This window comes from Cavia porcellus, unplaced genomic scaffold, assembly GCF_034190915.1.
Source record: "Cavia porcellus strain 051 isolate PalLab524CR breed Dunkin Hartley unplaced genomic scaffold, mCavPor4.1 scaffold_24, whole genome shotgun sequence".
In the NCBI taxonomy this organism is placed as follows: domain Eukaryota; kingdom Metazoa; phylum Chordata; class Mammalia; order Rodentia; family Caviidae; genus Cavia; species Cavia porcellus.
Genome location: NW_026947507.1, coordinates 48,681,987 through 48,794,488, shown reverse-complemented (window position 1 = coordinate 48,794,488; position 112,502 = coordinate 48,681,987). Strand labels below are relative to the sequence as shown.

General features: G+C 36.9%; 2 protein-coding genes across 10 annotated transcripts; one reads left to right on the top strand and one right to left on the bottom strand.

The window, feature by feature from the left end:
* Positions 1–26,589: 26,589 nt before the first annotated feature.
* Positions 26,590–107,259, bottom strand: Kpna5 (karyopherin subunit alpha 5). Of its 8 annotated transcripts, XR_010042717.1 has the most exons (18): positions 106,561–107,236; positions 97,354–97,484; positions 95,899–96,000; positions 95,678–95,777; positions 87,721–87,815; positions 82,772–82,903; positions 80,671–80,759; positions 73,156–73,255; positions 51,449–51,612; positions 49,376–49,454; positions 47,673–47,798; positions 46,719–46,846; positions 44,103–44,281; positions 41,323–41,514; positions 33,364–33,590; positions 33,176–33,259; positions 31,113–31,231; positions 26,590–29,776 (listed from the first exon to the last, which is right to left on the bottom strand). XR_010042717.1 is itself a non-coding variant. In XM_005008136.4 (14 exons), exons 2-14 carry the CDS (start codon positions 97,477–97,479, stop codon positions 41,327–41,329), a joined length of 1,608 nt encoding a protein of 535 aa, XP_005008193.1. In that variant the 5' UTR covers positions 97,480–97,484; positions 107,141–107,259; the 3' UTR covers positions 37,814–41,326. The 8 variants fall into 8 exon arrangements, 4 of the variants coding, with proteins under 4 accessions (XP_005008193.1, XP_063091095.1, XP_063091097.1 ...); XR_010042716.1 differs by having other exon boundaries at positions 31,113–33,259; XR_010042715.1 differs by having other exon boundaries at positions 31,113–33,590.
* Positions 28,890–36,428, top strand: Fam162b (family with sequence similarity 162 member B). 2 transcript variants are annotated; one of them, XM_003479716.4, is made up of 4 exons: positions 28,890–29,018; positions 29,101–29,209; positions 33,107–33,215; positions 34,959–36,428. In XM_003479716.4, exons 1-4 carry the CDS (start codon positions 28,904–28,906, stop codon positions 35,055–35,057), a joined length of 432 nt encoding a protein of 143 aa, XP_003479764.1. In that variant the 5' UTR covers positions 28,890–28,903; the 3' UTR covers positions 35,058–36,428. The 2 variants fall into 2 exon arrangements, with proteins under 2 accessions (XP_003479764.1, XP_012998971.1); XM_013143517.3 differs by lacking the exon at positions 34,959–36,428 and adding an exon at positions 33,752–34,940.
* Positions 107,260–112,502: the final 5,243 nt, after the last annotated feature.

Here is a 112,502-nt window from a genome sequence, read left to right as displayed (position 1 = left end):
TCTTAAGGCACCCTGGGCTGATTCATGCTCATTCAGTGAAGGCCCTCTCTCTGGAACATTTCCATACTATGGTAATGTCTTGAACTGTGCTCATTCAGTAAGAGCCCCTTCCCTTAGTTCCTGGAGTATCTCTATCCTTTCAAGACCAGCCTCTCTGTCCATATATGACTCAATGTATGTAATGAGTCATGTAACATTTGATCATTTGCTTGTACTTCCACCTTATAATTCTATATAGACTAAACCACTTCCTAAATCAGGGCAGTGGCTTTAGAGGAATTATCCCTGCAACAGTCCACTGGCATGAAAATCCAAGTCTGCTGGTGTAAAGATTAATTGCTCTACTCAGTGCAAAAGTCTTCCTTTTGGTTTGGGTTGATTTGGCCTGGCTTGAGAAATTTCCTGCAACATCAAAACCATTGATTCATTTTTATGGAGAAAAGGTAAAACAAAATTTCTAACAAAATAATAGGGGCATAACAATATTTAACACACTGCATATTAAATAGTTATTCAGAGTACCAGATATGAGCATTAAAATTCCTTCAATCGATATTAGTACAACCCTTCCTTTTCAATGAACTGAGAGACACTAATAATATACCTTACTTGCAGTTTTTCCTTTTCCCTTTAATCCTTTCCCCTTTCCCCCACCCTAGTTTCTTTTTCCTTTTGAACAATTTCCTAAATCCAATACGAATTGCGTATTTATAAAAAGAAGGAAATTTGGATACACAGAAAAACACACAGGGAGAAAGTCATGAAAGAGAGATGATAAATGCCAAGAACTGGCAACTGGCTGGCCATGGTGGCACACACCTGTAATCCCAGCACTCAGGAATCTGAGGGAGGCAAATCACTGCAAGTCTGAGTCAGTTTAGGCTACACAGTTGAGTTCAAGGCCAGTCTGAACTACACAGCAAGACTCTGTCTCACAAAACAAATAAATAAAGAACTTTGCAACCACCAGAAGCTAGAAGAGGCAAGGAATGATATATCTATCCTAGCATCTTGGGAAATCAACACTTTGATTTCAGCTTTCAAGCCTTTAAAACTGAGAGAGAATAAACCTGTTGCTTTAAGACACCTGATTGATGGCATTTTGTTATGGTAGTCTTAGAAAACTCATATACTACCTGAACTTTTATGCCAATATTAGATGTTGCAATGAGACTTCTTCACTGATATTCCCATTACAATCAGAGATAAAATCCATTTTATAGCTTCACATAAATCTTGTTCTGGAGGTCATAATCAACAAATAAAAAGAAGCCAAATGGTGGGAAAGAAAAAATGAAAATGCCTTATCTGTCGGTGATATAACTATGTAACTAGGAAGCTCAGAACATGCACAAAGCAGTGAATAGAAATAGTAAGACATAGTGACAGTCTTGGTGAGAAGCACATGTCTGTAATGTCAGGAGCTCAGAAAAGATAACCTGAGCTTAAGACCAACTTGAGGAACATAGATTCTATTACAAAAGGAAGAAGCAAACGAAATGAAGAGAAAAAAAAATGGATGATACAAGATTCAATATAGAGGCCTGGGAATTCAGCTCAGTGGCTTAAGCACCTGCCTGACAAGCACAAAGTCATGAGTTCAATCCCTAGTGCCAGAAAAAAAATAAAGATTCAATATAAAAAATTCAGTAGCATTCTCATACCTAGGAGATAAGCCATTAGAAATTATCACTGAAAAATATTTATTCTCCAAGAAAACAAAAACTGTAAGACCAGAAATAATTGACTGAAAACATTACCTTCATAGAAAATAGTATGATGCTTATGATGCATATAAAAGAAAATCTGAATGTATGCATTAATTATGCATTAGAAGACTTGTTATCATAGAGATGTCAGTTCATCATGAGTAATGCATTAGTAATTTCAATGCATTTCTAATAAAAATTTCAACAGGACAGACATAAAAAACCAACAGATGTTAAACAGCTCCAAAGCAAAGTTTTGTGGCTTGATGGGGGCATATGAACACATACTCTTGACTGACCATTATGAATACCACCTTCACAAGTTGAAATAAACAATAGTAACACAATATTCCCTTTCATTTCACTGTGGCTGTTCTGTGAATGAGCTTTTGGCCTCACAGTGAGCTTGAGGAAGCAGACAGAGGCAGCATGTTCTGAGGCCACCAGTGGCAGGATCCCCAGAGCAGCATGTCCTCAGGACTTTGAGGCAGCTTCCCTGTGAGGTCAGCATCCAGCTCAGCTGAGAACCACTCCTGCAGCAATTCCATGAGACCATGCACTTTATAATTTCTAGTTTAGACAACTAGAGATGCTGCTTATAGCCATTCATCCTGATTGGTTGACTTCATTGGATTAGCAAAGCATGCTTCTTCCTGGATGTATCTGGGAGTGATGGAGGCATGCCTTGGTTCCTGGCCCCTTTCTCTCTGGCCCTGTCTCCTTGCTCTGCTCCCCAGTTGCCAGGAATGGAGCAGCTTTTCTCCACCATGCTTTACTACCATGATGCTCCTGTGTTGGAGCAGCCCTTGAATAAGGACTGAATTCCTCAACTCAATGAGTCAAATTAAACCTCTATTCCCTTACATTGTGGGCATCAAATATTATGTGTCAACCACAAGGAAGGTGACTAATACAATCATCATATATGAAAGACAGAATTAGCACCTACTTTATATTTCCTATGGTGAAGAGCTTTGAAGAGAGGAATGATTTAAGAGAAAATTTTGGAGAAAGTTGCAGTATTTTGGAACTTCCCTCATCTCCAGCCTGGGATTGGAAAGGTAAAGTGGAGATGAGGTAAGGGATAAAAGGAATTCTTTTGAAACTAAGAAAGAGGTTTAAAAGAACTACATGAAGAGCTCGGCAGATTCATTCTGGAGTATGAGCCATCTGTGGAACTGAAGGACAGACAGCTACACTGGAAGCTGTCTGACCAGCAGCCCAGCACAGAGGAAGCTGTATGAGGAGCAGCTGTAAGCCTGCTGAGCTGATGAAGGCAAGCTGAGCATGGAGGGACCCCCAAACAGTGCCTTCCTGGAGAAAGAGCCAGCCTCTACACTGACCGCAGCCAGCGCCACCTCCAGGACATGAAGGAATCTCTCTCCTGTGACCTTTCTTGTCCCTTTCATTCCAGCCTCTTTTTCCTTCCATACTGATAAGAAGCTGAGCCCTGATGAGGGGAAGTCCCACAATGAGGTAGGGAAGTGGAGGTGGGAAAAAAGAACAGAGGGTTTTAAATGTGCTCAGTGTGACAAATAGTATAACTTTCACTTGTAAGGCAAAGGATCACATCAAACTTAAGATATAAGTTTTACAGCTACAGAAGCTGGGACTGAGGACAAACTCTGGAGTTTATTAACAGTTTGAACATAAGCAAATTACTTAATCATTCAGTAGTTTTATTTTCTCTGGAAAATGGAAGAAGTAACAAAAAATTCAGAGGTGAGAGGATTAAATTAATATTTAATGTTTGGTACACAGAGAAGGCTGACATTAAAATCAGTATCATATGAATAATTGATGACAAAATATTTGAGCACAAAAAGTATGTGTTTATAAATGTATCTTTAATTGAACAACAATTGTGTTGAGCATGTAAAATACAAACATTTACATACATACATTTGTTTATTTCTAAATTTGTTAAGGAATTTTCATTGAATAAGTCTACACTTAAACAAAGGTACTTGATACTATACACTGATATTAAAAGAAGCCTACACTTACACAAAGTTACTTGATATTACACACTTATATACTATATGTCTTTGTCTGCTATTTATAAATACTAGTTCAAGCTAGGGATTTAGCTCAACAGTGCACTTTCCTGGTAAGTGCGAGGTTGTGAGTTTGATCCCCAGTACCCAAAAAAAAAAAAAGGCAATTACTTCATTTGTTATGGAGCTTTAGTGAGTATAATGATTAAATAAAAATGAAAATAATGTTAATTATGTTTCAAAAGAAATAAAGAGGAACATAAAGTAAGGAATTGGTAGAAAAGAGGTATACTACACACTCCCTTCCCCATGCAAGCTTCCATTTTGAAACAGACCCAAATCAGAGGCAGAAAAGTTTAATTCTAAATAAAGCTTAAAATGTTTAGTTTCACACTGAGTTGGGCACTTTTTTTAAACTGAGATTATTGACCACCAGAAGGGAGGGTGGTCCAGGGAGAGAAGGCTGAGGGCTGCTGGAGCCCAGGCTAGGGTGGAAAAAGGAATCAGGAGGGGAGACGCTGCTGCCCCCTCCCCACCTCAGCTGCTGATTTCTAGGCATATGTGAGCCCGGAGGCTTCCTGCTTGGATTTATTGCTGCCCCCACTGCATCACTCCAGAGGTTTAACATAGAACAAAACCCCCAAAATTAACCCAATTCAGTACAAAGATAATCTGCTTTCACACCTTTGACAGGAGGTTGAAAGTAAAGTTTCAGGTGATGCAGCTACCAATGATGACTTGGATCATGTTAGCCAAAGAAGTCAGAAGATATGACAGAGAAATGCAGAATGAAGACTTTGATTCAGATGAGGAGGAAAACAGTAACTAAATCAATGTCTGCTGGTCAAAGTGCTACAAAATGGTTATGTATACCTGAAAAACCTAATGTTAAAATTAGGTCAGCAAATGTTATTAGGTTCTTGCCAGAAGTGAGACCTATTGTATGGATTGCCAACACTGTGACTCACTGTGTTAAGATGTGTGTGTAAAGATGATGTGCTACAAGATGTTTTGAAATATTCTAATAACAAAATACAAATATTCTATGTGCATTAAAAAGTAATATTCAAAAATGCATTTATCATGATATCCCACTATCTTAGTTACTTTTTACTCATTGCTGAGACAAAATATGTGATGCTCCAGTTGGGAAAAGAAAGGTTTATTTCTTACAGTTTTTGGAGGTTTTAGTCCATACTCAGTTGGCTCCAAGGCAGGGTGGCATTGGCAGGGCAGCAGTTCATGGCAGCTGCAAACAGGAAGGCAGATACCTGCAAGAGGGCAAAACATACCTTCTTTTTGCCATTACATCACATCCTGGCTCCACCTCTATGTGGGTGTAGCACTGACACCATCAATCCAAGCACTATACAATGAACCAATCACAGATGCATAATGTAAACGCATGAGGCCTGAGGGCCACTGACATAAGACATGACATCCACTATTTGAAATAGAAGCCTTCACAGCAAGACAGAATCTAAAGATTTATAGAGAAATGATAGATGTGGTATTCAGATTTTTAGAACAATAATGACATTCAATAGATTTGGTCTCTTTAAAATTGTCTACATTTTGATGATAAAAAAGACTCACCAAGAAAGAAGAAAGAAAATCAATTGACCAGCATAGAAAGTATTTGCAAGAACAAAGTGGAGATTCCTGAAGAAAGTGTTACAAGTTCACAATAGAGAAATGTATAATGCCATCGCTGGATTTCAAAAAGACACAACATTGGCCTTCTATATGGTAAAGAAAAACAAAGTAGTATTGACACTATCAGTGGCATACCATGATGATAAGATTGATAGTGAAGATGGTAATGGTGGTATATGCCTGTAATCCCAGCACTCGGAGTCTGAGGCAGGAGGATCCTGTAAGTTCAGGGTCAGCCTAGGCTAGACAGTGAATTCAAGGCTACCCTGAACTGTGTAATGAGACACCTGTCAAAAAACCAACTAAACAAACAAAAAGATTGATAGTGAATCCTTAACACAAATGAAGTCAGAAACAGTCACATTTCATGATCAGTTATGCAGCAACTGTGATGTCACTCCATACACGAAGCATTGGCCAATGGTTGTGTTTTACTGGTTCCTAAACATGTCTTTAAATGGTTTCATAGATTTCAGAGAAAATGCCAAGCACAAAGTGTCACAAAGAAATTTTCTTAGAGGATTGTGATTGGAATTGATAAATGATCGATTACGATGCAGCAAGAACAATAAGTAGCTGCGTAACAATTTTGGAGCAGATGGGTGAAGAGACAGATAAAACATCGTAAGATCCTCCTAGAAATCAGGAGACCAGGAAGATGTCAATTATGTCCTGCTAAAGAAGACTGGAAAGCAAAACACATGTGCTATCAGTGTAAGCAATACTTGTGTATGGAACACGCTGTTGTAATATGTGAAGAATACCTTACATGTGATAATTGAAGTAAAGATTATTTCTATGGTAGAGTTTTATTTGTATTCTCATTGTGGTCCACATAGGAATTTATTTCTGTTGATATTTTTAGATTTAATGAGCAAATAAACAATTGATGTAGAAAATGTTGATGTTTATTTTAAACACAGTATATATTTGATTTTTTTGGTATTATGGATCAAACTCACAACCTCACACTCCTCAAACAGGTGCTTACACCACTAACCCAAATCCCCAGCCCCTATATTTGATATTTTATTGATATTTCATTGTCATGCTAAGTGCTCATTATATATAATACAACAGGAAGCTCCTGGCAAAAGAGGAAAACAAACAAGGTGACAAATACAGCCTGCCAAACAGGAAAGGAAAGGTAGGCACACGTGCTGTCAGTGTGAGACTTGTATAGGACACACTGTTGACACACATGAAGACTGCCTTAGGTGTCATGATTGAAGCCAGGGTTATTTCTTTTTTTTTATTTTATTTAAGGAAAAAAGTAGAAAAAGGGTACAGGTTATACAGAATTTCAAAAAAATAAACACTAGGAAATCATGAGTTAATAGATTACATATTGTCATCTTAGAAATAGCTGTTCAACTTACAAAATTAAAGCATATAAAGTGGACATTCAAACAGTGAGACTGCAAACAGTTCTGTTCAATGATCCAACAAAAACTCAGTAATATGGTTATCTATCTTATACACTTAAATATACATGCAGTTATATCCTTTAGAGCACTTTCTTTTCCTCTATTTTTTAAAATGGCAATTACACATTTTGGATTTTATTACTCCCACAGTTCTTATTACTTTTTTTTAAAAGAGAATAAAACCAAATGGGACATAACAAAACAGAGTCAGATACAAGGTGATCAACAGTGGTTACCATAATGCCTCTTACTATCTTAAAAAGAATTGCCTATATTATCACGTATAATAAAACTAAATAAAACAGTAAAGAACAAAACCAATAAAACCAAAACACTGGAGACATTATAGGACTTCAAAAGAAGATAATAGTCAAACCAGAATGGGCATCATAATGAATCTTATTGTCTTCACAGTTGTTGCCTATCCTCTCAAACTTGGTACTATCAAGCAAAACAGAATAGAGGAAAATCAGTAAAAACAAGATGGTGAGAGCAATACAGGGTTTCAAATCAAGTTAATAGGAAATCAAAGTGGGTTACTATAATATATTCTGCTATTTTTATTTATTTTTCCCTTAATTAAAAGGAGATTGAGATAAAAGAGGACATAACAACACAACAGCACAGGTCAGAACATAACTATTTAAGCAAAATAGTGTTTCACCACAAGATATCCCGACATAAAAGTAGTTACCATAGTGTCTCTTCCCTTCAAATCTTTGAGTATAACTTTGTATACTGTAGCATCAAACATATCAAGACAATGTAAAACCTTCAAGAGAATGACAGTATTACAGGGTATTTAGAACCAACTAACAGAAAATATATTATCTCCTTGTCTATAAAAGTTTTTGTTTATATTATTATCACATATAATAAAGTCCAATAAGATATAACATATTAAGACCTATGGAGACAGAAGAACAAAAGCTTGATGGGACTTCAAGACAAGATGATATTAAATCAGCACTAGCTATTATGATGTCTTGTTTTCTCCAAAATAGCTGTTTCTACCATCCAACCTTCTCTGCCTCATTTTTGTTGAGCTCTTTTTCTGTCATTAGTTGTCAGTTTGTCTTTTTCATTTTGCTTTCTGCTTCATTCATTGTGGCCTTTCTGCTACTGTTTCTGGAATCTTGGTATTTATCTCTTTTAGAATATCCTGCACTATTCTCTGTAGAGTTGAATTGGTGGTTGCGAACTCTTCTAGTTCCTCTTTATCCTGGAAGCACCTTGCTTCTCCAATAATTTCTAGGGACAGTCATAACGGATATATCAATCTTGGCTGGAGGTTATTGTCTTTCAAAGGTTGAATTATTTCGCCCCACACTCTTTGTGATTTGATGGTTTGTGCTGAGAAGTCCGCTGTAATTCTGATGGGTATTCCCTTGTAAGTGATGTGTTTCTTGTCTCTGATGGCTTTTAATATTCTGTTCTTATATTGGATTTTCTGGAATTTTGATTATTATATGCCTGGGTGTAGTTCTGTTTGGGTTGTAGGTGGCTGGGGTCCTGTATGCCTCATCGATCTGAGTATCTTTACCTTTTCCCATGTTAGGGAAGTTCTCCTTGATTATTTCTATGAATAGCCTTTGCAGTTCATTTGTCTGTATCCCTGCTTCTTCCTTTACATTCTTAATTCTTAAGTTATAGATCCTCTTATCATCTTCTAGCCTTTGTACTGTTACTGCTTGTTTCCTTTTATTTTTAAAAAGGTTTTCATTTCATGCTCCCACATTTCAAATCTGTCCTCCAGTTTAGATAATCCTTAGTTTCTTTCAAGCTATTATGCCAGCTTTCAATAGTTTTTAGTTTCCTGGTAATCTCTTTGAATCTGCTTCCGTATTCTATGTTTTCTCTATATTCTCCATCAAACAATTCTCCCCTTTTTTTCTGTTCTACCATTCTGCCATCTGTTTTTTCTTGGGTGGTGCTTAGCATTTCTCTAACTATTCTACTTATATCTTGCTTTACTTTGTTAAATACTTCACTTCTGAACTCGTCTATGAGGTCCCAGATATATCGCTTTATGTCTATTGGTGCCATGCCTGATATTGCATGTTTTCTGTCCTCATTCTCCTTTGTATTTACCTTTCCCAGATCAGTATTCTCAGGATTGGGGACTGAGGACCCTTTCTTGTTGCTCCCTCTTCCCATACTTTTTGTTCCTTCCATACAAGCATATATATGAGGCCCAGTTTCTTTTTTTGTTGGTTACAGTTTGTTTGGATTGTGCTGGCTGCGTGTTCCTGCCCACTGCATTGTACTAGGGAGACACGGACCTGGACAGCCTGTGCTGGGCCCACCCCTCCAGGTCAGTCAACCTGCTGTAGGCTTCACTGCATTAGGGTGCACTGCCAGGCACAGGGACCTGATTTGGGCAAGCCTACTGGGTCATAGTCCATCATATCACCCAGGTCAAGCACTCCTCACCAATCCCACTTGAGAGGGCAATATGTGACTGAAGTCACTGCAGCATCCTGTTTTGGCTAGTCTACCTGGTCCCAGAGTATCCTCTGTTGGAGCCTCCTACTCTATGGAAGGGTCCCCATTCCTCTTGTTCACCACAGGTCGATGCAGGGCTCCCTGCCAGCTCTGCTCTCAATTCAGCTCACCAATACCTGCTCTCAGAGCTTTCGCATCTCTACCCCAGCTGTGCCAATTCAGATGAAGCGGTGGTGGTAGGAAATTCAAGCCGCAGGTTCCAGAGGCACGGGTCCCAGCTTTGGCACTGAAACTTTAGCTGTTCCAGTCATAGCACTGGGATTGCATTTCCAGTTGGTTTCTCTCAGCTTAGTTCATTCCTGGGTCAGCAGGGTATATCTCCCCCTGCTAGGGACTCCCCACACTGCACCATTCCTGGAATCTAAGCTAGCTATCTCAGAGAGCCTCCATAGCTGCTGTTATCTATCTGCCATGTTCTCCCAGAAGTGAAGCCAGGTGGTAGAGGTATTTCTGTGGTAGAGTTTTGTTTATCTTTTCATTGTACTTCACACAGGAATTTATTTCTGCTGTTATTAGATCTCTTGAACAGATAAACAGTTGATGTTGAAAATCATGTTTATTCTATATCTATTGCATATTTAAAACTTTTATTTAAAAAATGAAAATGAGATTATTTTTAGCACTTAAAAATGACTGGTGAACTCTAAAATATTTAGAGCTTACAAAAGATTTCACCAGAGGCAAAGAACAAAGAGTCAGGATACAGATTTAAGGGGGCAAGCGAAGTGAGGAGCAAAGTCTCTTTGTTATTATGCTCCATCAAGTTTTACTTTTCAGTTGTAATGGATACAGTAAATAATTTCGCTCAGAAAATCCATTTATTAGTAAATATTCCATAGATACAATGAGATAAATCAAGAATACTCAAAACTAAGTGTGGTGATGCACACCTATAATCTCAGCACTTGGGAGGCTGAGGCAGGAGGATTGCTTCAAATTTAAGGCCAGTCTGAACTACACAATAAAACTGTATCTCAAAAAGAAAAAAAATGCTCATGGAAACATATTTTATAATAGCGAAAAGTTAGAAAACCAGACAATAGATAAATAATGAATTAAAAAAATAGAAGACTAGCCAGGGATGGTGGCATATGCCTATAATTTCAGTACTCGGGGGGCTGAGGCCAGAGGATCAATCACCTTGAGTTGGAGACCAGCCTGGGCTACCTAGTGAATTCAAAAATAGAAGACTAAAAAAGCGACTAAAAGTGTGTGAAATAGTGCAACAGACAAAAACATAGATACATTTCAAAGACAATATTGATCAAGGCAAATGTCTATGGTCAGGTTAAGTACTACTGGTCTACCACATGTAGGGAGCCACTGAAGGTGGAAATTGACATCTGTGGAAGCTTGCCAGCCAGGTCTGAGAAAAAAGACCATCCAGGATAAGTCACAAAAGAAGGAACTCCAACTCCCAAAAATCAGGCCCTTGGTTTGCCATACATGTAGATTACTAAGCAATGGGATGTCATGTGATTTTAAGTTGCTAAATAAATGCCTCTATAGTGGGGGGGGGGCAATCCTTTCCTCCTATCCAGAGAGTTAGGGCTCCACTTGACTCCAGCTTTCCTCTATTTATTTTTTTCATCATCTTATAGTTCATCACCCCAAGAACTTTAAGAGCTGCGTGGATTATGGTATACGGTGCATAAAACATAGATAGAATAACACATAAGGGTGAGAGAACATTTCTCATGTGTGTGCAGCAAGGGGGATAAGTGCACTAGTAATGGTCAATAGTGATCCCTGGAATATATTGATACTGACTTATCAGGTATAAAAATTGGGCCACATTGAAAAAAGCAGATTCTCTAGAGCCAGTTATAAACAAGCCTGTGAAAAACAGCAACAACAAAGAAGTGTGTTGATTTTATCAGTTGTTTAATTATAGAACAAACAATTCTAAAGAATCACAGGCCTCTATGGAACTGTTTGTTTATACTTGATTACAGTATTTACCTTTCTTTTGTGGATTTTGATTAGGAGTATCATAATGTTTGCAAACTTCATGAGACAGGCATAAAGAAGTGCTCTGTGCAATATTTTAAAATCAAGTCCCAAACAGGAAAAATATGGTGGAATAAGTGGAACTCCAATAAAGTTTAGGGTTGACTTTGCTCAATTAGACAAGGAAGCAGCACTGAGGGACAAAAGGGACCTTTCCCTATTAGAGAAGTGTTTAACTGAGTCACAAGCAGCAATCCCCACATTTTCAGCCCAGAGAACTTCTTGCTGAGTCACAGATTGGAACTTCTATCTTTTCTCTATCTCCTTTGCAAATAGCAGTAAAAAGACCCAGACAGGTAGGGGAGTACATGGAGGTTTTCAATATATCTACTCTTACTGAACTTCAAATTCCCAAAAATCCAGGAAACTTCTAGCAGGGCTTGCCTCAGCTCCCCGAATTATGGAGGTGTTCATCTGAATTTCTCCCCAGACCCACGCTCTGCCAGCAAGAACATTTCTGATCTCTGGTAAACAACAAAAGACAGTGGAGGTTGAGACCTTAGTCCCTCCTCCAGATTCATACTAACTCTTGAAAAGGGACGTCAAGTTATTCCTGCTGGAGTTTATGGCCTCTGCCCCAAAGAACAGTGGAACTCCTGCTACATTGCTGCAGTCTCACTTTAAAAGGTCTCCAGGTTTGGCCTGGTGTCATTGATACTGATTGTACAGAGGAAATCAAGGCTATGGCTCAGTCTACTCAAAACACTGTTCAAATCACCATGGATTCTCATATTGCTCAGTTGGTTATTATTTCGTTAACAAAGATTAGAAAATCTATTAACAAGGAAAGGGTATTCAAGGGTTTTGGGTCTTCTGATACTTATTGGGTTCAACAGATTAAACAGAATTCTCCCAAGAGGAAATTGATCATTGAAGGAAAAGCATTAAAGGACTTTTAGACACAGGAGCAAATGTTTCTGTTATTGCCCAATGCCACTGACCTCTGGATGTAACAACTACAGATCTACAGGGGACGGGCAGTGTTTCTCATCCATCCTGTCACAGTGTTTCTCATCCTGGTAGAAGCACTAAATTATTAACCTGGAGGGGATGTAGGTCATTCTGGACATTTCTTACCTTAAGTCTTCCCTCAGTCAATTTATGGGGTCATGATGCATTACAGGATATAGGACATTTCTGTTTAGCCCCAACTCTTTGGTGACTCTTTAGATGTTGTAACAAGGTTTTCTCCCCCACTCAAGGATTTAGTAAATATAATCAAGGAAGGGGAGTACTCCTCACTCAGGAGAAGCTTGTAGCAGCTCATTATTCACTGGTTAATAAACATAATGGTGGTATATCTAGAATAGCCCTTGAAATATTCCAACTTTCATAATAAAAAAAAGAAGTCAGAATAATAGATAAGATATATTATATTATAAGATTATAAAAATATTATAAGATTTCTAGGCTGCTAATCAAACCATGAAACCTATGGGAGCACTTCAACCAAGATTGCCCAGTCCTATAGCTATTCCTTTGTATTTTTCCCTCATGGCAATTGATTTAAAAGACTGCTCTTTTACTATTCCCCTTCATCTTCAACATAAAAAAGTGTTTTGCCTTTAGTGTACCCTCTGTTAATCATGAGATACCCTTTTTGTATTTGGATTACCTCCATTAGCAAAGATATATTTTGCCCCAAACTGTTCATATTCAAGTTAAGCATCTTGCAAACTTATCAGATTTTCAGACCTTACCTGGTAATATTAATTGGCTCTACCCAGTACTTAAGCTAACAACTCATGGTTTAGGTACTTTCTTTGACATTCTCAAGGAGGATCCAGACCCACATTCCAAGGATACTTACGGCAAAGACTAAAGCCACATTGGACAAAGTTAATCTGGCTCTCTCTAATGTCCAACTTTCTAGAGTTGACAAGTCTTTTCCAATGTTTTTAATTATTTTCCCAACTCAGTATATGCCCACTGGGATTCTTTGGCAGTCTCCGGGCTCTCTACAATGACTATATATGCCCCATACTCTGCACAAAACCATTACTCCATTTTGTGAGGCTGTGGCAGAACTTATCACATGTGGGTGAACATGTGCTATTCAGCTCTCTGATCATGAGGCACAAACTGTCATTATTCCCTTTTCTTCTGTTCAACAACAGTGGCTATGACAGTGTTGAACCTCTTGGCAATTTGTGTTAGCTAACTTCCCTGGTGTTAGTGATTGTTATCCTCCAGGCCACAGCCAGAGCACAACAGTGCCCCCTCCCATGGAGCCACGTCCTGTGGCCTGCCCACCAGCCAGCCATGCCCATAGCCTCAAGGCAGTGAAGCGGAAGCTGCAGCCAAGGTGGGAATAGCAAGTGGCAAGTGAGAACCCTGGGACCTGAATGCAAAATGCAGTATTTTCTCTGTACTCAAGACTCTTACCACAGAACTTCTTTATGATCCTCAGGTCTAAAAATTGTTAAATATGTTCTCAATTTAAATTATAAAAACAAAAGGGTGACCTTACATCATGCAGACTTCACTTGAAAGTATATACTATTATATTATCCTTTCTTTTTTTTTTTTTTTGTCTTTTTTGTTTTTATCGGTACCAGGGATGGAACTCACGACTGCCTACTTGCAAGGCAGGCGCTTATGCCACTGGGCTAAATCCCCAGCCCCTATATTACCCTTTTAAATTCTAATAAAGTTGGAACTATCATGACAGAAAGACAATGCAATCAAATAAAGGCTAAAAAGAGTCCATTGGGGAGATCTTCATACTGAATAGTAAAAGCACCCAATCCAGTGCTAATTTGGGGTTGAGGGTATGCTTATGTTTTTCCAGGAAATGCTGAATGGCCTCTCTGGGTGCCAGAGCATGTTGTCTGTTGTATCATGGACCCAAACCCAGAGAAAGAGTTGGTTCCATCTCTTGAGAAGCAAGTGCTCAATCCTATGACAGTGATGCCTCAGAGACCACACCAACCAATAGAAAAGAATGAAGCTAAAACCAGCCTTAATTGACCCAGGATGCCCAGGCAGTGGTAACCAAAATAAAATCAAAGGTCTAAATAGGTGATACTGTCACAGGTCATTGAGTTAGATAGGCATATTACCAGTCAGACAGGGCTAGGTTCTTGAAGGAGCCAGTGCAGAAGACTAGATGCTTTGCAAACTGTGGGGGAGATAGATGCTTCCCGCTGTGGGTCAAGAAGCAAGACAAAAGATAAAGCAAATACATCGAATCACAAGGATTGATATTCTAAGCAGTTCTTTATCACCCTTAGGAAGCCAGGAATCACTGTCCCAACCCCCTTTAGGAAGAATCACTGCTCTGTATGCATGCCCACTTGCTACATGACTCCTTCCCCATTTGTCCCCGATTTAACCTGAGCAAGTAATCATATTGGTTGACTATAGTTCTGTCCCACCTCATACCCACCTTGTGAGTTCTCATGTTTTCCCCACCTTAGACCTGCCTCACCTCATGATTTAACTCTATAAAAGTTCCTAGAAAACATAGTCTTTGTTTTTGTTGTTGTTGTTTCCACCCCCCCCCCCCCGCTATGGGGGATCAAATTCATGACTTTGAGCTTGCCAGGCAGGCACTTGTGCCACTGAGCTAAATCCCCATTTGGCAACTCACTAGGAACCCCTTCTCTTTCTCTCTCTCTCTCTCTCTCTCTCTCTCTCTCTCTCTCTCTCTTTCTCTCTCTCTTTCTCTCTCTCTCTCACACAGACAGAAACTTTCTTCCTCTTAATAAATATATTCTGCTCTTAATCTCCATTGCTCCTAAAATTCATTCTTCAATTTTCAAAAACATGATCTCATACTGGACATATAGTAGATTGGGATTTTCATTCACCTATACAGTATGAGTATATAGAGATAAGCAAACTGAAAGTTACATGAAAGAAGGAGACACAAAAGTTACCAGTATTCTTAAAATAAAATACAAAAATATGTGTTAATTATGGATAGTATAATTCTTTTCACAAGAGACCTGCAACAAAAATCTGACTAGTCTATGTATAGTTTTAAATTCTACAATTGTAAAAAGTTATTGTAATCCAATTTGGTTAAAAAATATATTTGAGTGCCCTGTGACTTTGTAAGGTATTTGCCAGTCTGCCTGTATATATGTTTGTTTGTTCAGCCTATTAAGCTGTTGTTGGGAGTCACTGAGCTAGTGATTGTTCACATGTGCAGAGCTGGAAGCACAAGTGCCCAAACAGGAGTGTCCAAGGGTATGAAGAAATGCCCTGAGGGCATGGCATATCGGAGGTGAACAGTATTCCAGTCCCCAGAACACAGGTGTAGAAGGGAGAGAAGCAAGGGGCATAAAATAGTCCCCCAGGAATGTAGAGAGCTCTCACACACCAACAAGCTATGTGCTTATTTGTTTGACCATTTGTCCAATGAATTAACAGCTGTTTTTATTTGAGTTCAACAATTTTTCTTTCCTTTTTATTTTGAATTGTTGATCATTTGATCAAAGTTTGTTTTGAATTACAGAATTAAAAGGCATGTTTCCACCTGGATTGCCAACTGAACAAAGTGATGCTAAAATTGATTGTGTAAATGTAGTGTATATTGTTGTTCATTATGACTTCAAAGTCTCTTGTTGTTCAAAAATGATGTGTTAAATATTGTGATTGGGTTTTCATAAGTCATCAAAAATTATCATTTTATCCTGTCCCATACCCATTGTAAATCCTCTGACCACTGAAAAAGGGTAAAAATCATTCCACTAAGGGGAAAATCACTGCATATAAGTATATGGTATGTATTTGATTTCATTATGTAATTTTAGAGTTTGCTCCTGTGGTCAGAGGTAGCAGGTTAATGGTCACCATAGTTTGTCAGTAGTTAAGGTATACTTGAAAATATTGCTATTACTAACTGTATTACTTTAGCCAGAGTGTCATATATGTTATAATCAGTTTTTCTTCCCTGTATGATAACACTGAGAATGTATGAGGTTATAATCATCACCACAGTCTAGTACCAAACGATTGAGTGCTGAAGCAGATAATAAATTTGCATCCATTACAAACTGAGAAGGCAAGTTCTCAGGATAGTTATAAAGAACTACCTATATCTAGCAGACATCTCTGAAAAACAAACATCTCCTAGGAAAGCCCAACACTAGTGATAAAGTTATCTATCATAAGAAATTGGAGAGCATCAACATGGAAAACAAAATAAAATAAAAAATAAAGAAAAAAATGACAAAACACATAAACAAAATACAACACCCAGGAAAAGACCAGAACTCAATGAGATAGGTGAAATTGAAAGTAAAACACTGTACCTTTCTGAAATGATAACAACAAAAGTGGAAAAGCTAGAGAAAATCATCTCCCAGATACAAACAGAAATGACACTTAAAATCAAAGATATTAGAAAAGACACAGGTAAAAGAATAGATGAGTTTAGGGAAATGATGGAAATAAAAATTTTCCAACATAAGAAAGAAATGGAATTCATGAAATAGATACAACAGAAATCCAAGAGATTAAAACCTCCATTGAAAGTACATGCAACAAGTTTGGATGAATGAGAAGATTAGAAATGCAGCTAGTGATCACGAAAAGAAAAACATCTTAAAAATAGCATAAGACCACAAAAAAAATCAATATAACAGCTACAAGATGAAGCAAAGAATAATAATATAAGATTAATAGGGGTCAATGAGAAAGCTGGAGACAGCACAACTGCCATAAAAACCACTTCATAGAAATAATGGCAGAGCTCTTTTAAAATGTATCACCTTCATAGGGGCTGAAGATATATCTCAGTATTAGCATATGTGTTTGTAAGCACACGAGCAAGAGAAAATCCAGCATCTCCTGAGACTGCACCATGCCAGGTCTTGGGGGACCCACCAAGAAAGCAATGATCCTGCCTTACTGGTAAGCAACACAAGCCTACCAATGCGTGGACTGAGAATCAAACGCCTCCCCATTAGCAACTCAGGACAGCCTGAGTTGATAGCAGCTAAGTTACATGAGGTGGCTAAATGCTTGTATTGTTTGGCTGATTATGCAGGTCTGGGGCCAGCGGTCTGAGCATCTCTTCAGAGGATGACAGATTCTCATCTTGGAAATAGTTGTTCAAGTTACAAAATTGAAGCATGTAAAGTTGACTTTCAAACAGTGAGAGTACAGTTTTGTTCAATGATCCAAAAAAACTCTGTAATATGGTTATCTATCTTATACACTTAAACATACATGCAATTATGACATTTAGAGCACTTTCTTTTCTTTTCTTTTGTACAATGACAATTACACATTTTGGGTTTTATTACTCCCACACTTCTTATTACTTTTTTTCAAGAGAGTAAAACCAAATGCTACATATCAGAACAGAGTCGGTCAAATCAAAAGGATGGACATAATAATGTAAAAACAAAATATAAGGTGATCAACAATGGTTACCATACTGCCTCTTGCTATTTTAAGAAAAATTGCCAGTTATAATAAAATTGAACAAAACGGTAAAGAATAAAACCAAAGCATTAGAGACATTACCGGACTTTAAAAGAAAATAATAGTCAACCAGAATGGGCGTCATAATGATTCTTATTGTCTTCACAGTTATGCCTATACTTTCGAACTTGGTACTATCAAGCAAAGCAGAATAGTGGAAAATCAGTCAAAACAAGATGGTGAGGATAATACAGGGTTTCAAATCAAGTTAATAGGAAATCAAAGTAGGTTAATATAATGTATCCTGCTATTTTTTATTTTTCCCTTAATTAAAAAGATAAAAAGTAAATAATTTTTTAAAAAGGGGATTGAGATAAAAGAGGGCATAACAACAGAACAGCGCAGGTCAAAACATAACCATTTAAGCAAAATAGTGTTTCACCACAAGATATTCTGACATAAAAATAGTTACCATAGTGTCTCTTTCCTTGAAATCTTTGAGTATAACTTCGTATGCTGCAGCACCAAACATATCAAGACACTATAAAACCATTCAAGAGAATGACATTATTACAGGGTATTTAGAACCAATTAACAGAATATGAACAATGGTTTCTGTATAATCTCCTTGTCTATAAAAGTTTTTACTTATATTATCATATACAATAAAATCCAATAAGATAAAACCTTTTAAGACTGATGGAGACAGAAAAATACAAGTTTGATGGGACTTTAAAACAAGATGATACTAAACCAGCACTAGCTATTATGATGTCTTTTTTTCTCCAAAATAGCTGTTCCTACCATCCAATCTTCTCTGCCTCATTTCTGTTGAGCTCTTTTTCTATCGTTTGTTGTCAATTTGTCCTCTTCATTTTGCTTTCTGCTTCATTCATTGTGGCCTCTCTGCCACTATTTCTGGAATCTTGGTATTTTCCTTTTTTAGAATATCCTGCAGTATTCTCTGTAGAATTGAATTGGTGATTGCAAATTCCCCTAGTTCCTCTTTATCCTGAAAGCACCTTGTTTTTCCATCAATTTCTAGGGACAGTTATGCAGGATATATCAATGTTGGCTGGAGGTTATTATCTTTCAAAGCTTGAATTATTTCCTCCTACGCTCTTCCTAATTTGATGGCTTGTGCCGAGAAGTCTGCTGTAATTCTGATGGGTGTTCCCTTGTAAGTGATCTGTTTCTTGTCTCTGACAGCTTGTAATATTCTGTTCTTATATTGGATTTCTAGAATTTTGATTATTATATGCCTGGGTGTAGCTCTGTTTGTATTGTAGGTGGCTGGGGTCCTGTGTACCTCATACATTTGAGTATCTTTACCAATTGCTAAATTAGGGAAATTCTCTTGGATTATTTCTGTGAATAGCTTTTGTAGTCCATTTGTTTGTGTCCCTACTTCTTCTTTTATGTTCTTAATTCTTAAGTTATAGATCCTCTTATCATCTTCTAGCCTTTGTATTGTTTAAGATCTAGAACTGTACACGTGAGTGGTAGAGGGAGGGATATGAGAGATCATGGTATAAGAGTTTGGCACCAGTGCATGCATTGTGGTGATAGCATTATTGATTACCCTAAAATCCTGTACTAGAGGATAAGACCCATCAGGTTTTAGTACTGGGAGAATACAAGTATTATAGGGTGAATGGGTAGGTTTAAGAAAATCATTGTCTAAAAGGCGATTAATTATAAGTTTAAGTCCCTGTAAATGTTTGGGAGCTATAGGATATTGGGTAACAAAAGGAAAAATTGAAAGATCCCTGAGACAAATTAAAATAGGCATGGCATGGGCAGCGCAGGTGGCATTAGAGGTATCTCAAGGTATGGGATAGACCAGAGAAGAAGTGAGTCTGGAACCTGCATGAAATAGGCCCTGTCTGTAAAGGCTGCATAGATTAGCCATCAGCACCCCATATAGAGACTGAGGACTTAATTAGAGGACTGAAAACTCAGGAAGGACCCTATACATGGGTTTTATGTCCTCAAGTATAGAGAATGTCTTAAGTGAGACCTCTAATGGGGACTTGGGGCTCTGAGAAGGACACCTTAATGGCCCAGAGCCCCATCAATCTTCAGCCGCAAGTCTGAGCAGATCTGTCAGTGATGAATCTGGCAGTGATGGCATTTTCTGTGAGAGCAAGAAGTTAAGAGGATGGCTTACCTGCTCTCTTGGCAGCTAGGCCAGTCCAGTGGCCCTGGGGCAAGGCCCCAAAGGAACACCAGGATTGGGGCATTTTCTTGTCCAAAATTCTTTTTTGCTGCATTTGAACCATGGACCAGGAAGGGCTCAGGCAACTCCACCTTGTGTCAGTTTATCTGTCTCAGAGCTCCAAATGTCACTGCTAAAAGATCAGATTGTTATTTTTTACCTCTGTTGTTAAAAACATGAAAAGCCATATTAAGAAGGTCTCCTTGTGGGGTTTAAGGGCCAAGTTTAGCCTTTTGTCCTGGGATCTGGTCCACAGTGGAAGGTTTCTGTAGAATCAATTAAGTATGCAGGAGTCAAATAATACAATCAACAGGGTATTTATGATCATAACTTCAGTAATGGCTTCCCATAAGGAGGATAAGGTCCAGGGAATTTTAGGAACTGACATGTCATTCATTTGTCATATATAAGTACCTCTTATGGTGTTAGAATGTCTAATGCCATCTGATTTTTGGAGGATGGCCTGTTTTATTAATTTTACATTTTTATTTAGGAGAGAGATCAGCTACATATCATTTAACACCAGTTGAGTATAGTTAATTATGACTCGGTGGAGGGCTGAGCCAGGGCCGGCAGATGGGCTGGGAAAGGCTCAAACCTGGCCTCTGTTCCAGTGCTGGTCTCATTGTTCTACATGTATCATATAATCTTTTTTTCTGAAAAAGATCTGGTGGATCCCAGCAAAAGGAATCCAAAAGGAATTTATAATTGTCTTTTAATTTCAGTTGCTGAACATCCAGATTAATAATAGTACAGTGCAGTATAGGTAGTAAGCTTAGCATAGAACATTAAATGGCTATTAACCATGAGTGTGTTAACATTTGAGCACTGAAGAAATTTGTGCAGCATCTCTAAGTATATATCTGGATCTAAACAAAAACGCTTGTCATCATATAATACATAAATTTTTGTTTAAAAATTATTATTTGACTGGTGACCTCGCATTGGTCTGATCTGAATCTCTTGGCTAGAACACAAGAAAAAGGCAGCAGAAACAATCTCAATTTTATATTTGAAGGCATGAATATAACATCAGATCAGCAACAATGCATTGTCTTAGTCATATGAACTTTAGTTGAGGTGTCTCCCATAAGGCTGTGGAGATTATTGGAGGCTCCAATTAATAAACAAGAGCTGGCTAAATATACCAGCTGGCCACTTTCCTGTCAATCAGTTGAAGTCCTGTCAAATGTCTCCTCACCCCAAAGGATTTTGTTTAACCAATTTTAGCATCATTTTGACCAGCTGGCAAACTAGGTGGAAGCATGTTTTTTAAATCTATAACCCAAATAAACCTTGATTAAATGGTTTGAAAATGCAAAAAAGGAAAAAAGATTGTTGAGCTCAAATAAAAAGGAACAGCTATTTACAGAGCAGGCAAATGGACAAACATGGACAGATGATCTGTACATTATAAATGGACTGAGCAAACAGATAACAGATATATAGACTGATGATCACCTTGTAAAATTAGAATGCACTCAAGTATATTTGGTCAATTTGAACTATACTTCTTGTAGATCAATTAATAGAGATCTCTTGAAATAATAATACCAGGAAAGAAACCTAATTTTGGTTAGCTCAGAAAGTTAAGAAGGAATGACCAGGTGCCCCCACCTCGCTGGGCAGCCATGGCCCCTTTCCCTCCCGTCATGTCCCATTGCCTTCTCCTCCATGCCACTGCATGGAGCTGCACTCAGGGTCTGGCCTTAGCTGAGCCTCGCTCGGGCGATGGGGCTGCTCGGAGCCCACAGGGGACATGCGGAGCTGGCGCACGGCGTGAGAGCCCAGAGCAGCCCACATGGGTCCGTCTGTGTGCACCACGCCGCCTGCCCAACTCACCTCTGTGCAGCCCAATGCCTTCTGCACGTACTTTCCTCCATCCCAGCTGTGCCTCCAGGAGAGGAGGGCTGGCCTGCAGTGAGGGAAGGGATTGAGAAATTGGAGCCTAAAAGAGGAAAAAAAAGTGCTCTAAAGTATACAACTGCAAGTGTGTTTAGGGGTGTTAAATAGATGCCCATATTAATGTTTTTGGTTGGATCACTGAACACAACTGTTTGCAGTCTCACTGTTTGACTGTCCACTTTGTATGCTTTGATACTGTGACTTGAGCAACTGTCTCTAGGATGATAATTGCAATCTATTAACTGCTGATTTCTTACTGTTTTTTTTTTGTAGTTCTGTATTAATTGTACCCTTACACTGCTTTGTTTTGTTTTGTTTTTTCTCTTTTTCCTTTTAAATAAAATTTTAAAAAAATTAAAAAAGAGAAATTGGAGCCTAATGTAAATAACAGTTATAAATTTAAATTCTTTGATATAATTTTGTGGGTCGACAGAGAAGCAACCTAATTTATGGCTAATCTGAGATAAGTCAGAAAGGGAGAAAGGTACATGTATATTAACAAGTCCCTTGGGGACAACCTGTTCTCAAAGTGGGAGCAGAGATTGAGGAGGAAAAGACTGTAGAGTACATCGCCATTGAGCAGCCAACTGTCCGGCAGGCATTTGTGGATGATTATTTGATGATTGGCTACAAAAGGGCTGCCTATCAACATGCGACAAGGAAACACAGGCTGCTGGAGCGTCACTGTGTGCCCTGCAGCAATCTAGCCACCAGTGGCAGCACAGTGAACCATCATGTGATCCACAGCAGGGTGGTTGCTGCTGAGCACATGAGGAGCCACAAGGGGGTGGCCATTGACCATGAAACCCATCCCAAGATGGCGGCATCCCGCCACATGGTGGAAGGCGGCAAGATGGTGGCTGTCCTGCATGCGAGCTGCAGCAACCATGTGGAAGGCTGGAGTGCCTGAGACCGAGTATGGTGAGCAGGTGGAGAAAATGTCAGCGCAGGAGAAGGAGACAAAGAATCCTCAGAAAGGACAGACAGCTCAGGCAGAGAGGAGTGAGAGGTCAGAGACTGGGGAGAAACACTAAGGAAATGGTGTTAGAGACACTGGGGGAATGTTCGGAGGCCCTAGGGGAAAAAGTAGAGACTCTGGGAGAGGGAGAGGAAGATGACTGCACAGCAGGAGATGAATGTGCGGCAGGAGCAGAAACTTTTGATTGAGAAGGCTGTGGGGTTTGATCTTGGGGATAGGGAGGAGGGGGTGGGTTAAAGACGGGGTGGGGGTACCTCGTCCAGGGAGTCTGGAGTGCAGGAGGGGAAGGTTTGTGGTGCAGTAGAGCTAGCTAAAAGTATTTGAGCAGATATATGTGATTTAATGAAAGAAGAACATATCCTTAGGGTAAGGAAGACCTGTACATACGGAATTTTTGCTAACTTGTTGCCAGTGTAACAAAAGTCATATAAATTTTTGAGAATACAGGGGTCAAACATCCCCTCTTTAAGTCACAGGGTGCCATTAAGTTCATGGAGTTTCTCTCCACATTCTTAGAATAAAAGCCACTTTTACTTTATATTTTCTGTCGCACTAGCCATGCCAAAAAACCTATCAGTTGGTTCCCTGACCAGGAACCGCAGCTCAAGTGACTTCTGGGGTCTTCCCAGTTTGAGTTCCCCTGCCGATTCACAGACTAGATCACATTCTGGATTAATTCCTCATTTCTCAACACACAGGAGCTGCTCAACTTGTCGCTGCTGGTTTGCAAACACTGGTCCAATTCATTTACCCCAAGTGAGCCAATTCCATCGGAGGATTACTTCATGGTTGTGGGCCGGGCCCCATGCCGGATCTTCCTTTTCTGTCCCTGGACTGGGGTAGCAGTTCTCATGTTCCTTCGGCAGCCCGAGACAGACCTATTACTGTAATCCACTGGGATTCCACTTGTGCCTTGTTAGTGATGGCTAAGAGGAACAAGTTGAAACCAATTAACCATCGATCCAAAAGATTAGGTGACAACCTCTTCTACATTGGCCATGGTCCCTGTTGTTGGCTCACTTTACTGTGATTGGATCATGGGAAACAATTTTTCCCCTCCCCAGAAAACCTATCAAATAATATACGATTAAAGAATACCATAACATAAATTTCCTAGGTTTTAATTTATATTTACATTTTTAAATAAAATTATATGAGAGAAAGTAATTAAAAACAATGGGCATATAGCAAGCAATTATCACAAAGAGTTATAAGCAACTGGCAAAGACAAAGCAAAATTTGAAGCATAGAAATTTGTTACCTAAACGAGGTATGAAGTAAAAGCAAACTCTCACCTCCATCCAGCCATCTCAGTGAAAGACCTCCAAATGATATAGGGGACTGAAGCTCCCAACCCACTATGTCCATGAGCTCATGTTCTCTAAAATCAAAGAATGAATTTTAAAGAACAACAGAGATGAAGAGTAGAATGCCATTTATTGAGAGAAAGAAAGCTTCTGTCAGAGAGAGAGACAGAGGGGATCTGAGCGGGTTGCCCAAGACTCTGTCTTTTCCATCATTTTGTACAGAGAAAGGTTTAGAGAAAGAATTCACTGGGGCTGGAAATGTGGCAGGATGAGCAGGAAAACCTCCGTGAGATAGTGATGGATTCACAGAGACCAAAACATTAAAAAGGAGGTGAGCACCACCCTGTCCTGTGTGCAAAACTCCAAGATAAGAAAAGAGGGAAGGAGGTAAAGAGGGATTGAGCAGGGCTAGTCCCTGCTCACTTGGCAAAGGGACCTGCACATCTTGTAAAGAGGTCCAACATTACCCTGAGGACAGTGTGGAAGAGATTATCCCTTATGTTTTTGAAAGGATCACAACCAGTAAAGGCTTTGACAGCATCAGCTCTGGCTATAAGTAACCAGGCCAAAGTAAGACTTCTGACATTGTGAAGCACTGAAAAGGTCACAGCAGCTCCTAACCACACATAAATATGTATTTAGGAAATAAGTGCAAAGATCTTCAACAAATGTCTACCATTCACTTGAGTTTTTTGAAGTGCTAAATGTCATAATCACTGCTAATGCTCCTTCCTTTCCTTGTGCCTCTTCTGCTGCTGGAGCCATCAGGCACTTGCCTGGAACTGGAGCCCCTGAGATGAGGCTGCCTGAGAGCTGGGGACCCCTGCACGCTGTCTTCAAGTGGACTTTGAGCTTAGGACATGCCACTGAGATCAGCCTGCGGCCAGAAAGCAAGTGAATTTGGGTGAGACAGGCAAGACCCTGTCTCAAGATAAAATTTTTAAAAACAAGTGGGGTTGAAGTTCAGTGTGAGGGATCTGGATTCAGTCCCCAGTATCACAAAACAAAATGAATTTATTCAAGTGTTTTTTTAACTTGTTCTAATTCTAGAGCCAAAGAAAACATGTCTCATGTAGCTGTAAGTCATTTATTTCATGTAGATCACTGCCAAAGAGTGATACTCCAACCCTATGACTACGGAGACAGAAGACAAACTTATCTTTCCTCAGCACTCCAGTCCACGGCTCACACTGGTCCCGAGGGACTCCAGTACTCAGCTGCCTTGCCAGTCTTGGGCTCTCTCCAGGAAAACCCACTTATCAGCTACTTCCATGTTTCTTGGTACTAGCAATGATTACTCGTTTCTCAGAGACAGTTCTGTCTAGCTTTATGGATCTCCCTTTGAGTCACACAAAGATAAATAAAATGTTAAATGAAGAACCATGTTCAAATACAGAGAGACATTTCTGGAAGTGATGGGCATGACCATAGGTGACCTATAGCAGCACTGTCTCTGCTTGGGGCCTGCATGCCAGAGTCAAAGGATCTGGATGCTCAGGAATCTGTCTCACACCACCAGGGAGAAGGCTGTTCCGTTTCCCTAAACTTGCATTCATCTATTTGTTACTTAACAAATACTTACTAAATAGTTGCTAGTGCCAATGTTCAGCTATATCCTGGGAACATAATAACAAACCTTTCCGGTCTGGAGGCTCTCAGATCCCTAAGAGAATTCATGAACTAAAATGCCCTGTGTCCTAGGATGAGCTCGGGACAAGCTCTGGACAACCTATCGCTCACAGTCACTGTGCTGTTCCCAGAGGGCCTCTGGCCTTCTCAAGGGCAGGAGCTCCCCTGCTTTCTTTTCCCACTTGCTCTGTCTTTGTTGTACTGTAACTAAAAAGTGCTGCTATATTGTTCTGTATGCACCTTCACCCTGGTAACCTGTTTGCTGTGTTAATCTTTATTCCTTTTGCGAGGGACAATTGTTCTTGGAATCAGTCGACCTCCAGTTACCTATATTCCTCTCAACCTTTGTCTCCCTTTTGTGAAAGATAGTGGTTCCTGGAATTAGTAGACCAAGGGCTATAAATTCTTGTAAAAAAGGAAATGGCTGACCACCGAAACTTCCCATAAATTCTCTGTCCTCAAGCAAGGGGGACAAAGGTCTTCCTCATTTTTGCCCCCCACCATCATTGGTTTTGTGGTTTTCTCCTATAAAAGCCTGACAAAATTTTAACCCAGTTACACAGCTTTGCAAACTCCAACTGCACTGTGTCACTGGTGCCAGCTTAAATAAAGTGCTCCTTTTTCTTTCAAAAGATGTTTTGCCCCGTTTTTTGGACAACATCTCAGGGTCTCATTTTTGGGGTACAACAGTCTTCATCTGCTGTCCTCACTCACTGCTTCCACTGAGTGAACAGTAGGAGTTCTAGATTCACAAGTGAGTCAAAGACATCCAACTGAAATGATTTGTTCATGATCATGTGACTGTTCACACAGAAATGTAGGATTTAAACTCTATGAAGGCAGAGCCGAATTCTTTCCATAACCGCAGCTTTAAGTGTGCAATTTTTTATTTTAAAGAGATTAAAACAGAACAGGACATAACAGAACAGATCAGAACAGAACAATGTAAGCTAAACAATATTTCACCAGAAGACAACCCATAATTAACAGAAACTACTGTGATGTCTCTTTCTTTGAAATAGTTGAGTATAACTTCATATACAATAGTATCAAACATAACAAAATAGTATAAAAACATCAAAGAGAATGAGAGTGCTACAGGGTTTTCAGAACCAAATAACAGAAAACAAACAATGGCTACTATATTATCTCATTTTCCATAGGAAATTTGTTTATACTTTCACACATAATACAATCCAATAAGGTACAACATGATAGAGCCAATGGAAACAGAAGAGCAAGAGCATGGTAAGACTTCAGAGTAAGATGATATTATATCAGTACTGGCTATTGTAATGACTTGTTTTCCTCAAATTAGGTGTTCATACCATCACAGATAATAAAATCAGAAAACCAGAACAAACATATTACAACTGTGATCATTATAAGGCTTTAAAATAATGTAATGGGGGATCATGATTACCCTAAACTCTTATGTACTCTTACTATTTGTTATACTAGGGAGACTATACGGTATTTACACATGTGAGTTTGATTTATTTTGCTTATGAGAATGGTCTCAAGTTGTGCCCATTTATTAGTAAATATCTCAATGTGATCATTCTTTATAGCTGAGTAGCACTCCACTGTATAAAAATACCACATCTTTTTTATCCATTCCTCAGTTGATGGACACTTAGGTTGTTTCCAAGACCTGGCCATTACAAATTGTGCTGCTATAAACATGGGTGCACATTTATCACTGTGGATGATATTTGCAGTTCTTCTGGGAATATGCCCAGAAGTGGAATAGCTAGGTTGAATGGGACTTCCAATCCCAGATTCTTGAGGAATCTCCAGACTGACCTCCACAGTGGTTGCACCAGTCTACACTCCCACCAACAGTGCAGAAGAGTTCCTTTTTCCCCACAACCTCTCCAGCATTTGTTGTTGGTAGTTTTCTTGATCCTGGCCATTCTTTCAGAAGTGAGATGGACTCTCAGTGTGGTTTTAATTTGCATTTCTCTAATGACTAACGATGATGAACATTTTTTCATGTATATATTTGTCATTTGTATTTCTTCAGCTGAGAACTGTGTATTCATCTCAGATGCCCACTTTTGGACTGGGTCCTTGAATTTCAAGGATCTGAATTTTTGATGAAGGGGCCAATTGTGTTCACTGGAAAAACGACAGTCTCTTTAATAAATGGTGCTGGAAAAACTGGCTCTCCATATGCCGAAAATTAAAACTAGACCCATACCTATCACCATATACTGAACTAAAATCTAAATGGATCAAAGATCTGAATATTAAAACAGATATTAAATATTAAAATCTATTGGAAGACAAAGTAGGTAAACATCTTGAAGACATAGGGGTAGGTAGAGAATTCATGAACAGGACTCAAACCACATGGGAAATACTTCCCAGAATCAATAACTGGGATCACATCTTATTAAAAAGTTTCTGCATGTCAAAAGAAATCTCCAGCATAGAGAAAAGAAAACCCACAAACTGGGATAAAAAAATCTTAGTGAGCTGTCTGTCCCTCAGACAAAGGACTTCTGTCTAAAACATATAAAGAATTTTTAAAAATCAGTTCCCAGAAAGTGCACAATTCTTCACGGCATAGTTTTTCCGCAGTCTTCACACACTGAAGGGGACGGGGTTGGTGTTAAGAGAAGTTCTTGCTTCCAGGAGCCTGAGGCTGCTTCTAAGAAAATACCTAGAAATCCAGAAACAACCATGAAGCGCACGGAGCCTTGTAAGGAGCCCGGCTGAGTCAGGGCTCACTGAGCTGTACACCTTCTCCTGGCTGCTGCAGCAGGACTTCTCCTCGCCAACCTCCAGTCTGAGTCTTTTTCTGTTCAGCTCTTAAAACTGGTGGGAGGGGACAGAAGAAAGGCACATTTGAAGGGAGTCTGGACAAACTGTGGGCTAAGAAGTGCAAAGGTAGAAGAAAGGAGTTGTAGGAGCTGAGGTTCTATGGCCCAGAAAACGTGTTTCAGACTCAGCCACCTGGAGGTGAAAGTCGGCCTGGAGCTCTCGCTTTTGCTTGGCAGCTACATGGGGTCGCCGCGCCGCGTGGCCTGGGCGTCTCTTCTAAGAGAAGACAGACTGCTGCTAGCCCTGGAGAGGGGAGGGGAGGGGAGGGAACAGGAGGGGAGGGGACCAGGGCAGGGAACCTAGGGGAGGGGCGCTACTGCGCCCGCCCGACCCAGTTGCCTGGTAAAGCGCACCATGCTCCCAGCCGGCGCGCGAGTGCTGAGCCTGGGCTTGCGGAGCGTGACCCGCAGCGCCCCACGGCCCCGAGGTGCCCCCGGTTACTGCAGCGGCACAGCGCCTGGAGACCACGGTGAGGGCGGAGGGGCGGCCTGAGGGTGGGGTCGGGGACTCAGTCCCAGTGCCCTCACCTGGGTCGGTTGCTGTCCCTGCAGGAGACGGGCACAGGGTCCCCGCGCAGCTCAAACCCTCGCAGTTCGACAAGCGAATCCTGCTGTGGACCCGGCGGTTCAAGTCCATGGAGGAGATCCCGGCGTGGGTCCCGTGAGTGGGACGGGGAGCGGGGGTGTGTGCGTGGCCTGCAGGTGTGGGGTCCGTGCCGCGCCCAGGTGTGGGAGGCCATAGTGATGTTTGGTTCTTCGCGATAAGTCCCTCAGCATGTGGCATTCGTCACCCGTTCCTCCCCGGGGTGGTTCACTGACCTTCTCGACTGGACAGTGGGCTGCTAAGCGTATATGGAGACTGAGGAAGTTGGGCGAGAAAAGATAGACTTCTTGGGCACCACCACCGTTGCCCAGTTGCAGTCCGCAGAGAGCCCTGGAGAGGGACGCGGGGGCGTCGCCTGCACTCTGGCTGTGTCAATCAACTCCAAAAGAAAAGGGCTTGCTGCCTGCCGGCGGTGTCTGGAAAGAATCCTCACTCAGGCAGCCTCTTCTTCTGTGGTGCAGCCACAGTGGGCCAGTGCAGTGTCGGGCCTGGGAACCAGAGCTGGGTCACTGACATAGTTGGCCTCCTCATAGTCATAAACCTACCCAGGCAGAAGTTTGACGAGTGACCAAAATCAAACCAGCAACTTCACCTCTAAGATAATCACCTCCAGAGTAATGTAGCCTGCAAGTAATAACATTAAAAATAAGTAAATGTAAACTTGTATTAACCTATTCTTTCAGTTTATGCCAATTCCAAAAGGCATCCCCAGCACTTTTACAAGAGAACGGATAAAAAGACAAGGAACTAAGAGTAAAATCAGTCTACTAGAGTTAAAACTGAAAATTAAAAACAGCATGTTAGCACATGCCTGTAATCCAAGCACTCTGGAGACTAAGGCAGGAGAAGTACAAGTTGCAGACAAGCCTGGTGATTTAGCAAGACCCTATTTCAAAATAAAAAAAGGCACAAAGATTTAGCTCAATGGGAAGACCTTAGGTTCAATCCCCATTATGAAAACAAAATAAAATGCACAAGAACAAATGAAAAACCTGGTCATGTAAAGGAAGGCTAAAACCAAAATACCAAATAAGGATTTCAGATGCTTTGTTCATCTGAAATCACAGTATATTAGTACAATGGAATTAATGAATGTCTATTGGAATAGATAATAGAAACTGGGCCTACATCTTGTTTATCACATATTACCTATGGTTTTGTTTCTATTAGTTTACAGTTTACCAAAAGAACTTCAAATAAATGGGGGAGAAAAAAGTGGTGAGAAATGTATACTAAGGAAATCGAAAGCCTTTTTTCTTCTTTTTGGATCAAGGGTTATTAAACATGAAATAGACATGAGTTTGAAATAACTTTCTGAAATCTTGCTGGGTTTATTCAACACAGAAACATATCATAAAACAAATTATTTTGATATCAGTAGAGGCCAAACTGCAAACTTAGCTGAAAGTATGAGTTAATCTCAGAAAGTCTTTGTTAACAAGCTCTGGTTATGAAATCTGAACTGGTAAGTGAGAATTTAATACTTTACAAGCCAAAATAATAGGTAAAAACATAAATATAACAAAAAATATAATACGATTCTCAAATTTTTTTGGATTTTGAGATCTAGTGATTATAGCACAGTAATCAAGAATGTAAAAAATGAACATTATTATAAATTAATGTTTGTAAAGAGAATATATGCCAAATACAGCATTAACGTAGCTGCAGGTAGAAAGAGGCAGACATTTATTGTTATTATTATTATTTTGGTACCGGGGATTGAACTCATGACCTCATGCTTGCCAGGCAGGTGCTCATGCTGCTGAACTAAATCCCCAGCCCGAGGCAGAATTATTTATTACAGAAATAATTTCCTCCTGCTCTCAGTAAGACAGTATTATAAACAGGAGCATTCAACAATGAGCAAGATACCTGATCAGTATTTTGCTAGAGAAGCATAACACAAGATGTACAAATATATAAGAAATTACAAGATCAGCTTATGATGATCACTTACACAGTTGGATGAGGAAGCATCCAGAAGATGTTCTCACACTGAAGGCCAAAGGGTTCAGTCCAAGATCTGGATCTCACTGCAGTGTCCTGGGCAAGTCCATATTAGAAGGCCAAATAGGTCTGCAATGGAAGGTGGAGGGATTCACACCGCAAGCCAGGAGTCTGCAGTGGAAACCAGGAGATAATGTCCAAGATGGAAACAAGTCTGGAGCTTCTCCAAACAGCAGAAGCAGATCCACCCTTCCTCATTTCCCCTTTATACCATCCAGGTGATGAGCTGCCCTTGGATGGGTCTTCCTCACCCGAGGATGTGAAATTGCTGAGCTGGTTTAGTCAAGCCTCTCTTAATGAAACTTCTCAAGTTGATACTATCAATCGTTATAAGTGCCTAAAAATCCATTGTAGTTTTGAGCTAGGAACAAAAGTATTTGAATGTTTTTCATTTGATTATTTTCTGCAATCTTTTTTAAAGCATTGTTATTCAGGAGAGATGTTCCTGTTAAACTATTAGACTTGCAATGTAAAGTTTTCACTTTTTGTGTTCTTAATGACATATAATTGAAAAATACCTTTAATTTTTATAACTACATTAACTCTTTAATAGTAACTGTACTGTGTCTCATTTTTTCAGTGTTACATTAATTTAGTATAACATATCAAAGCCAGATGGGTAAATATAAAAGATCAGATCTTTTAGGTTCCCTCTGGAATAAAAGGTACCAACAAATGTAATCTAATAATGTCTGTGTAGACCCTAACTGGAACTGCTCATAATCACCCTTTTAAAACATTACTATTCTGCCTAAAATCTAAGGAAAGTTGGTTCTTTATTAGTTTTGGTGGTCTTTGTACTAGTGAAAAAGTTGAGAAAAGGTTTTCATTTTTAAGAAAAATTATAACGTATTTTTCTAGAAATTGAAACAAATGTAACAATAAACCAACATTAAATAGAAAATAGTGTTACTGAATATATTCTCAAGAAAAATGCTTAATGCATATTTGTAAACTGCCACTTATATCATTGCAAATTGTTGAAGTTTATTTCAATATTAAAACTTCACAAGCGGGGCTGGGGATTTAGCTCAGCGGCATAAGCGCCTGCCTTGAAAGCAGGCAGTTGTGAGATCGGTCCCCGGTACCGATAAAAAGGAAAAAGACAAAATAAATAAATAAATAAATTCACAAGCATGATTACTTTTGAAATACTACTTTTTAAGTAACATTGCTAAAATCTTGGACAACTTCTAACATTATTAAAAATAAGACTTAAGTATTAGAATAACAAAAAATGAAAGTGTATTTTTGTCATTTTCTTCAAGAAATTGCTGTGATTTTTATCATTTCTTTTAAAGTTCCTGCAACAGCCATGAAGAAAACATTCTTTGTCTAACAGTCATTCCCATAAAATGTATAATAATCAATTTTGGAAACAGCAGTGGGGAGAGCAAGAAGAGACTACAAGGTCAGTGGGGAAAAAGTATTGACGATGAGTTTTTAAAAATATCCTGTTCAGTGGGCTGGTGATACAGCTTAGTGGCACAGTACCTTCCTGGCAAGGACAAGGTCCTGAGTTTGATTCCTGGTACAAAAAAATTTCCATTAAAAATTGAAAACAAAGGATCACCATAAATTCGATGGTAGCCTGAGCTACATAGTGACAACCTGTCTCAAAAAAAAGGAAATGTATTGAACATAGCAGAGGTTAAATTAATATGACTCACAGACATACATAGGCTTTAACTCTCACCTTAATCAGTAAATAATTTTTAAAAAGCTCACAATCTCTAGTATAGTTAGAAACTAAATATTCTATACTGTAGTTTCATAATGGCTAAATCTGTTAATTTGAAATGGGTAAGACTTGAAAGTTTGTTCTGGAAAGTTTGTTTGTTCTGGAAAATTTTTGCAATCTACACATAACAAATCATTTATGTGACTTAATTCCTGTCAGCAAACTGTATTACTTTGATGTAACAAAATCCTATCTTGGTTTAGGCCTGAAATGATAGATGCTGCAAGGAACAAAGCCCGGGTGAAAGTCTGCTATATAATGATTGGACTCACAATCAGTGCCTGCTTTGTGGTGATAGCATCAGCCAAAAAGGTAAGACCTTCCTTAGGACACAGGCAGCGCCTCTGCGGATCCATCTCCAGCAATGAAATAAGAAAAGAGGGATAGAGATAGACTTACAGAGTTTTAAGAACTGTTACGGATTTGTTTGAAGCTTAGCATAAGAACAAATTTGTTTTACCTGAAACAATCTTATTCAAGGAAATTTGAATTAATACATTAACTCTGTGGCCAAAAGAGAAAAAACACTTCCTTCCACTCACAAAAACCAGGCAGTTTTAACCCGGTTAAAATCTTCACAAGGAGAACTTTGTTGTATGAAAGTTATCATTTCGGGGCTGGGGATTTAGCTCAGCAGCTTAAGCGCCTGCCTTGCAAGCAGGCAGTCGTGAGTTCGATCTCTGGTACCTATAAAAAAATGAAAAAAGAAAAAAAAAAATAACATGAAAGTTATCATTTCTTAGATCATGAACTCACTCAGCCACTGCATAAAATTAAGAAATAGTTCTGCCCTGTATACAAACCTTTTCACTATCTCTAATGCACGGTTTCTGTTTGATACCTCTTAGGAGAAAGTAAAGGATGACAAGGTTCAGTTTTGTTCTCTGCTTCTGCAAACCTTCCCCCTACAGATCACTTTTTACCACCAAGAGAAGCCCCTCCTACCCCCGTTCTGGAAGATAGAGAACTCCGCCCTCAGTCTTCCGTTTTCAGTCTTTAACAATCTCCATGTCAGAACTACGGATATACTCCCTCTGCATTACGTCACCTGCAACTAACCCTAGAGCCAGACCTCTTCTTCAGTAGTGATCACTGCATTTCAGTAGCAGACACATCACAGTTAAGAGTCACTTAGGTCCCTAACTTTCACTCTCTAGCATAGTTAGCCAGTTACTATCCTGCCTAATCCCATGATTGTAGTGTTCTGCATTCCTCAGGTTCACCAGTGACTCTGAGCCCTCTAATCTTACACCAAGATAAGAACCCATGAACTTAGCAACGTAAATATGTTTGTTCCTGTTACTTGGAAAATAAGTCATCTTTTAAAATTATTTTCATTTAACAAAAACTTTTTAAAATGCTTACTGACCTGAACAGACATGTAAAATAAAGACCTTCAATCATCTCTTATCCTTGTCTGCCAAACCAAGAATTTTCAGTTCTAAAAACCTTTTAATGGTTGGTATATTGTCTCATTTACAACCCTAAAGATAGACAGTAGGTTTTGCCCTCCAGATAAATGCCTTCTTTGTTTGAATCCTGGCGAGAGTAGCTGTAAGTCATTTCATTCCTTCCTGATTCCTCCAGCTTTCTGACCCATAGCAAAGATCCAAATCCTACATTCACCTTTGTGTAGGGTTTAAACACCTACCCTATAACTGTAAAGGTCACTATTTTTCCTAAAGGCCCCAACTGAAACTATTTCCTCCCATCCTGACTCAAGTCTCCCATTCTCATCAGTTCCAAATTACCTCCATTTTTGATGCCTGGAGATTTCCATTTCTTTTTTTAGGCCTGAATATTTTGTTATACTGTACCTAACAAACATGCTACATGTACCAAGAGAGAAGGTGGTAGTTCTTACATCTATTATCCTATTAATTGGAAGTCTAAGAATTTTTTTCCATACCAAAGAACCATTTTTCTTGGATACTATTTGTAATATTTCAAGTTACTTTTCCCAGAATTTCTTATGTATGCTCAACTAAAATACAAGTTATTCTAGAGAGTCACAATTATTCTTTTTTCTTTTCTGTTTCCTTCTCTGTTCGGAAGGCTGCAGAACGGCATGAATCCTTAACAAGTTGGAACCTGGCAAAGAAAGCTAGGTGGCGTGAGGAAGCTGCATCAGCTGCACAAGCTAAAGCTAAATGATACTTTAAATGCCAAGGTGTTTACATGAATACCACCACATTATCAGCAACAGTAAAAGATAGGTAAAATAATATTTTTCAGGACATTGGCCATGGTTTTATTTTGGTAATAAGAATACAGTCTTTATTTTTTTTAGTGAACTTTTATTGAAGTATAACATCCACTCAAGAAGAGCACATAGGGGCCAGGGAGATAGCTCAGCGGCACAGTGCCTGCCTGGCACATGTGAGGCCCCCAAGTTTGATTCTGGTACAAAAAAGAAAGAAAAAAACCAAAACAAAACAAAAATGAAAAGAAAACAAGAGCACAGAAAGCAAAGCTGGCTAGATTTCTGCTAGGGAAGACACCTGTGTAGCCACTACTCAGGGCACAATGTAGATCACCAGGTAAACTTCAGAAGCCAGTATGCTCTCATTACTCCCCAAAGGTAACCATGGTTGAGTTTCAGTTCATAGATTAATTTTGCCTGTTTATGGACTTTATATACAATCACAATATGTACTTTTGTGGATGCTTAATATTATGTTGTGAGAGCTATCCAGAAAGTGTTTATACATGTTTATTGCTGAATAGTACTTCATTGTATAATATGCCACAATTTATCTGGCTATCTGGCTGAGTGTGTGGCTACTGCAGATAACATTAAAATGAGCACTTTGTGCATGTCATTAAAATGACCTTTGACTAAATCAATAAGGAGTCTGTAAAATCAAAACTAATGTTCAAACTAAGTTATACAGTATTTGGTAACTGTATAGTCCCCTTGGTTAGTCTTTTCAGTGTCTGTAACTAGGTAGGCAGGTTTAAAAACAGTTTAGGCAAACCAAGAAATACTAATTCCAGAATCTGTTACTAAAATGGTAAAAGTATTAAAACAGTAATTGTAAGAACAATTTTAAAAAAGACAAAACCATAGAAAAATGGTAATCTCAATGGTTTTCAAAGTTGAATAAACCCTAAAACATTTTAATTATCCTTTTAATTTAGTAACTCTTTTGATCATAAATGTCAATAGTTAGCCTGAAAAGCCCTTTTCTTAAGAGAAGATACAGGACATCGTAAGCGTATAACTAAAATATAACTACAGAAAATCCAGAGAGAATAAAAGACTGGCAATTATAAAATTAAAGGCAAAACTAGTAAAATAAGGTAGAGGATCAACAGAATTTAGGAATTTAGGAAATCATTGAGGTAAAAAGGCAGAAGAAAATAATATTAGGAATGTTAAAAGAAATCATAGTCCATATTCAACAGCTTTTTATTAGAGGATGATGGAGGAAATAATTGAGATGTGTTGTATACTAACTCTCCATGGTAAATGTGATGATTATGTACTACAATCTTGTACTAATAAAAAAAAGTAAAAGCCTGGTTTTTCCACTTTTATTTCTATTAGTACTCAGTATGTAGCCCAGGTTGAACACCAAGCAATCCTCAACCTCCTGCCGCGGCTTCTTGAGTTAGTGAGTTCAACACTAGCCTGGGATTACAGGCATGCACCACGCTTGGCTGAAAAAAAACTTTTAAAAGAATACTATGGATTGGCATGATATCATCTGGTTCTGGCCAAGATGAAGTAGTAAGATTTAGTATCCTGAATCATGTAAAACACCAGACAAAACATTAAGTAAATAGGAGGCCTCAGGTAGCGGGCACTGTCACTTGTGCAAGAGGAAACAAATTAGTTGAGCAGCTACATGAGCCCCATTTCACTCCCTAGGAAACTTCAAGACTGCAGAGTAAGAAGGCGAAACCATGGGAGATCCTAAAGCCTGAGGTTGGGAGAGTTATGAGGATGGTTCAGAACAAGCAGAGTTCACTGGAGAGTATAAACAAGTTAACAGGACCACACAGACTGCTGCAGAGGTCCCCTGGGAATCTTTGGATTATCTTTGACCTCCTATGACCACTACCCCAGGCCATCAAAAGAACCCCCTTCCCCCACCTCCAAGAGACAAAGGGAAGCAATTGTTTTAGAGCTCACACATGGCCAAGAGTATTGGTACTAATTTAACTGGTACCAGAGTACCCAGAAAGGAGTGGCCTAAACAGAAAAATAAAGGCTGTTCTGTAACTAACTGCCTTGCAAGTTTAAAAACAAACCTATAAAAAGTCCATTTTCTTCCCCAGTAACTAAACTCAAAAGCAAAGCATTGATTCCATACCCTAGCCACTGTGATCACTTCTGCAGCAAACATGGCAATGTAGGTATACCTTTGGTATGGTTCTTCCCATGGCTTGTGGTTGTGTACCCAGGAGTGGGCTCAGTATCATTAGCTATCAGTGAGGGGCAAATCAAAACCACAGTGAGAAAGCCATCTAACTGATGGACATTATCAAAAAGAAAAGAAATAGCAAATGCTGGTGAGGATATGGAAGAGTTTGTTGTTGGAACTGAAATTAAGCATAGATACTGTAGAGAACAGTATGGAAGTTCTTCAGAAAGCTGCCTCGTCTCTTTTGGATAGTGGGTTAATGACTTAAACACTCCAGTTAAAATGCAATTACTGTGATTACTGAAGCAACTGAGTTTAGATCCACCATCTTGTCATATGTTCCTTTTTCCCCTCTCTTTTGGTCTTTTAACTCCTTTTTTTATATCTACTGTCAGTACTTTTTAATCGTTCCATTTTATCTATTTTGTTAGCTTTATAAAGTAGTTGGAAAGTTAACCAATAATAGCATCTGTCTTTGCTCCCTGTGGGGAATATACAATTGTAAGTGAGGGGAAAATAAATCAGACTTACATACGCATATGAATTATAAAATAACTTTGTATTATTTTTAATATACTGTAACATTTCATAATACTACACACTGCTCCTGTTGATTTAGTTACAAATATCCTCCCCTCATTTCTCCTCAATCAGAAATTAAAGGCATATTAATTACCCTCTAGAATCCTATATTAGTTCCTAACATGTCACATTTCATAAAACAGTAATGTTATGAACTAAAATAATAAAAGTTAACAATTAAGTTTCACAGTTTCACAATTAAGCCACCAGCAGACTGCTGAACTTAGAACACCACCAAATATCCACTACATTTTCTTATATTTTATTTTTTTCATAATGCTCCTTTGTAAAAGAAAATATAAAAGCAAAGGTTATAAATGCTTCTTTTAGTTCTTTACCCGATACATTTATTTATTTATTTACTTTTTGTCTTTTTGAGACAGGGTCTCACTATGCAGTTCAGGCTGGCCTTGAGCTCACTTTGTAGCCCAGGCTGGTCCCGAATTTGCAACAATCCTTCTGCCTCAGCCTCCTGAGTGCTGAGATTACAGGCTTGAGCCACCACGCCCGGCTGTACCGATACATGTATTTTTAACTGTAAATGGGTTTTACAGTTACCAAAGGATATATTATTTCCACACTAGATTTTATTATTTTTTAATGTTCTGGTATTACTAAGTGAACAAATAAAGTTAAATGAGAATGAAACTTAAGAGTTTAAATAAAAAATGGCCAGAAAGTCAAATACTTACATAAATATAAAACAAACATGATTGCATGAATTAACTAATTCAAATTCAGACAAAACATACTGAATTTATTTTTATTTATTTTTTTGGTACCGGGAATTGACCTCAGGACTTTGTGCTTGCCAGGCAGGTACTGTGCCACTGAGCTAATCCGTGGGCCCTGAATTTAGAAATAGACCCTTTTCTACTTTCTTAGTATGTACATTGTTATTCGGATTCTCCTTTATGACACATTCTTATTTTATTTGGCATAGTTTCTCATAGATGTAAACATTATAAATCTTTAAAAAGTTTAAAACTGTCACAAGGGCCAGTGAGGATTGATGAAAATACATTATGGAACATTTTAAGAGGTACCTTGAAGAGTAGTCGTAATCTGAATTTTAAAAGCAAACGGTTAGGAGTTGTGGGTTTAGCCCAGTGGCACAAGTACCTGCCTGGCAAGCATGAGGTCATGAGTTTGATCTCCAGTACCAAAAAATAAAAAATAAAAAAAAGCAAAGTGTTTGAGTCTTAATCCAGTAAACTTGTCAATAAGCCTAAACTGATCCAGTCGCCTTTGCATTCAAATCTAATCAAATTAATTTTTCAGGTAACAGATCAAAGAGATTTAAATTTGTATTTAAATGCTTAAACATATGGTCATATTTTCTTTCTTGGTACTGGGATTCAGGACCTTGCACTTGTCAGGCAAGCGCTTATGCTGCTGAGCTATATCCCCAGCACTCACACCCTTCTTTTCATATTCTGTACTTCTGATATAGTAACATTGGTTTTACTGGAAGAAATTTTAAAATCATTCAAGAGATCATTTGCATGTGCCTGCAGATGTGCACATACACGTATTATTTTCCTCCCATGAACACTCATTTATTAATAATTTGGCTTAAAGATTGTAGTGACTACAGGGTCCATGAAAATAGGCACATCTGGTTAGCTTATCAATTATGCTGCATTAGCCATGTCAGTTGCTGTGAAAAAGTGGAATACTCTGTCTTGTGATTCTTAAAACTGTCTGCAGCACAACAGTGTTCATCTGATAAATTCACAATCAACTTGGTAATCTTTAATAGAATTACCCTGTTTTTTAATAACATAATATGAAAGAAACACTTTTTAAACTCAACTAGGTAACTTCCACTACAATAAAAAGGACATACATACATCCTTTAAATAACAATATAATATAGGATTGGCAGCTGCAGTTAGCATTACAGATACCATGTAAACCTGAGTCATATTAGTAGTTGGTTTTAAGTGTCCGGCCAAAAACTTTCATGAAACATCATTTACAAAGTATCAGACTATTTAAAGAATCCTAAACATTTTTCCTCTTGTAACATGCCTCTGATTTCCCGCAGAAACATTACATAAATGAAATATTCCTTTACAGAAAAGACTATGAATATCAAAACTGCTTTAACTCCCATCTTAACAGAGTTGCCAATTAGAAGTAAAATAAATATTCTAGGTATTTAATTGGAAATGAAAATAGCCTGCATATGTTAAAATATTTGAGTTCAACAGTACATCTGTTTAGAAAACTATCAAACACAGTACTGTGTGAGAAGCATAGATAAACACATATGTTTAAATAAATATATAATTTTTTAGTGAAACCTTTCTTGACCTTTCATAGTCTGAAACAGTTTTTGCTATTAATTCATAAAACACACATTATAGTGACCAACTAGTGACAAGTGACAACTTGTAATCATTAGATTACATTTTGTATTACATTATGTATTAACATAATAAGCAGCAGTATGACCCTCTGAGTATTACCAAAATAAAGAAATTCCTAACCAAGATTTCAACCATAGTAAAGACCCCTTTAATGATTTTCACTAATATAATCGCTTACTATTCAAACCTTAAATACATTCAGTAAAGTTTAATACATAACAGTGATTTCTTCAGAATACTTTTAACATTCAACTTCTTAAATTCATTAATATAGTGAATAAAATTGTAATTACTGCTCTAATAATAATTCCAGTATGCAGCACAATTATAGATTCATAATGACATCTCTGCTATAATGCTCTTTAAAATGAAGTGAAAAAATAATAAAACTATTTCAAAAATGGTATATTTGGTTGAAATACAAAATATAGTAGTATAACACTTATACTTTAAAACACAAATATGTATTTTTAATCATTTTAATGTGCCCAACATGAATAACCTCCCTCTTTAATTGCCACGTTCTAAAGACTATCAAGACAATGATTTTTCTAAGTTTCATAAATAAATCTTACAGTTTTTCTGTTGCAATTTTTTTACAAAGTATAATTGATAGCACAGTGATTTATAATTTAAGGTAAGAAATATTTCCACATTTTAACTTAGCTTTTACATGATTTCATGCTTCTGAAGCTTGTTTTTATCTTTGCTTCAAAATAGAGGTAGATTCAGTAGAGAATGGGTGTCAGTAAGTGCTACTATGCACTTTTCAAAAATACATGAAAAAGGTTTCGCAACTATTATGTAATAATACTTCATCAGTTCTCCTTTTCAAGTTTCAGTTAAATAACTACATAATTTATGTTTTCACAAATAGATAATGCCAACAAAAAGACAAATACAATCACACCAAAACAACAACAAAAAACCCTAAACAAAATGTTACATCTGAATGGAAAATTTTAATTCATTTTGCTTCTAAAAAGTGCATCAAAATTTTACTGTCTTATGCTAAAAGAAGTCAAATATTCCAACTATCACTGGTGACAAAGAGGAGATAATCTGAAACTCAGCAATTAATTTGTTCCCTACCAAACTAAAGCTGAAAGCCTTCCACTGGTCCTTCTTGCTGCTGAAATACATATTGTTGTTGGCTTTCATCCACCTGCGGTACAATGCTGGGGTCATCTTCTTCTACACCAAAATAATGTTCAATCAGATCAAAAGCCTTTTGATAAATTTCCTGATTTTCATGGCTTTGCAGAAATTCAATTTTATCCAGACCTATTAAAGAAAGCACATATATAAGGACAAATTATTATCAAAGCTTTACTATATATTTAAATCAAACTAATAAACCAATAGCATCTACTACTCCACTAGCAATGGACTGCAAATTAACTTTTATACACATGAAAGCTAAGACTTAGGTCTTCTTGTTTAAGAATGACCACAGGCCTGGTAGTAAGAGTTCACAGACCCAAACAACCCTGCTAGCTGTGTGATCTTGACCAAGTTTGTTCAATTTGTGGGTTTCTCAGTTGTATATGTGCTGCAAAAGTGATAACAGTTTCTAAGTGACAAAGTGAGTTTTAGAATAAAGAATTTCAAAAGTCCATTCTAGAGTATTTATGCTAAACAAAGTACAAAATGGAAACTAACAAATAATGAGCCAGAGAATATTAGTATGAAACAAATGTAAATTATCTGTAAATTCATGACATATTTTCACAGCAAAATACCCTGTACATATATGGCTATTTGGTTAGAAGTACAGTCTATAGGTGAAACTGAAAAATCTCATCCTGAAAAAATAAGAATCTATAACATTCTATTTTATTGCTTAGAAGAAAACATTCTACACCTAAGTATAAGTATATAGGTCAATGATGGAGAATCATTTAGAGATCAAGTATCAAACTAAAGCCCAAAACCCACTTATTTATTGCAAAGTGCCAACACTGAATTAAACTTGAATACTGAAGTTTTAGGGTTTTTTCAAGGTTTTAGTTTAGGAAAAAACAACTCATATATTAGTATCTTCTGTCTTAAAAGAAAAACACAATAACATATGTGCCATAGGTTCACCACCAATGGTCTAAGTATGTAATGTTGAAATAGTATTCATTTAGTTACAGAACCATTTCATGAAGATTACATAGAATAAAAAATAAACAAGAATAGGCCAAACACTAGTGTAACTTGGAGTCAAATAATGACTACAGTAAGGAAATATTAATTCTTAAAGCCAGTTATTAATATTGTGTTAATTAATGGTTCAATCAGTGATACTATATGACTAGAAATAAGGGCAATGTGATAGCCCAGGCTTCATTAAAGAATCATAAATAAAAGCATGAATCAGCATACAGTAAGAAGACAACATAGGAAAGTATTAATACAAATAAAGTAGAAAAAATCAATTTAGAGTCATACCTATTCAAAAATAAATTCCCTTATGAGAATTTAAATTAAATATTTTAAGGATCCAAACAGAAAAATCTGGCCAATAAAACTTTTTTCACTAAACCTCCATCGGGATAATAATTTCATAAACTGAAGAAATAAAATATTAAACTGCATCATTTATTAAATATAAAATAAGTTATTTTATTAAAATAAAAAAATTAGATTGGGAGAAAAGATGTATCAAAATGGAGTTAAAAATTCAAATTTTTATAGAAAATTCAAATAGATAACTACAAACTATGATATACACTAGTGGAAGGAAAATATATACCACATTATATGAAATAAGCCAAGAAATACACAAAATGCAACCTGGTGATGTTGCCTCACATCTGCTAAATTAGCAACCAATCAAATAAGCATAAGGCTGTGGAGCACATCTGCACAGAAGGAGCAAGTGACCTGTCAGTAACAGGTTTTGGGAAACAAAATGAGATGCATTTTGTCTTGTAGGACTCAGCAACTACACCCCTGAAAGTGCATCCCGAAATACTAGTTCTGTTAGAGAACACAGACCCAACAGGGGAAGAAGCAACACCAACAATGTTTAGGAGGCAGTTTATTACACTAGTGGACTCAACTGGGATCTTGTCCAATGAGTCAGAGCCCCGCCTAGCAGGGGTTTGGAGCTTTTATGGGGAAGGCAAGTGGGGAGGCACAAAGGCATATTTGGGGCAGTGACATCACAAGATGTTGAGGGAATTTAAAAATAAAAAATATTGCAAGGTCATCAGTTACACAAAGGCAGTAAACAGGGGTCATGGAGGAATGTTCTGTTACCAGCATTGCCTGGATATGTCCACTGGGTTTGGGTGGTTATTCTTGGCAGACTTTCATTTAAAATTTTACATTCCCTCTCAGTACAACAGAAAAGCAAATTTATATGTTGAAAGATGCTTATTTGGCATTGAAAAAGCAATAATAAAAAGCATTAGTTTGGAAACAAACTAATGGTCAACTACCAGTGTATGGTAAAACTGTACATGGTATGGCTGAAAGCACACTATATAGCTACTAAAATTATAAAAAAAAAATGGAGAAATGTAAAATTTCAACAAAATGTTAAAAAGTGTGAAAGAAAACTAACCATACACTATTAAACCAATATAAAGTATTTGTCCACAAGAATAATGTAAACAGAATGATAAATGATGAAGATAAGTTGTTAAGGTAGTAGAAAACATTTTAAAATAGTGCTTTTTTTTTGCCTTTCAGAGACAGGGTTTCACCATGCAGTTCAGGCTTATCTTAAACTCACTTTGTAGCCCAGGCTAACCTCAGACTCACAGCCTCTTGCCTCAGTCTCCGGAGTGCTTTTATGACAAACATTTTCATGGAACCCAGGGGGAAACTAGCTAAGGGATCAGTAAGAACTACTTGTAAATTCTTAACTGACTGCTTACCATACGCTTCTTCAATGAGAGCACAGTATGGATTAATGCTGACTCCATTCTGCTTAGATTCTTGCTCTCCGAGACGTAAAATATTTTCCAGTCCATTTAAAGCCACCTGGACTATTTTGGAGTCCATAACAGTCAAAAGGTCACAAAGTGGTTTAATACAGCCTAAGGCTACCAAATACCTTCAAATAATTTTTAAAAAGAGAGAGATGTAAGGAAAACAAAGTTTAAAAGTAACTTTAAGCACTATAACAATGACACAAAATATTCTTCATGATGAAATGTATGGGGAGTGGCTGAGCTGGAGATTGGTTGATCTAGCCCACACTCAGGGCGAGAGCAAGGCCAGCCCTGACCTCTAGAGAAGGCCACCCATGCAAACAAGCTGCTGGGACTAGAGCAGGGCCAGCCCAGCACGTACGTGTCCAGCCTTCGTGCTCCTCTCTGTTAACTACAGCACAGGTAGCTCTGAGAATGTTCCATTTTCCATGTTCTCAGCAAAACACTGAAATACTTTCAAACTCAGCAAAACACTTTCAGCCCTGTCATGTGCTTCCTCGTTCTTTACTGTGTATAAACAAAGACGCAGGCTGCACTGGGTTGTCACTGCCTCTCCATCACGGAGGTCAGGTCCCACCCTGTCCCAGCTTTCCTTTAATTAGGTGTCTAGTTTCTTCTGAATCTCTCGTTGCCCCTTCTCAGGACCCCACTGGCTGTGCAAGTTGCAGCAAAAATGTTTATGTAAACAACTAAGAAAAACATTTGTATAAAAATTTAACCGTTATAAACATTTAAATTTTTATTTAAGTGCGCATTAAGAGAATGGGAAATAGTGAGATAAATCTTTAACATACAAGAAGGGAACCAAAAGATGAAGGGAGGGAAATGAGATAGGGGGAGGTTGTGAGGTATATACATGTACCAAGTTCCTATGGGGACATGGTTATTATAGCCTATAAACAAGTATTCCCTTGGAATGGAGATGGAGAGGAAGGGGGAGGATCAGGGAACGATGATTTAAAAAAAATTAAAATGTGTCATATATATGTACCAAATCCCCACAATAAATGTATTTATTATGTACTACAAACATCTATCGATTTTAAAAAAACATGACTTTAAAACCTTGTATTCTCTTATTCTCTAATTTAAAATAATTAGCAATAAAAGGTATTGTAAACACCACAAAATATAAACACAGGCACAATGGTACTTGGATCTGTTTATGCATGGCATCCACACTCTAAACAGTGTATGTACTATGCACATGTGCATATGTGTGTGCTTTTTTGAAGGGCTTTGTACCTACAGAGTGGTCATTTGGAGGCCGAAGAAATGGAAAGGGAAAAGGACATCCGAACTGAGAAAATTTCTCAAAAAATTACAGTTAGTATCTTAAACATACGCTGTGTTTCATAAGCACAGAAGATCTCTAGGAACAAAATAGGCCATGTATAAACATTATATAATGTTTATACATAATGTTCACAAAATACTCCATTTCCTAATGCCTTTTTTTCCTGTTATTTGTTGTTTTCACACTTTCTGTAAGTTCATATAAAGCACAAAGATAAAAACCTATCTCACAGCCAAGAGAGTAAAGGAAATATAATCCATAAAAGCACTATGTACCCTGCTGGTGTCCCACAGCTGAAATGACTGGCTTGGGCATACAACAGCATCAGTGGTATCACTTCAGCATCACTGAAGTGATCTGAGGCCAAGAAATTCTTTTCCTATATACACAGTGAGTGGTTAGGGAGATAATCAGCTTCATTTGGACCACTGATTCACACTGATATATTTGAGGAATGCTCTGTGGAATAGATATAATCATGGCAATCACTTTTTTATAGTACTGGGAAATAAACTGAAAACTTAAGTAGGTAAAAATAACATTAGCATTAAAAATACAAGAGAACAAAGATTCTGTTTCATTACTACTTGTATTCATGACACAAATGAAGTGGAAAGGTTGATTAAAACAATGAGGAAAAATGGAAGATAAAAAGCAAGCAGTGGGTCTCAATGGCACATATCTAATCTCAGTACTTGGGAGGCTGCAGCAGGAGAATCAGAAGTTCAAGTTCCACCTGGGAAATTTAGTGAGATTCTGTGTCAAAGAACTAAAGACTAAATAAATGTCTATTTCTATGTATTTATTTAGACACAATCTCGCTATATAGTCGAGGCTGGCCTTTAACTCACTTATGTATCCTTGGTGATACTCCTGCCTCAGCCTCTGACTGCTGGGATTACAGGCATGTGCCAACACTCATGGCTCAATTTATTTTAAATAATTTATTAGTAGTTTCTGTATATTCAATTTTTTTCCGATTTTAGTGTTTAAAAGATATTTAATGACCATGATAGTACTGTGCTAATTAATATATTGTCCCCTCCTCAGATTTTTAATTTCTAGCCTGCCAATAGAGAATGTTAGCTAGAATTTAAATTTTAAAAAATCATTGTGAATGAATAACACTTGTCATTTAAGATTAAAAATGCTTATAAACTGATGTAGAAATGATGCTTCATCAATAAAAAGTATGCTTTATTTCAAATTGTTTTTCATTTACAGTATTTTCTGTAAAAAACAAAAACCACTTTGCATCACACCTTATTTGATCTGGAGTCCCTCCTGAGGTAGCGTTAGTTATAGCCCAAGCTGCTTCCTTTCTGGTGCGAAACTCCGCTTTCTGAAGAATCTCAATCAAAACAGGAAAAATACTTGCATCTATAATTGCCTGAGATTAGGAAAAACAATGGAGCATAACCAGTGTAAATAAAGTTTTAAAAATATTACCAAATAGAAGAAGACAGAAACAGAATAACTTCGTAACACCTAGGCTTCTAGAATTATCTTTGGAAATATTATCTGTTTAAATCTTCATGTACTTTCCTTTTTTTAAAAAGGAAAATGTCTTTTAAATAATAGTGATATTAACAGGTTATGATTTTAAGGATAATAAAGCACAAGAATATGACTGATTAAAATGGAAAGAAATTAATGAGGTTGATAAAACTCTACTGTAAATCAACAAAAGCTGCAAAAGAAAGATTACTGCCTAACTTAACTAATGGAGAATGATTCCTTTCTAAAGATTAATCACTTGTGTTGGACATTGTGTGAAGTGGGGAAAAATATATACACATAAATATATACACATACATACATTCATACATACACGTATACACATACTCCTCATTAGAATACTAAAAATAAATGCTACTATTTTAGAGGAGGAAAGGCTATATTCTTTAAAACAATTTTTAGACATTCATTTTTTAAAAATACTTACTAAAATACATCACTAATAAAATACTGATTCACAATATATTGGCTTTTTTTTTTTTTTTTTTTTTTTTTCTTTTTGAGACAGGGTCTCGCTCTGCAGTTCAGGATGGCCTTGAGCTCACTTTGTAGCCCAGGCTGGTCTCGAACTCACAATGATCCTCCTGCCTCAGCCTCCCGAGTGCTGGGATTACAGGCGTGAGCCACCATGCCCGGCAATACATTGGCATTTTAAGACCTTCTTATTCTAGTCCCAGATGGGAAAGGCTGTTTGTTACCTGGATTTGAGCTCTGTTTCCAGCAGTTATGTTAGAAATAGTCCAGCAGGCTTCTTTTCTAATTGACTCCTTTGGGTTACTCAACAAGCGCAGGAGACAGGGTAATGCAGAACAATTCAAAATCACCTAAAGAGAATTAGAAATGGAAACAAAAAGGTTTATAGTAAAAAACTAAATAAAACCTTACTACTAGGTTATTCACAAGTAAAAAAATCATTTTGAAAAATGAAAAGAGATTCTTTCTCTTTCTCTTGAAGTGAAATTTAGGGACTTGCTACTTTTTGCCTTGTGCTGTTTCCAAAGCTTGTGTAGTGCCAGAGTAGTGAGGTCCCCTGTTCTCAGTCCACTAAAATGCCACAGCTGTACCCTTCAAGTTTACAAGTTAAAGCAAATTTATTTACACTTAGCATAATGTGTGAAAACATTGTTTTAAAATGCTACCAAGTATAGGTATTTTGAAACTCAATGGCTTTTCTAAAAAGTTAGAAGTTGTGGAAATACCTTTGAAAATATTTTCAGAGTTGAACTGACATAATTATTTGAAAAGATATTGTGATTGAGGTTAAGATCCAACCTCTAGTTTACAAAATGAATTAATAAAAATCTGTAAATATTAGAAATTCATAATGTGTAGGAAAAGTCTGTTTCATTAACATTTTTATTGTTCCACTTTTCTTTTATAAAGAAATATATTCTTCTTTGTCCTGTTACATTTTTTATTCCCTTGCAAGACTAATTATGTTCTCATGTTCAAAATACTTCCCAGTGACTGACACTGTATGGAGCAGTACACTGAAAATTCAGTTGAAAAAATACAGTGTATGTTTAAGAGCATATTTTCATTTAAAAGCTATTTTAAACAAATAGCTATCTCTTATTAGATATCAACTACTAATAACTTTGGTGAGTATCAAAACAGGACTTGAAAAGTAAACCTGAAAAACATGTAAGAACAAGAAAACACTTAAAAATTGTGAATAAGGAAAACTTTGATGTGCTACAGAGTTTAAGGTTTTAAACTCTGCAAGAAAGACTATAGCCCAAGTTTGGGATCTATCTTAACATTACTCCTAATTTGATCTCTACCCAAAAGAGACATATCTTACACACAGTTAACTGTGAAACCTAGATCAACTTCCTTGCCATCTTTCCATTTTGGCCTTCAATACTAAATGCCTTACCAACAACTCTACTTCTAACTTACTTACAATCAAGCATCTTCTCACTAACAGTTTTTGTTCTACTTAAGTTTAATGCTCCTAAAAAAAATAGCTCACACATACCTGTGTATCTATGACCAGATAAATCTTTTTCACTCCATTGTACTTTTAGGATCCAGATTTAGTTCCACTCCTTTAGGAAACTACACAAATTTCTTAGTACATGACATCTTTTTAAAACTTTTACAGCATTTACTGACTGGTTAGTTCATAGCACACAGATACTATCTTTGATGATTTGCCTTGCTCTTATATTTTCTCCCTTAAAGACTAGAAATCCCTCAAGAGCAGAACCTGTATCTTATAGTTGTTTGTATTAATTCAGATTGAGGAGAGCACTTTCTCTTATAGGTATTTGAGGCTGACTACATGTTATGAATATGCTTATGTGCTAAAATTCTAAAATCTTTACATGTAATCAAGTGGTATGAAACATAATTGTCTGTTATATTAATAATTGGGCATATGAAAGTCTGGACTCACCTGTGTTTGAATATCATCACCAGTGACAATGTTACCAACTGCTCTTAACGCAGGTGATACAACTTTATCATCATTGTACCTAAAGTTAAAAAAAAAATTGTCTGTTTGAAGGCAAAGGTTGTTTTCACTGTTTTATTTTCTTACGTTTCTTTTGCTCTACTCAATACTCTCAATTGGTTTTATAATGTTTTGTTTTTGGTTTGATTTCACTATACTTAATTGACTGGACAATTATTGTGAACATAAAGAGATATACCATAGTACCTATTACTACCCTCCCAGTATCCTGCTGTGAAGTTCTGTATCAATTTTACTGCCTTGTCTCGATTGGCTTTGCTCTGTCTTGTTCTGTTGTATTTTTACTACTTTCAAAATAAAATTTTTAAAAAAAAAAGTAAAATTTACTGAAAATGTAAAATTTACAGAAAATTGCAAAAACAGAAACTCCTCACCCAGAGATCCCATTTACATCTCAGTAATTCTCCCAGTACTACTTTACAATAAAGGAGCTAATCCAAGGTCCCATGTTAACTCACTCGGCATGACTCTCCAGGATCTCTCAATCTAGAACGGTTCCTTGGTCTAGATACTGACATTTTTGAAGACCACAAGTCAAGTGTCTTTAGCCAATGTTTTCTCAAGATTAAAACTCAATTTATATACACATTTGCCTGGGTATCACAAATGGTATTGTGGTGCCTGGTATCCCCGTCCATGATGCTGGTGCGGAGCTCTGGTCACTAGTTAGGAATGGACCTTGCCACATTCTTCGGCTTTATTATACTACTACTGATTTCCTTTAAAAGCAGTATTTAGCAAGGAAATATTCTGAGATTATGTAAAACTCCCATTACTTAACCTACTTTTGCCACTAGATTTGATGCTTATTGTCTGAAATAATTGTCATTTCAACTATATGCCTTATCTACTTACCTATTGATTTTAGTATGGACTCAGAGGTTTTCTATTTTATTTGTAAAGTTATAATGCATTACTATAACTTACTTCAAAGCTCAAACTGTAGCAGTTTTGGACAGAAGGTACCCTTTCAAATGGACTTCTACATCCTTCTGACAAATCTCCATTCTGTAAGCACTCATTACTTTTGATGTTCATCTTATTTTTATCTCATTCTCAGCCCTGGGACTACTTGTTTCCCTAAGATCTCTGGTTCCTTTGAAAGGAGAGTGGTATTTAGAATCCAAGGCTTAACCCTTCACTGTACTCAGCTTATTCTAAAGGGTGCCACTGTTCCTAGTCACTCTCAAAACTGGGCTGTGACTTCTGTACTGACTCCACCTGTTCCCCATCTACTGCCCATGAGACTGTTTTAATGCAGGCCCTGAATTCTCTTCTTAAACTACCTAACTCTTCTGGGCCAACCTAATGTTTTGTTTTTGTTTTTGTTTGTGCTTTTACAAATATGGTTTCACTACACAGATCAGGCTGACCTTAAATTCATATTGTAGCTCAGACTGGTCTCAAACTCACAGCCCGTCCTCTTGCCTCAGGCTCCCAAGTGCGCCACCACACCTGGCCTCCAAATATGAAATGCTTTAAAGGTGGGAAGACCAGAAGTTATAATATCTTTCTAAAGCAAATTTTCTGGATTTGTTTGATAGAAAATCTTTTCCTTTAAAAGAAGGGAAGTAGCTACATGGCCTACCAAAAAGACACATCTTTGACATAAATGAAATTACTATAACAAATAATAAACTAGATTATTAGTTATAAGAAAGAGTGGAAAGTCTCAAACTTCATTAACAATGTCTTACATACACATCAACTTAGTAGATATTAGGTATTCTATAAATACCTAACGTTTCTCTTGTTTACAGTGAGATCACATAAAACTTAGAGAATTTGTCTACAAAATAATCAGTTTCTACCTCAAAATATGATACAAATTATTAAAGGTAAATTTTTTAGGATTACAGTTACTCTGCAAAATGTGAGATTAGTAACTTTTTAACTCTTTCTAAAGAAACAGCTCCAAGATATTTACAAGACAATCACTTTAACTTATAACCTTAATACACAACCATACAATTATTAAGCATAAGTTATAGTTACATCAATAGTTCCACCAATCTTCGACAGACTCCAGAATCAATCACAGCTTGGATTTTATCATTGGGTCCATCAGAGAGATAAGAAAGGGCCCAGCACACATCTGCTAATATATCTGAGTCACTGCTAAACAACAAGCGTGACAGGACAGTTAAGCAAGGTGAAACCTAGAAGAGAAGGAGTCAACATTTTTTCTTTAAAAATAGGTTTACTTAGGAAGATACAGAAATTCATTTTTAAAGTGAATTTTAATCCCACATAAAACCAGAAGTTAAAATAAGGTATTTGTGGGGCTGGGGATTTAGCTCAGTGGCATAAGCACCTGCCTTGCAAGCAAGTGGTCGTGAGTTCGATCCCCAGTACCAATAAAAAGTTTTTTAAAAAGTTAAAAAAAAAAGTAAGGTATTTGTTTTAAAACTATGTTCAGATTATGAACTTGGAACTAATTATGATTGCTATATTTAACTTATATTGAATAAAATATCTGGTAAACTTTTTAAAAATAGTAAAATTTGCATTTGAGTCTCCTATGTTTAAATTATATACTCCTTGTATACTAATGATGTCTTTGAATCAAGCACTGCATATCTCAACAGTTCATCTGGTAACCTAGACAAGTACCAAGAGATTCTACCAAGTAACCAGCAGGTGGGTAGCAAATACAGCATAGGTATGCTTTAGAAGTAACTGATTTACAATCAGGGCAAGAAATACAAAATTTCACCATGCTGCTTAGATATACAATTTAAAAATCATGAATTATTTCTGGAATTTTCCATTTTATATTTTTGGATCATGGGTAACTGAAATCTCAGAAAGCAAAACCACAGTTAACCTATCTATCTATACAAGCTAAATGTTAGATGTGTCACAAACGAACGCTTCCCAAAAAGTAATTCCATCTCTGTCAACCATCTCTCCCTCGAACAGAGAAATGTATAATTCATTTTCCAAAACAAAAGGAATTCTAAGTTTAAAAAAATCAGTACAGTTGATAAATGTCTTTTTACCAAGTTAAAAAATAAAGTACTTGATTTTTAAGAAAAAGACCTCCATTTCTAGCTTTGTAAAAATAACAGAAACAAACACAAATTTCATTTTACAGGAGATTAGCAGATATTTGTTATCCTACTCAAAATATATGAGGATGAAAATAACTAAAGAAACAGTTAGCTAATTTAGACAAAAATACAGAGAAAGTAAAGCCCCAAGTGTCTGAAGAGGGAGCCAGCAATAATAAGGACCCTCACTACCTATTTATTCTACTTTCAACACCCCAATATGCCTTACAAATCAGCAGGTATCACAGAAGGTAGGGAAGACAGTGCTAAAACAGAAGATTATAAACCTGAATAAGAAGATTAGACTCAAGATTAGACTCAAGGTACCTACAACATATTATACATGGCCAGCACTCTCAATGCTACCAAAGATTGAAGGCTTAAGAAGAAACTGAAAACAAAACCTGAATGAATCACAGAAAATGAACAGCATATTAGGCAGAGGTTGAAATGGAGTGACAGACTGGAATTGAAGAAGTAAAAGTCTACACACTGACTGCTGGACCTATTACCACTTTCAGTTCCCAGATCTCCAGAAACTAAGTGCACTACCTACTATACACCTTAATCCAATGTGTCCACCTTCCAGCAAAAGAATGGAAAAATCTGTCTCTAATAAATGCAATGGAACTGGAGAATGAAACTTGGAATTCCACAAACAAGGAAAAAAAAAGTTTTGCTGCTGCTTGTTATAGCTGAGAACTAAAATGTCCTCCAAAAGTCTTACATAGTCAGAAGCGGAACTTTTGGAAGGTGACTGGATCATAGGGACAATATACTGATCTACTGACAATTTCATAGTTAATGTGCTGTTGGGTGGATGGACAGTTGGGAAGAGATGTGTTCCTAGGGCTGTCTATGGAAGGCGTTATTTTCCTCTCCAGTTTCCAACTTACCTCTCCACTTCCAGGGTGCAATAGAGTGAGGTGCTTTCCTCTATCATGTCCTTCCACTATGATATTCCCACCCTGGAGATAGCCTATTATGGATCATGTGCCTCTTAAAACCGAATTAAACTTCTTTTCGTTAAATTGTAGATGTTAGGTACTATCTTAGTGATGACTAAAATACTCCCCAATTACCCTACAATAAAGCCCAGAGATGACAAGCTCTACCCCTACATCCAATCAGCTTCTATAGTGCCTCCTGAGTCTGCCCAAAGAACCAAAGGTCATCAATTAAAAAAAAAAAAAAAAAAGACAGCAAAAATCAAAAAAAAAAAAAAAAAGGAAAAAGAAACTTTTACAAGACTATGCCAGGCGTAGTGGCACATGCTCATAATCTCAGAACTGGGGAGGCAAGAAGGAAGAGGACTGCTGTGACTTTGAGGCCAGCCTGGGTTACAAAGTGAGTTCAAGGCCAACCTGAACTACATATCAAGACCCTGTCTCGGAAAAAAAAAAAATCCTATAAATTCTCAGATAAGATGATTTACTAGGTAAAAGAGCAGAATCTGTCCTTAGAGTTACTGTCCTTATATTACATGAGCCAATAATGCAGTTGCTTGTTGAAGATGAAGATCATCTATCAACAGATCCAAACAAGCTAATCGAGAGATTCTCTCCATCTCAGCAGGAAAAAATCTTCGAGGAGAAAGGCTCAGATACATTCAATCCAAAGATTCAAAAGATGGTGGTGTCCGGTGAGGCCAAACTGGTGGCTCTAGTGAACAAATTTATTGGTTATCTCGAACAGAACACATACTGCCTTCTACCCAGTCTGGTGGATTATGTCACAGATGTATGAAACTCTGTCCTGCGTGGACAGAGGGACATACAGATGAGGTCAAGGCAATGTGTACTAATCTCCTGCTGGCTTGCTTTATTTGTCCTGCAGCTGTCAATCCAATAGAGTAATTTTGGATGCTCCTTAATAGGAGGTAAGTGGCTTGATTAAAGGAGGTAAGTTGGCCACCTGTTTCTGCAGTTAGCAATACCTGGCTCTGAAGAGGGAAACCCCCACACAAAAAGTGCCTTGAAAAATGTGACAAAAGTTGTGTTGCTGCTATCCTCAATGTTCTGACTGAGGTCTGTGCAGTGGAGATGTCTCCAATCTCCTGTACTGTTCTTCTGGAAGGGTGCAGAGCAGTGGTTAATATAAACTAAGTCAGTGCCTTACTTTGGTGAATTTTATGAAGAGTGTGGTGTGTGGAGATCAACTGAGAGAAGACAGAATGGTTCTTGAAATTTACTGGCAAACCGAACCCAGGCTAAGCCAGGAAAAAGCAGCAGTTTAGAAATGATTCCCTATGATAATCCTCAGCTGTCTCCAAAAAGCATTGCTGCAAAGAAGAATCAATTACTTATTGCAACACAGACCAAAAGTTGCACTAATATGCTAATGGACCTGCATATAGACCATGAAGGATTATCTCAAGAAACAATCCAGAAGGTATAACTGGAAGAGGTATCAGTCATTTCCTTAGGGACAAGTCCCCAGCTTATTCCAGGAATGATGTCAGAAAATGAGATCCTAAACATGCAACTTGCAGATGGAGGACAAGATGTCCCTGTTGATGAAACTACTCCACGGTCCTTCACATTACTCCAACTCAGTGTCTTCTCTACAGTTGGAGGGAGTGTCTGTCTCAGAACTTGGAGGGGGAAACTCCTTGAAGTAATGCAGTTGAAACACTACAGCTCTTAGAAGATGAGCCATCTACCGCACAAGATAATCATGAAGCTAAACTGAGAAAACCTGAGATTCATTACACAATGGGCCTAACAGATGATGGGACATATCAGAAAGAGTGAGTGAGACCTGGACCACAAGATGTCTTAGAATGACTTTGACCCAAACATCAATGAAGATTACTTGCAGGAAATTACAGGTACAGCAGGAGAGAACATGTTAGGCAGTTTTCTGTGTGCTCCTTGATCCCTGCAATGGACAGCAAGTGACTCAGAGACCCAAGACCTAAAGCAAGAGGAATGTCTGCAAAATCTGGAGTTTTCCTGGACTGGGCAACACAGCTGATGATGTAGATGTCAGGAAAGTCAGTTTCCGCCCTCATACACCAGTATCATGTCAGGCATAAGTATGACCTCTGAGGATATTCCCCATAAGACCTAAGACTTGAGATCTGAGTGCAGCTCTGATTTGGGAGGTAAAGATTCTGTCTCCAGTCCAGATACATATGAAATAACTCATGGTAAGAGGAGGAAATAAGAATGGCTTTTAAATATGCTCACATCCATGGTTGAAAATGGCACTCTTTTAAGGGTCTCACTATATAGTTTAGGCTGTCCTTGAACTCAGTATGTAGCCCAGGCTAACCTCAAACTCACAATGTTCCTCCTGCCTCAGTGTCCTGAATGCTGCATTTAAAGGTATATGCCATCATGTCTGGTGAAAATGGCACTTACACATTGGTGTTAATAATATCAATTGGTATAAAACTTTGTAGCATAATTTGCCAATGCATATTAAAATCTTAAATGTTCACATTCTAAATTTGGTCTAGTTTCACTTTTAGAAATCTGTCATAAGGAAATAATTCCATGTATGGAGGAAATAAAAGACACCATATCCTTCAAAACATTTATCTTAGCAAAAAAATGGGAAAAAATTATGAACTGAAAAATAGAAAAGTGAATTGTGGAGTAACCTATTAAAATTTATGCACATATTTGGTAAATGCTTTCAATGCAGTAACCTGGAGGAATACCCATAACACAGTATTAAATGGAAAATTTACTTGACAGAATTTTATATACAAGACAGTAAGACATATATTGAATAGTTTTAAAAAAGGTATTGAATATGTAAACTGATTATTTTAAATTAATAAATATTTCAAGTTTTCTTTCATTTTCAATCTAGTATCATTCAAATACTAATCACACAAACAAAGGAGTTGAATCCTCATAATTTTTAAGAGCAGAAAGGGGCTCTAAGACTAGATATTTTAAGAGATATTCATTGTTTCAGGTAGAAGGAAAAGCTAGAGCAAAGCTAAAACCATGCTTTGTGAGTATGATAAATAGCAAGCAGGCCAGTATGACCAGACAGTTGAATGAAATGGAAAACAGAAAAAAGTGAGTCAAGAAATTCACAGATGCTTTCAATTCTTTTTCTCAATTAAGTGTACTGGTACTTTTCAGGTATACATAATGATCACACTCATCATAGAGAATTTGTACCTGTACATGACTCTTTTTGAATGCTTTTTCCCCATTTCCTTTCCTTCCGGTTAACCCCTCTTCCCCTCCGTATTTACAAAAGCTTTGTATTTTCCTTCTTTTCTCATTTTTTTCTTTCCCCTTTCTTCCTTTCCCCTCCCCCTCTTTAGTTCTCCTTCCCATTTGAACATTTTCTTCCTATTTCACCATATCTACTATACATTTTGGTCCTTATTTACAGTCTTGGTTTCTCACACCAGAGAAATGATGCACTATTTACACATTTGTGTCCGACTTATTTCACTTAAGAGTATGACCTCAAGGCACATCCATTCAGCTGTTCGCTGTCCTTTGTACCTGTTTCTGAAAACCTATATAAGTGAGTGCTAACCTCAAGATGGGGCTGCTAATTTGGAATTGAGATTCCAGTCTGCTAGCCTAAGAAAGCTATATGCCTACCAAAATTTCTCTGGTCTTTCATTTATCTGGTCCTGAACCCCGTAACACTTCTGGGGCCCTGCCTAGGACACACCCTGCTGACAACTTAGGTTACTGACAAAGGCCTACTGACCTCCAAGGACTTGCTGTTAGACTACAGATGAGAAGGCACACCCTTCAATTCTTTTCTTGGAGTTTCCTCAGCAGTCCAGGAGCAGAAGCTCCTGTGAGACAGCAATGACCTCACTGGACCCTAAGAGAATGCTAAGTCTGTGCTAACAGCCTGTGTTAGTAGCTTGTGTTACACAAGACAGTCAGACTCCATTTCAGATTCACCCCAGGATTTGGGGGCTGAACTATATTAACCTCTGAATGCCTGCTGAACAATAGGTCTCCACACAAAAGCACCTCCTCTGGGAGGCTTAGAGCTATGAAGCTTGCTTAAGCCCCACATAAGGCAGTTGTACGTGTATTCCCTCACTGAGAACTGCCCTGCTTTGTCTGTTGCAACTCCATTCAAGGCTTCACAAACACACACTATAGGGAGCCAGTTAGCATGGGTGCTAGCCAAAGTAAAATGACTCCCCTAAAATGCATAAAAACCTCAGGGGAGGCTTTACAGAAGATTACAAGATAAAAATGAAACCTCAAAGCCTCTACACCTTCTAAAAATTACACGCCTATGCCTTGTTTGGCCAACAGAGGGCACACCAGACTTACAAATTATTCGCCAGGTTTGGAACCTGAATAGGGCCCAGTCACAAAATGTTGTCCAGACCAGTTCCCCTAGACAAGAATGCCTGATCAGCCAGCTCTGCCAGTGGAGATTGGAGATTAAATGAAACAAGGGGTAATCTTTACACGTCAAAGAAAACACAAAAGAGGCAGGGCTTAAAGTCTCCCCCAGCTTTGGGAAACTCAAGGCTAGCTCTGGTAAACAAACAGTCAAAGCCCTGTCAGGCTAAACAGTTTTCATCAAATTACCAATTTTAATGATATATGTACATAAAACATTTCTTGTGTACTACAAACTCTTAAATGACAATTATAGGGTTAATCTGCTCTCTGCCCTGTGGTTTTGAGATAAAAACAGTAACTCAAGGAAACTTTCAAAAGTCTGTTGGCAGTCAGTCAAATTTACTATCTGAAGAAAAAAGGAACTGTTGTACACTAGAAAAAAGAGCTTCATTATATTTTATACCAAAATACCTATAATGTGACCCTAACTGTTCTATATACGTTTTTTCTTCTCCCTTTTCTCTCTGGGTGACCTAACTGATATGTTAACCACTGCTGCCCACTACAAATAACAGATGTGGTGCTAAAATAAGGTAACAAAAGGTTGTTAATTGCTGCCAGACTCCTCTGTTCTCTGCTGAGAAAAACAGGATCTTCTCCATTAGCCTATCTCCTGATCATTGCCCAAATCCCTTACTCTGTAAACAGTGATAGATATATAAAGGCTGCAAGTATGGGGGGCAGGACACACACAGCTTTTGCCATCTCCAATTGCACTGTGTTGCTGGGCCCAGGATAAAATAAATCAGTGCTGCTTTTTTAAAATATGTTTTTGCCTCATTTTTTGAACTCCAACTTGGGGGCTCGTTTGTGGATTACAAGAGGAACATTTTAAATTCAAGCAGCTGTAGTTGAATTTGTTGTAAAAGACTTATAGTAAGGGCTGGTAATTTAGCTCAGTGGTCTAAGTGCCTGCCTGGCAAGTGTGAAGTCATGAGTTCAATTCCCAGCATCACAAAAAAAAAAAAAAAAAAAGAAAGAAAGAAAGAAAGAGACTTATAGTAAGTGAAAAAAGAGGATATCAAAAGGCTATACAATATAAGAGATATACTTTTAATATGAGGATCCTATACGATAAAAATCTTGTTCTGCCAGGGACAAAAGGAAAGATAATCACAAGACTAGATAGCTTACATGTGTTGAAGAAAGCCTGTGAAAGCAGTTTATTAAAAAGGAAAAAATATGTATAGCTACTTGTTAATTTTGGAGGCTCAGACTATTCCTTCTAAAAATTCCCATGAGGGAAATGGTCAAACAAACATGAAATTACCAATCAAATAATAACCTTTAAACAACTTCTGAGATGTATTTGCTGTGTTACTCTACTCAGTACTAAAATGGACATTTAAATGTGTTACTAAAAATAATGTCACATGACTGAAATATTATGTCTTTTGATCTCAGGTTTTCTTTGTAAAACTGTAACTGCTGTATGTTAACATTTTGCTGGGATGCAACTACTAGGACAACCGTAATTGATAAGAAATAACAGTCCTTTGCTATACTTTATATTTGAAAGCACTTGCTGTTTAGATAAAATCATGATAATTAAACCCACTAAAATGCTAATGCTCCCATCAGTATATTTCAGTGTGCTAGTTGCCCAGGTATTGTTCCTGATCCAGATCCAACTGCTTCTATCTCTTGGAAATGGCTGGTCACTATGATGCATACATAGCTGGTCACTATGATGACAGACTGTTAAACTACTAAAATATACCTCTCACATCCGCCTCCCATGTGTCTGGAGGACTGTGCCTATCTCAGCAAGCAGGGGAGCATCGAAAGTTCCAGAGGCGCCGCGGCCTGTGTTAAGTGCTCAGTGCACTCTGTTCAAAGCCCAGACTGTTCAGGACCCTCCAGGCTTCTGGGTGCAGTGAAGTGGATAAGTGGTTTGAGGCATCTACATCCGCCTCCCCATCCCGGCTGCGCTTGGAGAACTGTGGAGCTTCCAAAAAGTAGGCGGGCGCACGCTATCCCCAGAGCCCAGCCTATTTGGGACTCCTGCACCTCACCATCGGTGTGCACAGGTGGGGCTGGGCGGACCTACATCCGCCGCCCTGTGTGTCTGGAGGACTGTGAATATCTCAGCAAGCAGGGGAGGATCGCAGGTTCCAGAGGCCCCGTGGCCTGTGATAAGTGCTCAGCGCACTCTGCCCAAAGCCCAGACTGTTTGGGACCCTTCAGGCTTCTGGGTGCAGTGAAGTGGATAAGTGGTTTGAGGCATCCACATCCGCCTCCCCATCCTGGCTGTGCTTAGAGAACTGTGGAGCTTCCAATAAGCAGGGGGGCGCACAGTGTCCCTGAAGCCCAGCTTATCTGGAAGTACAGAGTTCTAAACAGGCAGAAGAAGGCCATTGGTTCTACAGGCCCAGTGGCTTGGGGTAACGGGGTGCCAGAGTCTCAGGAGCTGCGAACATAGAAGGGGATTTCCAACAGACCTGGAGGAAGCTTTCAAATAACACTTGAAACACAGAAATATAGGAAAATGACAAAACGAAAGACCAAGTTACAACCTCAAACCTCCAGCCCATCTCAAGAAACCCTGGGAGCAATGTATATAGAAGAAAATATATGCCATTCATCTCAAATATCGGACACAATAGCTACTGAAATTAACAAGCAACTCCAGGAAGCTTTAAAGAAATTCAAACTCAAAATAATCTCCCAGGTAAAAGAAGAAATGATAAAAGAAATGAAAGAGATTCTGAATATAGCTAAAGAAAACACAGTTTAAAAAATTGGAGGAACTAAACAAAAAGATAGAAAATCCTTAGATGAGCAATATAAGAAACAAACAGATAAATAATGCAGATGCACAGAGATATACAGGAAATAAAAAACTCCACTGAAAGTTGTAAAAACCGCCTTAATGAAAGTGAAGATAGAATTTCAGACCTTGAAGACAGGATTGCAGCTAGTGAACAAGAAAGGAAAGATCTTTTAAAAATAACAAGGAATCAGGAAACAACAATTCAACAACTGAAAGATGATGCAAAGAAAAATAACCTAAGAATGATAGGGATTAATGAAAAAGAATGAGACAACATAAAGGATGTCAAGAGGATATTTAGAGAAGTAATAGCTGAAAATTTCCCAAGTATGAAATCAGAAACCGACATCAGGATCAGTGAAGCATATAGAACTCCAAATAGTCATAACCAAAATAAAACTACACCCAGACATATAATAATCACCATCTCAGAAATCCAACACAAGAATACACTATTAAAAGCTGTCAGAGAGAAAAGACAGATCACTTATAAAGGAAAACCTATCAGAATCACAGCAGACCTCTCAGCACAAACAATACACTCAAGAAGAGCATGGAGTGAAGTATTCCAGAACCTAAAGCAAAATGATTTCCAACCTAGACTGATGTATCTTGCAAAACTGTCATTCAAAATTGATGGTGAAATATGATACTTCCACGACAAAGAACAGCAGAAGAACTTCATGAACACCAAACCAACCCTGCAAAATATATTGAAAGACAGTTTAGATACACAAAGGAAAAACCACTAAGCAAAGCAGATAATTAAACAGAAGAGAAAGATAAAGATGCAACAGCAGAGAGATAACATGTCAACAATAAACCAGCAGTTAACAGTAATAACCATTAATGTAAATGGTCTCAATGCACCAATCAAAAGAAACAGACTAGCAGAATGGATCAAGAAACAAAATCCAACCATATGCGGTTTACAGGAAACCCATCTAACCCAGAAGGATAGACTGAAAGTCAGACTGAAAGTCAAAGGATGGAAAACAATACTTCATGCAGCAGGAATCCAAAAAAAAGCAGGAGTAGCCATTCTGTTTGCAGACAATGTGAACTTTAAACCAACAATGACCATAAAGGACAAAGAGGGTCACTACATACTCGTAAGGGGAAAACTCCAAGAGGAAGAGATAACTATCTTAAATATATATGCACCAAACTCCAGAGCACCCAGTTATATAAAACAAGTATTAACAAAAATGAAAACTCAAATTATCAGTAACACAATTGTAACAGGAGACCTTAATACGCCATTGACACCAAGGGACAGATCAAACATACAGAAAATGAGCAAAGAAATAACAGAACTGAATCACACCTGCGAACAAATGGATTTGATAGACATATACAGAATGTTCCACCCAACAACATCAGAATACACATTCTTCTCAGCAGTACATGGATCATTCTCTAAAATAGACCATATATTAGCTCACAGAACATATTTAAACAAATGCAAAAGAGTTGAAATCATCCCTTGAATGTTATCGGATCATAGTGCTCTGAAATTAGAAATTAATGATAAAAGATACTGCAAAAATCCCGCAAACACATGGAAACTGAATAACACACTTTTGAGTAATCAGTAGGTCACAGAAAAAATTAAAAAATACCTAAAAGAAAATGAAAATGCAGATACAACTTACCGGAATTTGTGGGATGCAATGAAAGCCATCCTCAGAGGAAAATTTATTGCACTGAGTTCCCACATCAGGAAATCAGAACAAATACAAATAAATAACTTGATGCCACACCTCAAACAGCTAGAAAAAGAAGAGCAAGTCAAGCCCAAAGCCAAAAGAAGGGAGGAAATTATAAAAATCAGAGCAGAAATCAATGCAATAGAGACTAAGAAAACAATCCAAACAATCAACATATCAAAGAGTTGGTTCTTTGAAAGAATAAATGAAATCGATAAGCCCCTAGCCAACCTTATTTTAAAAAGGGAAGAAAAAGCTCAAATTCATGCAATAAGAAATGAAAAAGGTGAAATCACTACAGACCCAATAGAAATACAGAAGACCATCAACACCTATTCCGAAAACCTCAACTCTCAAAGGTTTGATAACACAGAAGAAAGGGACAGATTCTTAGAAACATATGAAGTACCAAAGCTAGATCAAGAGGATGTAAAACTGTTGAATAACCCAATCTCTGTTAATGAAATTGAAAATGTAATTAAGTCCTTACCTACAAAGAAGAGCCCAGGCCCAGATGGATTCACTCCAGAATTCTACAAGAAATACAAAGAAGACCTAATGCCGACACTCCTCAAACTATTCAATGAAATTGAAAGGGAAGCAATCTTTCCTAAGTCATTCCTGGAAGCAAATATTACTCTAGTACCAAAACCTGAGAAAGACCCAACTAAAAAAGAGAACTATAGACCGATCTCCCTAACGAACACAGATGCAAAAATCCTCAATAAAATATTGGCAAACAGGATGCAGCAAATCATCAAGAAGATTATACATCATGAACAAGTGGGATTCATCCCAGGAATGCAAGGATGGTTCAACATACGTAAATCAATAAATGTAATCCACCATATCAATAAAGCCAAAAGTAAGAATCACATGATCATTTCTATAGATGCAGAAAAAGCCTTCGATAAGGTCCAACATTCATTCATGATAAGAACTTTACAGAAAATTGGAATAGATGGTCTTTACCTCAATATAATAAAGGCCATTTATGACAAACCAACAGTCAGCATCTACTAAATGGCCAAAAATTGAAAGCCTTTACTTTAAAATCAGGCACAAGACAAGGATGTCCTTTATCACCACTCCTATTTAATATAGTACTGGAAGTACTAGCCAGGGCAATTAGGCAAGAGAGAGAAATAAAAGGTGTAAAGATAGGAAAAAAAGAAGTTAAATTATCATTGTTTGCAGATGACATGGTACTCTACATAGAAGACCCCCTAAACTCCATTAAAAGACTATTAGACATGATAAATAAATTCAGTAATGTAGCTGGATACAAAATCAATACTCAGAAACCAATAGCGTTCCTATACACGAACAACAAAATCACAGAGAGGGAAATAAGAGAAACCACACTCTTCACATTAGCAAGCAAAAAAATGAAATATTTAGGAATTACTTTTACAAAAGAAGTGAAAGACCTATACAAGGAAAATTATAATACACTGAAAAAAGAAATTGAAGATGATCTCAGAAAATGGAAAGACATCCCTTGCTCATGGATAGGAAGAACAAACATTGTGAAGATGGCCATTCTCCCAAAACTGTTATACAGATTCAATGCAATCCCAATAAAAATACCATCAACATACCTTATAGATCTAGAGAAATTACTCCTAAAATTCATCTGGAACCAGAAGACACCTAGAATAGCAAAGACAATTCTAAGCAGCAAAGGCAAGGCAGGAGGCATCACAATCCCTGACTTGAAGTTATACTACAAAGCAACAGTAGTAAAATCAACATGGTATTGGAATCAAAACAGGACCGAAGATCAATGGAATAGATTAGAAGATACAACCACAACTACAAACACACTCAACCACCTTATCTTTGATAAAGGAGCCAACCAGGTTCACTGGAAGAACCTGGTGCTGGAAGGGGCTGGGGATTTGGCTCAGCGGCATAAGCACCTGCCTTGTAAGCAGGCGGTCGTGAGTTTGATCCTTGGTACTGATAAAAATGAAAAAGACCAAATAAATAAATAAATAAATAAATAAATAAATGGTACTGGAAAAACTGGCTCTCCATTTGCCGAAAACTAAAGCTAGACCCATGTCTATCACCATGTACTAAATTAAAATCTAAATGGGTCAAAGATCTGAATATTAAAACAGAAACGCTAAATCTATTGGAAGACAAATTGGGTAGAAACCTTGAAGACATAAGAGTAGGTAGAGAATTCATGAACAGGACTCACACCACATGGGAAATACTTCCCAGAATCAATAACTGGGACCACTTCTTATTAAAAAGTTTCTGCATGTCAAAAGAAATCTCCAGCATAGTGAAAAGAAAACCCACAAACTGGGAAAAGATTTTAGTGAACTCTCTCTCAGACAAGGGACTCCTGTCTAAAACATATAAAGAATTATAAAAAAACTCAGACCCCAAAATTCAAAGATCCAATCCAAAAATGGGCATCTGAGATAAATATGCACTTCTCAGATGAAGAAACACAAATGGCAAATATATACATGAAAAAATGTTCATCATCATTGGTCATTAGAGAAATGCAAATTAAAACCACACTGAGATTCCATCTCACTCCTGAAAGAATGGCCAGGATTAAGAAAACCAACAACAACAAATGCTGGAGAGGCTGTGGGGAAAAAGGAACTCTCCTACACTGTTGGTGGGAGTGTAGACTGGTACAGCCTTTATGGAGGTCAGTCTGGAGATTTCTCAAAAAGCTGGGATTGGAAGTCCTGTTTATTCCAGCTATTCCACTTCTAGGCATATTCCCAGAAGAACTGAAAGCATCATACCACAGTGATATATGTGCACCTATGTTTATCGCAGCACAATTTGTAATTGCCAGATCTTGGAAACAACCCAAGTGTCCATCAACTGAGGAATGGATAAAAAAATTGTGGTATTTCTATACAATCGAGTATTACTCAGCTATAAAGAAGGATCACATTGAGATATTTATCAATAAATGGGCGCAGCTTGAGACCATACTCATAAGTGAAATAAATCAATCTCACATGTGTGAATACCAAATAGTTTCCCTAATGTAAATAATGATTCAAATATATAAAAATATGTAGTAATCATGATTCCCCATTATGTGGCCTTGAAGCTTTATAAAGTTTTCACTTAATAATTGGAAAGGCTTTATTCTGGGCTTCTTGATATTCAAATATTTGAAGCTATAGTATATGAAGTTTTATTCAAATATTTCAAGGAAAAAGACAGACACTATGGTAACTACTATTAAGTCGGGTTATTTGGTAGTGAAGCACTAGGTTGCTGAAACAGTCAGGCTTTGACCTGTATTGTTATATTGTTATGTCCTCTTTTATCTCAATCTCTCCCCTATTCATTAAAAAAATTATTTAGTTATTTTTTATGGTTTTTTTTAATTAAGGGAAAAAATTTTAAAAATTAGCAGGATATATAATAGTAACTTTTTTTGATTTCCTATTAACTTGTTTTGAAGTCCTGTAATACTCCCACTATCTTGTTTTGACTGATTAGACTCTGTTCCATTCTGTATGATAGTATCAAGTTTGAGGGTATAGGCAACTACTTTGAAGACAATAAGATTCAATAAGATGCCCATTGTGGTTTGACTATTGTCTCCTTTGGAAGTCCTGTAATGTTTACAATGCTTAAGTTTTATTGGTCTTGTTCTCTACTGTTTTGTTCAACTTTATAATACCTAATGAGATAGACAATTCTTTTTAAGGAAACAAGAGACACTGTGGTAACCATTGTTGATAACCTTGTACTCTGTTTTTACATCATGTGCTATGTCTATCCTTGGTTTTGACTGACAGCTTTGTTTTGCCATATTTGACTTTATTCTCTCCCCCCAAAAAAGTTTTAAGAACTAAGGAGTAATAAAACCCAAAATGTGTAAATTTTGTTGTAAAAAAGAGAAGGAAAAAAAAAGTGCTCTAAAAGATACAACAGCAAGTGTGTTTAGGGATGTTAAATAGCTGACCATATTAATGTTTTTGGTTGGATCATTGAACACAACTGTTTGCAGTCTCACTGTTTGAATGTCTACTTCGTATGCTTTGATACTGTGACTTGAGCAACTATCTCTAAGATGATAATATGTAATCTATTAACTGGCGATTTCTTACTTTTTTTTTTTTTTTTTTTTTGTAGTTCTGTATTACTTGTACCCTTACACCGCTTTGTTTTGTTTTGTTTTTTCTTTTTCCTTTTAAATAAAATTTAAAAAATAAATAAAATAAAATAAAATATACCTCTCCTGCCTGTTAAGCTGCCAATGCTGTGACCGCCCTCATCTTTTTGGACTATTCAAACTTTTATATGCTTATTCACACTGTTAGTTCCTAAGAGAGACAAATCATATATCTGTCTAAAAGGCAAGGCTGAATGCTGGGGAATGGCTAATAAGTGACCCCAGCCTCATGATGGCTACCTGTAGCTACCTTCTTAACAGAAGGCCCCAAAGGACTGAAAAACAGTTAGATTGGAGTGAGGACGTCTTACAAGCTTTGAAAGTGACAGAAAAATTCCTCCTCTTCACTATAAAATGGCAGGGCAGATACCTTGGCTGTTTTTCACTCTTTTCTGCCTTGCTCAGCAAGTAGACAAACTGTAGTAAGTAGAGGACCTTGACCTATGGCTGGCTGTTGTAGAGCTCAGGGTGAAAAATGTAAAAAACACTGCTTCCTCCAAAAATGTTTCCAGAAATGTTAAGTCCTCGTGTCAAGAAAAAAAAAAAAATCCCTTTGTTTTGCATGATAGGCCAGTTCTTCATCAAAAAGTGGGGGGAAGGAACTCCCAGCCCAGAAAGGCCACCTACTTCTACCTGGTACACAATGTACATGATCCATACAGCCATGGATCTGTGGGCGCTGGCAAGACAATTAAAGCAGAACATGGGTGTAACAGTACTTGTGTGGCTGCTATGGCTATGGGATGAGGAGGCAGACAACACACAGTTAAGTCCACAGAGATAACCCAAATAGTCAAAAGAGCCAGTACCACTTTTATGAGATGGGTTTTACATGATGTGCAGAGGACAGCCTCAGAAACAGGTACTCAGACTGATAAATTGGTTGATGGCAGCAATGCACCTGGTTTGGGAGAATCCAGGTGATCTGCTGGAACAAGTCACTACCTAGCCTTAATAACTGTGCCACATGAACTGGGCACACAGCAGATGTTTGCAATGCAGTGCTAAAGCCCAGATGAGGAACTGCTGATAGCATGCATGAAAGACATGGTCCTGGCAAGTGGGATCACTAGCATATATGGGTCAATGGCAGCCCTTCTAGCCCTCTTTAAAGATCACCCAACCCATGATACTGGGGATGCCTTGGCCATACTGGTAAATGTGAAAGTAAAGCACCAAGGTTAAGATGAGATCTGTAAAAACTGTACTGGCAAAGAAAAAATGAAGAGGGCCATCCCCACAAAGACATGCTGTAGGGCCACTAAAGGTGGGTCAATGCTAAATTTGGATGGACCTGCCTAGCGGCAGGTAAGTTAGACAGGCAGCCTCTGGATATGTTGCTGACTCTGTGGGAGCAGTTATGCCTTAGGAGGAATACTGGCTGATAGGTTAGCACCAGAAGGCCAAAACAGCCCCAATAAAGCTGGAAGAAGTGACAGTGGGCTCCTTTTACCCTGATTACGAGGTAGGCCATGCAACCTGGGTCTTGCGGGTTCTGGGAGACTGGAGGCCACATATGGAACTGACTGCTAGTCTCCAAAAGACATGCAGTGTATACTAGTATTGGTAGGTATGTATATTAGCATTGTAGCTGAGTTAATGTTAATATACAGCAACCCCAACCATGTCACAGGAACACTGCATATATAAAAGGGTATGGTCACTACAGCATGGTCCAGAAGGCCCAGGTGACTTGGGGTATCAAGCATTTGTCCCCATGCCTGTACAATGTTATGCTTCCACAGTTGCTGACTACATAGAGGTGAACATATTGACAGGTACTTGATTTGACACTTCATGGGGAGAATTCCAATGGTAAATTCTCATGCTAAAAACCAGTCCGAGGCTATTCATAGCACACGCCACTGACTCTCCCACAAGCCACACAGGTTACACACGTGAAGCAGTACCAGCCGCCTGAAGACCATGACATAGGACAGACTGTTTTGAAATTTACACCCTATTGCAGACGCCAGATAGACTGTGGCAAATGACTGTAAAATCTTACTCTGATGCTGGCAGTTAGGACCAATTTACCTTCACCTGAGAGCACAAACAATGGACTTTCCAGATATTGCCACAAAGCTATATGCATAGCCCAACTTTGTGTCATGGCCTGGTGGCCCAAGACCTGGCTACCAAGGACAAGTCACACAGTGTCTCTGTTCTGCATTGATGATTTTATGTTAACTGATTCTCTCTCAGGTTTGAAAGCCACTGTACACAGTTTTAAAAAGCTTTGCTGACATGGGTGTAAGCTGCAAATGAAGACAAGGTCCAGGGAACTGGCCTGTCTGTCAAATTCTTGGGTGTTACATGGTTGGTTAAGATCAGACCCATGACAGTAACCAATTACAGGTATGTGTGGACCTAGCTATCCTGCTGAGCCCTTTATGCAAGATGACAAAAAGGGGCATCGGGGCTGAACACATGCAGTGTTGGGTAAATGCAGAAGAAGCTACTTTTCAGGATTCAAAGGGGGTTGTTGCACAGATGTAAGTCCTGTGAGTCAAAGACCCTAACCTGCCATTTATCCTAATCACCAGTGTTGATGATGATGGATTTGGTTGGGGCCTATGACAAGAACAGAAAAAAACAGAAGCACCCTGTTGGGTTTTAGTCACAGTTATGGGAGGGAGCCAAGAGTTGATATTCCAATTGAAAAACAGCAGCAGTATATGCCACTGTACATGCCTGTGAGGGGCAGATAGAGGGCTAATACAGATGTGAACAGCCCATCCCAAGAGTGGAGTGATGCAGGTCCCCCTACTCTCATGCTTTGGGGGATATACTTCAAACAGCAGCTTCTTTCCTGGCTAGCATGCTGGTAGCTGAACTGGCAATGGTTTGGGGACCCATGATGTATGTGCCCGAAGAACCTGTCCAGGAGAACAAACTACAGGACTTGATGCCTAGTCCCATACAGAAAGGAAAGAGGAATCTCTGGACATATTGATGGGTCTAGCCATGACCCAACCCCACATGGGACAGTAGCTGCTCTCCAGCTCAGTATGAAAGTACTCTAGTTTGTAACCAAAACTGTAAGTTAAGCCAATGGGCAGAGCTACAGACAATGTGATTGCTTGTAATGCATAAAAAGATCCCCTACATGTGTACATGGACAGCTGAGCCATCTTTAGGGGGGTGACACTCTGGTTACCAGCTTGGGCAGCTCAGGAGCAACAGATAGGGCACAAAAAATTGACAGAGATTCAGCCCTGGATTCACTACTCCAGTAACAAGTGGGCTCATCCTGATAATTGTAAGAAAGCCTGTCCTGATGAATACTTAAGACTACCTTGAAGAGACAATGCACTCAAAGCCTTACTCCTGCCACTTCAGAAGCTGGCAGTTCAATGCACAGCTAAAGATTAGATGGACATTGTACACTGGAGTACCTGTCCTAATTGACTCATGTTTTGTTACCCAATTTGGATATTAGTTCCCTATCTTTCGTTTACCCTGGTACTAGCTTCAGGACTCTGGGCTGTATGCCCAGAGAACTGGAAAGACTCCCACAAAATCACCTTCACTCTCTCCCACACTGGTGTAACTTCTGTATAGTTTCAATACAATTATATAGTTTCATTTGTATAGTACCGATACTCTGCCTGGTTCTTGGTTCCTTATCTCCTATTAATCTGTTTGCTATCATTCTCTGGATCACAACTCTGAAAGACTAGTAGGCCCATCAGAAGTCTGTTTTTGTTCTCTCCTACATAATTTTGGGCGCTTAATGGCTCTCCTCATGGTCCTTCGTCTAGGCCTTTGTGTGATCCACATTCTGACATGCTTCCTGGCTGAATGCTTTAAAGCAATGTACCATCTCCTTTTAAAAATTATTTTCCCTTACCAGTTCCTCAGTACTATACTGAGGAAATTGAGAACACTGAGGAAAGTAGGAAAAAAAAATCTTCCCCATAAAAAGGGGTGGGGAGTGCAAAGGCAATTTTGAATGGAAAGAAAATTTTAAAACTTGAATTTCTAATACTATTCAAGGATGGGACTGGGAAGTGCAGTCTGTTCCCATAATTTAAAAAACTGTAAAATTAAGCTAAGCCTTGACATGCCAGCTGCAACTTGTAAGATAAATGTAACTCAGCCGGATAGTGCATCTTGTTCTACTAGCTTGCTTTCAAGTTCTCAAGGACAGACTGGCTCAGTTAAAGACTGATTGATTCTTCCTGCTCATCACAATCCTAATGCTTCCCTCCATTACATAACAGTAACCCCAATTAGCTTACACAGAATTAGTCTGCCTGACAATGTATGACCGAGCCTATATAACCAATTTTAAACTATCCTGTTATCTGTCTTTTGTACCTCCTTCTGAAAACCTACATAAGTGACTAACCTCAAGATAAGAGTTGATGATTTGGAACTGAGATTCCCTTTAGCCCACTAGCATAATAAAGCTGTACGCCTTGCAAAGTTCCTCTGGTGCTGTGTTTTCTATCTGATCTGGTCCTCAATCCCATAATATTACTATGCTTTAAAAGATAAGCTTGAGACATTTTTTTTAATTTTTTTATCCGTACCGGGGATTGACCATGACCTTGCAAGGCAGAGCTTATATCGCTGAGCTAAATCCCCAGCCCCAGCTTGAGACATTTCTATCTGAATGGATGCACCTTGAAGTCATACTCTTACTCTGAAGTGAAATTGGACACACATGTGTAAATACTGCATCATTTCTCTGATGTAAGAAATCAAAACTGTAAATAAGGACCAATGTATACAATAGATACTGTGAAACAGGAAGAAAATGTTCAAATGTGAAAGGGAACTAAGGAGAGGAGAAGGGAAAGGAAGGGAAAAGAAAAAAATGAGAAAAGGAAAAAATGGAAGCAAGTCTTTTGTAAATAAGGAGGGCAAGAGAGGTTGAAGGGACGGTAGGGTAATGAAAAAAAAAAGAATTATATCATGTACAGGTACAAATTTCCTATAATGAATGTGGATCATTATGTATACCTAAAATGTACCAATAAACTGAATAAAACATAAAGAATGATAACAGAAAGTGATAAAATCCTTATAGGACATTTAAAAACTTCTTTGATTAAAACATTAAGGGGGGCTGGGGATTTAGCTCAGTGGCATAAGCGCCTGCCTTACAAGCAGGCAGTCGTGAGTTCAATCCCTGGTACCGATAAAAACGAAAAAGACAAAAAAAAAAAAAAAAAGAAAGAAAGAAAAAAAACATTAAGGAGCCATTGTAGGGTTGTGAAGAAAGGTGGGGCAGAAATGATATTGTAATAATCATTCTGGTTGCTTTTTTTGGAATAGAAACTATGTTGAGACAAAGAGGGAGCAAGATTTTTTTAGGAGGTTACTGCAGTAAACAAGGTAACAAACAGTAGCACAGAGATGATATCAAGAGAAATGATACATTTCCTTCCCAATACATTATTTTGAAAAAGTTCAAACCTATAAAAAATTTGCAAAAAAAAAAAAAAAAAAGCACAACCAATACCCATGTTACTCACCAAGATCCGGTTGACATTTTGCCATGTTTGCACTCTCTCTATATATAAACACACATTTTTTCTTTTCCAACATAAGCATTATTACAACCAAGAAATTTAACACTGATATAATATTATTATGTAAGGTATAAATCACATTCAAAAAAATTTACTTTGATCCATGATCTAAAGATTAAACATTTCATTTCTCTTTCTTTGAAAAAATGACTTTTTAAAACTAATCAGATTTACATAAGTGGTTACATACAGTAAAACTGAACTCGTTACTTAATTTAGTGTTTTTCTTTTTATTTACATCAATTTACACTAATAAATGAACACAGTTGCAAAACAACACGCAACAAAAATGCAGAGTATTTCTATCATCCCCCAAATTTCCCTTCGTCCCTTTGGTAGTCAGTTTCCTCTCTCATGCAACCTGCAATTTGATCTTTATTTTTACAGCTTTGTTTTTTCCAAAAATCATACAAGATGCAGCATTTATGTTTGGCTCCATTCACTTACATGAATAGTTTTGAAATTAACAAGAGTTTGCTTATCAGTGCTTGTGTTCCACCACATCAGTGCATTTCTTTTTTTTTTTTTTTTTAATAAAGTAGCTCATGAAGATGCATCAGTGCATTTCAAGTCATTCATATATACACCACTAATTACTTTTGTACTGTTCCCATTTCTGGTGATTATGAATAAAGTGGTCACAAATACTTACCTAGAGTTCTCTCTACAGATGTACATTTTATATCACTTGATAAGTTCTAGATACTAGGAATGCTAAACTTTGAATATCTGGGAAATTTCACATTTTCCCAATTTCACAATCAACATTATATTCTTAATCTTTAGGGGAGACAGGGCTTTAATTTCCTATAAATAACAAGAATCAGTTTAGAAGATTTCTAATTTCAACTCCTAGATACATAAATATCTGATTATAGTCATTGCCTGTGGGCAGAAGAATTCAAGGAAGGGGTAGGAGAAGAAAATCAAAATTTCTCTTTTATTATAAAGCTTTTGAATTTTGTGAATGTGCAAATACTATCCAGTAATAAAGTAAGTAATATCAAAAAAGTTACCTCAAATTAAAAAAAGAATTATTATAAAAGAACTTAAAAGTTCATGGATATATCTCTTAATTTGTGTATTTTACTCATACCTTACTAAAGTTTGGAGGAGGATTTTTGCCTCTACATAAATTTGAAAGGGCCCATACAGCATTTCTGGTTGTTGTAAGTCTGTTTGAATTTGTTAATAATCTGTCAAGAAACAAGAAAAAAAAAGTGGAATTGTCATTTTTACATTCATTTTTCCTATTCAGCTTTCTATCATAACACACAATAGTCAAACTAGTAAAATAGGAAAAAGGAATCTTTAAAAATTTATGATATTGCCAGCTGTGATGGCACATGCTTGATAGCACTCAGAGGCTTGAGGTAGGGGAGTCACATGTTTGAGGCCAGCTTGGGCTACATAGCTAGTTCAAGGACAGCCTGACCACATAGTAAGACCCTGCCTTAAGAATCAAAAACAAACAAAATTATTCTATTTTTCACATACAAAAATAAACATATTACAGCTGTAATCTATAAGATGTGAACAGATTCTTCAATGACAAAACACTTTAAAAATAATTGGTGCCATGGAAAATTTACATATTTCTACGCAAAGTACTTTAAAGAGTATTAGACTATTTTTGTTTTAATTATAAATGTATCATACAAAATCAAGATGTATGGAATTCAGGGTCAAATTTAATTAAGATCATTGATATGGGAAGTTTTGTGCTTTTATTTTATTTATTTATACTTTTTTCTGAGACAGAGTCTCACTATGTAGTTCAGGCTAGTCTTGAATTCACAGTGATCCTCCTGTCTCAGACTCTCCAGTGCTGGGATTACAGGGTGTGTTTTGTTTCTAATCAACTATATATTTAAGTGTTGTGTGAGGTTTTATTTATAGTATTCTTTTTATTCTCAAAAGTCGTATGTTATTTTAAAATCATTCACACTCAATTTTTATTTAACATACCATCATTTTCCCAAGGTCTGAAATTTCAGAATTTCTTTAGAATATTAATTTCATGTCTCTATGTTTAACAAAACTGCTTAAGTTTTAAGCTCCACTCTATTTCCCAGAAATCTCAAGACAGTTGCTAATAAATTTTAATATAAAATGTTCAGTATTGCTTTTATATGTATATAGGTATAAGATTACTTTCTTCTTGTTAATAAAAACTATACCATCTTTAATAAAAATCTAAACAAATTAAGAATTGTGATGTAGAACAAAACTAACCCTTGGTAAAATAATGTACCAACACAAAATTAGCTTGTGTTACATCAACAAATGTTTTAATGGTTTCAAATATATATATTCAACAACTAAACAGGCAGGAAAAAAATAAAACAAAAAAAATTATAACACAAATGATCATATCTAGAATTCTATTCAATCTTTACTTAAGTGGGGATAAATCTTCACTTTAAAAAATATGTAGTTTGCGAGACAAAGGCAACATAAAAAAGACAAAACTTTATAGCTGTTTCTGCCCCATTGGTTTTCCAAATCTGTTGTAGATTGACTAAAATGTTCAAGTGTCTCTTGTATTTGCAAAGAAAGTGAACTTCTCAAACAAGTTTTCAGTCTAAGAAGTTAATCTACTTATAACTTTCTATAAAAGAATGTTTTATCTGTTTTAGTTATTGATATTTAAATAGGCCATCCTCCAAAGTAGTAGTCCTTGAAGATTTTAGAAAGTTGTGACCCTCACCGATGTGCTTATACCTCAAGAAAAAAAGCACACAAATGTTAAGAGATCAGGGAATACAAAATATTTTATCATACTGAGGACCAGGCCATATAACTCATGGTCTCCAGGCCTGTGAGATCTTGCCCAAGGAAACAAAGAAGTATGTAGAAGGCTGCCACGCTTCTTGGCTGTGCAGGGAAAGCTGGTAGCCACAGTGCTCCTAAGCAAGGTAACATCTGCCGAAGACAATGTGCAGCATGCAGGCATCTGGGCAGAGGGAAGAACCATTCATTTTTCCCTGTCTACCACAGTTGTCTTTCCAGGAAAAGTACTCTGCCTCTTTTCCTGTGCTAATAAACATGGGCCAACTGTGGACCAACTGTGTTGCGTTGTGAGAACGCAGGTTTCTCCTGTCCCCTTGTACCCTGAACATTGTGTTTTGTCTTTCTTTATTCCCCAGTCTTCCTTTATTCCACAGATATGAGGAGTTCTGATCAACCCCCCGCACATACAAAATGTGTTTTGCAATTCTGCTTTTGCAAGGAGTCTGCTAACCTTCTAAGGATCTTAACAAATCTTCTAGAAACATAGACTATCAAAACTGGGAGGAAACCTATTTTGGAATGACAATAGCAAAAATAATGAAGAGGGGAACTTTTCCACCACAGAAATACTGATAAAATTTACAAACACTATCTCAATCAACTTTATGACAACTTGAGAGACAGTCAAAAAAGTTTATAGCAACTAAAAGAATTTTTACCCTGTGTACAGCCTGGGTAAAAATGAACCCTCAAAAGCTCATGTGTTCAAATATGGGGCTTTGGGAAGCTGACTAGATCACTAGAATATTAATCTGAATGGATAGGTCGACTGATGAGTTCACAGCTGAATGTGTTGTTAGGAGGTTAGGGCTGTTTGGAGGAGGTGGGTTCTTGGGAGCAGGACAGATGAGAAAGGTGCTGAAAGCCTGGGTGTAAAACACTTTGGGAATAAAAGATGTAGAAAGTCTCCCCAAGTATCAGACATCTAGACAACACACATGCCCAGGCCAGAGGACATGCTCAGAAAAAAAAATTTCAGTAGACTGAAAGACTTTCATCTTACAGGTAGGCTTTTACCTCTGGCTTAGCACAAGCAAAAGGTGAATGCTAAGCCACAGCTATAATTGGCTTGGCTAAGAAATGAAGGCAAGGGCCACAATGAAAATAACACTCTGAGAGAAATCTGTAACTGCAAGCACATTAAAAATGATTGAAAAAGCTGGATGTGGTGGCGCACGCCTGTAATCCCAACACTCAGGAGTGAGGCTGAAAGATCTCTGTGAGTTCGAAGCCAGCCTTGGCTACCAAGTGAGTTCAAGAGCAGCCTCAACTGCATAGTGAAACCCAGTCTCAAAAAGACCATACAGCTATCTTAATATCAATGCCATTTTCTCATGATTGGAGTAACTTTGTGATAAGTCGCGGGAGAGGGCTGGAGCTCTTAATTTTGTTCCTTTTCAAAAGGGGTTTAGACTATTTTGAGTCTTTTCCATTTTTACAGAAATTTAAGAATCAAAATCTTAATCTTTATAAAAAATTATGTTGGCAGTTTGATATGCAATTGTGTTTCTGATCTTTATTATTTTCATCTATTCATTTTTCATTTTATTCTTTTATTTTTGATTTCTCAAGGAAAGATATAGAGATATTTCATGGTTTTCTTCTTTTTTGATGAATGTACTTGGTGCTAAAAAATTTTAAAAAATAAATAAAATTTTTAAAAAACCAAAAAGAAAAACAATTGCAAATCAAGTACCTAACCTTTTACTAGAAATTAGAAAACAAGACTTTAAATACAGAAGAAAGGAAATAATAAAGAGCAGAGACAAACAGGAAAACACTAGAAAAAGTTCAACTAAACCAAAAAGTCATTAAAAAAAGCAAAACAAGTAATTAAAATTTCTAGACCAACGAAGTCTCAAATTACTAAAATTAGAAATGGAAAAGAAGACATAAGATAATTGTTCTGCAAGAAAAATAAATAAAAGACATCTAAACTGGAAAGCAAGAACTTAATTCTCAAATATGATCTGGTATATAGAAATCAAGAAAAATCCACCCACTTACAGAAACTCATTAATGCTAGTAGATACAGTCAGTCAAATTGCAGGTCACAAGATCAATAGCACAAATGAACTGCATTTTTTATACACTTCCAATGAATAAAAAAAAACTGGCAAGAAAATAATCTTATGACAGCATAAAAATACAGATACACTTAAACTTATGACTATGGTTACTTCTCGATAAATCCACAACAAACCAAAAATGTAATGTGAAGATGCATGCAATACACCTAACCCACTGTTATGATCTGATCTTAAATGTTACCAAAGATTCCCATACTAAAGGCCTGTTTGCCAGCTACTGGATTACTGGATGGCAGTGGAACCTTCAGGAGGCAGGCCCCACAGAAAGAAAGTTAAGTCATGGGAGACAGTTTCTTTAAGGGGCTATGGAGATGCTGGACCCCTTCTTACTCATTTTACTTCCCGGCTACCATTAAGTATGCAGCCTTGGCCCACATGCTGTGCCACGATATGCTCAGCGCCATGATATGCTCAGCCTTCCCACAGGGAAAAAGCAACAGAACTAATCAACATGGATAGAAACCTCTTAAACCAGAAGAAACCCTGTTTCCTTATAGGAAGGTCATGAGTTCGATCCCTGGTACCAAAAAATAAAATAAAATAAAAATTTTTTAAAAAATAAAGTGACTCATAACTGGCCTTTTCCCACAGGGATGGAAAGTTGACACCTATCAAATACCACAGCTTAGCAGCACAATATGTTATACAGCACTATCTCTGTGACCTCACAATCTCCTGCTCATCAATGCTGCTGCTCAGAATCATGAAACAGAACCACACCATACATACTGCTGGTCTAGGAAAAGATCAAAATTCAAAGTATAATTTTTATTAAATGTATTTTACTGTACAAAAAAAAAAAAGGTAAAATATCGTATGTTGAGCTATTACAAATTAGGAACTGACAGTACTTGGAATAAATTTAAACAAGGAGACTTGTACAGTGTAAATTAAAAAATGCTGCTAAAATTAATGAAGATCTAAATGAATTAAAAGATATATGGTCTACATTCTTTGATAGGAAGAGCTAATATAAAGATAGCAATACTCCACAAAACAATCTACAGATTCAAAGATAATGGCTTTTTTGCACAAACAGAATACCAAAAAAATGACATACATGCTACATGATGAATGAATCTTGAAAGCAATGTAAGGAAAAAGGGTTGAGGATGGGGATTTAGCTTAATGATACAAGCGACTGCCTGACAAGCACGAGATTCTGAATTTGATCCCTGGTATCAAAAAAAAAAAAAAAAAAATGGGTCAAGACACAAAAGGTGCCACTGGTATATGACATACCTAGTATAGATAAGCCCATAGACAGAGCAGAGTTTCGGTTTTAAAATAACTGGAATGATATGAAAAGGGATGTGACTGTACATTGGCTACTGAGTTTCTACTAGAGATGGTGAAAGGTTCTGAACAACAGTGACACTTTATAAAGCACTAGGAAATGTACTCAATGCCACTGAGTTACATACTTTCACATTATCTGTATTTTAAATGTTAAAAATTTTTCTGTTCTAGAGATTTTCTTATAAATAGATTTAAGGCCTCCTGAAATATATATTTCACCTAGAGACAAAATACGTAATTTTGACCATCAGGGATTGACATATTTCACCAGACTGAAGTTTAGTTTTTTTTATTCTGCAGCCACTCAGTTCTGCTGAGGGCACATGAAAGCAACTAAAATTTACTAAGTGAATGAGTATTATTGTGTTATAATAAAAGTTAATACATAAAAACAAGTAGCAAGCTATTGAGTTGGCTTGAGGGCCTAAATTGGCCAATCCTTGTTTCATTATTTTTCTTTTTCTACGTTAATGAGATTATTATTATAAGTGCAAATCCCTTCTTACAAGTTAAAATTTAATGAAATTTAAACTACCAGCTAGGTACCGAACCTGGTAGCGCATGCCCATAATCCCAGTACTAAAGAGGCTGAGGCAGGATGACCAATGCACATTCGAGGCCAGCCTGGGCTACAAAGTAAATTCAAGACCAGCCGGAACCATTATAGTGAAACCCTGCCTCAAAAAAGAACCCCCACTCCCGTGCCAAAAAAACCCCTCCTAGCTAGATGTGCACACCTGTGATCCCATGACTAGGGAGGCTGAGAAAGGAAATCACAAATTCAGGGCCAGGTGGGCTACATAGTTGAGTCCTTGCCCAAAAAATAAAATAAAATATAAAATAAGTTGACACAACAAAAGTCATGAAGTTATATAGTCCATAGTAGTAACAGATTGATACTTATCAAGAATCAAATGATCTAGCAATAAACTAAAATTTCAAACAGAACTGATAAACAGTAGCTAAATGTAAATTTCTATGTAACAGATAATTCATAATCATTTTAAATAGTGGGAGCATCTTATAAACAACTTTCCTTTTTATTACTTTTCTTAAAATTTTCAATGAAATTTTGAAATTTTCTAAGATCAGATTTTGTAATGAAACTAAACTTTCCTATGTTCTAACATCTTATCCTGAAATTCATTGTGTTTACATATAGTACTACATAGCTAGTTACTGTAGGGGCTCCATTAGTTTGTTCCTTCATTCATGATTTAAAAGCTCTTACAACATTTAAAAGGATGAGACAAAATAAATGCATACTAATTCAGAAACCACTACCAACTTGAGGTATTAATAATAAAATGCCCTACAGGGCCAAGATTTAGCACAGCAGCATAGTGCCTGCCTGGCAAGCGCAAGGCCCAGGGTTTGACTGCCAGTTCCAAAAAACAAAATAATAATAATAGTAGTAAGATCTATAAAAAACAACCAAAAGTAGTAATAGACACAAATACTAAGTAAATCTACAAAGCATATATATCCGGTCACCAAAATGTCTTATTGAAACATTAAGAGAAACTGTTAATAGCACAGACTTGAAAAAATGATTCTGATATGAAACTTGAAATCAGAATTTTCTTCCAGAGCTTAGCTAACTTCTCATAGACATGAAATACTGGGTAAGTAATGAAAGTGACATGAGTGATTCAGTGGCCTAGAAGCAACTGATCTGTAATTAATATTAGCAGCAGGATGTCATGCCGAGTAATCACTTCTGTCTATAGGAAGTTAATTCCTCAGCTGGAAAGGTGGAGAATAGCACAGAATTGATATAGAATTGAAATTTTACCTTCTAACCTTCTGACATGTTTTTTTTTCTTTTTTTTCTCTTACTGCTTGTAAGAGAAAATTGTATTTAGGCTAATTAAAGATCCTTTTTATGAATGATAAATAACATAAAGAAATCTATGCTTTAAATAATTTTATGTAATTTCTGCAAAGGACTTTACAGTATAAATTTTTTCTAAAAAATGTGTAAAGTAGCTGAAGAAACTACTAGATGAGAAAAAAAGCCTTTTTAGAGAACAAGCCCCTTGTTCTCTAACATTTAAAAATGTTCTCTAAACATTTAAAAACCAAATAGAAAAACGCAATGACCTCTTACATACATCATGTATTCTAGCATTAAAAATTCCATACTATAGGAACGTTTGAAGTTTAGTGTATTATAAACTACATACACACTCATTTGTAGAATATTTATGTCACCAAAGTAAGCAACAATCACTGTCAAGTATAGTTTAAAAGAATATAAAAGACATATGATATAATTTGATCATTTTTCCTGGTTTTACCTACTTACAAGCTACTAGGCATAACTAATCATAAGCAAAATTATAAAACATTGTTGAAGAAATTAATTGTATGCAGATACATAGTATATCTTTTCCAAAAGTAGTATTAACTTGTGATAAAGTACTTACTCTAAAAGAGGTGAAAGTATTTCACAATTCAAAACAAAATCTCTGCATTCTGCATTGTCGCCAGCAATATTACCAAGTGCCCAAACAGCCTTGGAAAAATAAGAAAAAATCCTTTTAAAACAGTATCTTAAATATGATGCTCTCTTTTAAAAATAAAGTTTTAACACAGCTGGACATAATAGCATGTGCACATAATTCCAGTCATCTGGAGGCTGAAACAAGGAGGATGGGAAGATTCTGGCCACCCTGAGGAACACAGTGAGACCTTGGGTCACAAAAAAATATCCAAAAAATGAACAAGATTTTTGTACAGAATGAAGAAGATGATAGGTTTCAAAATGTGAAAATAAAAGTAAGGTAATAAAAAAGAAAAACCTCTAAAAGTGCAGCTTTACTTTAAAACAAATTTAAATGATTTTTTAAAAATTTTTTTATATATATGTGCTACATAGTACTAGTAAAATATCTATATGCTACTCAACAAAAAAACATATGTATTCACTCTGAACGTACATGGAGACAAAATATATCTATCTAGTACATTTTCTAATTATTTATAATATAGTTCAGTTCCTAATGCCAAGAACTCCTCTAGGGCCAGGGATTTAGCTCAGTGGCACAGGCACCTGCCTGGCAAGTGCAAAGTCGTGAGGTCAATTCCCAGTACAAAAAAAAAAGTCCTCTAACTGGAAATGTACTGATTTTTAGAATAAGAAAAGAAAGATAGAAAAAAGCATTTAAAAACCCAGTAATGGCTAAAAATGAGAATTTTAGCTTGATTAGTCAGCTTACTTTTGAAAATAAATAGTAAGCATCAAATTATTCACTTATATTAGATACGCAAATACAAACTATCATTTTATTTTCCAACTTTTCACATTAAGTAGAAAGGACAGGAGTATTTTTTCAATTGCGAAATTTTACCATTTAAAACATGGGTTTGGGCATGATGGCTCATGCCTATAATCCCAGCTCTTTCCAGGCTGAGGCAGGAGGATCATTGTGAATTTGAGACCAGCCTGGGCTACAAAATGAGCTCAAGGTGAGCCCAAACTGCATAGCGAGACCCTGTCTCAAAAAACCACAAACAAACAAACAAACAAACCCACGGGTTAATACGTTTACCCCTCTACTCTATATCTAAACTTATTTTTTAACAAAAAAAAAAAAACCTCTCTAAATATATTCTATTGAAGGACATGTTATTGATCTTATCTTTTTGTAATTCAATCTTGAAATATTGAATATTTTAAACTGTTTTCCTACTTTTTGACAGGACAGTCATTTTCCTTAATAAAATAAGGAACTTGAAAACAAATACATGATTATACATTCCAGTATTAACATTAATAAGCTAGAAATAAAAAGATATAAAAATCCAAGGATGATAAGTTATAGAAAACACACAAGCACATATTGAGTAATCAGTGAAATTTTCTTCAAAAAATAAAGCTGTAAGAAAAAGTTCCCAATTAGTGTTAAAAGGATATAAAAAGACATAAAATTCAGTGATGAATGAAATGACAGATTAACAGATCAATGTACATACAAATAATGCCAAATAAATATATCAAAATACTTGATTTTCTCTGGATAGTACAACTGTATGTCAACAAATTATCCCTCTAACAAAAAAACTCTGAAAACTGACTCAAAAAACATATTTAAAAATGATTCTACTTAAGACAATATGAGATTTTTAAAAGAAGTAATATTAAAATACTCATCTTACATATAGAGAATAAGGACTCAGAGTGGCTCAGATTTAAAATCTGCCAGCCACTTACTGTAACCTTTGATCATCTAGTAATTTTTCTGGGTCTCATATGCTCTTTAATTCCAGAATGGTAACTCCTATGTTAGCTAATACCACACTTGTAAAGAAAACAAGATTATGACTGAGGAAGTTCATTCTTGCACCTTCCCAATTTGATAATTACATTAACAAATACAATGTACAGGAAAATTAGCCACAAAATGAACTTGTAATAATAATCATAAATGGTATTTTTAAGAGAAAATTAAAATACGGATGTAACTATAGATATATATATATATATATATATATATATATATATATCAATACAAATTAGAAACTTACTTGTTCTTGAACGTCTTCATGTTCCGAATTAAGAAGTTTGATAAAAATTGGAACTGCTCCAGTTTCAATTACTACTTTTGTATGTAGAAAAGTTCCAGACGCTATATTAGTTAATGCCCATGCAGCTTCAAACTAAGGGAGAGAAAACAAAATAAAGCATGAAAGAAAATGTCAGGAAGGAGAAGAAGGACAGGGATATAAGACTTAGATGGCGAAGTCTGAGAGGAAAGACTATTAATAAGATTCACTGTCAAATCAGATTTCATACATGAAAATTCTTAAGAAAAAACCCTCTGAAGTCATCAAAATTTTGGAGATAATTATAGCTAAAGCTGGAGAGACTTATGACAAAATATCAGACTCCATCAAGAGGGGTCTAAGAGCTAGTGAGTTACAATTGCTATTCCAGTCCTTTAAGAACCGTTTTAAGACTTAGCTATTCACTGTAGTGCTCATGCTTTGATTATACAAGCTCTAATTTTTCAAAACTTTATTTTTGCCTAGGCCCAAACTGATCACATAGATAAAACTATGTGAGATTTTTTTTACTGGGTTCCACCAGATTAAACTTGTCAAGAGAGGGTTATGTGACACATTGAGGCCTTAACTAACTGTATTCAGCAGGCTTTAAAGGATATTGCAGCTTCTCTCTCTTCTAAAAGAAGAGGTAAAATTAATGAAAAAGCCATCCTCCACAACAAGATGGCATTAAACAGTCTACTAGGAGGGGAATACTTGTGCATTGTAGAAATTGAATGTTGTGTGTATATTCCTGATCCTACTGCTAATATCTCAATAGCTGTTCACGATATTAGACAGCAAATTAATGGTATGTCAGACTCTGAAATTCCCTGGACCTTATCCTTATCCTCCTTATGGGAAACTCCTACTGGTGGAAATCTTTACTGACTATATTCATAATTATGCTGTTGATCTTATTATTTGGCCCATACATACTTAATGGTTTCTTTGGCTTTGTCTCCTCCAGACATAAAGATACACACTTACCCAAGAAAAAAATGCCTGTCGTCTACTGAGGGCCTTTAGACAGACCCTCTGCAGTGGAGTATCTCTGACTGCTAAATTCAACTATAACCCTATCAGCCTTAAGAAGCCAGTTTTATCATTGTCCACTGCTCCCCTGTGGCACTCCAGAGTACTTCCTCAGAAAAGAAAAATGTTATAAACTGCGAAGTCAGATAAAAAATTTTATAGGTAGTCACACAAGGACAGGAACCAATACAGAAGACCGGGATACACTGCAATTGTGGGGGAGACATACACAATCTGCTGAGGGCTAGACCTCAAGGCAAAAGATGAAAGGAATGCACCCACATATTTCCCCAAGGATAAAACAACAGGAACTGATACACTAAATGCTAAATACATATCATTTACCTTGGGAAAGTCGGCAAGAGCCATGGACCTTCCCCCTGCAGGAAAGCCCCTGTTCTGTTCCACTGCCTACTTGCTCCATTATTTACTTCCCTATTTAATCAACAACTACCTGAGTGAGGATGCTCGTGGTCTGGTTGAGTTACCATGGTTTTGTCCCTACCTTGCACCCACCTTGTGACTTCCCTTTTTTCCCACCTTGGATCCACCTCACATTGAGGTTTTGCTCTATAGAAATCCCTAGAAAAGGAGTTGGGGATATAGCTCAGTGGCCCAAGCGCCTTCCTGGCAAGTGTAAGGGTAATGAGTTCAATCCTCAGTACCAAAAAATCCAAACAAACAAACAAAAATCCCTAGAAAAGGCAAGGTTCTTGGCAACCCACTCAGGACCCCTTCTCTCACTCTCCCTCTCAGACAGAAGCCTTCTTCCCCCATTCAATATATCCTGCTCTTAAAAAAAAAAGAAAAGAAAGAAAGAAAGAAAAGGAAAAAACCCTCTTCTTCAATCTGGAAAACAAGACCCAGAAGGAAAATGGAAATTTACAAAATCAACAATACTGTATAGAAACACACACTATTTTATAATTCATAAAACTCCTAATGCTTATCATTAGAGTCAGTGTTCTAAAGCAAGCAATTTAAAAATAAATAAGACACTAATAGAACAACAGAATCATAAGAAGCACTTGTTTCCATTAGGACCAATTATCATCAACCTCTGCATTTAAGACAAGAAAATTTAGACATTCAGAAATTTAGATGTTTATTCAACACAAAGATTTTACTATTACCAGAACCACTGAATAGGATTCCTGTTATTCTCTTAAGCAACAGACCCTTTGTGAAGCTACTCATATCTATCCAATTAGAACTAAATCTATTAAATATGATGGATTTTAATAGCAGTGACTGAGAAAATTCAATCCATAACTCCCAAAGTTGCATTAAAAGGAACCTATAAATTCACAAACTAAGTAGGGACTGTAATTTGCAAGAATACAGTTTTCTTAGTAATGTGGATGTCAGAAATTAACAAAAAGTGCACCACAAAGCACTACTGAAATACTAAAAAGTATATTCATTATGTGTGAGATTAAGAAACATTTTAAAGGAAGAATCTGTATTTTAAAAAAATCATTGAGGGTCGGGGATATAACTTAGTGCTACAGCATTTGCCTCGCATGTAAAAGCTCTGGGAACAAACTTCAGCCCTACTAAAAGAAGAAAGAAAGAAGACAAAGTTAGGAGATTATAATCGTAATCATTATAAATAATGTAATGAGGGCTGGGGATTTAGCTCAGCGGCGTAAGCACCTGCCTTGCAAGCAGGTGGTTGTGAGTTCGATCCCCGGTACCGATAAAAAAAAAAAAATGTAATGAAGGCAACAAAAGATTACTCGACAAAATTCTCCTTGTACCCTCCTAGAAGCATGCATTAGCGAAGACTGTTAAATTCACAAACATAGCAAAATTGTGAAAAACCACAATGCAAGCTACATTTTAAAAAGGAAAGAAAAAGCCTGGATATGCAGCTGAATAGTAAAGCACTTGCCTAGCACGCTTCCCCAGCACTGAAAGAAAAAAACAGAAAACACCCAGAACTTCAACTTAGAACCATTTCATCTTTACTATCTGGCATCAAAGTTAACTCTCCTGATTTGTCAAAGTTAGCTGAAAACCACGGATATTCACTTGAACTTCCCCAAAATATAAGTCGGATAAGCATCTCGACATATTTTAAAATGTGTGCACAACCTCCTGGCCTTTCCACTAAGATCAAGTGTAAAATGTGTGTGCAGACCAAATAAAACTTGTTTGTCCATCAGTCTGGCCTACTGGACCCCAGCTGGAGGCTTCTCTATTAGTTAGACTAGTGGTCTGAACTAGTACATTCATACATACCAAGGTAACATGTGCAACATGGAGCTGGCATATACTGCTGAATTTAAGCTTAATTACAATGATTAATAAGTGCTCAAATTTCCAACATTTATGCATATGCCACACTTTCTGTATATTTTATCTTTCCAACGTGAAATTCATTTTCCTCTTTCTAGTCAGCCAAATTCTCCTTAATTCTCAGGACCACCTTGGTGAAGTCCTTCTTAATTTTTCCACAGAGAATAAGTGGCCATGACCTCTGTGCTCTCTCAACACTTTGTTTATAGTTCTATTATAGCACTAAGCATACAAATCCAAATCTGTTTATATGTCTCCCTTCTGGAACACGAAGTAGAAGTTCTGTAGTCAAGAACAATGTCTTAATTTTGGAACTACAAAATTACGCCTTGTATAATACTGTGCTCAAACCAACACTCACTGACTTTATTCATATTCACTCATTTCTTTTTCCACACAATTCAAATTAAAGAGCCAAATAATAATCTAGACATCAGGAAACCTGAGTTTTAGTCTAGAATTAGAGCTCGGATAAAGCAAAAGGACTAGATTCCTGGATTTTTAACTGAAAAAAGGGGACTATAATAGCATAATATTATATGCTCAGAGATATAATTTTCCTCAGAGATCCTTACTGTAAACAGTATCAACAACTTTTCACATTTACAGAAAAATCCTTTGCTTATACTTAAAACGTGAAGGCCTTTCCCAAATCATTCAGAGAAGTGGAACACTACTCAAGTTGTTACTCAAATAACTACTTTTCATTACTGACAACAGCACTGATAATTAGGTATACGTCTTCTGCAACTCCTGAAATATAAGATATAATCCACCTTGTGCTCTTACTTAAGAATAGATACAGCAGAGCTAGGAAGGTAGAACAGTGAGTGCCTGTCAGATATGCAAGGTCCTGAGTTTGACCTCTAGCACTACTGGAAAAAAAAAATGAGATCAGGAAGGATAATCATTTTATTCTACTGTTGTTTTAACATTGGAATACTTAGAAACTGAAGTGGCTTACCACTAGCAGCAAATTATTTATGACTAAGAAGTAATGCTCTTTAGGACAAACCTAATTTTGGTCATATGTTTAAGCATACTGATCTAATCTTTTTTCTAAAAAAAGAACCGAACAGCTGCAATGTGTTTTAAAGGTAAAAGTTATGACTCTAGTTAGCTAACAACCAAAATAAATTAAACCATTAACATTTTATTTTGAGTTTTCCAAAATAAGTGTTTATTAAATACTGATAACCATAAAATTTTGTTAATATTAACAATGGTTTCATTTTTTTTCAAATTGTTTAACAAAATAACAATTCCTAGAAGAAACTAGTACTGTAATCATACCCAGGGCAAGACAGATAACCCTACCTTTCCATTTAATTGATAAGTATTTAGTGACCATTTGGAACAGTCATTACTGGAGAAATCATTTTTACAAGAAACTTCAATATGTCATTTCTTTTTTTCTTTTCTTTTTTTTTTTTTTTTTTTTTTGTCTTTTTCCTTTTTGTGGGTACCAGGGATCGAACTCATGACTGCCTGCTTGCAAGGCAGACTCTTATGCCGCTGAGCGAAATCCCCAGCCCCCAAGAAACTTCAATATATCATTTCTATAAAGAGATTAAGAAAGAAAATGTTAGACTCACTTGTAAAGTACAATTTTCATTTCTTTCAAGAAATTTCACGAATCTCTGAACAACTCCCGGTTTCTGTATAACTTGATCTATTGGTGGATTAGGTTCTAAAAATAAGAAATTAATACTTAAACGAAAAGTATATTTCAGTTAACAATTTACACAAAATAACTCACCTAGGTTTCCATATCTAAGTTTAAAACTCTGAACTAGATGTAACTGAAGACAAATACTATTACAACTGCAATATTTATACAAGTTCTATCTTTTCATTAACCATAAGGATAGGATATTTAAATATGTATTTCCTGTAAATTTAAATTTCATAAGTTGAAGACTACTTAGGAGGTCATCTTTATACACAAATATTTCAGTGCAATAGTCAAAAGAGCATCTCAGAGACAGGGTTCCCAATAATCCTCTACGGTACTATCTTTGTTACCCAAGGATAATTCCATCTGTAAAATGACAACTTGTTTAATGTCCCTCAGCCAAAAGGGATTCTATTTTATAATTATAATTTGTAACATTACTTATTATTTATAAAAATACTATTGGACAATCCAAATTTCTTCATAAATTTTTATGAATGTAAAAGACTTCTGAGTATCACAAACTCCACAGAAATACAAGTAAAGTTAAAAGAATATTTCAGATACTACCTAAGTACAAAGAAATCTTTTCTACCTTGGCTTCAATAAAAAGTACCTTTTGTGATTCTGCAGTACCTCTATTGGTGTTCCTGTAAGTCTTATTCCTATTTCTTTTCTTCCTAGAAGATTTATGTTTTGTTAATTCAGTTGTCAGCTGTCACTTATCATTTATGCTACTTCATAAACTTCTTTAAAAAAATTTTACCACACTCGAGACTGTATCTCTAAGTGTCTATTAGATTCCCTTTTGTTTTCATAAACTCTTAAAAATGTAGCATAAACAAAACCAAACTCATACCACTATGCTTACTTTTTTTTTCCTGGTCTTACATCCACCATACATATCTGTGTAGTAATAAGTCTATCTAGTCATAAAAAAAAAAAAAAACAGAACTCTCATTTTTACTTCTAAATTCTGTAAAATTTTAATTAATGAAGCTATATCCATTAGTTTAATTTAGGTGCTCTAAATAAAAAGTCCAAATTCTTCAAAATGTTCATTCCAGACCCTACCTAAAAGGATAAAATAATATATAATGTTCTTTAAACCATTTACTTTCCAGCTTTTAAAAAACTCAAACAAAAACTACAGGGTTTTAGTTATCATTTCACATTGTTGATTTTTTTTCTTCCCAAAAGAAAATACTAAATTTACTACTTTTGAGAGACAAAAATTTGTCTTGTTCTGTTTGAGAGTAGAATAAGATGAGTTTGGAAGAAGAAAAACTTTCGTTTGGATGGTTGTGAGGAGTTCACACTGGACTCCTATATATATGCAGGCAAATTTAGATACAAACATGACATACAGAGAGATCAGAACCCAAATGCAGTCTCTTCCTGGAGAATTACAGGAAACACATTTATGGTTCTCTCCACTGAAAAGAAAACAACATTACCAACCATCTTACATATCATGAACTGTTATTAGTACGTAAAGAGAAAATAAAAAATAATACTCTATATTAATGATGGCAAATCTTGTAGAGAAAGACTGCCACACTGCAACCCAAACCCCCACTTATATTTACCACAAAGTGCCAATAGTGCAATTACAGCTGAACACTGAGGCTTTAGTTAAAAAATAACAATTCTACATTAACATCATTTGTCCAAAAGAAAAACACAGTAATAGGCATGCCATGGGTCCACCACCACTGCTCTAGAAAATTTTACAAAAGTGACAAAAACCATTATATAGTCTTTCAGTCCTTATGGCAATGTAAAGAAGCAATAAAGCACTGAACTCTAAGCAAGAGATGGAAGAGCAGGGAAGTGAAAAGAATTAAGATGTATTACGCACCTACACCAACTCTCCATGATGAATGTAGTCATTACATACTACAAACATGTACTAATTAATTTTTTAATTTAAAAGATTAGAGAAAAGAAAGAAATTTAATTTAAGAGATTAGAGAAAAGAAAGAAAATTAAGCAAGAATAATATAAAACAAAAGGCTTTGGAGGGATTTCTACAAAACAAGGTGGAGGAACAGTAACAAAGATGACTTGTGATTTACATGCACAAGAACAACCATGATAGAGAAGTCGGATTTTTTAAAAGTTTTATTTAAAGAAAGTCTAAACAAAACAGAAAATTGGTAGAAATAACACATACGTTCAGAGAAAAAATAAACAGTAAGAAATCACTAGTTAATGTTAACATGCTGTCCTTTTACAAATAGTTGTTCAAGTTACAAAAGTGGAACACATAAAGTGGGAATTCAAACAGTGAGACAGCAAACAGTTCTGTTCAACTATCCAACACAAACTTAGTAATATGGTTGTTAATTCTAAACACTTAAACATACATGCAGTTATCCATATCTTCATTTATGTTGCGATTAAACAAACTAAAGCAGGCTAAAGTCATTCTGAACAAAGAATAATAGTTTTGCTGGATTTCACATCATGACACTCCAGGATCAGCACTGGGTACTTTAGTGTCTCTTTTTCTTCAAAGTATTGGTTCATTTCATTATGTATCATAAGCAATTCTACACATGCATGAGTCTTAACATGTATTTCTATCTTTTCTATATTAGAGGGAGAAACAAAACAAAGCAAGACAAAACAAAACTGAAAAAGACATAAGACCGTTGTACAAGGAGTTCTACCATAGTTCCTGTGTTGTCTCTTGTTATGTTCAATAGAATTGACTATATCATCAGATAGCATAATTGAATATATCAGTACATAACAGTATTAATAAAAACTGAACTTTGTATATAGTACAAAACTTCAAAAACAGGCAGTAATCAAATCAGAATATGTATCGTAGAGTCTTGTCATCTTCAGTGTAGTTGCCTATACTCTGACTTGATACTATCAATCATATCAGTTTTGCATAAAATCTTTCAATACCAAACAGCAATCAAACAAACCAGATTTAACTAAGATCAGTCATGATAAAACAGTGTAAGTCATACAGGGTTCTAGATTAAGATAATAGGAAATTAAAGATGATTAATGTGCTATACCCTGATGATTTGGGGATAGTTGTCTGTGACCTCAAATGTAATGCACGAGACAACTGGGGCAGAAGAAAATCTATCCAAAAAAAGAGAATAAAATCTATCTAAGCAGAGTGGTGCGAGTAATGTGGGTTTTAAATCCTGATACACTATTAACAATATCTTCTGCCATCTCCTTTTTAAGACTCTCCCTCCCCTTTCACTTCCCCAGGGTACACTATGCATTTTGGAATCTGACTAAGACCCTTGATTTTAAATTGGGGGGGGGACCAATCTACTATTTATGTAATTGGTTCCGAACCTTCTCTCTCCTGGACTTGATCTCTAATTGTATTCCTTTACCTATTAAAGCCTGTCTTTCCAACCTATCCACAAATACTGGTCTAGTTGCCTCTATTACTCTTTGGTTCTCTGTCACATAGAGCATTGTTTTCTCATATTTGATTTTCACTCCATGTACTCTTTTCATGTTAATTATATTTCCTATAAATAGTATCTCAGTGGACCCTGCCTCCTGATCTACTCCACGTGTGGTTTTTTTTGTGTGAATTTAGTGTATCAAGGCCATCTATATTAGAGATTATATAACCAACCTTCTCTGCCTCATTTCTGTTATGCTCTTCTGTTATGATGGCTTTTTGCCATCAGTTGTCTGCTTATCTTCTTCATTCTGTTTTCTGCTCCAGTCATTGAGGCTTCTCTGCCACTGTTCCTGGAATCCTAGTACTTTTCTCTCTCTAGAATACCTTGCAGTATTCTCTGTACAGTTGGGTTGGTGGCTGCGAATTTCCCAAGTTCCTCTTTGTCTTGGAAGCATCTTGTTTCTCCATTCATTTCTAGAGACAGTTTAGCAGGGTATATCAATCTGGGTTGCAGGTTATTTTCTTTCAGGGCTTGGAATATTTCGCTCCAGGATCGCCTTGACTTGATGGTTTGTGTCGAGAAGTCTGCCGTGATTCTGATGGGCCTTCCTTTATAGGTTATCTGTTTCTTGTCTCTAACAGCTTTTAATATTCTGTTCTTACATTGAATTTCTGGGATCTTGATTATTATATGCCTGGGTGTAGCTCTATTTTGGTTGTTGATGGCTGGAGTTGTGTATGCCTCATACATCAGAATATCATTTCCTTTTCCTATGTTTGGGAAGTTTTCCTTAATTATTTCTGTGAATAGCCTTTGTAGTTCCTTTGTTTTTACCCCTGTTTCTTCATTCACATTCTTTATTCTCAAGTTGTAGATCCTCTTGTTGTCTTCTAGCCTTTGTATTGTTACTGCTTGTTCCCTTGTTATTTTTAAAAAGTTTTTCCTTTCATAATCTCACACTGCAAAACTGTCCTCCACTTTGGATAATCTATCCTTAGTTTCTTTCAAGCAGATTTGCCATCTTTCCATAGTTTTTAATTTCCTGATAATCTCTTTGAATTCTTTGAATGTGCTTCATGTATTCTATATTTTTTTAAATTCTTCATCAAATGGTTCTCTCCTTTGAGTTCCTCCCTTCTTCCGTCTGTGTCCACTTGAGGGGTTCTTAGCATCTCTTTTATTAATCTTCTTATATCTTGCTTTACTTGGCTAAATATTTCCCTTTTGAACTTGTCTATGAGGTCCCAAAGATATCTCTTTATGTCCACTGGTGCTGTGTCTGATATTGCATGTTTGCTGTTCTCATTCTCCTTTGTATTTACCTGTTCTGGGTCAATGTTCTCAGGGTTGGGACTTGGGAACGTTTTGTTGTTGCTTCCTCTTCTCATCTTTTTTGTTTCTTCTAGGAGGCCCTAGTTTCTTTCTTTGTTGGTTACAATTATTCTGAAGCAAGCTGGCTAGGTGACCCTTCCCACTGCAGTGTGCTAGTGAGTTGCAGACAGGAGCAGCGTATGCTGGCCCCTCCCCTCCAATCAGTCAAGCTGCTGAGGCCTGCACTGTATTACTATGCGTCGCCTCCCCTCTGGATCAGTCAAACTTCCGAGGCTTCACTGCCTTAGTGTGGTTACTGTGCACTGCCGCAGTACGGAATTGATTTCAGACAACCTATTGGGTCCCAGTCAGGTTGCCTGACCCATGCCTAGCTCGCTCCACCAATCCTGTTCAGAAAGGGAACAACTGACTGAAGTCACTGCTACGCCTTGTAATTGCCAGTCCTGCCCAGACCCAGAATGTCATCTGCCGGAGGTCCCCTTTCTGTGGAGTGGCTCCACTCCTGTCACTCACCACAGGTCGATGCAGGCTCCCCGCCAGCTGAGCTCTCTGTTCAGCTAGCCAACCCCCAACCTCAGTGTGATTGCGCCTCCAGTGAGTCGAAGCAGCGGGACCTCACACAGCTTGACAAGTCGCCCATTGCTGCAGGAGCGCTGAATCTTTAGCTGTTTCAATAATAGCACCGGGACTGTATATTTGATTGGTTCTTCTAACCTTAGTTTCTTCTTGGGACGAGAGAATTCATATTCCTCTGTTCGGGCCTCCCCACACTGTATTATGTTGAATTCTAAGTTGACTATCTCAGGGAGCCAGCTATTATCTATCCACCATCTTTGCTCCACCCTCCAAGAAGTCAGACTTTGGCAAAAGGTTATTATCATGAGTATAGGAATACAAGCTGATGCTAAATGTAGGCTGTGGAGTCAACAGAGGCATATCTCTATCTCCCTAAAACCAATAGTAACAACACTATTTGCAAGCCTTCTACTGGGTTATCTTTGAGTTCTAGTTATAGCTATTTTCCCATGATTATTATACTAAAAGGTGAAGTAAAACTGTAGTAATTCTAATATGTTTCTAAGCCTGAGAGATCTGTCAGGAATTAGGTCAATTACTAAAAAAAAAAAAAAAACTATTTCCTCATGTATACCCAATCAAAACTCCACTTTTAAGAAGAAAAATGACTATCTCTATGAATAAGCAATATACTTTAACAGAAACAGAACTTTGAGTAACTAGAAAAAACGAAGATGAACTCTTCTGACCAAAGAATTCTAAATCTAGACAACTTCGTCATAAACATAAAGAATGTTTACACACTCTGGCACTGCAACTTTCAATGATGGGAAGAATATAAAGAAAAGAAAATCCGTTGAGTCATGCTCTACCTTAATAAATCAAAACAAAGATGCTGATAATGGTGAAGTTATAGTATAAAAATACCAGCAGACAAACTCTTAGACATACTAAAATCTATAGAAATTTTGTTAATCATTTATGGTATCCAACACATGTCAAAAAAATCTTGAAAGATTATAAGATAATAAAAAAATAAAAATATTAATCTAGCCAAAGTAATATCAATCACCAAAACAACAACAAACTGAAATGTGGGGTGGAAAAGAAGTCATTCTTTTTTTTTTTTGGTACCAGGGATCGAACTCACAACCACATGCTTGCAAGACAGGCATTCATGATACAGAGCGATATCTCTAGCCCAAAGTCATTCTTAACCGTATAATGATTTTTTAACAAGGCTAAGCTACTTTATCTTGGGATGAAGAATTGGAAGACAAGCATTAAATGCATGTATGAACAAGTATTTATAAAAAAAACAAAAGTAAAATGCCTTAGAACCTATAAGGACCTGACTGTAAGATTTCTTACATCCTTCATGTGTTAGGAAATTCTGTCTTTGTTAGGAATGTAAGGCATTTTCAAAATCTTTTCAGTTCACATATGTAATTCTACATAAATGCAAATTCTGTAAATTCTATATATGAAAATAAGAGACTAAAGCTTAAGTTTTTGAGTAATGATTCTTATTGGCTCAATATAATAAATTTGAATAAATAACAGACATTTTAGAATTATGTAAGCTCAGGGCTGGGGATTTAGCTCAGCGGCATAAGCGCCTGCCTTGCAAGTAGGCAGTCATGGGTTCGATCCCTGGTACCGAGAAAAAGGAAAAGACAAAAAAAAAAAAAAAAAAGAATTATATAAGCTCAATAAAAAGGAGAAATATCTGGCCTAATTTAAAAAAAAGGCTACACATAAAATGATTACATAAGCAATTGTATTTTTAAAACCTGTGCCAATAAAAATACAGTAAAAAATACTTGTATAAATTGCAGAAGAGAGTGTAAATTGATTTCATTGCCTTTGACTCACAACTTCATTTAAAAAGTTTTAGATTACACAATGATTTTTCTTTTTTTTTAATTTTTTTTTTTGTCTTTTTTGTTTTTATCGGTACCCGGGATTGAACTCACGACTGCCTGCTTACAAGGCAGGCGCTTATGCTGCTGAGCTAAATCCCCAGCCCCACACAATGATTTTTCTATAAATAGTTATAATATTCAAACATGGGAAAAAAATTTAAGGCCTCAATTATTATTCTAAACTCACATTCTATAATGTTACATCACCATTTAAAAATATTTATGTCTGAAAAATAGTTCAATAAGAATTTATAACCTTGTTTCTCTACACCAAGATTAATCAACTTTTATATTTGGTTCTTTAAATTTTTTTCAATTTCGAAATTTTTCTAAAATGAATGTAGTACTCTGATAATAAAAAAAAAACATTATTTTGTCTGTGTGCGTGTATACATATTTTTTTTTCTTTCTTCTTTAGTTTTTTATTTTCTTGTTTTTTGAGACAGAGTCTCACTATGTAATTCAGGTGGACCTTGAACTCACTACGCAGCGCAAGCTGGCCTCAAACTCAAAGTAATCTTCCTGCCTCAGTCTCTCGAATGCTGGGCTTACAAGTGCACATCATCACACTCAGCTTTGTATATATTTTAAAAAGAAACTAAAATCTATTGTCTGGCAAATAAAGGCATATAAAATTTTTTTTAAATCTAACAAAATGAAGCTCTACTACAAAATCCTATTATATATGCATAGTAAAAATAATTCTTGCCTTTAGAAAGAAGCTTTCTAAATTTCTGTGTTGCCATTAGCTGTTCTTCGGCATTATTAGAAAAAATCATATGCATCATGTCTTTGGTAATAACATCTTCCTGCAGCACACAAAGAAAATAAAATCAACATTTAAATGTTTCATATGAATAGTATCTGCTACAAATACTGTCTCTGAAATATTGTTGTAGCATAATTCATAATACATTTACAAAAACATACCTCTGGGATAGGTACAGTAGAACTGATATCTGGATCCTGGATAGGACTTTCCAGCATAGAGTCATCATTTCTGGGCAAAGAGACATTTCTTCGTTTGAACAACTAAAATAAAGAGAAATTACTTTATATTTAAAGAGCTCTGCACAAAACATTCAGTTGTCAGTTACATTTTTCATTTAAGTGAACACAGCAAGTAACTATAACTTAAGACACTGAAATACATATTTACATTTTATAGCATTTGAAAATGCATATATTCCCACATTATGAGTATGTCCAAGAATTTTCCCAAGGGAGTCTTAATTAGAAAGCAAAGCTGCTACACAGAAGTAGCATATGGTATATTAATAGTTAGTACATCCAGTTAACAAGGACTCAGAACAGTCCCATACTTCTTTCTATCCAGGAGATGAAAAAGAAAAAAGAGATATGAAGTCATCGAAGGATATTTATAGGAGTATTTCCCAGCTCAAAACTGAGGGAACAATTCTTAGCTGGGCATGGTGGTGCATGCCTGTAATCCCAGCACTTGGGAGGCTGAGGTAGGAAGATCGCTGAGAGTTCAAGACCAGCCTAAACTACACAGCGAGACCCTGCCTCAAAAAAACAAAAAAAGAATTACATTCTTTTTGCTAGCTAAATGCTGTTCTTCTTCAATCTATATATACTTCTTTTTAATCAACAAGGTTTATTCCGTTTTTTCTTGAGTGTTTATTGTAACACACTGAGGACTATGCAAGGTACTACAGATAAGAGCTGAGTAATCATAATGACACTTCTGATATTTTTCTTTTTGAGACAGGGTCTCATTATGTAGTTCAAGTTGGTCTTGAACTCACTTTGTTAACTCAAGCTGCCCTCAAACTCCCTGCAACCTTCCTGCCTCAGCCTCCCGGGTACTAGGATTATAGGCATGCTTTCCATTCTCAGCATATAATGATATTTCTAAAAGGGGCTGTTTTCCACTTTCTTCACTAGTCCTTTTCATACATGAGTTTTAATTATAAATGTTATCTATAAATATTATTTGTTTATGGATTGTTTCTAAATGTATGGGTATCTTGGAATAAAATGTTGAGATGATCACTCTTAAATGATTTCTATTCTTCGTGTTATATGTGCAAAATATAAACAGAAGAATAAGAGTCTTGCTTATGACTACAGGAAAAAGAGAATAACTAACATTAGAAGATTACTATAATTAATTTAAAAAGCTAGGAACACCCCAAAGCAACAATAAACTTAATTCACAGTTTTGGTAGTGTGGCAAGCAACTTTTACAAGGAAACATGGAAATGATTCAACAGTAAAAATTTCTTAGCAGTGGGGTAAAAATATAAGAGATTTATTCAAACATAAATGTCATTCCTCAGTGATTAAAAACAGCACAGGGGTTTGATTCATGGATTTACAGAACTTTTTTGTCAAATAAAATGAAATACTTTAAAATCCTACCTGTTCTTCCCTTTTTTGTTTACGAAGCTGTATTCCTTCTTCTTCTCTCCTACGCATCTCCTGAGGATTTAGGGCTTTATTCTTATAACTTTTCATTCTGTAGTTATCTTTTCCTAGACTCGCCATAGAATCTTAAGGAAAAAGCAGAAAACAGACCCAAATAACTCTCAAACTAGGTAGTATCTTGCTCTAGGGCAGTGACAGTAAGCCTTTTAGAGCTTTCAGTGATAATAGCAGCTGCTGGTTTTCCACCACTGCTCTAAGGCAACTAAATACAGGCTGACTGATTACACAGACCAACACAATACATCTGCAACTTATATACAAAGAATATTTTCTCTCACTCTTCATCAAGTTCAATAATGAATTTATGTATTTTCTATTTATTTTTAATTTACCTAAAGTAAAAATCACCCTTTTAACATACAAGTCTATGAATATAACAAATGCACAGGCTTTAAAACTATGTCAGGACAGAACAGTTCCTCTGCCCTCAAAACAACCATCAAGTTATTCCAAACGGCCTTCTCCTTATCCTGTCCCTGAGATGATTTACATTTTAGCTGCTTTTCCTAAATGCCATATAAATGGAATCATATAACATGTGATCTTTTGAGTGTGGCTTCTTTTATTTAGTATTTGAAAGCCACAAATGTTGTTGACACATATCATTTGCACCTTATTGCTCAATAGTATTCTGATGTCAGCTTACTCATTTATTATTTGAATAACATTTCAGTGGTTTTTTAGTTTTAGAGCATTATAATGAAGTTGCTACAAATATTCATAGGTGTTTATATAAACATTAAGCATTTTTAAATTGTGTAAATATCTAGAAGTAGATGGGAAGTGTGTGTTCACTTTATAAATAATGTCAAACTGCTGTCCAAAGGTATGGTTCCATATGGGATTTTGGAATCCCATATGACAATTCCAGGTGTTTTGCTATTTGCCAGGTGTACTTCCTATTGTCAAGACTGCTTTTGATCACTGTAGCTATTTTAACAGATGTACAATAACTATGACTTTAAACATGTCAAATTTCTGCTATGCTTATGACAAATATAGAAGGTTTTGATCTACAATTGGTTGAAAATGCAGGTTAGAATACAGGACAGGGGTCTTGACTGATCATCCAATATCATATAGGGTTATAACAGTCAGCTGACCAAAGGAGAACCCTTTAGGTTATTCACATGTTAGCGGATAATGGCAAAAACAAAGGAAACCGAAATGAAATAGATCAGAGAAGTAAAAATGAAAGTAAAAAAGTGTTGTGCAAGAAAAGGCAGCTGAAATAAAAGATTGTAACAGTAGTGCTAAAACTGTAATAAAGCTGAATAGCACTAAAAAGACTACTCAGCTTTTTCATTCACTGACTGAACTAGCAAACGTAAAGTGCCATCAAAAGTAAAGTACCAAACCAGTCATTAGATTTGGTAAGTGGTCACTGATTTAAACACAGTAAAAGAGACTTCTGGGAAGATTGCAGAATAGTGAACAGCACAAAAACAAGCTCTCCAAAATTTAGTGTCCAGATACTGGAATATAGTAATGTAAGGAAGCAGAAAAAGAGGGAAGGGGGTTCCTAGGATCCAGCAAGGATCTGAAATGAGAATTAAAAGTCCACAGGGAAAGCAGGGAGAGACATCTCACCAAGGAAGGAAGTACTGCTTTCTCCTTGAGTTCTGACTCCATGGGAGGGCTGGCTCAAATCTACAGATGAACAGCAACTACTGGCAATCCCATAGGTCTACACAGAGAAATATACCAGTAGAATGAAAACTGCAGTGGATAGTGAGTTACTCAGGTTCAGATGCTCCCCAGAAGAAGGCAACTAACCAGTAGCCATCTTGGAGAGGAATGAACTGAGCTTGGAACTTAGACCAGCTGCAGGCCAGGTCCATTTAGCAACTCCCAGTGCCAAGGTGAAGCAGAACTGAGTCCAAGTTGGCAAGAGATCAAGGAGCTGAGTTCAAGCCAACAGAGACCTAAATTCAAATCAGCAGGAAGAACACAGAGTATTGCAGGCTAATCAAATTGAGGTCCAGCTTCACAGTCAGAAATCAGCCTAAACTTTAGCAGAATGGAAACTGAAGTTTCCCAGGATTATCCACTATCCCACCATAAATCTACGGCTGGCTGGCTGGGATCAATTGACATGGATATGGGCTCTTTCAGTCCCCTCTGTCTACCAGCAGACACACCAAAAAAAGTAGACTTTCTTTTTTGCTCTTCTTATTTTTGTTTTCTTTTTATTGATTATTTATTATTTGTTTATATTAGTGTAAACTGTGTTTCTAGATTTTTTTCTTATTATTCTGGTTTGTTTTTATTTTTTCTTGGGTTTTTTTCCTGGCTTCTTCAACAGTTTCCCAAAGTTTGAGTCATCTTCCTCTGTCTTCCAGCTTTACTGCTAATCTCTTCCTTTTCTTCTATTTCTGTTTCTTCCCCTTAACCCTTTTTTCTCCTATGAGGGTCAAATCACCATACTGAGGGCCTATTTACTGTATTCAATTTCCTAGTGTGTTTTAGACTTTCATATATGACCACAAACCTAGTTCTTATGTTAAAGGTGACAGATTAGTAGTTACTACAATTTGTCATATTCTGTGCTGTGTCTGAGCCATTGTCATAGCTGATTGTACTATTTTAGCAAAGGTGACATAATTATTCTAATCAGTAGCTCTTCCTGAAACAATATCATAGGCAGTGTCAAAGAACCAAGGATTATGTCAAATATACAGCAATTTCTCATCTGTAATAAATTGAAGAGACAGGATCTTGCAACAGACTCAAAATCCAAAAGCCAGCTATGCCTAAAAGACATCCCTGAAAAGTAGTCATTCCCTAAGGGTTCTCAATACCAGTAATAAAGCTTCCTACCATAAGCAATTTACAAGCATCAATCCAGAAATTAAAGTAAAATAAAAGAAAATGACAAGACACTTAAGCAAGATGCAACCTCAGACTTCCAGCTCTAATCTAGGGGCAATGAAGAGAAATCATTTGAAAGCCATCCAACTCGATTCTCAGAAGTGATAAGAGAGGAGGTAATAAAGCAGATAACAAGGCTCTAAAAAATAAAATAAAATAAAAATAATCTGTCATATAAATAAACAGTTAGTGACCATGAAGAAAGACATGGTCAGTGAATGCAGAGCACATACAGAAGAATAAAAAAAGAGAGAGAGAGACACTTAGGAAAATGATGGAAACTAGGAAAGCCCAAAATAGGAATGATAGGAATCCATGAATGATCAAACAGATATCTAGGAAATTAAAAATTCGATTGAAAGTATATGCAGCAGAATAAGCCAATGTGATGGCAGAATACCAGATATAAAAGAGGATTGTGGTTAGCGATCATGAAAAGAAAGATTACTTAAAAATAATGAGGGACCATGAAAAATCAATCCAACAGCTGCTAAATGATGCAAAATAAGAATAACATAAGATTCCTCAGAGTCAATGAAAATTACAAACTTATTTAAAAACAAACAAACTTGTTCACTGAAGTACTGGCAGAAAACTTCCCCAGAAGGGAAAAAAAATTTGACATCCAAACAAGTGAGGCATGCAAAACTCCAACTAACTACGATAAAGAAAGTATCTACACCAAGGAATATAATGGTCAAGATTCCAGAAATTCAACACAGAATTGAATATTAAAAGATGTTAGAGAAAAAAAATCACCTATAAGGCAAAGCTCCTCAGAATAAGGAAGGCTTATCAACACAAACCTTGAAGTCAAGGACAATTTGGAGTGAAGCATTTCGAATCCTAAAATAAAAGCTCTAACCTACCTGATATACACTGCAAAACTTTCAAAATTGATGGAAAAATAAGATATTTGCAAAACATGACCACTAAAGCAGCACTCTGAAATGTTCTGAAGGACATACTAAAGAGATAATGAGGGCTACAACTCAATTCACCTGGCAAAGCAAGCAATTAAAGAGGGGGAAGGACAGGAGACCAAAAATAGGAAATAACATGACAAGGATAAGTCAATACATATTGGTTATAACCATCAATGTAAATGATTTCAGTTTACCAGTCAAAAGAAACAGAATAGCAGAAGCAAGAAGCAAGATCCAACAGTATGCTGCCTACAAGAAACACATTTAATTCAAAAACAAATTCACAGACTGAAAGCCACAGGATAGAAAACAGTATGTGGCAGTAAACCGGAATAAAAGCAAGAATAGCTATTCTTTGTGCAGACAAAGTAGATCTCAAACTCAGACTGATCAAGATAGACAAAGCCATTATATCCTTGTGAGGGATCCATCTAAGACAAACAGATAACAATCATAAAATACACAAAATACCTGTGAACCCAACTATATAAAACAAATAATAACAAAAATGAAAAATCAAATAAGTAGTAATATAATTAATGGGGGACCTCAATACACCATCACAAATAGATCATCTAAACAAAAAATCAACAAAGAAATACCGAAACTAAAGCAAACTTCTGAACAATGGATTTAGGTGATGTTTACAGAGTGTTCCATCCCAAAATAGCAGAATACACATTCTCTTCAACTACACGGAGAACATTCTCCAAAATACACCACTTATTTTTTCACAGAGTAAGAAAATGCAAAGGAACTGAAATGTATAGAAACTTCATAAATATATAGAAATTAACACCATCCTGAACAACCAACAGGTCAAAGTTGAAATTGAAGAGTTAATTTCTACAATTAAACAATAATGCCAATACAACATACCAGACACTATGGGACACAATGAAGGCAGTCCTATAAGGGAAATTTATAGAAGAGAATCCTCAAATCAGAATAACATACCAAGCCTAATACTGTACCTCAAGCTTCTACAAAAAGAACAAGTTAAGTCCAAAGCTCATATGAGGGAGAAAATGATACACATTAAAACAGAAATTAATGCAATAAAGACTAAGAAAACAATACAAAGAATCAATGAATCCAAAAGTTGGTTTCTTAATAGAGTGAATAAAACTGACAGACCCTTAGCCAACTTTACCAAAAAAGGGAAGACTCAAATACATGCAATTAGGAATGAAGAGATTCTGTAGAAATCCAGAAGATTATCAATAACTACTTCAGGCACCTATATTCTGATAAGATGAAAAATGTAGAAGAAATGGACATATTCTTAGATACATCTGAATTACTAAGGCTGCAACAAGAAGATACCAGCATTCTAGTAAGCCAATATCAATCAATGAAAAGGAATATGTAATTAAAACCCTACCATGAAGAAAAACTCAGGTCCCGAAGGATTCACTGTTGAATTGTACACGACATTTAGAGAAGTATGGTACTTCTGAAATTCTTTAGTGAAACTGAAAAGGAAGCAAACTCCCAAACTCATTCCTGGAAGCAAACATTACCCTGATACCAAGACCAGAGAACTATCCAAGCAAAAAAAAAAAAACAACTACAGTCCAGTCTCTCTAAAGAACATAGATATAAGAATTCTCAACAAGATACTGGCAAACAGAATGCAGCTGATCATCAACAAGATTATATACCATGATCAAGTAGCATTCATCCCTGGGGTGCAAGGTTTAACACACACAACTCAAAATTAACAGACCCAAGGACAAAAACTATATGATCATCTCAGTATATGCAGAAGAAGCATTTGACAACACTCAAGAAAAAACCCTACAGAAAATCAAAATAGATGATCTTTATCTCAAGCTGAAAAAGTCACCTACGGAAAGCCAACAGCCAACATCATACCAAATGGACAAAAACTGAAAACTTTCACTCTAAAGTCACAATCAAGACAAGGATATCCACTGTTAATACTCTTATTCAATATAGTCCTGGAAACATTAGCCAGAGTGATTAGACAAGAGAAAGGAATAAAAATGAATCAGCATAAGGAAAAAAGTATCATTATTTGTAGATGGTATGATACTCAACATAGAAGACAACAGAAACTCCACTGAAAGACTTCTAGATTTAATAACCCAATTCAGTAGCATAGCTGGATACAAAGTCAACACTCAATAGCCTTTCTGTACAGGAATAACAAACTCACTAAAAGAGAAATTAAGGAGAGCAACACCTTTCACAGTAACATTCAAAAAAATGAAATACCAAGCAATCAATCTAAAGAAGTAAAAGACCTCTACACTGAAAACTACAGTAGTCTGAAAAAGGACACTGAAGAGGATACAAGAAAACGAAAAATATCCTTTGTTCTTGATCCAATATTGTGAAAATAGGCATAGTACCAAAATTGTTACACAGATTTAATGCAAAACCAATCAAAATTCCAACAGCGTATCTCACAGAATTAGAAAAAAACAATCCTAAAACTCACTTGAAAGCAAAAGAAACCTAGAATAGCAAAGACCATTCAAGGCAACAAAGGCAACGCAGCGGCATCATAATCCCTGACCTGAAACTACTACAAAAGTACCGTGATGAACAAACAGCATGGTACTGGAGGGAAACACACACACACACACACACACACACACTTACAGGCCTGAGGATCAATGGTAGAAGGTGCAGAAATACATACAGACATACTCAGCTGCCTTATCTTTAAAAGAGCAGCCCAACATGTTTACTGGAAGGGAAAAACAAGCCTCTTTAATAAATGATGCTGGAAAAACTGGCTTTCCACATGCCAAACATTAAAACTAGACCATACCTTTCACCATGAAGTAAACTAAAATCAAAATAGATCAAAGATGTCAGTATTAAAACAGAAATACGATGTGCTGGAAGACAGAACTCTTAAAGACATAGATGTAAGCAAAGACTTTATGAACAAAACCACAAATGCACAGGAACGATCACAATCAACTGGCATCTCATCTTATTAAAAGCTTTTTGCCCAACAAGAGCAACCACCATCAGGGTGAATAGACAACCCAGTGTGGAAAAAAAAAAACTTGCCAGCTGTTCCTCAGATAAAGGATTATTGTCTAGACCATATAAACAACTAAAAAACCCAGACCCCCAAATTTAAAGGTCCAATCCAAAAATGGACATCTGAAATGAACAGTCACTTCTCAGATGAAGAATTAAGAAACAGGAACTAAATAGAGGAAAAAATGTTCAACATCACCTCTCATTTCAGAAAAGTAAACCAAGGCTGACATTTCATCTGTTATGATTGATACACTGTGTCAAACAGAATGCAACTGATTGAGAAGTTTAGAAGTTAAGCAACTCAGCAAGGAGCCAGGGTTCTTACTCTGTAAACATCCTGGTCCTGTGCTACAGGTGGGTGAGAAGATTTGTGAGTTAGGGTTACAGTTAGGGAAAGGGGGGGGGGTGACCTGTTTAGAATATAAGGGAAGAAAAGAAGCTTGCTTTCCCCCTTTTATTCTTGTTTCTTTGCTGTCTTCTGCTGCTTTTAAGTGTTGCCCCTGTGCCACACCACGCCTTGGAGCCAGCCAATTCTGGACTGAAACCTCCATAAACTGTGAGCTTAAATAAGCCTTTCCTTTCTTAATTTTGGGCGTCAGGTATTAGCAACTAGAGAAAAGTAACCAAGACAATCTTACACCAGACAGAATGGCTATTACCAAGCAATCAATCAACAACAAATACAGCCAGGGCTATGCGAAGAAGAAATGCTTCTCCATTGTTGTACACTGAGTGTAGACTGGTGCAACCACTTAGAAATCGGTGTGGAGATTTCTCAAAAACTAGAACTAGAGGTCCTATCGAACCCAGGTATTCCCCTTCTGGGCATCTCCCAAAAGAACTAAAAGCACCATACCACAGCAATATATACACATTCATGTTTATAGCAGTCTGTAATAGCTAAATCTTGGAAACAGCTCAATTGAATATCAGCCAATGAATGGATAAAGATATGGTTCTTTTATATAGTGGAGTACTATCAACTATAATAAAAAGATAATCTTGAGACTTTTTCTAGGCAAATGGATGCACCCTGAGAACACACTCTTAAGTGAAATAAATATAGTTTCTCCAGTGTGCTATACCAAAACTGTCAGGAAGCACCAAAATGTGTAATAGATATTGTGAAACAGGAAGAAAACAGTGAAATTGGAAGGGGAACTGGGGAGGCAGGACGGAAAAAGAAAAACATGAGAAAAGAAAAAAACGGACACAATGCTTTTGTAAGTAGTGAGGGAAAAAGAGGTTGAAAGGCGGGTAAAGGAACAGGGGAAAATCACATACACGAACAGATTCCTTTGATAAATGTTACCATTGTATTTACATAAAACATACCAATAAACTTAGGCTGGGATAGGACAGGCCAGAGTTCAATAAGTATTCTAATAAAATAAAATGTTCATAGAAATAAACCCCTTAAATTATTTATAACTTATATACATGGCACTTTCTAGACTACTGGTCTCTGGGCTTTACAAACCATCAAACATATTTTTGTATTTAACTTGAATACTTTTATACATTACTTTAATATACTAGACCATCATAAAATCCACTGAAAGGAGCAATTTTTAAAAACAAATCATTTTAAAAGGTAAAAGTTCTAATATTTGCTTCACACATTTGATTGAATCATTTTGTACCCCACTCGAACACACACATGTATCTTGGACATTAACACCACTCATTAACCTAGGGAAGCACACTAAACATTTCAAGAACAATGCTTCAATATAATGTTTTCCAAATACAATGGGGCCCCAACAACTCAGATATTTTTTTCCTTTTTCTCGTGATACTACTAACTCTTGCTTCTTAAATCTGCACTTTCAATAATCTCTAAACATGCCTCCTCCAATGAAGTTTTGTTAACTGGAAAATGAACTTTTGAAGCTTGTGCTTCAATAGTTAAGGTTACTTTAAAATAGGCAACATCCGGGTATGGAGGCTCAAGCCTGTAATCCCTGCTCTGGGAAGGCTGAGGCAAGAGGAATGCCATGAATTCAAGGCTAGCCTGGGCTGTATAAGTGAGTTCAAGGCCAGCGTGTACTACCTAGCGAGACCCTGGCTCAAAAAAGAAGTAAGGTAGACCAACACGTAACTTTTTTTCATTCATCAGCAAAACGAGATTGAAGCTGGACAAATAATTGTAATTTGAATTTATAGTTTTATTTTTCTGATACATGCCAGTGAAGCCTTTCATTTCTGTAAGTCTGTACTCCTTAGAAAACTAGGAGACTGTTGAGGGGAGCCCAACTACAGCTGCACGTTCACCAGCAGTCTTAGGGGCTGCAAGGTGGGGGCAGCCCCTGCTTACCAACACAGTCCCTTTCCTACAGAAGAGTCACCAGCAACTGCTGAAGCTGAGCGCCAAGTCAGGAGTCTTTGTATTTTCTTGATGTGCTCAAAAAGCTCAGGAAGAAACGTCATTGTGATTGCTGTTTGACAGCTTTTGAAACCTTCCCTCTCTGTAGCACCTCCATGAAGCGCAGGGACATTCTCCCCTCGGGAGCACAGAGCCCGCTAGGTGCACCGCGGTGGACAGGACCCGAGTCCCGGGTCCCTTCTCCAGGAGCCGCGGCACCGCCGCCCCCCAAGTGACAGCAGCTGACAAGAGGGACTGCAAGACTAGAACTGGTAGCGAGCACTGGCGAGGAAGGCTGACAGGCGTGCTCAAACGCAGGAGTTCCCTCTCGTCCAGGACCTGGCGATTTGGTCCTCTCGGTTTACTCGAAGCCCACGCCACGCCCCGTGGTCCTTCCAGAGAAATTCCACAGACCCTTGGCGAGCAAAAGTGAAAATACAGCCGCGGCTCCAGGAACCGGCAGCTCCACGAGGCACAGCCCGAATTTCCCCAGGCTCCCTAGCATCATGCCCACTCACCCACACCTACGGACCTGTCAGCCAGGCCGCGGGGAAGAAGCGACGGCCCGCACCGCCCCAGCGAGGAGCGCGGCCCGCGCTCGTAAACACGCTCGCGACCCAAGATGGCAGCCAGGGAATCTCTCGCGAGACTTTGAACTAACTTCCAGAAGCCCTTGCGATGGCGATTTACCCATCCGGCCTCACCTCCTACCCAGGTGCACGTACCAAGAGGAATGGGAATAGGTGTGCACTTAGATCTGCCACCCCTAAGAGAAGCACTCTGTCCATCCAGAGTGTAATAGTTCCTTCCGTTTACTCTAACGTGAAGGAAGTGTTAATTTTTGCTCTTCCTGCATCTATTCTTCTACCATCTGCCTAATCTTCTGATTTGGATGGGAATTCTAACTGAATTTCATAGCTTTCACTTTTGCTTCCTCATTCATTTTAGGAGGCTCCTGGGGAACTGTTTTGGGAATAGTTCCAAAAAAGTAATATTTTGGAAAAATTATCTTAAATTCCTATTGGATAATTTCTTACTTTTTCATTTACCCCTTTATGTGTGTCTTACAAGTTTGAAATGCAACTCCATTTATCATCTGCTATTTTTCTCTATTTTCTGTTCTTTCTGTTTTTGGTTTTTTTTCCCCCCGCAAAATTTCTTGAGTTGAAGGGAGGGGAGGGGAATAGGAAAGAAAACAAGAAAGATGTATCATTGTACAGATACAAATTCCCATGATGAATTTTATTAGGTATATCTAAAATGTACCAATAAAATTAATTTTTTTTAAAAAATCAAGCTGAATAATTTCACCAAAAGTTTGGTCCTAAGCTAACATAAGATCTGCAAATAAAATAGTAAAGTTCAATCACAAAAAAGTGAACTTGACTTGATTCATTTTTTTATGAATAGTTTCATATAATTAGGCAAATCTTTGACAAATGAGTTAATTTAAACTTAATAAAAAGATTTCTTCAGTTTTGTTAGCACACATTTTTACCAGGTTGTTGTATCATCATAATTATATTTATCTTTGTTTTGTTTTGTTTGAGACAGGATCTCACTGTGTAGGTAGTTCAGATTGATCTTGGGCTCACTATGTGCCCAGCCTAAACTTGAACTCAAACCTACCCTCCTACTTCATCCTCCCCAGTGCTGGGATCACAGGCATGCACCACTGCACCCAGCCAATTGTATTTATCTTTGTTAGATTTTGAAAATTCAGTACCCATTGCTATGTTTCAAGTATAGCAACTCTTGCTGTTATTCTTTGACCAAGAAATTAATTACTGTCTGTTTATATATCAGTTTTCATAAACAAATCTAGAAATTACTTTAATTATAAATGAGATAAATGTTCATAAATGTATTGCTAGCTAAGAACTCACTTTGAGATAGCTTGGACCCCGAAATAAAATCCAAGGAAGCAAGGAATCAAGAAATTTGGAGCAAAGGCTTTTATTTCAGGCCTCGCGACGCAGCCCCCTTAGGATTGACACAGAGACTGCATGCCACAAAGACTGAAGAAAGGGATTTTAAAAGCAAGAGAGAGAAGAAAAAAACAAAACCCGCAGAGCTGTTAAGCTGTTGACTTACTTCTGATAACATCTGGAGCTTTTGGTGCCTTTCGTTATCCTATCTCAGAATAGCACATCTGCAATAAGATTTGGAGAAGGAAGTAGAAAGTTAATTATCTCAGGACAGCTCATTAGCAATAACATGTGGAAAGGGGTAGAAAGTTAACAAGAAGCTGAAACTTAAGTTTTTACAAGGATTAGAAACTTAATCCTTGTAAGGATCTATTGGCGCATACAGAACAAGAGGAGGTGCATTGGTTAGAGTTAAGCCATGACAACTTTTATGAAAGTAAGTCAAAATACAAGAACTTCAACTGTTAAATATAAATTGAAGTACTTTGTAAAAGAGTCTTGCCTTAGTATAAATTGCTGTACAATTATGGGGCAGTGGTCTAATGTGAAGGAAGGCCAAAGTGGTAACGCTTACCACTTCCTCCTTCTTTAGCCCTAATTGCAATTCCCCTTTCCTGTTTGTGTGCAAAGAGAATTCCAATCAGTTCCTCACAGGTCACTGATATCCACCCTATGAGCTACTTCCGATTAGAGGTCATGTAACCCTCTGCCTCTCTGTACCTGGTTGAAGGAGATAGCCTAATCACCATGAGTTGCATGCTCTTTTCCACTTGCTCAATAAACCTGTTCTTTTTAACTTATTGCTTCTCTATTGTGCTTCTCTCTGTTAGATAACTCTAACACTTTGGGACTTTTTTAATTCTATAAAAAATTAAATTGGGTCCATTAACTGTGTCTTCATAAATTGTTATGGTATTACAAAACATTGCTTTCTTTTGAGTCTTCAATAAAAGTAAAATTAGCAAGAGTTAAAATACTGGTTAACGTGTAATTCTTTATGCAAAGAATACAAAATAATAAAGCTGTATAAAGAAAGACTGGGCATGCTGGCACTGCCTAAAGTTCCAGCATTCCTGAGGCTGAGGCAGGAGGATTGCTGTGAATTTGAGGCAAGCTTGGGCTATGTAGTGAGTTCAAGGCTCTCTGAACTACATAACAACAGCCTATCTCAAAAGATCAAAAGGGTAAGCTGGGCATGGTGGTGCACTCCGTGGACCCAGGACTGGGAAGATTGAGGCAGGAGAATCATTTGCAAGTTTGAGACCAGTCTGGGCTACAAAGTGAGCCCAAGGCCAGCCTATAAACTGTATAGTGAGACCCTGTCGTAAAAAGACAAAAATAAATGTATATATATATATATATATATATATATATAGAATATATATATACAAATATTATTTTATTACAAATTTTTTTCTGAACTTGAAAATTTTTTAAGGATTGTTTAAATTGTAAATTTAAATATGGCAAATTAAAATTAATTTAATTTAACTTAATTTTAATTTAAGTAAGGCAAATTTAAACCAGGTAAAAATAACCAGTAAAGAAAAAAAAAACAGTAAGAGAAATATAAAAATAGTTATATGCATGGGGATATATTTTTAAACAGGAAAAAATGCTTTATTTTATAATTACTAAATGTAATATGCAACATTTATGTCTATCTTGGAGAAATAATGCACATACAATACAGATCACATATCGGATCTGCCTTGGAACGGCCCACATGCTTCTCCCCTTCCTTTCCTAGGTGCCTTTCTCATTCATTACCATAGTTTACCTCCCTTTCCCTACCATCACCCCTTTATTTTGCTCTTTGAATTTTTAATATTTTGAGTTTCCCATATTAGAGAAACTGTGATAATTACATTCCTATGTCTGATTAATTTTATTTAGTATCAATTCAAGAAAAATATTACTTCCAAGTTTGTGTCCCCTGACACCAAAGAATGAATTCCAAAGGACAAAGGAGGTTAAGAATAGTAAAATTGAGGCCAGGCGTTTAGCTCAGTGGTGTTAGTGCCTGCCTGGCAAGTGCAAGGTCATGAGTTAGATCCCCGGTACTGAAGGGGGAAAAAAAAAAAAAAGAGTAGTAAAGGTTTGCTTGAGTACAGGAATAGCTTGTGAGTGAGTATAGGAATAGTTCCTGAGAGACAGGAGGGGTCCCTGGTGGGTTACCACTGAGGTCATTTCTCTGAGAATGATTCATAGGGCAAAATCATGAGATGGGTCAAATCATTATTAGCTAATAAGATTAGAAGTATAGCCACTTAGCTATATTGATCCAATAGGGAAGTGGGGCACATAGAAAGGGCACATGGCTGACATCATTAACTTTGGCTTTTCTATGACTTCTAAAACAGGAACATTTGGGGGAAGTGATGGGTCCAAATAGTCTGGTTACTCACCAGGTGTCTGATGTACATCTAGACTTAATGGGCTGAGTGGCATTAATTACAGAATAATTCCAAATTTCCATTCATCCTTTAGGTAAGCCTACAAATCTGGCCATTGTGACTTTAATTATGAAACCTTGCATTCTTCAGCTATGTCGCTCACCACAATTTTGAGGTCTCTACCTTTCATTTACTTCTTTGACACCTCAGTCCCTCGCTGACTATATATTAATTTTTATCTAACTTAGCTGTCTTTAATAGTATCATTATCTCAAGATCCATCTATTTTCTTAAAATGACTCAAATTTGTTGTTCTTTTCAGATGAATGGTACTCCATTATGTATCAATCCAATGATTTCTTTATATAAGCATTTGTTAATTGATATATAGGCCACTTCCATGGTTTACATACAGTGAGCAGTGCTGCTATAAACATGGGTATGTATGTATCACTATAATATGATAATGATGTTAGTTCTTCTGGGAAGATACCAAGAAGCAGTTTAACTTGGCAAAATGGAATTTCTACTTTTAGTTTTTTGAGGAATCTCCAGAACCATCATTTTTCCATGTTTGTACTAGTTGCAATTCCCACCAAAATGGAGAAGTAGCACAGGTAGCACAATTGAGACTGGGAGACCACTTTTCTCCACCAACCTGAATATGTGTAGCACTCTAGAGCCAGTCCTCTTCCACTGTCCCTAAGAGAAGCAAAAATAAAAATAAAAAAGACCCCTCCCCACCCAATCTGTAAAGTTTCAGGCCAGACAGAGCAAATATGCACTAGATTCCATGACCTGACCTTCAGTAACATTTTTTCCACTCAGACTTCTTTTTAAATTTTATACATAGAGAAGATATCTCACGTATGTGATTAAAACAGATTGCATTCTGGTGCTGTTTGGATGATTTAGCACCTGTCAATCATTTCTGTCGATCATATCCAGAGACATCCAATGAAAAGCATCCAGAGTGGGCTGTTTAAAGTCCAAAAGTCTGGTTTATAGTCATTCTTCTTATTCCCCTGCTGCCTGGCACCACTTTTCCATTTATACCAGGTTTTTGTTTCTGTTGGTGAAGACTTGCCCTAACCCTAACATCTTTTATCTTCAACAAATTTAGCTGCTTTTTTCTTTTACCATTGAAGGTACAGTTACAATTCTTTGCTCATCATACATAAGAATCTGGAATCTATCTGTTGAAGGATTGTTTTCCCCCCACAACTTCAATAGCATTTTCCTGTTAAATACCTGATAACAGACATTCTTAGTAGAGTAAGATGGAATCTCAGTGTTGTTTTGCTTTATGTTTCTTTAATGACTACCTCCAAGCACCTTGTCCCTTCACATTTCCTTTGTCCTAGCCTTATCACCATGCTCTAGACTGTTTCCTACAAGAAAAAGCCTCCCACTACATCTTGCCAGATACAAGAGAGAATAAGAAAGACCCACAAAGGAGAAAAATCCTTGCTCCAAACCCTGCACCAGTGACAAACAAGCAAACTTATAGTTTTAATTGATCTTTTGCTTTTAGAATTCTAAGAATTCTAAATCTGGAAGATCTAACATT

Excerpts from the sequence above, each read along its gene's own strand:
- Fam162b (XM_013143517.3), top strand. The coding sequence starts at position 28,904 with ATGCTCCCAGCCGGCGCGCGAGTGCTGAGCCTGGGCTTGCGGAGCGTG. Across the intron at positions 29,210-33,106 it reads GAGATCCCGGCGTGGGTCCC|GCCTGAAATGATAGATGCTG; the intron begins GTGAGTGGGACG and ends ATCTTGGTTTAG. Across the intron at positions 33,216-33,751 it reads TGATAGCATCAGCCAAAAAG|GAGAAAGTAAAGGATGACAA; the intron begins GTAAGACCTTCC and ends GATACCTCTTAG.
- Kpna5 (XM_005008136.4), bottom strand. The coding sequence starts at position 97,479 with ATGGCGAGTCTAGGAAAAGATAACTACAGAATGAAAAGTTATAAGAAT. Across the intron at positions 95,778-95,898 it reads CTACTGTACCTATCCCAGAG|GAAGATGTTATTACCAAAGA; the intron begins GTATGTTTTTGT and ends TGTGTGCTGCAG. Across the intron at positions 47,799-49,375 it reads GTGATGATATTCAAACACAG|GTGATTTTGAATTGTTCTGC; the intron begins GTGAGTCCAGAC and ends AATTCTCTTTAG.